Genomic DNA, 144,179 nt, shown 5'->3' with positions numbered 1-144,179 from the left:
ACTGCATCTTGTGTGTGTGTGTGTGTGTGTGTGTGTGTGTGTGTGTGTATGTATGTGTGTGTGTGTGTGTGTGTGTGTGTGTGTGTGTATGGGAGAGAGAGACAGAGAGAGAAATAAATAAATAAAAATATTTTGACAATTGCAGAGCTGTGAGTTGTTAAGCACATTGTTCCAGATGGTTCCTTACTGCTTAGGATGTCAATTTGTGTTCATAACGGATTCAGTTATAACCTGACAATTAAAACACTTTGACAAATAAACGACATATCTCTCGAACTGACAAGAAATTTTCTACGGGCAGAGTTATTAGTGTAAAGCTGGTAGTCGCTGCTGCGTCCGCGCCAGTCGCGGTAAGCCACGTGGCTCCACCCCCGCGTCCACAGTGCAGAGCGCGGCCTTCCAGATCGGGTTTCCGCTGCCGTCAGCGCCGACGCGGGTCCGAAGCCTTAGCGGGACCGCTGACGTCTGCTCAGCAAATACCTGTTCTCATTAAACGCTGCGCGCCGCTTAACCTTGGCGAGGGTTTCCCCGGCGCCCACTTGACGACGGTTCATCCCTTAGTGGAATTTTATCTGCTACATTTGTAGGAAATCGGAAATAGGGAGGAGCATTTCGGACATCGTGATTCGTGTCTAGAAAGAAGACATAAAAATTAAAATTCTACTCAGAGCAGAGTGCATATGTGAAGCAAAATCGGAGACACTCATAGACTATTGAATTCTTTCGCACAAGAGACGATTCGGCTTCAAATATTAAATTATTGTAATCAAATATCTGCCTACAGTAGATAAACTTCACACGACGAAGCTTACAACCGAAATTTTTAAGGCAGAAAATGATGTTGCAATTGCTTGTACATATAAATAAATATCGTTGAAAGGTCAAGATCTTCGTAGCGCAGTGGTCACGTCACAGTTCCAGGTGCATAAAGTCGCGGGTTCAAATTTCAGAAGGAAATAATGTTTTTATTTTTAAATCTTTATCAATGTGACTGATTACTATTACAGTACTTTCAGAGAATTGGTTTCAAATATCCATATAGTTTCTTAGAGCTATAAGGTATTTTCTGTGCAAAATTCTGTTGTAGTTTACAGTGCAGTATTATGTTCCATAACGAGTACTAACAACAGCCCTGCAGGAGGAACAACGGTTCTAGAACTAAAAGACACCTGCAGGATTGCATAGAAGTGGAAGCAATAGTAGAATGTAGGCAATTAACGGTGGGGTTTAGGGTCGACGTATATTAGAAGACTACAACCCCCAGCTGCAGCGATGGGGACTCACCCATATCTCTGCTTAGTTTCTAGTCTTTCTTTCCTCTTAGTTTATCTTTCAGTTAGATTTCTTCAGTTTTGGTTCACAGTTTATGTCTTTGAAATTAACTAGTAACAAGATGAGCGAGACACTAACAGAACTGTCATTTTTTTGGTCTTTATTGTACTATCAAACAAAGGATTAGTCTGATCACAGGGTTTGTTGTTTTTTTCGAATTTTACACATTGTGGTAACAATTATCACTGGAAATCAATGTTTTCTACTTGAACTGTTTCATATTATCGTATGTACCTTCTGGTCTTTCAATTTAACAAAACACACTAAATGAAGTATATCAGAGGGTTAATTTTTGGCTGTAAACGAACGCAATACAGTAGATGTATATAATTTCGTTACTGTAACTATGATTTTTAGTTACATATTTAATGGAATGTAGGACTCATCATAGTACCTTGACGGCGGACCATAAAATTCATGCACTAAATAAATAAACAATCTGTGTAAGGCTCCTGTTAAGAGTACAAGTGAATACGGGCAGCGAATAAGTATCACAATTGTAACTAAAACAACGGAAATTCTGCAAATTTATGCAGCAGTGACTGTTATTCTTACATGGGGTTTGTCCATTTTCTCATTTATATCTGTACTTGAATTCCGAAGTCACAGCCTTAAAACATTATAAAGACCAGCTGAAAATCAAGATCATACTAGTATCTTTCTATTTTCTGTATGTCAGTGAGACACGAGAAACATAATTAGTCTCAATGGCTCCGTACGTTCCGTAAAGTTCAAGATACCCAAGCCTCTAGTGATTCATAGGCAGGAAAGTCTGAAGGTTGATTCACACCGGACGTCACGGAACGTAACGTCAAGTTGTTCCACGATGCATTTCAACTGGCGGCATTCACACCGATCGTCAACGGAATGGAACGTCACCGCCAAGGCTTCTCAGGATGAAAGTCATGACGTCAGTGATATCTGCTAGCATCACAAGCCAACCTATTCCCGGCCGCGACACGCTCTCTCAAGTTGTACTACAGAACCGGATTTTATGCTGTTATGACTTCTTAGTCCTTACATCATTGCTCGCCTTCTTTTTATGACACACTGCAAAGCTTGTATGACGATATTTTCTCTTCGAATCTTCTCCCACGAAAGAGATCCAGTAGCTGGAATCGAAGAAAGAATTATTTGAGTATTACAACAACTGAACAAAAAAAAAAAAACAAGAATTTACTGTAGATAAATATGAATATAAACAGATATAAAAGTAATGTAATGAAAATTCCTTCAGAAATGAAACAATCAGCTCCACTGAGGGCGATATTTCTGTTTTTTTTTTTTTTTTGGTCGTTATCATTGTTAGAAAGAAAAGAAAGCGAAACGATAGAGTCTAAGATAATATCTAGTAACCTTTAAATGTTTTCTTCTGTGTCTGTATTCATATATTTTCTAAAGAGAATAAATGGGGGTCATTTGTGATATTTTTCCTGTTCATCCAGTGCCCCTACATGCGCAGAATTTACGATACGACCTTGTCAATGATATCTATTATGAATTTTGCTTTGGCCATTAATAAAGTTTACTACAACTGGTAATTTCTTATGCTACTACTATTCTCACATTCTGGGAATCGGACATAACTCCATACCATCAGAGTTCACATCGTTCAATACTTGTAACCTTATGGCGTTATGTTCTAGTCTGAACAATCTTACGTTTTACGGTGGCCTTACCTTCCTTTGTCATCCAGCGTGAATCAGCTAATGTGTTTGTGGCATCTGTTTCTATCAATCTCTGCTTCATTTCACCTGACGACGTGTAGGGGAACTGATGGCAGTCCACAGCACGCTATGCGCATGTGTACCTAATCTTATTATCTAAAGCAAACACATATTTCTTCTACGAACTTCGAGATATCCAAAAACAGACCATTTCGGTGTATTCGTGATCAGTGAAGTAAATACAGAATATAAAATGAACCGCATTAGTATACAACTATTTCTTGAGAATAGTCAAAGGCATATTTTTTTCACGAAGGTGAGCCACAAATAGCAAAATGGGATGGAGACGCCAGAGACGCGTGTACCAGCATGAAATTTATTTTCTTTTTCAACATACACCCCTTGTAAACTTAAGCACTCATCGCATCGATCGACAACGCGAGAAAAGCCTACAGTATAGAATTATCGTGACAGCGGTGGCATCTAACGAGCGACCTCTCGGGATACAACAAGTTTATTTTGTTCCTTAACTTGCTGCAACCCACAAGATCGATGCGTCCTGGGGGTAGCAAAAACCCCCTGGACAGGGTAACTTGCGGTCAGAACGCTTGTTATTTGTGACTTTTTCTTGTCCTTTGCTGAATTTTTGTGTCCTATAGAACACAAATTCCCATGAAATAAAGTTATAACGCGTTGTTCTAGTCGGGTCCACACTTATTTAGCGCAGCTTTTTTTTGGTCTGATTGCAAATCATTGAGAATTGGCCGTGAAATACTGTGTATCGGCTACCTTCACGTGATATGTGCTGCAACGTTCTAGATGTGTATAGGCGCGAGATTTAAAACGATATCCTGTATACTGGTGTTTGCGACTTGTTTATTGACTTCGTAGAAATTAACAACAGGACGGGTGGGTAAATGAACGCCTGGTTTCTTTAATATTGAAGCGAAAGTCAAAAATATGAGGCATCAGTTATTGCTCTTAACAACACTCGTAGATAGAGTTTAGACGGAAAACAAAGACCACATGACGATAGCCACACCAGTAGAAAATGTCTCTGTGTTCCAGTAGATCTAGTCATACCGTTGTCACTTGTTAAAAAAAGTAATAAAACAGTAGATGTCAGTAAGAACATTGGTCGATAGCGGATCTAGATGGATGAGTCAGCTACCAAAACCTCGGTCCAATTAAACTGGGCAGGAGGCCTGACGGCACACCAAAGTCAAGAAATGTCGTCCCTTTGTTTTGTCATCGCTTACAGTGAAGCTTAAGGCCCTCGGTAGACCGAAAGCTGTCCAACTCACAGAGCGTTAGAACGTGGTGCACCGTGAAAGTGACACCACAGAGACAGCGTTCCTGTCGCAAGAGATACGGATGCGTCAGTGGGCAGTAGCCGATTCGCAACAGCGTTTGAGACCCTCTTCGCCTCTTCCTGGAGTTTGTTAGCACTGGGGCTACGGGCGGATTGTCCCACTTCCAGCATCCGTTCCCACTCAGCCAACACTCGCTGTCACCCACTACACGACAGCCTGTAGGGATACGTGAAGCTGACGTATGGTATTCTCCTGTCAGATTTCTCTGTCAGCTTCTTCATTCGCTTCGGTTCCAATGTGTGCAGGGACCCAGTAGAATGTCAGCTCTTTCTTTCGCATTCGCAGGAGGTGGATAGTGTCCTAGACCGTCTAAATTATCCTACCTGTCGGGAACAGTCGTTGGATAGCCTGCAGAGCACCAAGAGACTCGTTCGAGGAAGAACACAGAATTCAGCAGGACCATGTCACCAAATACATCAGCATCAATGACAAGCTTACGTTTGATGAATTACTGAAGACAGCAAGGCAGCTTCAACCTTTACTATAACTCTTGAATTCAACCCTGATTTCGTTATAAAAACGGATAAAACGGTATCTATCTTATCTCTAGTAACAGGGGTCTATGGGAGCCGGCACGGTAACTCAGCGTGTTCGCTCAGAGGGCTGCTCGCCCTCTGTAATAAAAAACTGAGTAAAGGAATCAACGATCAACTTGAAATGATGTCTTGTGACGTCCACCCAGACCAAACGCAACGAACAATACCGAAAAAAATGAAGGAAGAAAAGGGTAGAGTCTTTAATTAGTAATCTAAACGTCCTCCGGCTCGGTTCGAACCCTGATATCGCTTAAACTTTGAATAAGAATCATCAGCAGCGTTGGCCGAAGACTTCCGGAATAAGAAGTCATCCTCATTTCGCCAAAGAGGGCGGAGGAGCGGAAAGAGTTTCAGGACACTCTCTTGCTCTTATGGTGGGATAATGTCCCTAAAGGCGAAAGAATCAGCAATGGTCAACAGCATGAGGATGCTTAAGGCTATGGAAAAAACTCCATCAAAGACACATAATGTGTATCCACAGGACATGCGGCCTGTAACTGAAAAGTATCGTGATGAGCTCTCCATTGGCAAAAGATTCCGGAATAGTCCGCTAATCGGATCACCGGGAGTGGATAGCCAAGGGGGAGGTGACCATAAGAAAAAGATTGAATAACCAACGAAAGGATAACGTTCTATAAGACGGGGAGTGGAATGTCAGAGGTTTGAACGTGGTAGAGCAGCTAGTAAATCTGAAAAGGGAAACATTAAGACTCAGCCTAGATACAGTGGGGATCAGTGAAGTGAAATGGAAAGTAGACAAGGATTTTTGGTCAGATGAGTATAGGGTAATATCAACAGTATCAGAAAATGGTGTAACTGGCGTAGGATCCATTATGAATGAGAAGGTAGGACAGAGAGTTAGTTCCTCTGAATAGTTTAGTGATAGGTTTGTTCTCATCAGAATCGACAGTAAACCAAATCCTACAACGATAATTCAGGAATATATGCCAAGGTAGCAAGCTGAAAATGAAGAGATAGAGAAAGTGTAGGAGGGTACTGAAGTGGTAATTCAGTACGTAAATGGAGATGAAAATCTAATAGCTATGGGGGACTGCAATGCAGTTGTAGGGAAAGGAGTAGAGGAAAGGGTTTCGGGAGAAACAGGAGAATATGGGCTTGGTAGAAGGAATGAAAAAGCAGAAAAACTAAATTGAGTTCTGCAGTAAATTTCAGTTAGTAATAGCGAATACTCTGTTCAAGAAGCACAAAAAGGAGAGGTATTTTTGGAAAAGGCCACGAGATACGAAGAGATTTCAGTTAGATTACTTCATGGTCAGGCAGAGATTCTGAAATCATATACTCGACTTTAGGCGTACCGTGGAGCGGATATAGAATGAGACCAGAATTCAGTAGTGATGAAGAGCAGGCTGAAGTTCAGGAGACTAGTCAGGAAGAATCAGTGTGCAGAGAAGTGTAATACAGAAGTACTGAGGAATGAAGAGATAAGCTTGAAGTTTTCTGAGGCAATAGATACGGCGATAATTAATAGTTTATTAGTAGACAGTTCGGTTCAAGAGGAATGGACTTCTCTAGAAAGGGCAGTAACAGAAGATGGAATGGAAAACATATGTACAGAGAAAGTAACTGTGAAGAAACTCTGGGTAACAGAAGAAATACTTCAACTGACTGACGACAAAAGGAAGTACAAATATGTTCGGGGAAATTCAGGAATACAGAAATACATGTCACGTAGGAATGAAATAATTAGGAAGTGCAGGGAAGCTAAGACGAAGTGCTTTCATGAAAAATGTAAAAGAAATCGAAAAGGAAATGATTGTCGGAAGTACGGAATCAGTATACAGAAAAGCCAAAATAGCCTACGATGAAATTAAAAGCGAGTTTGGTAACATTAAGAGTGCAAAGAGAATTCCACTGTTAAATCCAGAGGAGAGAGCGGATAAGTGGAAAGAGTAGGCTGAATACGTCCATGAAGGTGAAGACTTTATTAATGACGTGAGAGCAGCGGAAACAGGAGTCAATATAGAAGAGCTAGGGGATCCAGTATTACAATAAAAATTTCGAAAAGCTTTGGAAGACTTAAGATCAAATAAGGCAGAAGAGTTGGGTAACATTCCATCAATGTGTGGAATGTATGTGTCTAGTGACGTACTATCTTACTTTCGAAGAAACATCATCCATACCAATCCGAACATTGCAAGAGCCGACAGTGGAGATATATCATAAATCAACTATCAGCTTAACAGCTTGTGCATGACAAGGTTAATATACGAAGAATGGGAAAGAAAACTGAAGATGTGTCAGATGACGATCAGTTTGGCTTTAGAAACGGGAAAAGCACTATAGAGGCAATTCGGACGTTGTGGCTGATAGGAACCAAGACTAAGGAAAAATTAAGGATTTGTCGACCTGGAAAAAGCGGTCGGCAGTGTAAAATGGTGCAAGATGATCGAAATTCTGAGAAATATAGCGGTAGGCTACAGAGAAAGACGGTAATATACAATACGTACAAAATCAACAGAGAACAATAAAAGTGGAAGACGAAAAACGAAGCCCTCGGATTAAGAAGAGTGTAAGACAGGGATCTAGTCCTTCGCCCACTGCTCTTCAGTCTGTACATCTAAGAAGCAACGAGGGAAATAAAAGAAAGATTCAGGAGTGGAATTAAAATTCAAGGTGAAAGGATATCAATGAAAAGATTCTCTGATGACGTTGCTATCCTGAGTGAGAGTGAAGAAGAATTACATGCTCTGCTGAATGGAATGAACAGTTTAATGAGTACAGAATATAGATTGACAGTAAATTGAAGAAAGACGAAAGTAATGAGAAGTAGCATATATGAGGACAGCGGGAAACTTAACGTCATGACTGATGGTCACGAAGAAGATGAAGTTAAGGATTTCTGTTACCTAAGGAGCAAAATAACCTATGACGGACGGAGCAAGGAGGACATCAAAGGCAGACTAGCACTGGCAAAAAGGGCATTTATGCCAAAGAGAAGTCTGCTAGTATCAAACATAGGCCTTAATTTGAAGAAGAAATTTCTGAGAATGAACGTTCGGAGCACAACGTTGTGCGATAGTGAAACATGGACTGTCGAAAAACCGGAACAGAAGAGAATCGAAGCATTTGATATGTGGTGCTACAGACGAATGTTGAAAATTAGTTGGACTGACAAGAAAAGGAATGATGAGGTTCTGCGCAGAATCGAAGAGGAAAGAATATCTGGAAAACACTGACAAGGGGAAGGGATAGGATGATAGGACAGCTGTTAATACATCAGGGAATGACGCCCATGGTACTAGAACTAGAGGGAGCTGTCCATACCCTCCTGCCCCTCTATCTGTCCATACTACTTCCGCCATCTCTCTGTCCATATCCTCCTCTACTTCTCTCTGTCCATCTCCTCCTCTTTCCTTTCTATGTATGTCTATCTCCTCCACCCTTTCTCTCTCTCTCTCTCTCTCTCTCTCTCTTTCTTTCTCTCGGTCCATCTTCTGCTTCCGTCACATCTCCTGAACTATTTGTCGTATAGTGATATAACTTTGTAGATACATTCAGTAGTATACGTGGATGTTGTCTATTGAATGTATTGGGAATACAATTAGTAGCAAAGATGCAATAAATGTAAACATCATTGATGTCATGCCTGATGTAACACTTTCACTGCATGAACAGCGAGAATGTAGTAAGCGATCAACTTTTTTCCTTCCATAATTCTGAGTGGGTTGTCGCCGAGAGAAAGTTTTTGAGAGTTGAAATTATGTGTACAGTTTGTTGCAGGTCACTAAGGTCTCTCGTTCTCAAATGCTGGGCAGTGTATATAAAAGGTAGGCTATACATTTTGCAACCTGTACGATGTCCAACATATAGTGTGGAAGTGCGGAGTAGACTTATTGAAGATTGTGCAAGCATTATATTCCTTACTTTGAATCGTACCACATAGCACATTTCAACTAAGAAAAGCATTTTCAAAAACATGATAAAGTTCCAAACTCAAATGCATTTTTCCGTAATACACGTAATATTCGTCAGATCAATAAGTATATTGTACTGTATGTTTTCTAAAGTAGCCTATGTTATTCCTTACCGAATTACGTCGAAATCGGTTCAGTGGGTTAGCAATAATAAATTTAAATGTCTTGCATGATGTGGCAGTTTTTCACGTATTTCAATGTTTATGACGTCATACATCCTGAACTGCGTGTGGTGCATAGAAATGATTTGGCAGGTATATTCAGTGGTGTATGTGAACACCGTTTGCAAAATGTATCACGAATGAAGTCAGTATTACAGAAGAAACTTATTAAGACGTCATGCTTGATATGAAAATGTAGTAAGCAATATACCTTTCGTGAAATACAGCCTATATTGTGCCCCTAGCTACGCTGAAGTTACTGCCCCCCCCCCCTTAAAACATGTCTAATGATTATCAGGACATATTTTTTCCTTGATCCGATTTGGATGAACTGATGCCTCAAACTATACTCAAGTCACCTGCGAAAACGGCGTGATAATTCGTCTGTTAGCTTTAGAGATTAGCGTGCTCAAAGATAAACAGATACGAAAGACGGTTTTATAGATTTAGTGTTAGTCGAACTATAGATATCACTCCGGGGAATACGATCGTCCTGTTGAAGTTTGAAAGTGAAAATCAAAGCAAAAATATATATACTAGAATTTATATGTTTTCACTTTCAGTTATTGTTAGTTACTGTACATAAATTAATATAAGATTTCAGATGGTAAATTTTATCTTTAATAATATTTGTAATGCTTATTTCTTTTCTAAATAATTTCATTCTATTTTTTCAATGTTACATAAAAACTGATATCACTGAGGCCGGCCGGTGTGGCCGTGCGGTTCTAGGCGCTTCAGTTTGGAACCGCGTGACCGCTACGGTCGCAGGTTCGAATCCTGCCTTGGGCATGGATGTGTGTGATGTCCTTAGGTTAGTTAGGTTTAAGTAGTTCTAAGTTCTAGGAGACTGATGACCTCAGATGTTAAGTCACATAGTGCTCAGAGCCATTTGAACCATTTTTTTTATGTCATTGATGCTGCGTACTCCTATGACAACAAAAGAAAAAAAATTAACAACATGATATTGGATTTGAACACCAGGGCAGAAATTCAGAACTGTCTTCTAGCTACTGCGCTACCAACTCGCTTCGTGTTAACACTGTGTGACCTGGTGCAAACAGCATCGAAATATTGATTCATTTTCTCGGAAAGTGTTGAGTATTGTCACCTAAAACAAAGTAAGTTTCCCTTTAGTTTCGCCCTATTTCACCAAGCGAAGTTTCGACTCTATCAGAGGGCGCCATAGCGCGGGTTTCCAGTGTTAGTGCTATTGTGCTATTTGTTCTTTGCTGTATCACGTAACGACGAATATGTTAATTTATAAAGCACGGGGCATGATGAATGTCAAACCTCATTGAGGTAAAGACACATCTCAGTACTTCTCACTGAATCGTTACGGTTATCAAACGGCATCGCTTCGTAGTTGATGACGTTATCTGCGCATTGTCAGCTTATTGTCTCTGCAGAGAAAGAGGACATATTCTGATAAATGAAGACAGTACCTTTTAGTGTCTTGTCAGTTGCTGCCCCGAGAAATTTTGTTGTATGACTGCGCCTGGTGGATTACGGAGGACAGTTTTCAGTACTACGGCAGCTAGCAGACATAAAAGAAAAAAATGCGCGCCGGAAAGACTACGACATATATACGTACGTAAATGTCAACAGAACGTTCTCGGCATATGTAACATTTGTACTTAATGCAGTGCTCCATCTGCGTTTAGTAACAGGCGATGGTGGTGTAATGGTCAGCATAGTTGCCTTCCAAGCAGTTGATCCGGGTTCGATTCCCGGCCATCGCATGTATTTTAATTAATCAAGTTACCGTGGTACGTTCTGGTAGTTCAGTAAGATTAAACAAAACATCACATTCACGCATTGAAATTTGGCTTACTGTATTAAACAGCAACCTTATGTCTGACTTTTTTCTTACATTATGTTAGGTCGGTAGTAAACTCGTACATTTATTCAAATGTATGAGTTTCGTTGAATGCAGCATACTCTTTAGGAAGAGAATGTCTTATTCGCAGCGTCTGTTACGTGCGAAAGTACACTAAGTTCTGAAATCTATGTAACGAAAGTTTATGTCATCCTTTTACAGGACAGAGATAACCGCTCCCGTTCTGACCACACACACAGTGAACAATGACGCGTTTTCGATTTCTCCTTCATATCCTGCCTAGGCAGTAGCGGTCCTACGAGACGATCCTCGACGGTAGCATCTTTAAGAGGATGAGAAGCGTCTAGTAAGGACATACAGAAGCAATAAGGTTCAGCTTCTCCGAATCGCGGTATCCGATTTTGACGAACGGTAATTTAAAAAATCAATTTCACTCCAGAAGATGTGTATGGATTACAGTTTTCCTTCCTCCAGAATGCAGTTTTTGTTGAAACAAACTCAAAACTGCGCACAGTGCCAACGAATTATGGACAAGACTGAAGGATAGTCTTGGGTGAAATCATCAGAGTGTCACTCTCGATGGCTGTACTAGATTTACGCACCTTCAGAAAACATAATATTCTCATGTAAATGTTAGATAACGAAATTCAATTGACATTAACGGCTTATGCCAGGCTTTTCCAAATGAAGCAGGATTCAAGGGGTGTTAGCAACGTATACCCATTTAAATGTCTTTAGCTTTATTTAAAACAAAAAAAAAAAAAAAAAAAAAAACATGCCCCGTCTTACAGAAATGTCTTGCATAAATGTGAAAGTTTTTCAGGACCTGATCATGAATAACAGTTCAAAGCTGCGCTATATGCGGCAAAGTTTGCCACTTAAGAGTGCAGAAGAATCCTTCGCAAAAGGTTGTAACGGAAATAACATACCGATATCCAAATTGGTTAGAATTCAGTATTGGTGAAATTGAATATATACCGGAGGCATACGATTGGTCTTCTTCTTGAGGCAGGGGAACCACCACCGACAGAAGTGCACTTGCAGTAAATTCACGTTGAAACGAATCCCAGTAACAGGTCACCCTTTAATCAGCAGATTAATCAGACGCCGAAAAATGTAACTACTATGCTGCAAATAGAATTGCTAGGCCCATTCAGTTACAGAGATGAAAGCGTACTAATCTTCGTTAACATTGTGCAGTATTATGATTAACCGAATATGAAGACTGAAATCAACGTTTTATTAAAAAAAAATGGCTCTGGGCACTATGGGACTTAACTGCTGTGGTCATCAGTCCCCTAGAACTTAGAACTACTTAAACCTAACTAACCTAAGGACATCACACACATCCATGCCCGAGGCAGGATTCGAACCTGCGATTGTAGCGGTCGCCCGGTTCCAGACTGTAGCGCCTAGAACCGCTCAGCCACTGCGGCCGGCTACGTTTTATTCAATACGATCTTATTAAATTCTACATAGTGAAAGCCATCGCAATTATGGAACCAGTAAAATATGGCATATCCTGCACACTAAGCAGTGTGGCGATATTAACTGATAGGGAAAGAGGTGAGTTGAATATAACTATAGACATTATTAAAGAAACCTCTACAAACAAACAAGCAGGAATACTGTGAAAGTTTTTATGGTTTCTGGGACACAAAGATATTTTCATAAAGACACAATAGGCAGCTTAACGAAACAAGCGATGAACTTGGGATTATATTCTAAGTGATACTCTTCTTAACGAAGAAATTCTGAGTTTAGTCGATGAAAATCCAAGTAAAAACTGGCAGATTCAATGAGACTGGACCGAGATCTCGAAAGCAGTCCATTATGGCCAACTGCAACCTAAGACTGAATTTTTGAAAAACTGTAACTGTCCTGATAGTACAAAAAATGTTTATTAATTTTTTTTGTCGTCCGCAACCTCAATATGTTAAGGAAGAAAACATTGTCCAAACAGGGTGTAATATATTTATTGTCTGTGGATTGTTTTAGTCCATTTTTAAGACATCTTCAGACCATTTTCCAATGGTAACAGGTGCAAGTGGTGAACGGAGCAGGTAGCGTCTGTTGAGACACGAAAGTCAGCTATTCCGTTCACCACCTGCCACCACTGGAGAATGGTCTGAAGATGGTCTTCAAAACAGACTGCAACCGGTCAGCATTTAAATAAATGTTCTTTTGCGATCAGTACTGTTTCAGTTTGTAGAAAAGTATTTCACTGTGATCGAGGTTTTTCCAATGATGTTCACAGAAACTGTTAAGATAGAATTATGTACATGGTTAGTAAATGGAATGGAAGCGAACGATTCATAACAATGAAACATCCATGGGCTTAAATCCAACAAATTTACAAGCCACCTGTTCCGAGAAGGAGTGGAGGAACCTCAGTCATGCGATCTGTAGAATGAAGAAGGAGACGCGAATCGTCTACTGCACTCATGCTCAAAAATTAAGGATAATGCTGATACACGGTGAAACAACGCTCTGGTGGGCGGTTTGCGGGATTAAATCACCTCGGGGTATGACCATGCGGTGGCGCTGGCAGCAGTCCACATACGCAGAGGCGTGTTGGTGCATGTCAGAGTACGGTGCAGTGAGTAAGTGTGCAGAAGTTTTCAGACGTGCTAATGGTGACTGTATGTTTAAAATGGCTCAAAGAACACATTCTGATGACGTTATGAGAGGTAAAATACTAGGGCGACTGGAGGCTGGTCAAACACAGCAAGTCGTATCACGGGCCCTCCGGGTGTCACAAAGTGTGATCTCAAGATTATGGCAACGATTCCAGGCGCTACAGCACGGGACTTCTACGGTGTACAACACCACAAGAAGACCGATATCTCTCCATCAGTGCCCGCAGACGGCCACGGAGTACTGCAGGTAGCCTTGCTCGGGACCTTACCGCAGCCACTGGAGCAGTTGTCTCCTGACACATAGTCTGCACATGACTGAACAGACATAGTTTATTCTCCCAGAGACCTACAAGGTGCATTCCACTGACCCCTGGTCACAGGAGAGCCCGTAGAGCCTGGTGTCAAGAACACAGTACACGGTCATTGGAACAGTGGTCCCAGGTTATGTTCACGGGCGAGTTCAAATGGCTCTGAGCACTATGGGACTTAACTTCTGAGGTCATCAGTCCCTTAGAACTTAGAACTACTGAAACCTAACTAACCTAAGGACATCACACACATCCATGCCCGAGGCAGGATTCGAACCTGCGACCTTAGCGGTCGCGCGGTTCCAGACTGTAGCGCCTAGAAACCCTCGGTCACCCCGGCCGGCCACGGGCGAGTCCAGGTTAGTCTGAACAGTGATTTGCGCCTCGTTTTCATCTGGCGTTAACCAGGAACCAGATACCAACCCCGTAATGTCCTTGACAGGGACGTGTATGGAGGTCGTAATTTGATGGTGTGAGGTGGGATTATGACTGGTGCAAATACACTCCTGCATGTCTTTGACAGAGGATCTGTAGCAGGTCAGGTGTATCGGGACGTCATTTTGCACCATCTTGTCCGCCTCTTCAGGGGTGCAGTGGATCCCACCTTCCTCCTGATGGATGAGAACTCACGGCCCCACCGAGCTGCCATCGTGTAGGAGTACCTCGAAACAGAAGATATCAGGTGAATGGAGTGATCTGCCTGTTCTCCAGACCAAAACCCCACCGAGCACGTCTGGGATGCTCTTGGTAGACGTATCGCTGCGCGTCTTCAAACCCCTACGACATTTCAGGAGCTCCGACAGGCACTGGTAGAAGAATGGGAGGCTACACCCCAGCAGCAGCTCGACCACCTGATCCAGAGTATGCCAACCCGTTGTGCGGCCTGTGTACGTGTGCATGGTGATCATATCCCATACTAATGTCGGGGTACATGCGTACGAAACAGTGGCGTTTTGTAGTACATGTGTTTCAGGACAGTTTTCTCAACTTATCAGCAATACCGTGGACTTAAAAGATCTGTGTTGTGTCTGTTTCCTATGTGCCTATGCTATTAGCGCCAGTTTTGTGTAGTGCCACGTTGTGTGGCACCACATTCTGCAATTATCCTTAATTTATGAGCATGAGTGTATTTTCATGTACCAAATACAGCTTCTTCGCAGTTGCCGTCCTATAAACAACAGGTCGGTCGCAGGGTCTGCGCAGTCATCGAGAACAACTGCTGGGTGTTCAAAAAATGGTTCAAATGGCTCTGAGCACTATGGGACTTAACATCTATGATCATCAGTCCCCTAGAACTTAGAACTACTTAAACCTAACTAACCTAAGGACGTCACACAACACCCAGTCATCACGAGGCAGAGAAAATCCCTGACCCAGCCGGGAATCGAACCCGGGAACCCGGGCGTCGGAAGCGAGAAGCTACCGCACACTGCTGGGTGTGTTGATGCCGTTATTCCGAGTGGGAAAATGTTGATTAGAGCTACGTGATTTTATGTGTCTCTGGGACATGTGTTGTAGGCTTGCAGTGCCAGGAACCCACAGCCAGTTCAGTTAAATTATTAAAACACAACCCTGATACGTGAAATTTAACGTCGTAGTCAAGAAATCGATTGAAAGATGAATATTTGCATTTTGTAGTAGCTTAGTTACCCACGTAGTCACTGCGGCATCAGAGGATTCTGCATTCAGACCAACCTACGGGTTTAGGGGGGCTTCATTTAGACTGTGCCTTTAGAGTCTGCTATTACTTCCAAGTCACCACAGTCACCACAGTCCCTGTTCGTTCATTGGACGATTCTTCCATTCAGTTCAAACGGACACCGGTGGCTTAACACCGCTAATCTCTATGCGTTAAGAAGAACGTCAACAGCACTTGAAGTATAACTCTTACTGCTTTTAATATTAAACATCCGTTTACGAAGGGCAGACATGAAGATTTAGTTGTTGTTGTTGTTGTTGTTGTTGTTGTTGTGGTCTTCAGTCCTGAGACTGGTTTGATGGAGCTCTCCATGCTACCCTGTCCTGCGCAAGCTGCTTCATCTCCCAGTACGTACTGCAGCCTACATCCTTCTGAATCTGCTTAGTGTATTCGTCTCTTGGTCTCCCTCTACGATTTTTACTCTCCACGCTGCCCTCCAGTACTAAAGTGGTGATCCCTTGATGCCTCAGAACATGTCCTACCAACCGATCCCTTCTTCTAGTCAAGTTGTGCCACAAACTCCTCTTCTCCCCAGTTCTATTCAATACCTCCTCATTAGTTATGTGATCCATTCATCTAATCTTCAGCATTCTTCTGTAGCACCACATTTCGAATGCTTCTATTCTCTTCTTGTCCAAACTCGACTACATTCCATTATCCTCGTTTTGCTTTTGTTGATGTTCATCTTATATCCTCCTCTCAAGACACTGTCCATTCCGTTAAACTGCTCTTCCAAGTCCTTCGCTGTCTCTGACAGAATTACAATGTCATCGGCGAACCTTAAAGTTTTTTTTTCTTTTTCTTCTCCATGGATTTTAATACCTATTCTGAATTTTTCTTTTGTTTCCTTTACTGCTTGCTCAATAAAGAGATTGAATAACATCTTGGAGAGGCTACAACCCTGTCTCAATCCCTGCCCAACCACTGCTTCCCTTTCATGTCCCTCGACTCTTATAATTGCCATCTGATTTCTGTACAAATTGTAAATAGCCTTTCGCTACGTGTATTTTACCCCTGCCACCTTCAGAATTTGAAAGAGTGTATTCCAGTCAACATTGTCAAAAGTTTTCTCTAAGTCTACATATGCTAGTGACGTAGGTTTGCCTTTCCTTAATCTAGCTTCTAAGATAAGTCGTAGGGTCAGTTTTGCCTCACGTGTTCCAGCATTTCTACGGAATCCAAACTGATCTTCCCCGAGGTCGGCTTCTACCAGTTTTTCCATTCGTCTGTAAAGAATTTGCGTTAACATTTTGCAGCCGTGACTTATTAAACTGATAGTTCGGTAATTTTCACATCTGTCAACACCTGCTTTCTTTGGGATTGGAATTATTATATTCTTATTGAAGCCTGAGGGTATTTCACCTGTCTCATACATTTTCCTCACCAGATGGTAGAGTTTTGTCAGGACTGGCCCTCCCAAGGCTGTCAGTAGTTCTAATGGAATGTTGTCTACTCCCGGAGATTTAGTTATCGGCTCGAAAAACAAAACTACGTAGTTAGTTGCTTGTTTGTTTACAGGTATGAGTCTGCAGTCCTGGGACACCCTGAAATTCTCAGGTCACAGTACCGTATCGCGCCACCATAGGAGCGGGAAGAAAAGCGGCGCAGTCTCATTGATAAAATGGAGCAAAGTGCGATCATTCGTTTTTGGCAGCAGCGGAAAGCATCTGTGTCAGGCCAATACAGATGATTTCTTAACATATCTCTATTGGTCTGCAGAGTTTTGGCGCCCCTGGTGGCGTGTTGCGGCAGTGAAGTGCGTGAATTTCTGGGTTCCCCAGGACTGCAAACACGTACCTGTCAACATGTAAAAATTTCATTATTTACTTTTGTATAATGTAATTCGTAATTAATACTTTAAGACTGCACCTCGGATACTGATATTCAAGGCTTTCTATAGCAAGTCCTCTCTCATATCATTTATTGGATACCTTTTTTTTTATCGAAATGAGTCGAGTGTTCGGAAGCGGCCATCGGGCAGCCATGCCAGCCCACCACGGCATGTCTGTCGGATATCGAGCGTACAGCGGGGATCGGACGCAGTATGCCTCTGGCGCTCTCGGCCAGTGAACAGGAAATTGCATTCTGCTGGCTGCCCGCCTGTGTGGGCATAAAGGAAATGAAAAAGCGGACGCACGGCCGAGCAGAAAGACTTCCATGTGGAAAGGAAGGGAGGGCTGAGTGCTGACCGGGCGAGGTGAGATTTCTCCAGATAACCGTAATGGGAGCGTGAAGGCGGCGCCAGTGCAGCCGGCCGGAAAGTAATTTCTCCTAGTACGACGATTACGGGATTACGGAGCAATTTTCATATCTAAATGTCCGCTGACATTTTACGAAATGTGGAGAAGGAACACCTCAGCACAGCTATTTTGTGCATATTACCTAGCCGGGTGAATGTAGAGAATTGAAAATTAATGGGGTAGTCGTCGCTAACATTAGAAACTTTTATAAGGTGTAATCACACGGAAAAGTAAAATAGTTTTCAATTTTTTAACGAATAATATGTTCTTCTCTTGATACCCTACGACAATTTTAGAAGCGAATATTGTTTGCTCCTTAAAATACCAATCTACATAAATGGGTTGAAGATACATTTCAAAAACTACGAGTAGTTATTATTCCACACGAATACCGATAGGGCAAATATTACCTCATTGATTTACTCCGTTGTCTTCAGAAAAGTTCATGATGACGACGCCGACGACGATGATGATGATGATGACGATAATGTGTTTTGGGTGCACCTCAGCGAGACCTCTAGCGCCAGTGCAAGTATGAAATGAAATGATTTTATGGCATTACTAGCCGGGCGATCATGTTCAGCTACACCGGCTGCATAGCGCAAGTCCTTCTATTTGACGCAACTTCGATGTCTTGCGCATCGTTCACGATCAAATGATAATGATGACACAACCCAGTCCCCGAGCAGAAAAAAATCTCCGACCCGAGTTGGAATCGAACTCGTGGCCCCAGGTACCGGAAGCAGCAAACATTCTATGAGTGTGCATAAGAGTGGCAGAATATTCTTCAACTACAATTTAAAATATAAGTATCTCCAAAACACACACTTATACCCGCGCACCACACACACACACACACACACACACACACACACACACACATGTTGGCTTCACTCATATAATGTCGCTCTGTTGACACGACAGTGGAGTACACGGTAGCCGTGTGTTGTTAAGGGTACTGCATTCAAGATGATGCAGTTGATGCCTAAATTTGCTTGACATACTTCAACCACCATCTTCTGTAGGCACAGCATATTCATAAAAAATTAAAACAAAGGTCATTTCAGGGTTTTGCAAACCATTTAGTTTATAAGTTGTGTACATTTCTCTCACATTCTTGTAATCAATCAGTTATCGTCTTCATTGTTGCTACGGAGGGGTCTGGACCTAAGTTACACATGTCGATCCACGCTAAGACCACTGCGCAACAAGTCAGAACCGAGTCCATGTTCGGGGTTTCCTGCAGGAACAGTTCTACTGACAAGGGAACCTCCCCATCGCACCCCCCTCAGATTTAGTTATAAGATGGCACAGTGGATAGGCCATGAAAAACTGAACACAGATCAATCGAGAAAACAGGAAGAAGTTGTGTGGAACTATGAAAAAAAATAAGAAAAATATACAAACTGAGTAGTCCATGGGCCATATAGGCAACATCATGGACGATGTTGGATCAGGAGCGCCGTGGTCCCGTGGTAGCGTGAGCAGCTGCGGAACGAGAGGTCCTTGGTTCAAGTCTTTCCTCGAACGAAAATTTTAATCTTTTATTTTCAGACAGTTATCAAAGTTCAGGCACTCACACATAATCATCTTCGCTCTCGAAAATTCCAGAACATGTTCAGATTTGCTTGGGCATATGCAGGATTTGACGGTCTACACACGGAAAAATTTGAAAACGTTAAAAACATATGTTTTGACAGGGCACAGGGAAAACTGTGCGACTGGGAAACTGTTGCATTCATTTGTTGCAGTTTATGTGACAAACTTTTATGTTTTCATCACTTTTTTGGGAGTGATTATCACATCCACAAGAAAACCTAAATCGGGCAAGGTAGAAGAATCTTTTTACCCATTCGCCAAGTGTGCAAATATATCCAGCTTCTGCGATTGCTCGTTTTACAGATGTCCATTCCTCCACACCTGTACTTCCTACTGGATTATTCTTTGTTGGTGTATCTACAGCCTTAGAGAACTACAAGTCAATCTCGTCAGTTCTTTGTACTTCAGTATCCCACTTCTTTGCGTATTGGTTCTTCTTGACTCACCTCTTATACTTCAGCCTACTCTTCATCACTACTACATTGTGATCTGAGTCCTACTCCCGTTATACCATTTTCTGCTGTTGTTGATATTATCCTGTACTTATCTGACCAGAAATCGTGGTTTTGTTTCCACTTCACTTCACTGACCCCTATTATATCTAGATTGAGCATTGAGAGATAATCTATTACAGAATGCCATTCGGCACCTTTAGGATCGTTTACATGCGAGGATGCAAGCCAGCGTTACCGTCAGAGGGAGGGACACTATGAATTGATGCGACTGTTTGGGCACGCTTGCTTGTGTCATGTGCGTTTCAATGGGGCTGAACTTGTTGTCGTGTGCTCCTGTACTGATGAACTACCTGTCGCCTCAGTTGTCACGGGCCGGGGTGGCCGAGCGGTTCTAGGCGCTTCAGTCTGGAACCGGGCGACCCCTACGGTCGCAGGTTCGAATCGTGTCTTGGGCATGGGTGTGTGTGATGTCCTTAGGTTAGTTAGGTTTAAGTAGTTCTAAGTTCTAGGAGACTGATGACCTCAGAAGTTAAGTCCCATAGTGCTCAGAGCCATTTTTGAACCTCAGTTGTCAATAAAACGGCATTGCCCTTGAGAGTGTTGCATTTTTCATTTCTAGTAATGCATATGCCAAGAGAAACTAGCAGCGAGAGACTGCCGCCGAGTTGCGCCCCCTACCGTCGTCCGCAGCGGAACAATGTGAAATATTTAGAGTGGTAGGAAGGCTTTTGAAGGGAGGAGACAAGGGATGGACGCGCCGGAGGAAGCGGCAGGGAGGGCAGAGCGGCGCCCGCCGGCCGTCCATTGTATGCAAAGCGCGCCGCTCCGCCCGTCTGGGCCGGCGCCATATTTTAATTAGGAGCCGCCGAGCCGGCTGCGTCTCAGGCGCGTCACGCGAGGAGCGCCGTCTCGCCCTCACAGCTACACGAACCAGCCGAGTCACACCGAGACACCAGGCACACGACGAGTGAAAAACGTCTGGCGGTAGGGGGGATACCACCAGTGTGCGGCATACTGTCCCATACGCTATCTGGAGAAAAGTATCCCGAAACACGTAAATGGTGCGGTTTTGACCATTTGATGTTCCAACTCGCGGTCCGACCAGTATACCCTGGGGCGTCAAGTGTCGTGTGATAGCTCGTAAGCAGGCGTGCCAACGTACTTGCCTCTGCCAACAAACCGCGTGGTGAGGAGATGCCGAGGCTGGACTGAAGTTAAGTAGTTTTCAGTCGACATGGTATCACGGTACTACTGGTTTTAATTTTTATGTTGACTCTACCTTACTCAGGCAAATTAAGGTAATTTTATGCTTGTGAAGAAGGCTAGATTAATTTAGCCTAAACCTGCTAAAGACCAGAAAAATTGTGCAACTAAGGCTGATTCTTCAAAATATTATTGTGTAGGACTCGACGTGGCATGGACTCAACAAGTCGTTGGAAGCCCCTGCAGAAAAATAATACCTGCTGTCTCTAGAGCCGCCCATAACTGCGAAAAGTGTTGCCGGTGCACGATTTTATGTACGACTACGTCCCAAAAATGTTTGATGAGATTCATATCAGGTGATCTGGTTGGCCAAATCATTCGCTCGAACCGACCAGATTGTTTTTCACAACAGTCGCGAACAATTGTGACCAGGCGACATGAGCGCAATGTCAGCCACAAAACTTCCATCGGTGTTTGGGAACATGGAGTCTATGGATGGCTGCAAATGGTTTTCAAGTAGCTGGACATAATCATTTCAAGTCAATGGTCGTTTCAGTTGGACCGGAGAACCCAATCCATTCCATGTCAACACAGTCCACACCATTATGGAGCCACCACTGGCTTGTGCAGCGCCTTGTTGACAGCTGGGGTCCATGGCTTCGTGGGGTCTGCGCCACACTCCACATCGACCATCAGCTCTTGCCAATTGAAATCGAGACTAGGTCACGAATTTCCAGCCTTCTAGTAGCAAACCGACATGCTCGCGAACCCACAAGGGAGCTGCAGACGATGTCCTGCTCTTAGCAAAGGCACTCGCGTCGGTCGTCTGCCGTCAAAGCTCATTAATGCTACATTACACCGTACTGTCCTAGCGGATACGTTCGTCGTATGTAGACTTCTGTGGTTGTTTCACACAGTCTGCTTGCGCTGACATCTCCATGAAAAAAAAAATGGCTCTGATCACTATGCGACTTAACTGTTTAGGACATCAGTCCCCTAGAACTTGGAACTACTTAAACCTAACTAACCTAAGGACATCACACACATCCATGCCCGAGGCAGGATTCGAACCTACGACCGTAGCCGTCTCGCGGTTCCAGACTGTAGCGCCTAGAACCGCTCGGCCACTCCGGCCGGCCATCTCCATGAAATTCCGCTGCTCTCGGTCGCTAAGTGAAGGCCTCGACCTCTGTATTGTCCGTGGTGAGATGTAATACCTGAAATGCGATATTCTCGGCAAACTACACTCCTGGAAATGGAAAAAAGAACACATTGACACCGGTGTGTCAGACCCACCATACTTGCTCCGGACACTGCGAGAGGGCTGTACAAGCAATGATCACACGCACGGCACAGCGCACACACCAGGAACCGCGGTGTTGGCCGTTGAATGGCGCTAGCTGCGCAGCATTTGTGCACCGCCGCCGTCAGTGTCAGCCAGTTTGCCGTGGCATACGGAGCTCCATCGCAGTCTTTAACACTGGTAGCATGCCGCGACAGCGTGGACGTGAACCGTATGTGCAGTTGACGGACTTTGAGCGAGGGCGTATAGTGGGCATGCGGGAGGCCGGGTGGACGTACCGCCGAATTGCTCAACACGTGGGGCGTCAGGTCTCCACAGTACATCGATGTTGTCGCCAGTGGTCGGCGGAAGGTGCACGTGCCCGTCGACCTGGGACCGGACCGCAGCGACGCACGGATGCACGCCAAGACCGTAGGATCCTACGCAGTGCCGTAGGGGACCGCACCGCCACTTCCCAGCAAATTAGGGACACTGTTGCTCCTGGGGTATCGGCGAGGACCATTCGCAACCGTCTCCATGAAGCTGGGCTACGGTCCCGCACACCGTTAGGCCGTCTTCCGCTCACGCCCCAACATCGTGCAGCCCGCCTCCAGTGGTGTCGCGACAGGCGTGAATGGAGGGACGAATGGAGACGTGTCGTCTTCAGCGATGAGAGTCGCTTCTGCCTTGGTGCCAATAATGGTCGTATACGTGTTTGGCGCCGTGCAGGTGAGCGCCACAATCAGGACTGCATACGACCGAGGCACACAGGGCCAACACCCGGCATCATGGTGTGGGGAGCGATCTCCTACACTGGCCGTACACCACTGGTGATCGTCGAGGGGACACTGAATAGTGCACGGTACATCCAAACCGTCATCGAACCCATCGTTCTACCATTCCTAGACCGGCAAGGGAACTTGCTGTTCCAATAGGACAATGCACGTCCGCATGTATCCCGTGCCACCCAACGTGCTCTAGAAGGTGTAAGTCAACTACCCTGGCCAGCAAGATCTCCGGATCTGTCCCCCATTGAGCATGTTTGGGACTGGATGAAGCGTCTTCTCACGCGGTCTGCACGTCCAGCACGAACGCTGGTCCAACTGAGGCGCCAGGTGGAAATGGCATGGCAAGCCGTTCCACAGGACTACATCCAGCATCTCTACGATCGTCTCCATGGGAGCATAGCAGCCTGCATTGCTGCGAAAGGTGGATATACACTGTACTAGTGCCGACATTGTGCATGCTCTGTTGCCTGTGTCTATGTGCCTGTGGTTCTGTCAGTGTGATCATGTGATGTATCTGACCCCAGGAATGTGTCAATAAAGTTTCCCCTTCCTGGGACAATGAATTCACGGTGTTCTTATTTCAATTTCCAGGAGTGTATTTGCACTTTGACTCTCAGAATACTGAACTCCATAATGATTTCCGGAATGGAATGTCCCATGCGTCTAGTTCCAACTACCATTCCGCGTTCAAAGTCTGTTAATTTCCGTCGTGCGGCCATAATCACGTCGGTAAGCTTTTCACATGAATCACCAGAGTAAAAATGAGCGCTCCGCCAATTCACTGTCCATTTATGTCTTGTTTACGCACTACTACCGCCATCTATATGTGTGCATATCGCTGCCCCGTGACGTTTGGCACATCAGTGAAAAAGGACCCGCTAAGTACTGTGTTATTAGTAGACATGCTGTAATACCAGAATGGATCTGTCAGTAGAGCTTAGTAACTCCTGGCGTAGGCTAGTCATTGGATGTCGCCAGAGTAATAACCTCAAGAGGGATGTTGCATCCCTCCTAAAGTTGCCCAAGTCGCCAGTTGGTGTTGTGGTTGCGAAGGGATAACGCCAAAGAACAACCACAGCTAAACCAAAACAAAATGGGTGCCGTGTATAGACAGATACAAACGTGAAGCATTGAGAAGAATTGTTGTAAAAAAATTGCATGAAATCAACGGAGGGAATTACTCACGAGTTCCGAAGTGCCACCTGCAGCCCAGCTACCACAATGACTGTGCGCAGCGAGTTACAGTGTATGGGGTACAATGGGTCATAAGCCAAACATTTACGTAGTCCATGCTAAGTGACGCCTGATGTAATCTAAAAAGCGACGCAAATGGATAGTGGCTGAGTGGCAACGAGTAATTTGGAATAGGCTATCCTATGGTAATCCAATGGAATGCCTGGAGAGCTTTGTCTGGCACCATGTGTACTGGCAACCGTGAAGTAAGACGGAGGTGTTGTTATGCTAGGGAAGTATTATTCGTGGTTAGGGTCTCGTGTCTTCATTGTACTTACTAAAACGCCATCTGCGGAAGGAAATGAAATCATTTTACAGCATTGTGTTCCGAGTACAGTAGAGGAACAGCGCAGAGATGATGACTGTATCAGCATGACAATGCATCCTGCCATAAAACTGCACCTATGAAGGCGCGTTCACACTAGCCCAAACGAACGACAGCCACGGATTCAGCCGAACGTTGGCCGCCAGCGCACTGGCGTTCGGCCTCGTATCCTCACCAAACCAAGCGGTTCGGGCCAAGGGATTCGGCAATGTGGAATCGCACTTGGCTCTGTAGAGATTGGTCCCCTTTTGTTATTGTTATAAAGTAGCGTTTTAATTACAATTTCACCACCGATATTACGAGGGAAGAGGATTTAGCAGTCGTCGGATGCCCATCCTTACAGAAAGGCCTAGAAAAAGTGAACCAAAACGTGGAACAATCTGGGAGAAAATCTGTGATCATTTTTCTTCTGAAGGCAGACTAAAATGGCAGGATATGAATGACTGAAAAATCTAGGTGAAAAAGGATACAGTTTAACAGTATATTGGAACCGATAATTCAAAATTAAAGGCATGGTGCGTTTGAGCTTGTTTCGAAATTTATGTGATTCTGTGTCATGGTAACAACAAAAAATAACGTAAATTTAAATTTTCTATGTTTTCTGTTGAGTTCAAAAAGGAGTTTTCCGCTTAAGAGCATGCTGTTTCATTACAACAACAGTAAGGCGTGATATAAAATATACAAAAGTGATGTAAAACGCTATTAGTGAACTCTGTGATCAATGATTTTTTGACTGCGAATTTATCCTGCAGGAAGCTCATACTACTAAAAGAAAGCCATATCAGTTTGTAGTCTTCATCATAACGCTGCTAGTTTTGGTGGCTATTCTTTGTGTCCTCGGAGTCTTTCGCTATGGCATACAAGAATAAAACGTCCTCGGATTTCCAGCCGCGTCAATTCGAATAAAATCCTCGAGCTTTCGAGGGCCATCTCCGCCATCATCGTAAGAAGTTCACTGACTGCCGGGGCTGCTACGGTTTATCGCTTATACAGGGTGTTACAAAAAGGTACGGCCAAACTTTCAGGAAACATTCCTCGCACACAAAGAAAGAAAATATGTTATGTGGACATGTGTCCGGAAACGCTTACTTTCCATGTTAGAGCTCATTTTATTACTTCTCTTCAATTGCATTAATCATGGAATGGAAACACACAGCAACAGAACGTACCAGCGTGACTTCAAACACTTTGTTACAGGAAATGTTCTAAATGTCCTCCGTTAGCGATGATACATGCATGCACCCTCCGTCGCATGGAATCCCGGATGCGCTGATGCAGCCCTGGAGAATGGCGTATTGTATCACAGCCGTCCACAATACGAGCACGAAGAGTCTCTACATTTGGTACCGGGTTTGCGTAGACAAGAGCTTTCAAATGCCCCCATAAATGAAAGTCAAGAGGGTTGAGGTCAGGAGAGCGTGGAGGCCACGGAATTGGTCCGCCTCTACCAATCCATCGGTCACCGAATCTGTTGTTGAGAAGCGTACGAACACTTCGACTGAAATGCGCAGGAGCTCCATCGTGCATGAACCACATGTTGTGTCGTACTTGTAAAGGCACATGTTCTACATCCCGTATGAAGTCGTGATAACGTGCTCCATTGAGCGTAGGTGGAAGAAACTAAAATGAGCTCTAACATGGAAAGTAAGCGTTTCCGGACACGTGTCCACATAACATCTTTTCTTTATTTGTGTGTGAGAAATGTTTCCTGAAAGTTTGGCCGTACCTTTTTGTAACACCCTGTATAGACATGATGACACCAGCAGCAACAAATCAGATCGATCCAATGAGGCGCGCGCGTAATTCGACTCGGGCAGCTGGTAAAAACTCTCTTGTTTCTCTCTAAGAGTGTAATCTTTTCAATATGTTTTCATAGTCACAGTTCGTAGGTTCCCGTAACATTCCCATACAGTACAAAATGCTGCCGCCTAATCCATTCCATATCCAGTTTTTTTAAAAGGATTGTAAATACACACCCCTTCAACAGACACAGTAAATCGCCGGTGAACCAACGAATACTCGATGCGAAGCCCACCGCTAATGCTTTGCCGTTACCGCCGGCAGTCCGAACTGCAACCGGGGCCAGCCGCTTCTTTGGCAGAAATTTGCTGCCCGCACGCACTAAGAAAATCTCGGCCAATGAAGAGGTTGAATGTCTTTGGTTGACCTGAGTTAGCTAAGTGTGTACGCACCTTGCGGCAATGGCTTGTGGACGATAACGTTGCTGAAATGGATTGAGTTGCCTACTGTCACGACCAGAACCCAATGGAATACGTTTGCGATGAGTTAGACTGTCGACTTCAGTGCAGACTCCAGCGCCCACCATTACTATCTTCTCTGGTTTTCGGCCCAGTGAGGAAGCAGGTGCTGCCATTCCTACACAAACATTCATGCATGTCATTTTGAGTGTTACCAGCACAGTTGAGGCTGTCATAAATGTCGAGGTAGGACACAGTAAATATTGATTTCGACTAATATGTGTATGCAGACAGGTACGCTGGCAGAAATGGAAAATGTTACACGACGAACACACTGACTGACCCCTGCTCAACAGACATTCATGTACATGGACATGTGGATTAAAATTTCGTAGTTATGTGAGCTTATTTTCTATACAGCAAAAATCATTCTTACAGATAAGGAATGTTGCCGGTTCATGGTGGATATGCGGTGAGTCTAAGGCTACTTGTACTTTTCAGGTGGAAATCGTAATACAGTTCACCCATAGAAGTTGCACGTGCTGCTTATCGCTATCTTTCGCAGTTTGACGGAAGCTCAATGATTGGCATGAGGAAGATGGTAGATTTATACATACAGACTGTTGAGTGCAGTTCACTTACTGTAGAATGATTGAGGGATTCACAACAGCGTGGCGAGAAGAGGATCCAGGTTTCCTTCCTGTATGACTACATCGCTCAGTCGGATGTACGAGCAGGTGACCGACAGCGGTTCATCGGTAGAATACTAGGAAATCTATAAAGGTAAATGCTTGCAAAGCTCTCGTGCGACAAATCCTAGAGTATTACTGAACTGTGAGGGACTCGTACCAGCCGGCCGGTGTGGCCGAGTGGTTCTAGGCGTTTCAGCCTGGAAACGCGCGACTGCTACGGTCGCAGGTGCGAATCCTGCCTCGGGAATGGCTGTGTGTGATGTCCTTAGGTTAGTCAGGTTTAAGTAGTTCTAAGTTCTAGGGGACTGATGAACTCAGATGTTACGTCCCACAGTGCCCAGAGCCATTTGAACCATTTGACTCGTACAAAACAGGACTAACAGGGAATTTCGAAAGTGTACAAAGAATGGTAGCATGACTGGTCACGGGTTTGTTTGGCCCGTGGCAGAGTGTGACGGAGAATATGGAAAAACTGAGCTGCCAAACACTAGAAGATAGACGCCAATCATCTCCTGAAAACACGCTTAGAAAATTTCAAGAACCAAGTTGAAGTGATGGATGGAGCCGGGTGATGTGGCCGAGCGGTTCTAGGCGCTTCAGTCTGGAACCTCGCAACCCCTATGGTCTTAGGTTCGAATCCTGCCTCGGGCATGGATGTGTGTGATGTCCTTAGGTTAGTTAGGTGTAAGTAGTTCTAAGTTCTACGGGACTGATGACCTCAGATGTTGTGTCCCATAGTGCTCAGAGCCATTTTTTGATGGATGGATCGCTATATATTGCAACCTCCCATTTATCGCTTCTGTAGGGATCGCGAAGGAAATATTTGACTAATTGCATAGGGGTTTAAGTAGTCATTCGCATTTCATACACGAAAGAAAAAGGTAAAAGCCCTAATTACTCCTGCAAGAGGAAGGACAGGATGATTATAATTAAACTTTCGTTGCCTGAACCAGTGTAGACGGAAAATTACTTACACCACGAACGCAATATTATAGCAATGGTATTCAGATTGTGCGCTGCATGATTTGTGTTGTTAGTAGTGCTACGTTCATGTAGTGGCGTTAGGCGCCGGTACTTGTTCGGCGAAGTAGGGCAGAAACACAAGCATCAGTGTGCATTTCAGCTGGAGACAGTCGACATGGGTCTGGACAAGTTGAGCAGGGATGTACCCATTAAGCTGTTTCACCAACACAACAGCAGTAGTGTTGCCGCACTGCGTGAGTGTCGACGCATTAAAGGAGAACGGTCCTCTTTCCTCACCGGGGTTAAAGAAGATGATTCAGGAGTTCGAATTAACTCGAGATTTGGGCTACGCTCCCGAAAGCCAACTGCGCCACAAATTGTTGAAGAAGTTACTGTTACCATGGCTGAGAGTGCTCGACGCAATATGTGATCTTCAAGCAGGGCTCGAATTGTGTCACGACAGCTGAACTTTCGATATTTCGCCATTCGAGTAGTGCTGTTAACAACTGTGAAATGGAAGTTTTCTAATCCATGGTGGCATGATACAGCAACCGGTAATAAACATTTAAAGAGATAAACAGTTTTGGCTGCAAAACGGGTTTTGTTATTTTATATTTTCTCAAGAGTGCGTTTCGCCTTGTTTAAGGCATCCAATCTAAAGAAGCCTTAAATAATGCGAATTGCGTTACTGACAAAATATAAAACAATAAAACCTGGCCGGCCGAAGTGGTCGTGCGATTCTAGGCGCTGCAGTCTGGAACCGCGAGACCGCTACGGTCACAGGTTCGAATCCTGCCTTGGGCATGGATGTGTGTAATGTCCTTAGGTTGGTTAGGTTTAACTAGTTCTCAGTTCTAGGGGACTGATGACCTAAGAAGTTGAGTCCCATAGTGCTTAGAGCCATTTTTTTTGGAATAAAACCTGTTTTGAAGGAATCACTGTTGATCTCTTCAGATAGCTGTGTAATGGTATACATAGTGTGGTTCCAGACTGTCGTGGAAGTATACGGTCTTCAAACTGAGCAACGTTTGTACCCTGGAAAGTAAGTGAACATGGTACGCAATTAATAAATACACTCCTGGAAATTGAAATAAGAACACCGTGAATTCATTGTCCCAGGAAGGGGAAACTTTATTGACACATTCCTGGGGTCAGATACATCACATGATCACACTGACAGAACCACAGGCACATAGACACAGGCAACAGAGCATGCACAATGTCGGCACTAGTACAGTGTATATCCACCTTTCGCAGCAATGCAGGCTGCTATTCTCCCATGGAGACGATCGTAGAGATGCTGGATGTAGTCCTGTGGAACGGCTTGCCATGCCATTTCCACCTGGCGCCTCAGTTGGACCAGAGTTCGTGCTGGACGTGCAGACCGCGTGAGACGACGCTTCATCCAGTCCCAAACATGCTCAATGGGGGACAGATCCGGAGATCTTGCTGGCCAGGGTAGTTGACTTACACCTTCTAGAGCACGTTGGGTGGCACGGGATACATGCGGTCGTGCATTGTCCTGTTGGAACAGCAAGTTCCCTTGCCGGTCTAGGAATGGTAGAACGATGGGTTCGATGACGGTTTGGATGTACCGTGCACTATTCAGTGTCCCCTCGACGATCACCAGTGGTGTACGACCAGTGTAGGAGATCGCTCCCCACACCATGATGCCGGGTGTTGGCCCTGTGTGCCTCGGTCGTATGCAGTCCTGATTGTGGCGCTCACCTGCACGGCGCCAAACACGCATACGACCATCATTGGCACCAAGGCAGAAGCGAATCTCATCGCTGAAGACGACACGTCTCCATTCGTCCCTCCATTCACGCCTGTCGCGACACCACTGGAGGCGGGCTGCACGATGTTGGGGCGTGAGCGGAAGACGGCCTAACGGTGTGCGGGACCGGAGCCCAGCTTCATGGAGACGGTTGCGAATAGTTATCGCCGATACCCCAGGAGCAACATTGTCCCTAATTTGCTGGGAAGTGGCGGTGCGGTCCCCTACGGCACTGCGTAGGATCCTACGGTCTTGGCGTGCATCCGTGCGTCGCTGCGGTCCGGTCCCAGGTCGACGGGCACGTGCACCTTCCGCCGACCACTGGCGACAACATCGATGTACTGTGGAGACCTCACGCCCCACGTGTTGAGCAATTCGGCGGTACGTCCACCCGGCCTCCCGCATGCCCACTATACGGCCTCGCTCAAAGTCCGTCAACTGCACATTCGGTTCACGTCCACGCTGTCGCGGCATGCTACCAGTGTTAAAGACTGCGATGGAGCTCCATATGCCACGGCAAACTGGCTGACACTGACGGCGGCGGTGCACAAATGCTGCGCAGCTAGCGCCATTCGACGGCCAACACCGCGGTTCCTGGTGTGTCCGCTGTGCCGTGCGTGTGATCATTGCTTGTATAGCCCTCTCGCAGTGTCCGGAGCAAGTATGGTGGGTTTGACACACCGGTGTCAATGTGTTCTTTTTTCCATTTCCAGGAGTGTATTACTCCCTCAGGTGGGAATTAAAATGTATTTCACCACAACCAAGTCCGCCCCTAGTAGCTGAGGGATGCCGGCACAGTAGCTCAGTGTGTTCGGTCAGAGGGTTACGTGCCCACTGTAATAAAAGAACTGAGTTAATCGATCAACAACGAACGTAAACGGATGTCTTACGACGTCTGCCCCGAGAAGATGCAACGAACAAAATGTGATTAAAAAAAAAGTGGTCAGCGCGACAGAAAGTCAATCCTAAGGGCTCGGGCTCGATTCCCGGCTGGGTCTGAGATTTTTCTTCCCTCAGGGACCGGGTGTTGTATTGTCCTAATCATCATCATTTCTTCCCCATCGTCGCACAGGTCGCTGAAGTGGCGTCAAATAGAAAGACTTGCACCCAGCGAACGGTCTACTCGACGAGAGGCCCTAGTCACACGACATTTACAGTTTTTTAGTACAACGATAAACCAGTCTTTCCCTCTTTTTATTCACTGGATCTGGTTTTCAAATCATCGGGACATACTCAAAAAATGGTATTTCCGAAAACGCAAAAACCATGTCGGACATGTGCAGACGAATTGTGTGTGCTGTGACTGAAACTGGTCACCTAGTGGATAAAAAAAGGGAAATTTGCAAGACCGGTTTTTCGTTGTACTGTTTAACACAATTTGCTGACCAAAAGCTATTCCAGCATGCTGAAAGTTCGTAAAACGTATTTGGTTCTCAATGCTTTATTCTTCTGTATATCTTTCCAAATGTTTGCAGAAAATTCCATGGCCCTACTGTCGTTTTTCATGGCGGCCCTCCTAAGTAGGGAAAGGTTGATCTTCTACATTCTATCATAACCATACTGTAGTCCACAACGCTGTGCAGACTTTGGATGTAGATGTACAGAAAATAGAAGGATATTTTCGAGTGGCTCTGACGAATAGCCCCGCGGGATTAGCCGAGCGGTCTCAGGCGCTGCACTCATGGACAGTGCGGCTGATCCCGGCGGAGGTTCGAGTCCTCCCTCGGGCATGGGTGTGGGTGTTTGTCCTTAGGATAATTTAGGTTAAGTAGTGTGTAAGCTTAGTGACTGATGACCTTAGCAGTTAAGTCCCATAATATTTCACACACATACTACTCTGACGAATAGACGGGTGATGCCAGCTGAAATCCGAGCAAAGGTCACAAGTGGGGTGTCACCACGAACCATAGAGAATTTCTGGAAGTTTGGTTGAGATCTAGAGACTATCGTGCTTGGTTTAACGCTTATTCACACGACAGGCAAAGGCGAACTGCGTGGCGTAGAGTCAGAGTGAAATGAGACATTGAGTTACGATCTGCGGTATGCATTGATGAATACTAAGTAGACAGGAAAACGAACAAAACAGAGAGGAATGGAAGACGTAATTACGACTGTAGTGAAATTGGAATGCAGGTGAACGAGATACGTAGCCAGGGGAATGCAATGTAGATGAACCAAGGAAATTGCATGCTGGATTCCTAGAGATAATAAACTGTAGAGACTGCGAAACGATGGAATGTGCGTAGATGCCGTCACCCAAAGCATGCAGGGGAAAATAGATGCGCATAATTCAACAACGGAATTTATGGAAAAGCGCAGGGAAAGCATTTATCACATATGGGATCTAACGGCTCATGCTAAAGGTTAGAATGGTTCATGGCCTCGTGTCCGTCAAAGATCTCACAAGCTTTTAGAGAATAATGCGCCCAACCGTCGATGCAATTTGAAGGACCTTGTTAAGGTAGCAGCATTAACGGAGTTATGGTAAATTTTTATCAGGCGAGCTTAATTTTTAAGTATTTTGCAAATAAATACAATATTCTTCACACCACAAAATTTTCGGTGTGTGTGTTTTCTTGTGCTATTACAGTACTGAAACACACACTCACTCAAACAGCGCACACTTTCACCAACACGTACCGCAGACAACCTTGTACAACATCTAGAATGATTAAACTGTATTAGAATGAACAGTGTAACGCAATCAACCCAGTAAACCCATTCTAACTTAAGTATTAACAGCAGGGATATCTATCCCACGGTCATTAAACCGCTGTTGGGCTGTAACACTTGTGCCTGAACACTCAGTATATAGGCAAAATAATACGTAAAATTTACGAGACATAAAATAGAAACAGAAGGCTAATCAATAACCCCAAAAAATTACACACTTAACACTCACAAACCACTGCGCTTTCCACAACGTGCGCAGTAGTTATAGTGTTTTTATAAATGGTGTTTAGAAATGTTAATCCGAAAAGCAAACTGTAGCGAACAGGAACTGCAAGGCTCGAAGTAGTTCCGAGGCTTTCAGAGCAGCCTGGCTCAGACAGAGTAATATTTCGTTCTCTCTCATTCTATAGAAGTCTTTCCTATCACCTATCATAAGATCTTCTTAAAATCTGAATATTTTTGTGTCTTTTTTCAATTTCTAGGGCATTTTTAATTTATTATTACATCCATTATAATTGAAATGGTTCAAATGGCTCTAAGCATTATGGGACTTAACATCTGAGGTCATCAGTCCCCTAGATTTAGAGCTACTTAAACCTAACTAACCTAAGGACATCACACACATCCATGCCCGACGCAGGAGTCGAACCTGCGACCGTAGCAGCAGCGCAGTTTCGGACTGAAGCGCCTAGAAGCACTCGGCCACAGCGGCCGGCTCCAATGTAATTGCTGAAAACAATAATTGCTGTTTGTAATATGGAATATGTTTTGTAATCTACATGAAAAGCTGTAAAATGAACGACCTGTTATAAAATGTAAGGCAACAGATTTCTAAATGAGGAATAAATCAAATCAAATCAATTACATTTCCGTACAAAACTCTTAAACATAAACGTTTACGTACATTCCGTCCCAAAAGGCTTCGGAATTACCCATGGTAACCACCGACCGCCGTATCGCCCTCAACCGATAGGCGTCACAGCATGCGGATATAAACGGGTATGGAGTCAGCGCACCATTCTCCCACCCGCTGTCAGTTTTCGTGACCAGCCCGCTACTTCTCAGTCAGGTAGCTCCTCAATTGTCTCGCAAGGGCTGAGTGGATCCCGCTCGCGACAGTGCTCGGCAGGTGCAAGCGCTAGTCAAGCCTGTCAGCGTTTAACTTCACTGATCTGACGGGGACCGGTGTCCTGAACTGTAATATCTCCTGTACGGAGACGGGAACCGGTGTCCTGATCTGTAATATCTCCTGTACGGATATGGTCGATTTTATTTTAGCACACCCTATGTTTGTTACTACGTGACGTCTACAAGTATGTGGCTCTATCGAACAAGAGATAATTCCCTCTTAAGTGTTACAAGTAGCCTTATTCATGCTTTTATTGCCTCTTATAAAAGAAAGAAACTGTAAGTTCACGGGTGAAATGTGTTGACCTACCAGTCGGAAATACACTGGCGGAAAAAAATCGCAACGCCAAGGAAGAGTTGTGTGACATAAACGAAAGTTGTAGAGCGTGTTTCTACATCTGAAAGGCACGGCAAGGCCGTTGGCGACTGTAAATATCTCATTATTTTCTGCACTGACTTCGCAGTGTATGTTCACTGTCCCATATCGGATTTTATACTTGTAATCTTTGTTTTATTCACAGTTGTTAGCTACTGAGTTTCCTTCAGCGCAACTGGGTGCGTGTGGTGCTTAACACCGTCGGCTGTGGGACAACCCGGTGTCTCGACGTGACGCGACGCGGCGCTGCAGCCCTTTGTGCGTGGACTACGGCAGCCGTGGGGCGTGGCCGGCGACGGTAAACACCGCCGTAAATCACCGCCGGGAAGAGACGAGAAGAGTAAAGAGGAGGGCAGGCACCGCTGCCGCCGCCACCGGCGAGGCCCTGTGAGCGGTCGCGGCAGCGCAGTGGAGGACGCGCCAGCAACACAGCACGCTCAGACAGTGAAAATTACGTCGCGGGCATTGTTGCTAGGCTAGGGAGGTACACACACGACTGAGAAAAATCTCCACGCTAAAAAATAATTAAGTAGAACAATGAAATTTTGGAAATACGTTTGTCAAGATAACATACACTACTGGGCATTAAAATTGCTGCACCAAGAAGAAATGCAGATGATAAATGGGTATTTATTGGACAAATATGTTGTACTAGAACTGACATGTGATAACATTTTCACGCAGTTTGGGTGTATACATCCTGAGAAATCAGTACCCAGAACAACCACCTTTGGCCGTAATAACGGCCTTGATACGCCTGGGCATTGAGTCAAATAGAGCTTGGATGGGTGTACAGGTACAGCTACCCATGCAGCTTCAACACGATACCACAGTTCATCAAGAGTAATGACTGGCGTATTGTGACGAGCCAGTTGCTCGGCCACCATTGACGAGACGTTTTAAATTGGTGAGAGATCTGGAGAATGTGCTGGTCAGGGCAGCAGTCGAACATTTTCTGTATCCAGAAACGCCCGTACAGGACCTACAACATGTGGTCGTGCATTATCCTCCTGAAATGTAGGGTTTGGCAGGGATCGAACGAAGGGTAGAGCCACGGGTGGTAACACATCTGAAATGTAACGTCCACTGTTCAGACTGCAGTCAATGCGAACAAGTGGTGACCGAGACGTGTAACTAATGGCACCCCATATCATCACGCCATCTTGCAAACGTCCCCATCTGTTGAGACGTGGCTGCACGATCCGTTACAGCCATGCGGATAAGATGACTGTCATCTTGTCTGCTAGTGATACGAGGCCGTTGGGATCCACCACGGCGTTCCGTATTACCCTCCTGAACCCACCGATTCCATATTCTGCTAACAGTCATTGGATCTCAACCAATGCGAGCAGCAGTGTCGCGATACGATAAACCGCAATCGCGATAGGCTACAATCCGACCTTTATCAAAGTCGGAAACGTGATGGTATGCATTTCTCCTCCTTACACGAGGCATCACAACAACGTTTTACCAGGCAACGCCGGTGAACTGCTGTTTGTGTATGAGAAATCGGCTGGAAACTTTCCTTATGTCAGCACGTTGTAGGTGTCGCCACCGGCGCCAACCTCATGTGAATGCTCTGAAAAGCTAATAATTTGCATATCACAGCATCTTCTTCCTGTCGGTTAAATTTCGCGTCTGTAGTACGTCATCTTCGTCGTGTAGCAATTTTAATGGTCAGTAGTGTATTTAAGTGATTAACACTCCAAGTTCACAGGTTAATGTAAGCGCGAGATATTTCTTTGTCAGTGTGAAATGCTGGTACCTTAACAACCGGTGTAACAGCCAGAATGTTGAATTTAAGCATGCAAACGTGTATGTAATTTACAGGTGCCAAAGGTCAGTTTGTGGGATGGTGTTCCAGGCCTTTTGCACTTGGTCGGTCAGTACAGTGCCTGTTAGTGCTGTTTGAGGAGGACTTTGGAGCTGCCATCCGATGATGTCCCATATGTACTCGACTGGAGACAGATACGGTGATTGAGCAGGCCAGTGCAGCATGTCAGCATCCTGTAAAGCACGTTGGGTCACAACAGCGGTGTGGGCGAGCATTATCCTGTTGGAAAACAGGGTGCGTGGGATAACCACGAGAGTGGTCCTGCTGTCATAGGAAGTCGCACCACGCACCATAACTCCAGGTGTAGGTCCAGTGTGTCTAGAACGCAGGGGAGTTGATTGCAGACCCTCAAATGGTCTCCTTCTAATCAAAACTAGGCCATCACCGGCTCTGAGGCAGAACCGGCTTTAATCAGAAAACAAGATCTCCACCCTGCCCTCCAATGGGCACTCTGATAACACCACTGAAGTCGTAAATGACAATAGCTCGGAGCTGCCCCTGAAGTAGCCTATTTGTAACAGTTTGTTGCGTCACTATGGTTCTGTCTGCCGTTCAAATTGCTGCTGCAGATGCAGTACGATGCGCCAGAGCTATACCGGTACATCGGACGCAATGGTCTTCTCTCACCGTAGTGCCGCGTGGCACTTCAGAAACCGGCCATCTTCACTAATATCAGCTCACCACGTCCAATGTCAAAGGTCATTAACACTCGAGAGATTCACAGCGTGTCTTTAAAGCAAACTTTACATCCTCATAATGGCGTTACTAACGCCACTCTTAAACGACTGGCGTGACATTTCGATAGACATCTTCTTTCAGATGTAGAAACACGCTTGCCAACTTTCTTTTGTGTCACACAACTCCTTCTTGGCGTTGCGATTTTTTTTCCCATGAGCCTATTTCTGACTGACTACCTGAGCAGTGCAAGGTCAACACATTTCACTCCTTGATCTTACAGTTCCTCCTTTCATAAGAGGCAATAACCGCTGTAATGAGGCTTTTTGTAATCAACAACATTTAAGAGGGAATTATTCTTTCCCGATAGAGCCACATACTTGTAGGCGCCACTAGTAACTAACATAATGAGTGTCAAAACAAAATCCATCAGATTCATACAGGAAATAGTACTGATCAGAACTAGGAAAGGAATACTCTAAAAAAATGTAGAATGGAAATAACTAATTAAAATATTCCTGTTGTAAGTTCAGATGTCTTTTTCTTTCTGCAGTCTTATGTTAATTGCTCCAAACGCTTTCCGCCTCTCCATTAAGTGTAACACGTGCGTAAAACCTTTTATTTATTTTCGGGTGACCGAAAACCTGTGTGACGATAAGAATTTAAACAATGATAAAGATATCCAGATACCGTAGCAGTTTTGGGAAAATCGGACTGTTGACAGTTTTTCATAGCCAGAAAAAGAGATAATCAGTTGTCCAACATGATGTACGTCCATGTACGGTTTTCAGGCACTTGGCAAGCCGTTACAATTTTGGTTCTCTTTTTTTCCCATTATTGTGCGGGGCTTGAAAGTGTTAATCGATTTGTTACTTCTCACGTTTATCTCGTCATCCAATGAGAGATTTTATAATCCTAGCGAAACGGGATAGCAGTAGTTTTCGGTTGTATTCAACAAGAAGGCGTTTAATGTATGACAGGCAAATTAGTGTATCCTTGCACCATAAACACAACCATGTTTACTTTTGCAGACATAGAGAAAAGCTTGCACGCACGTAGTAGCCAATTTATCCACAAGCACCGAAATAAATAAATAAAAACATGCACCGCGAAGGAATTATCTGAATAGGACAGAAATCAGTAGTTGCGATGTACATGTACAACAAACAAATGATTATAATGCCAGTAAAATATGACTATTTATTCAAGAGAAAGAGCTTCACAATTTGACCAAGCAGTTATTCGGCTTGGCATTGATTATAACGTTCCAGACGTCCTCAATTGCCGAGAGATCCAGTGACTTTGCTGGCAAAGGTAGGGTTTGGCAAGCATGAAAATAGGCGATAGAAACTCTCACTGCGTGCGGTATGGCATAAATGTAAGCCCAGGATGGCTTGGTGTGAAAGAAAACATACGGGGCGTAGACTATCGTCGACGTACTGCTGTGCAGTAATGGTGCCGCGGATGACAAGGAAAGGGTTCCTGCAATGAAAAGAAATGGCAGCGAGGCCACTACTCCTGGCTGTCGGACCGTAAGGTGGGCAACACTCAGGTTGGTATCTCACCACGGTCCGGGAGGCGTCTCCACACACCCCTTCGGCCTAGAACCTCACGGAGCAGAATTCTCTTCACTGATGAGTCCGCTTCGAACTGAGCCCCGATATCCAAGAAGGCGTTTCTGGAGGCATCCCTGTCGTACAGAACGTCTTATTTAGGTCGGTGATAGCAATGAACACTGTAGTCTTCTGCCTGCGTCTCTTTTCCACAATTTGCCGAAGTGTGAAGATAATATCAACAATAGATCGCTATGCTCTAAATTCGCAATGAGAATTGCTGAGCACACATTAGGCAAGGTTCCCGATTACGTTGAACACCAACAGGGCAAAAGATTTACGGACGATGTTCAGCACTGAAATGTCCGCCTTCACAACTATGAGGTCAGTGCGGTGGAACGCCATGCAAGGGACCAGAGTTCGATTCCCGACAGGGTCGAAGATTTTCTCCACTAGGGGTCTGGGTGTTGTGTTGTCTTGATCATCATTTCATCCTCATCGGCAGTGAAGTCGCCGAAGTGGTGTCAACTAAACAGACTTGAACCAGGCAGCTGGACTCCCCACATGCAGGGGTCATGGTCATGCCACACGCTGTCTAGCCACACACATTATCATCATCACTATCAGCGGTGAAATTCCGCGGCACAATTACAATCACAGCGATTTCTTTTACCTGTGTTTGTAGAGTCGACGATAGCGCTGTTTATCTCCTGTGGCCCAGTACCTTCAGTCCAACATTTCAATGAAAGATTTAAGAGCACTGGGAGGACATGTGTAAGTTTGACAACTTTTGTGCAGAAACAGGCTTTATCAGGGCAATTTACGAAATTGATTAACGCAACAGCTCTTTCCATGTCCCCCTTAATAGGCACGGCGCCTAAGTCGTGACAAGCTAACATTTGAGATATCTGGCAGCTTGCCTTTGCGCTGATGCTGGCGGGACATGAATAGAGGCTGGAGTAGCTTTCCACCTGGCAGTACAATTGTCGATTGCAATCTATAATGACTGTTGCATCGATATCCTTGCGTGGGAAATTTTTTTTATTGCAGAGCATAATATCGCTTTTGATACCCGAGTACACACCACCAATGTTTCCACCGTTGATATGTCCCTGTATACTCGCCTAAAAATTCTCACAGTAAGTATTAATGCAGTTATGGAAGATACGATGAAGGCCTGCCTCTACTTTGCTTAATCCCTGCAAGTCGCGTTGCAATGATTTGAGTAAAAGTTGGCGGTTCCTGACACTTATAATCAAGTAAGTGGTTTCAGAATATCAATATATTCTCGATGTACCACTACTGATATTTCGCTTTCAATCTACCAAGTACCAAGGTGGTGCTAGAGAAGAGACTTGATCCTCTGCCAATCTTCAGACGTGAATGCATTTAAGTCGTATGTATTAGCTTCTTTCCGGAGGAATCACAAAAGTCACGGATACTGAATTCGTCCAGAATGCACAGACAGTCTCTGGGGTGTACGCATGTACCAATTCGCTGAGATCTTCGTAAAACTGATCCTGTATGTCCGCAATCGAGTCAGTAACACAAATGTCAGTGATATTGTCCCACTGCTAGCTGACAAACGCTGGGTCATAATGCGTTCTGAGATCAATGTCGTTACGAGCGTCAAATACAATACTGCTTTGTCTGGGACTGGGAGTTTCCTTGTCAGGAAAATGTGTAATTATCCTCCTGAACGGAATCTTCATCTGGTAGCCTAGCTTCCTACAAGGTTGTTATAGCATATTATGTCTAGGTAATTCAATGTGAATGATGGGAACTTTGTGTGGATCTTGAGAGCTTCCAAATGTCTCCAAGGTTTACCCCATGTTGAAAAGCTTCTTTTTTCTTGCAAAAAATATAGGCAGTGTAGCGACAACATCTAGCAAAGCTTATATTGGATGCACCCAAGCCGAATGATCAGAGCAGGGACAGGTCAGTGCCTAATTCTCTTGGGGATAGCCAACTTGAAGCAGGCAGTGACTAGCCAGTGGATCAACGACGAACTCTCACAGTGCCAGTAGAGACTGCTGGATGGTTCAAATGGCTCTAAGCGCTATGGGACTTAACATCTAAGGTCATCAGTCCTCAAGACTTAAAACTACCTAAACCTAACTAACCTAAGGACATCACACCAACCATGCCCGAGGCAGGACTCGAACCTGCGACCGTAGCAGCAACGCGGTTCCTGGTTGAAACGCTTGGAACCGCTCGGGGTCACAGCGGCCGGCCGACCGCTGGAGTTTGCATTATGTCCATTTGTGGGGACTGCCGTTACCATAGCTACTTCCATATTGGTGAAAGGAGAACGAGCGTCCACTTCACGGATGTATCTGCGCCTGACGCACGTTTTATATGCCAGCGAGGTTATGCACTATTCGTGCAACCCTCGCAGCCATGCTTTCTTACTCGGTAGGAGCGACAACACGCGACGTATCGAGGCATACATTTCCTGCCATTTCCAATTGCGCTATACCTGCGTCTAACGGAAATGCCAAAAGCGGTATTTGGTTCGGTGGTGTCCTTCCCCTATACTGATGATGTAACAGTAATGGGAATCCCCACCTTCGAAATGAAAGGAAGGGCATTGTGAGAGACACTTTGACTCCTCCTCCCAATATCGTCCAGCTTGGACACCCTTCCAATAGTCGCACTACTCCTGTCTTTGTCCTCTGAATGAATGGGGCATAAAAACCCTCTCGTCTGCGTGGACTCTACTATGTTAAAGCGGTGTCTGTTGAGAACAACATGCTCCTCTATTGCGCACAGTTTGTAGAGTACAATAACGACGTTAAATATCCCCATAGCCAGAAACCTTAGGGTAAAAACAAATGAGAACTTAGTGGACGTCCTCCACCAACCTTTTGCTCAAAAAACGTTTGTGTTGGGCACTGTCCTACCAGATCTAGAAAATAAGGTGGTGCCCCATTGTGAATAAACCCAAGCCATTGCCCACAACAACTACGGTGAAAATGATACTAGAGCGAAACTGATGCCTTATATCGATTATTAACAGACGAGTTGTTATTGGAGCGTAGTAGGCACCTGCATAATCCTCATAGTGTTCTCTTGGCTGTAGTGTGTGCGAATAAGCTTTGTACATCCAGTCGAAAGTTGCCAGAGATGGTCGACACATGCACACAGGCCACAGAGCTGTAGCGTGTGCAGGCTTGATGTGCTTCGTTTGTAACTCGGCCGGCCGGTGTGGCCGAGCGGTTCTAGGCGCTTCAGTCTGGAACCGCGCGACCGCTACGGTCGCAGGTTCGAATCCTGCCTCGGGCATGGATGTGTGTGATGTCCTTAGGTTGGTTAGGTTTAAGTAGTTTTAAGTTCTAGGGGACTGATGACCTCAGATGTTAAGTCCCATAGTGCTCAGAGCCTTTTTTGTAACTCGTGCTGCGTTGCGACACACTTAGCTGCAATATTTGCTTATCCGCATGGAAGGAGTCATGCAACTGTTGAGTCATACACTCAAGTGACATAACTGTAAATTATCGTGGTTTTCTTGTAACTTGAGAGCTCGCGTACTCTGTTACTGGTTGGGGTAAAGTAACTACTTGTTTATGACGTCAGCAGCTGTAATTTTTCGCACATTTGTTCCAGCATCATCTCGTATTCTTCGAAACACTTGCTGCCTCAAAATCGTAGTGGAATTTTTCTGATATCTAGCACAATCTCTCGTTCTTGTTGGAGTGATCCCATATATACAAGTCAGTGGAACAAGTTCTGAACATCATTTTTTGTTTCAAGTGGAATGCGGCGTTGACTGGCAGTGGTACAGAGAATTCTGCTCCACACACTGTACTGTGATTCGACAGGGAACGTGTAGGGGAGATGAAGATGTCAGTCGCTGTACACGACACATGCCCGATGACTCACACTGGTGGCCAAACCATAGCAGAAAACGACGTTTACCATTTACCCCCCCCCCTCCCCGCCCCCTCCCTTGAATTAATAATACTGTAGTACTAAGTTTCGCGGTTAACGTCGATGGCACTCTACAGAATCTCTAATTTTGTTCTGGTGTCAACGCAAACTCAGAATGATATGTATTGAATCATTAATGTATGATGCTGTTCTGAGTGCTGTGTCTGATAACAAATCCCACGTCTCAATAAGTTTAACTTTTTTTGTACTCACAATATATGTGCATTGAAGACTGTATCTAGAAAGGACTTGGAAGGTAGGTTGAAACTTTGGGTTTAAATGTCCCCTTGATGATGAAGCGTGCACACTTTCTACCTGTTTAGAGAAAGGCATGACGGAAGCACAAAAAGCTATTGTATTGAATATTTGTTGGCAGATAACTAGACCCAGTCAATCTACCATCTTCATATCTAGGATAACACTACAGCAAGCTTGAGGAAGATTCTTTGGCATTAAATACGTAACTGTTCTTAGTTGCAGCATCTGTCATATACTCATGTAATACATCTTAAACTCATTTCACCCTTCACAAAGTGCAAAAATTGAAATTCCATTGCAATTTAATCATATTATCTGGCCAAAGTAGTTCTGCATTTTAATGTCACTCTCGAATTCATGTCATGCCTGTCACATCCCTACTACATTAAGTAGCTGTGAAAAAAAAGAAAGAACCTATTTTAAGAACTCCAGTCCAAAAACTTGTCAGTGTGTGATTCATTTAGGTTAAAATCCATTAAAAAATAAACTTTTAAGTATTCATTGTATTTTCAAGTTGCTTTCTTGACAAACTGGATTCTCCTCGACGTTGAATGAATCCAACTTTCACCCAACGGTGCCACTATGCAGTGGTATCAGACACGAAATATCTTTAATACCAGCACACATGGACAGCAACAATGACGTAGCTCTTTTTCGACATTAGCAACCTAATTTCTCAACAGGATTAACGTCGTGAGCGTTTGCTGGCCACCACAGCATCTGGAAACCCAGACCACTCAGACATTGTTGTTCAACCCGTGGCCAGCTGCAGCTGCCATTGTCATCTGGCAAAATGAATGGTCAGAAGTTTACACCACTGGAATGGTCCCTAGTTGTGATCATTACTTCCTTTTCAGTAAGGTTCCAGTGCACCGAACTGTTGACTGTACCCGTGCAAGTTTTTATTCTTCCAACCTATATGGAACGAAACGCACCTCATATCAAAATATACACAATTTTTTGCGTTTGAAATTGTTCAGTTTCCCTCCTGTCTCAGCCCAGAGTTTCAAGCCAGCGTCACTACCATACACATTACAGAGAAAATTAATCTGTTGCAGTCTTTTCGTCTCTAACGGCTTTGACGTTGATGGGACGCTAAACTCTTCCTTCTCCTTTTTTTGTTCCAGTCTTCCACTGGTCCAGTCTTTATATATACTCTAACCACTGTTGACGTGAAATACTCTTCCGTAAATCTTGTTCAATTTTGTATGTAGTCTGACGAGAATACGATTTCCTTTTTCTCTTTGCTAGAATTTTTATTGACCTACACAGTCGAGGACTTGCGTACTTCTTACGACTATATGTGTGTCGCAAGCTTGATATTCCACTGTCTCTCTGCTTTTTTTTAACGTTTCCCACTGTTCTGTGTTCACTGAACGTTTTTCATGCAGTTTCCCTTTTTCAGTCTCCTTTATTTTGTATGGCTAACGCCATTCCTTGCTTCCTGCATGGAATATCCTTCTTTTTCCATAACCTAAAAAGAAAATTTTAGGTTGCACTATGTAGTGACCTTTCTTAAAATTTTAAACCATGGTAACGGCTTCAGAATGCCGTTTAATGACAATGAACATACAAAGTCTCAAGCTGAAACTTACTTGGACTTGTTTCATCTGTGAGCCGAAGGAAAAAGCCTTTCTAACCCTTCAGCAACTGTTAGTAAGCATGAAATATCACAAGGGAACACTGTTATGCCATCTAGTGGCAGAATGATGAGTTATTGACCCTGGCGATTTTCCGAATTATTAAAAAACGATAAATCCAAACACCTTGTTAACAAGATTTTCCAGTTGTGTTGAGTTCACAGTAGGCCTACATCCTGTTTTTAAAACCGGCAAATAAAATTCTTTTCATAAAAATGTTATCATATGACAAATCGTTCTCATTGATATAGAATTCTACAAACATCAAGGTTCAAGCACTATATTAAGTAAAGTAAAGTGAAACAAGAAAATATTGCTATTCAAGTGGGAACATTTTCATTGCTAGGAAATTATTCTATGCAAAATTTTATCCATGATTGTCAATGGAATCTGATGATTGTATTGAGATCTGAGAGTTTCTCTACACGTAGTTTACATTCAACATTGATATGCAGGAGGATGTTGTATAAATTAACTGCAGTTCATGCTAATGTGAGCTGAGACCTAAATGCGTAATAATCAGGAAAGGGGTCTTACTTTGAATAACTATCAAAAATTTCGTTTAAGTCAGTTGTCAATCACTTACAAAATATTTTTACGTAAATTTTATCGTAATTCATAGCAATTACCATCTGGAATATAGGTGTGAAGCGATTTATCAGCAATAAAAGTGTAAAATTTAGTTGCGTTTGTGGTAATGTGGGCAATAGCAGATACCATCAAACATGTGTTCATAGCTGTAAGGAAAAAATGCTTGGAAATGCCTGCCCTGGCAAGCTCGCCTGTTTTGCGGTAATGTGGGGGAGAGGGGAGAGGAGATGGTGGAACCTGGATGAGAAATAGTCTTCCGGGAGATGTTTGCTTGTTGTGAAGTTATTCCACACGCAACCGCAATAAATATCACTTGTTATAATGGTTATAGTTCCCTTGACAGAATGTTAAAAAAACTTCATGCGTTACATTATGCCTGATTTAGTGGGGATTACGTGCAGAAGTTATTATAGTGGACTGTTCTGTCGCTGTTAACTGTCATGGGTTTAACAAGTGTGTCTATAAACATGTTTATGTACCCACATAAGTGTACATTAGGTTATGAACTACCTGGACAGTGTTTTTACTGTTGACATTAACTACTACAAGTGCCTTTTCAGTGGTACTTAATGTGAGGTTAGTCCCCTTCGTGGCCGCAGTTTTTCATGTCGAGTGTCTATAATGTTAATAGTTTATTCGTTTAATGTTATCTGCTTTTATGGATTTACAATTTTTATTCAGAATTCTGGAAGTTTTCCTTGTGTTTACAAATGGCCCTGAGCACTATGCGACTTAATATCTGAGGTCATCAGTCCCCTAGAACTCAGAACTACTTAAACCTAACTAACCTAAGGACATCACACACTTCCATGCCCGAGGCAGGATTCGAACCTGCGACCGTAGCGGTCGCGCGTTTCCAGACTGAAGCGCCTAGAACCGCTCGGCCTCAACGTTCGGCCCTTGTGTCTACGGCTAAGTTCTATTATGAATGCTCTAAGTGTTACACTGGAATTTACTGTTTTCACATTATTTGCTGTGTATGTTTAATTTTTTTTATGTACAGTGAGAGTTTTTCAAATGTTTTAGTTTAATATCCTGGAAAAATTGTAAAATTACATCGTCTTACCAGGTGGTGTGCATGCTAAGAATATTGGTGATCGAGGCAAGCTGCTTATTGTAAACTGGATGCATTATTGCAAATTTTTAGTGTCTTTTAGTATCTGTGGACAATGTGATTCTAGTTTTTATGTACTTGTTTTAAGCCTCACGGCAATAAAGTTTCTGTAAAGAACAGCACCGATCACGACTCAAATAAGATAATTTCGATTTTTGGGGCAAATTGATTTTTGGTGTCAGTTTTCATTCCCAGCTCCTCATTCTCTAACTTTCCGAGCACCCGGACGAAGAATCCTGATAAACAATGATGCTGTTTATGTAATGACGCTGATCTGAAATGCATCCATCATGAAACCACATCATGTAGATTTTCCTGATAGCTGTATATGTTACGAAAGACAGCAGGAGAGTGCTTGGCGAAATAAGGCTAGTGGATTTCTTATTGAAGCAAAACTGGTAAGTGAGAGCAAGATCCTTGAGGGCAACCAGTACCGTTGCTAATATATAAAGCCATACGGTTGGTTGCATGTTCGAACAAAGGAAGCCTTTTAAAGCAATGACATCTGGATAACCGCTTCTTCTTGGGCACATTGTTGTTATCTGATCAAGAACGCTGATTTTCACTGTCGTTTGAAAAAGTATGTAAGTCGAGAATTTACTCTGTATAAACATGACTCGAAAACAATACAAACGGTATGTATTTCCACCAATCAGCATGGTTTTAGAAAGCATCACTCTTGTGAAACGCAGCTTGCTCTTTTCTCACAGGATATACTACGAACTGTGGATCAAGAGACCAAGAAGATACCATATTATTCAGTTTCCGAGAAGCCTTTGACATGGCAGGCCACTGCAGACTGTTAACGAAGATACGAGCATACAGAATAACCTCAGAGATATGTGAGTGGCTCGAACACTTCTTAAGTGAAACCCAGTACGCTGTCCTCGACGGCGAGTGTCCATCAGAGACAAGGGTAGCGTCAGGTATGCTCCACGGAAGTGTGATAGGAAAGTTATTAATTTTTATATACATAAATGATCTGGTGCGGAGTGTTGCTAATGATGCTGTAGTGTACGGAAAGATGTTGAATATGAATGACTGTAGGATGATACAAGATGACTTAGACGAAATTTCTAGTTGGTGTGATGAATAGTAGCTTGCTCTAAACGTAGAAAAATGTAAGTTAATTTAGATGAGTAGGAAAAACAAACTGGTGATGTCCATATACAGCTTTAGCAGTGTCCTGCTTGCAATAGTCACGTCATTTAAATATCTGGGCGTAACGTTGCAAAGTAACGTGAAATAGATGGAGCATGTGAGGATTGTGTTAGGGCAAATGAATGGTCGACTCGTGGTTATTGAGAGACTTTTAGGGAAGTGTGGAGAATCTGTAGAGGAGACCGCATGAAGGATATACTGCGACCTATTCTTGAGTACTGCTTGAGTGTTTGGGATCTTCATCAGGTCAGATAAAGGAAGACATCGACGCAATTCAAATGCGTGCTGCTAGATTTGTTACCGGAAGGTTCGAACAACACTCAAGTGGTACGAAAATGCTTCGGAACTCAAATGGGAATCCTCTGAGGGAAGGCGACTTTCTTTTCGAGGAACGCTACTGAGAAAATTTAGAGAACCGGTATTTGAAGCTGACTGCCACATAACTACTGCCACCAGTATACATTGCGTATACGCACCACGGAGATAAGATACGAGAAATTGGGCTCATTCGGAGGCATGAAGACAATCGTCGCTCTGTCTGCCAGTGGTACTGGAAAGGAAACGCCTAGTACTTGTACAGGGTACCCTCCGCCATGCACCGTACGGTGTCTCGCGGAGTACGTATGTAGTTGTAGATCAAGCGATAGTAGTAAATGAATGAAATGCACAGATTAGAAAAAAACATGGAACGGACTCGCACAGGTATAAGAAGCAGCGTGCTGAAACCACAGGTGTGCGCTCTCGTCAGTAAACTACGAAAAAAAGCACCATAGCGGAACGACGTTGACTCAACCTGAAATTTTTTGACGATCAGTCTTTTTGGCTGCCGCGACGAGTATTACCGATGACACCTAGATTTGAGCAGAGAATGTCTTTAAAATTAAATGGAACAATACCCGTACATTGGAACACATGGATGGGAGACATCCGAAAGTGAAGATCTCTTCGCCATACGAAGATATGCAGTAATAATACAGAAATTGAATGTACACGTTCTGGCACATAATTTGTCTACTTTTCCTCATAATCGCCTTTGACATTAAGCGCTTGTCGTACTTCTGCACCTGTTTGTGTATACCGTCTTCATATCACGCGGTCGCGTAGCTGTTTAAACAAGTAACGATAGCATCATTCAGGTCTTCATCATTTGGGAAGCGTTATCAGCAAGGTGCTCCTTCAGTTCTGGAAACAGCAAAAAGTCCGACGATGACAGGTCCGGAATGCTCCAAGATGTGCCACCGGAATTCCTCACTCAATGCTTGTGTCTGTCGGACAGTATGCGGACGTGCATGGTCGTCCAGAACGATAATTCCACGAGAGAGCTTACGTCGTCGACAGTTCTGAATAGCCTGACGAAGACGTTCAAGGGTCGCTCAGTGAGCACCACTATTGACTAATGTGTTTAAGGCATGAAATCGACTTTCCCAGTATTCAGAAGCGTTTGTTTAAGAGTTGAGGCAGTTTGAAGCAGCATGGCTTCTGTAGCGACTGCTTATCATTCCACTCCATGGAATGTCGCTTCATTGTTTGGGATTTATGAGAAGCCCCATGTGTTAACTCCTACAACAACATGGTCAATGAACTTTTTCCCACCGATTTCGTAATGCTCTGAGGCTAAAGCAGAACCCATTCTCGCAGTTTTCTGGTCAACCATGAGCACGTGTGGCATCTACCGTGCACAGATTCTGTGGCACCCTAAGTGATGAGCGACAATTTCGTGCAAAATTGAACGAGCCGCTTCTGTCGAATGATACGATCCACCTTCTGTTTCAGCGCCTCTTTTATGACGGAAGAACGTTCTGATCTCTCTTTGTCACAGACATCTGTCATTGGGTTTCCGATGTAGAGATTGAACCGTTGCGGCGAAAGATTACAAACCTGTCATACACTTTTTTTAATCCGAGCACTTCCCTCTTGGTCTTCCAGTCTTACTGTTCCCTCTGGGTTCTTGAACATAATGTACGTTACCCGTCTTCCCCTATGGCTTACCTATTTTTTTCTCAGAAGTTCGAACATCTTGCACTATTTGACACTGACGAATGCTTTTTCCAGGTCGACAAACGCTATGAACATGTCTTGATTCTCCTTCAGCCACTCTTCCATTACATACCGCAACGTCAGAACTGCATCTCTGGTGCCTTTACTTTCCTAAGGCCAAATTAATCGTCGTCTTACAGATCCTCAGCTTTCTTTTCTCTTCTTCTGCACATTATTCTTGGATGCATGAGCTACTAAGCTGATTGTGCGACAATTCTCGCAACCTTCGCCTCTTGCTATCTTCGGAACTGTGTGGATGATGTTTTCCCGAAAGTCAGATGGTATATCGCCACTCTCATACGTTGTATACAACAGCGTGAATAGTCGTTTTGTTGTCACTTACCCCTTGATTTTAGAACGGCCTAAGCAGAATTGAGAGGACGGAGTATACAGCAAGGGAATGCGCTCATCTCTTATGGAGAAGCTGTTCACATGATTATGCGGCTCTCCACAAACTTACAGCTGCGGCATCGGTCGATATGAGCTGAGAGCGATAGTCTTACTTATCTCTCAACAACGCGACGCTAGAGGCTTTGTAGCTTCCCCATTCAGATTTGTCTGCTGAGCTCCTGGTTCAAGATCTAAAATGAGGGTGACCTGAAAGAACAACCTCAGAGTGTTGAGTTGAGCGGTTGGCAAAACGAGGCCACATCCAGCCGACAGAAGCGGGCGACGCTTGTGTACCGTACTTCAGCTGGCGGTCTGTTGGGAAACCTCGTATCCTTAAGCGTAATTGCACGACATGCGACGTTTTTCTCGCACTTGGAATTTTGCAGGAGCTTCTCTGCACATTTTTACAACGTAACTTTTGATTTAAAACAAATGTGCCATCTATGTCTCAGTACGGCGAAAGTAAAAATGAAGAAGAGTTTGGTTAGGTGGCCTCCTGTTCTGTTAATTTACAGTTTTTCCGTTTAATTGGACAACAGAAGTCTGGTACTCGGAGGATGCCATTTTAATTAACTATTTCACATGAAGGGATTAGTTATATACCACAAATTCATTACTCTAATTGACAGTACCGCACTGATTTTCGTATTTACTTGTTACTGTTGCGATCTTCAGTCCGAAGACTGGGTTGAAGCAGCTCTCCATGCTACTCCATTCTGTACAAGGCTCTTCATCTCCGAATGATGTGCAAGGCTCTTCATCTCCGAATAATTACTGCAACTTATATCATTCTGAATAAGCTTACTGTTTCATCTGTTGATTTCTCCCTGCAATTTTTACTCCATACACTTGCCTGCTGATGCCTTGATTTCTCTTATTGTGTCCTATCAACCGTCCTAGTCAGGTTGTGCCACGTATTTCTTTTGTCCCCATTTCTAATCAGTGCTGCCTCACCAATTACGTGATCTACCCATCTAATCTTCAGCATTCTTCTGTAGCACCACATTTCAAAACCTTCCACTTTCTTCTTGTCAAAATCGTCTATCGTCTATGAATTACTTCTACACCTGGCTACACTCCATAAAACACTTTCAGAAAAGACTTCCTAACACTTGAATCTATATTCGATGTCTACCAATTTTCCTTCTTCAGAAACACTTTTCTTATCATTGCCAGTATATTTTATATCGTCTTTCCTTCAGCCATCATCAGTTATTTTGCTGCCCAAATAATAAAATTCGTCTACTACTTTAAGTCTCTCTTTTCCTTGTCTTATTCCCTCAGCATCAAATGATTTTTCGAGTAGTTCCATTATCTTTGTTTTGATTTTATTGATGTTCATCTTATATCCCCTTTTCAAGGCACTGTCCAATCCGTTCAACTGCCTTTCCAGGTCTTTTTCTGTCTCAGGCAGAATTACAATGTCATTAGCGAACCTCAAAGTTTTTATTTCTTCTCCATGAACTTTAATTCCTACTCCAAATTTGTCTTTGGTCATGACCCTAGACTCTGATAACTACCGTCTGGTTTCTGCACACGTTGTTAATAGCTTTTTGGTGCCTGTATTTTACCTGTGTTACCTTCAGAATTTCGAAAGGAGTATTCCAGTCACCTTGGTAAAAAGTTTTCTCTAAGTCTACAAAAACTATAAATCTAAGTTTATCTTTCCTTAACCTATCATCTATAATCTGTAGGATCAGTATTGCCTCGCGTGTTCCTCTATTTCTCCGGAATCCGAGCTGGTCTTTCCCGAGGTCAGCTTTTACCAGTATTTCCATTCTTCTGCAAAGAATTGGTGTTAATATTCTGCAATCACGATTTATTATACTGATAGTTTGGTAATTTCACAACTATTACACGTGTTTTCTTTGGAACTGGAATGAGGCTATTATAATGATTTCAAAGTCTTAGGGTATTTCGCCTGTCTTATACATCTTGCACACCAGATGGAAGAGTTTTGTTACGGGTGGCTCTCCCAAGACGGTCAGTAGTTCAGACGGACTGTCGTCTACTCCCAGGGCCTTGTTCCGACTCAGAGCTTTCAGCGATCAGTCAAGTTCTTCTTGCAGTATTATATCTCCCACCTCACATTCATCACCTCTTTCGTTTCTACTATTGCCCTCAAATACATCTTCCTTCTATAGACCCTCTATGTACTCTTTCCACCTTCCAGCCTTCCGTTCCTTGTTTAGGACCGTTTCCCATCTGAGATCTTGAAATTCATACAGCTACTTCTCTTTTCTCCAAAGGCCTCTAATTTTCCTGAAGGCGGTGTGTATCTTTCTCCTAGTGATACATGCTTCTAAAACCATACCTGCTTAGCCGTTTTCCACTCATTTTTTATTCCCTTTCGCCAGCTTCATATGCGGAATTTTTATGTTTTTTTTCCTTTTATCAATCAAATTCACTATCTCCTGTGTCATCCAATATTATTTGCCCTACTTCCTTTGAAAGAGAAGGCAGTTGCAGCCTGACACGTTTTCAGACTGTCAATTCCTGTCAGTTATTGCTTGTGATGTGTGTCGTCTGAATGCCATCGATGTCTTTAATGTTTGTAATACTTTTGTGTGTAATTTATGCCCGTGACGCAGGTGTTAGGCTGTCGCTGCAGCCGCTGTTCTATCGGATATGTAGTGTCGCGCAGGGCCCCGGCAGCCGATGACAGGTTGCGCGTGCCCGCTATCTGCCAATTTGGAGTGACATCCTCCCGCGACGCGGGTCCGCATTTCTCCTGTCATCTGGCGCGCCAGCTGCGTCCCATATAGCCGCCTGTCGATACATCGACAGCTGCATGTTAGAGCTTCGACCGCAGGTCCACTGCCGCTTGCCATTCTATAGCGCTGTCCAGCTTGTCGAATGTACGGACATTTCAGTCCCTGCAGACGGCGCCGGCCTGAGTGGCGGAGCGGTTCTAGGCGCTACAGTCTGGAACCGCGCGACCGCTACGGTCGCAGGTTCGAATCCTGCCTCGGGAATGGATGTGTGTGATGTCCTTAGGTTAGTTAGGTTTAAGTAGTTCTAAGTTCTAGGGGGCTGATGACCTCAGCTGTTAAGTCCCATAGTGCTCAGAGCCATTTGAATCAACCTACAGACGGCAAACTCACACACTGTATTCCCTTACGTACGTGTGGGGCACTGGCATTTAATTTGCTTAACTTCGAGTACTGTCTCGGCCGTCTTATCCGAAGAGACACGCAGAGTTAAAATCCGTCAGTGAACACTGAGCCCACCCAAGTTAATGAAAGGAGCACTGATATTAGGAAGACAGATAGGCGTGTAATTTTAAGACTTTAAACATATTTCTCAGATACTGTTTCGTATAACTTCCCTATTTTTTTTCTTAAAACATAATAGCCACAATGTTAGATCACGGTCTTTACAGTGTGAGGTCAATATTCCAGGTAGACCTTTTATGAGATCAGCAATGGTGTCACTTACTTTTTTCTTCGAAAATGTAATTTTCACTCTGTACTGGAGTGTAAGCTGATACAAAACTTCCTGGCTGATTAAAATTGTGTGCTAGGCAGGGACTCGAACGTGGGACTTGTGCATTTTACGGGCAGTGCTCCACGAACTTTTTTTTTTCCCAAATGTCAGAACCCAGTACACTAAAGTTTTCTGTCTTCAGCTTTTCTTCTTTACAAAATTCTCTCTATAGCTCATTATCAACAATGCAAGTCATGGGAGGTTCCATTTTGTCAAGATAACACCTGGTGATTTAAAAAAATACCTTAACACTTACATAATGTACATATTTTATTTTCATTAATAAATTGATCACAATGAACAAAAGTCATGGTCTTCTGACAAGTAATGACATTGGCTACAAGCTTAAGGATATTAACTATACTTGAGTAGATCTTCTGAAATAATTTAGCTACCTATTTACAGGTCCTTCTCACTCTTTCCATCTGCACTGTACCTCTACAACGTGCAATAACACACGCAGCCAGTACACTGATGACCTGATTCTGTTGTAGTCTGGGAGATTTTCAATTGGTCCAACAGCAGCCAATGGTGGGCAGTGATCATATATATACTTCATTCCAATATCTCTTACATGTTTTGCTGTTACAGATTCAATTCTAGCAATCAATTCATGAGTTGGGAACCTCCTGTTATAGAGAAGCATCTGCCTTCCTATGTCTTCACAAACAGGCGTTGACCCGTCAAGCTGTAAAAGGATATTTGTCTTCAACATGTTACGAGCACGTTCCACCTCAGACTCTTAAGCTGTCGGCACACGGACCGTGAATCCGTACCTTGAGCGTTGAGCGTGCAGAGTTTCTGACGTCATAGCGTGGAACAGCACGCTCGGGAGTCTTTCCGAACGTGCAGAGCAGTATTTGGCATGTCAGATATTCCGAGCGTGCGTCTGAGCGTTGACCAATGAGATGGCACAACGCCACCCACGTCACAACCACGCCGTCTGCCTTCAGTACAGAGTTGTGAGGCGCCATATTGGCGTTCATTTCAAGCCTGTATGTATATATTCCTATTGTGAGCTCCAGCAAATTGAGAATCACTGGAAAACCCGTTGTTAATTGTGTGATTCGTTCCAATAAAATAATGAAAAACATCATATTCGTGGCAAAAGAATTATTGTAACTTGCGTATTATGAGAGTAGGCTATATGAAGGCAGCGACACACCGAAGATCCACCCAAAATGCATGGTTCTTCGTACAATTTGTTATAATTAAATTGCAATTAATAACAATTATCTACGATTAACGTTTTTAGCGAGAGGGAAAACAATATTTTTAAATAAGAACGTGGAATTGTTAGTTTAGTGTAATGAGTAGCATCTCTGTCTAGTAGCAATCCTTTCACAGTCAGCCTTCGGCGGCGCAGCGGTTCGGACGGTGTTTACGTCCCTGCCGCACGTCTGCGCGAGAGGTGTTTACGTTACGTGTGTAGCGGTGTGTGGCGGTATACATAGAACGAATCATGGCTTTGTCGTTCCGCAAATCGACACTGAAATTTAGTTTTGCTAACGAATATGCTCGACCGAAGGCTTACGAGATCGAACGTTATTTACGGGACGAGGTGAAAATCGAACCTGACGTTCTAGTTGGAATACACTTATCTATAGTCAGCAGCGTGGTCTATGTGAAGCTCATAAATGAAGCGGCATGTGACGAACTACTACTTCGACACCGACAAGGACTTCGTTTCTGTCATTCGGACGGGAATGTTGGAGCGGTAACTGTTGAACACGCCTGCATGGGCCTCCGAACGATCCGCGTATTTGAGCTTCCATTCGAAGTGCCAGAAGAATTGGTGACAGACGCCCTGCGTCCTTACGGAACGGTCCTATCTCACGTGGCTGAAAAATGGGCGAGTTTCAAGACGTAGCCGGCCAAAGTGGCCGTGCGGTTAAAGGCGCTGCAGTCTGGAACCGCAAGACCGCTACGGTCGCAGGTTCGAATCCTGCCTCGGGCATGGATGTTTGTGATGTCCTTAGGTTAGTTAGGTTTAACTAGTTCTAAGTTCTAGGGGACTAATGACCTCAGCAGTTGAGTCCCATAGTGCTCAGAGCCATTTGAGCCAGCCATTCAAGACGTATCCTGTCCTCAATGGCGTCAGACAAATACGGATCGAACTCCGAAAACACGTCCCGTCATACTTGTACATCGCCGGTTGTCGGGCGATTGTCATTTAAGACGGACAACCAAGGACGTGCTCTGGATGTGGGAAGGAGGGACACATACGTTCTGAGTGTGCTCAACGAAGGTTATTACAGCTGCCACGGGATGATCCACCCCTCACGCCGCATCCGACTGTGCTCCCCATGACTTACGTCGCCGCATTACGCGATGACGTGGGCCGCGAGACAGACGCGTACCAGAAAACACAGATAGCGACGGATCGTGGCGAGTTACAGAAAGACGACGTTGCGGTGGACCGCCTGCAGCAGTCACAGGACGCCCTCTCTTCGGTTCCGCTTGCGGCCCCTTCAGATAACGCACTTGGAGACGTCGATCATACGGCGGCGCATGATTCCGACGTCCCCCACGAACAACTGGGGACCATGCTGACCTCTGATTCCGAGGCCCGGCAACGTAAACAGCGATCACCAAAACGCCGGAAGAAGCGTCGCCTCACGGTGGAGAACGACCACTCTGATCTAGCAGACAATTCTGAGAAGTTTACGGGTACAGAACAGACGACCATGGATACAGAAGAACTGCCTAGCGTGGATGCAACGGTGGCCAGCGGGACGGCGGCACGACCTACCGCTGACGATGCTCCAGACACAGCGAAGGCGCTCGATCGACGGCAACAGGCTACTGAGGAGGCTACGGCGCCTGCACCGCACGACAACGATGGGACGCTAGGGGACTGGTCAGAAGACCCACCCCCGTGGGGAACTGATGATGCTAGAGGAACTGCTCCCACGCACTCTCCCGGTGTAAGACCGGAAGGGTGCACGGAATAACGGCAGACCATATGAGGGTACGGCGGGGGACGTTAGTACGACAGCAGCCTATGTACGGAAGAATTAGCGACCGTACGGTGCCCTATCTACGTTGACAGCCATGCAACAAGCTTATCGGATAGGGTCTGTTAACATCAATAGCATTGGGACGCCGATAAAAATCAAGATGCTCAGTGACATGATAAAGGCTGCGGATTTAGACATAGCACTATTACAAGAAGTTCGGGTACTTCCCCCCTCGGACTTTTATAGTTACGACATTTACTGTTCCCCGTGTGACGAGAGGGGCGTTGGCACAGCTATTCTATTAAAGGAAGGGATACGTGCAGACGAAGTGGAATATTTGCCTTCTGCCCGTGGTACGGCCGTGACCATAGGTGGAATACGTTTCATCAACATATACGCACCGTCAGGCTCGGATAAGAGAAGGGACAGAGCAGATTTTTACGCCCATGAGGTTACACCGTTGTTCCAGGGACGATACGATGGTTGCATACTCGGCGGAGACTTTAATTGTGTGCTCGATAGAAAGGACCAACAACCTAACTATACTACTAGCCAAGAACTTAGGGAGCTGGTCAACGGGATGGAATTAGTCGATACATGGGACCTGAAGTATCGAAACCAACCAGGATATACATTTTTTACTAGCCACTCCGCGGGCCGTTTGGACCGGATCTACGTTTCAAGGGCGTTAGCAACGTCGACGGTGGACGCAGAAATATGGCCGACGGCATTTACAGACCACGAGGCATATATTTGTACGGTTAACCTTAATAGACAGCAGGTGTGGAGACGGAGGGGTAATTGGAAGATGAACGTCTCCCGCCTGCGAGATGCAGAATGCCGACGCATGGTGGAGGACGCGTGACATGGCTGCCTCCGTCGACGAAATTCTTTCGGTTCTGTCCTGCAGTGGTGGATCGAGTGCGCGAAGCCAGCTTTACGGAGGACGTTAATAGGTTACGGGAAGGAAGTTTCTCAATGGCAGCGCACGACCACTGAGTTTTACTTTACGGCTCTCCGGGAACTGTTAGCTCAACCACCTACACCAGAACGCCAGACGGCCGTCCACCGAGTTAAAGCGAAGCTGGTACAACTTGCGACGCAGAGGATGGCAGGTACGATGATACGCGCGAGGTCGCAGGATTTCCTGCCCAACGAGGTTCCCTCGATGCATTATGTGATAAAGGAAAGACGAAGAAGACGCAGGAATTTAATACATGAAATCGATCTCGGCGATGGCCGTCGTTTTACAACACAGAGGGGCATAGCACAGGCGTTCACGGATCATTTTAGCAGATTCTATGCGAGCAACGGGGAGGGTCAGAGGGAGCTGGGGAACGTCCTGGAAGAGATCCCAGACGCGACGAGTGTGAACGGGGAAGCGGACGGGTTATCTGAAATTACGTGTGAAGAGCTGGAGGAAGCAATTACACGAGGTGCTTGCAACAAGTCCCCAGGTCCAGACGGATTCCCGTTGGAATTTTACCGTGCCTTTGTGACCATTATGGCACCGATGTGGCTATGTATGTTTAATGAGCTTCTGCAGCAAGAAGTACCGGTTCACATTCAATTCACGGAAGGGCACATGATACCAATACCGAAGCCCCGTGGTGGCAAACGGCCTTGTGATTATCGCCCCTTGACCCTCCTTAACAGTGACTACAAGATCTTCATGCGCATCATGGGAAGTGGTATCAAAAAGTCGCTGGAGAATCGAATACATGCCGATCAGACTTGTCTTGGCGGCATCAGTAATATCCACAGAGCCTTGGGAGACTATCGTGACGTCGTCGCCCTCGCGGCTGCATGCCGCCTCCGGGGGGCGATGGTTGCAGTAGATTTCGATCATGCTTTTGATCGCGTGGATCATGTGTACCTCGCGGCGGTGATGAATAGGATGGGTGTCTCGCCATTATTGACCAATGCTGTGATGCGTTTGTTGCACGGCGCCAGATCAGCGATGGTGGTCAACGGAGGGAGAACTGAGTATTTTAAGATCTTAAGATCAGTGAGACAGGGTTGCCCCTCGTCGATCCTCCTTTATGCAATCGCCTTAGAACCGTGCCTCGCAGGCCTTCGCCGCCGTCTTAGCGGGATCTCCCTACGGCAATTATCATTCAAATGCAGAGCATACGCGGATGATATTGTGTTCCTCGTAAGGAATGAGAGGGAGACTCAAACAGCACTGGATTGGCTACATACGTATGGGATGGCAGCTGGAAGTGTGGTCAACTACCGAAAATCACAATTCATGCATGTGGGCCGTGGACTAGAACCAGGAACGGAAGGACCCTTACCTGCGGTGGAAACCCTCCGCTGTTTGGGTATCACCTTTCATAAAGAGACAGCGAGAACGGCTGCGGACAACTACCGAAGATTGTTACTCAGAGTCCGCACGGCAGTACGACTTAACGCCCTACGGTCGATGGATATGCTGCAGCGAGTGTTACTCGTCAACCTTTATCTCGCGCCCATGATGTGCCACCTGACGCACCTTCTTCCCTTGACGCGCACGGTGGCTATGAGGATTCAGGCGGCTTTTGGGTACTATGTGTGCCTGGGACAACTCTTTAAGGTACAGTACAACACTCTTACCCTCCCAGCGCGAGAGGGGGGCGTTGGTTTAGTGAACGTGCACGAGAAGGCGCGTGCCATGTATATTAATACTATGCTCAAACGGTGGCGCAACAGGAATCACTCGCTTACGGGGACGATCATCGAAGAACTCGTACCCACATCGCATCTTCCTCCAGTCAGTGTCGGCCATATATCACCCCCTTTAACGTATGTGCGCACGTTCCTCGTGGAACACAGTTACGTTCGCGAGCGTTTACCGACGACCCGACAGTCGACATCGAAGGACGTGTACCATCTGCTTCTTCGACAGATCGCCCGGAATAGGGTGGAACGCAAACATCCAGCTGTTAATTGGCACGTGGTGTGGCGCACGGTCCACCACCCCCACCTACCTACATCTGTCAGGTCAACATGTACATTGTCGTCAACAGAAAATACCCTACAAATGATAAAAAGTACGCAATACATTTGGCGGATTCGCCCTTGTGTCAGCAATGCGGCGTGCTGGATACGGACGACCATCGACTGGTCTGCGGCGAGGCATTGGCTGTCTGGACTCTCGCAAGAAAGATAATAGCGTTCATGCGGCGCACTATCTATACAGCAGTCTGTTCTGACATAGTATTTTTTCCAGAGGAAACGTATTTTCCGCGTCATAAGACGAATGTAGTGGCGTGGATCACAGGTATGACGGTCCATTACATCTATAGAGACACACGTACGAACTTACTGAACGTCCTGGATTACTGGCAATACTATCAAGATGGACACACGAAACTATTACGGCTACAAAAGTACAAGGATTGGTATGCCAATTTCCTGGTAACGGTATTTGCGGACCCGCCATATACTTGGGGTGTGCCGGGTGCGCAAAGATGAGCGGCGGTGCTTTCGTTGTGAAACCGACCAAGTAATGTGATCGACTAAGAACACTATGCGAGTATGCGACCTATGAAAAACTCACGCTTGAACAGTTAGCAATTGGATGCACTTCAAATTTTGTTTTCATATCCATAAATACTTTTCTTTAGGGTGCCGGAAGTGGCCCCATTTTGATTTTGTTGTTATTTCATGCTGCATGGTAGGACGGCAGCGAGGTTCCTTCCAGGACAGTTATCATGTGTCAGGACGTACTATGTTTATTTTGTGAATAATAAAGGTTTCTGTTTCTCCTTTCTCTTACCTTCCTTCATATATATATATATATATATATATATATATATATATATATATATATATATATATATATATATATATAAAGTGAAGCTTCTAAGTTGTTGCAGTCACCAAGGAAGGAACACAGCAAGTCAAGTGTTAGTTTTTGAAAATTAAATTTTTGGCCGCTTTTGCTGCCTTGTAAAAAAAAAAGTTGGTAGAGCACTTGCCCGCGAAAGGCAAAGGTCCCGAGTTCAAGTCTCGGTCGGGCACACAGTAAAAAAAAAAAAAAAAAAGGGGGGGCAGTGGTTCGCGACCCAATCCTTACAAATTTTTTTTCCTAACATTCGCGTTTTTATTTAGTTCTGATACTTTATTATTAGTTTAATGTAAGTATATGCTATAATATTTGATGTTATGTAAATATAAGTTCACCTTTTTTTGAAGAGTGACTTAGTTCGATTGGCTTAATTGCAGGACAGCTTGCGCTATTTGTATAAAGATATTTTGCTCCTTTTTCTTTTACGCTTCGTAATTCACATGTTGCAAAGATTCTGCTACTGGGTAGGAACGGTGATCAAGTAAGACTGATCGTGGGATTTTACTAAAATATGGGAATGATGAAATAATGTTTATCTTATGCGGAGAAGTATTCCAAATTTGTACCGCACTGTTTGTAATGGAACTTTTATAAGCCTGTGTCCTTATTGATTGGACATGGTACTTTCCTTTTCGTGGACGATGGAGGAAATGTGCGTTTTAATAGAGCTAACGCGGGAATTTTAAGCGCGCCCGTTGAGTGAACAGTGTGATTACGAACTAGAAACATCCCTCAACTAGTGCGTTGCGATGGCGTATACCACGTTGGGGCCCACGTACCGTATGTACAAGTCGCATCGTTTCTGAGCGTTCAGCGGCACGTTGAACTCGGCACGCTCAACGTTAACGTTCGACAGCACGGTCCGTGTGCCGCCGGCTTTACTTCTGTACATATACGCATCCATTCAGTTTCAATATTGTACATCATATCTTCACATTTCAGTGGGTCACACACAAAATATATGCCCCAAAGACCTGTGTCTTTGTAGCAAGTGTTAAATGACTGGAAAGTATGTGCTAGGTTATCTTGTGCTGCAGCTGCTGCTAAGCGTGATGAATTGTTGACTCCAGCTCCCTGTGTTCTTGTCCATGCACCAGTTAAGGTATTAGCAACCATCAATGGAATGTTGTCTGCATCTGCCCATCCACAAGCCTCTACAGCAATTGCAACATGTGCATGTGGGATTGAATCATCCCTCACACGGATCTCCGATCCAGTAAACCTGCATGGGGTTGGAATGGGAATTTCGCCACTGTAAGAGCCACTAAGGCTGCTAAAATTTTTCTCTGTCAATTTTACTAAGTCGTCATGAGTTTATTGCACCTGCACCATACATAACCATCCTTGGAGGCTTGTAACGGGTCTTTATAAAGTCTGATAAATCTTGACGAGATATAGATTAGATGTTTTTCGTAGGGCCCAGAATTGTTCTGCCCAGTGCTGTGCCCTGATACGCTGTTGCATGCAAGTGATCAAACACTACTTCCTGCAAATTAATTTCCACTTCTTGCATTTCACGGAGAATAACATCTCTCTCCCTCTCAATCTCTTGTTCTCCCAGCCGGGAATTCAATATGATATCAGAAAGTATTTCAACACATTTGGGAACCTCCTCTGCGAGGCACATTGCATAAAACACAGTTTGTTCAAGGGACGTGTATGCTTTAAGGTGGGCACCCATATTCTCAATCTCAAGTTCTAAATCCGTCTGAGATCTTTTCAATGCGCCTTCAAATGCCATATGCTCCAAAAAGTGAGCTAGACCATTCGTACTGTCTGTCTCATAACGCGATCCCGCATTAATCCACAAACCAACTGTAGCGGTTAAACCACCACTATCTTCTGTTGCAAACACGGAAGCCGTTATGAACGAACTGAGCTACCGAAGCACGCGCCACGACACGACCTCACAGCTTTACTTACGACGCGACTTCGCATTCTCGTCCAGGGTTCGAGTTCCGGTATCTCACAGTTTCCATCTGCCAGGAAGTTTCGCTTTTTACCTGTCTGCACCTATTGTCAATATTCGTAAGACCCTAATCAATGATTGAGGGTTATGTAACATTTACAGGAAGATGGTTAAAAAACCGTAACGAGGTTGAGATATGTACTTATCAATTGGATATTTCGTGCTATCACCATTATGCAACTTACACGTCTTCTATCAGTACTTCAAACGCACAAAGGCAAACAAGATAACGCTGCGAAATATCTATACAAATAAGTGAGATTTTTCTTCTACGTCGATTTAAAAAGAAATTCCGGGTCTTCGGAAGCACAGGCATGTTACACCAAATTACTTTTATCATCGAACTCTACAGCGTTACTAATAGACACGCAGAATTCCATGCAGTAGACAATGCATGACCCATAGCAACATAAATAGACCTTTTATAATTTCACATAACGATGTTTTATGATAATGAACGTGTTCTTAATTTCTTGTAGATATTACAAATGACGCCCAGATGATGAGATAAAAATTCCCCTTCGGTACATCAATAATACTTGTTTCTAAAGTAATCATTTCACTAGACTTCCTTCTCTTTGGACAAAAGAAACTAAATAGCACAAGCGAATTGCGGGTCACCTTTCATACACGTAGTCGACTCAGTCAATAGCGAATTTCAGAGGTTAAACAGTGCTGCTTGATGAATGTTCTGATCGAAGGAACTACTGATTTACAGTGTCTCATTACAGCTCGTACCATGAGACAATGGAAATGTGTTCTTTACAAATACGACTTGTTTTTCGTATTACACACGTTTCGAGTCGTATGGGAGTATTGGCAACGCTATACACGCTGAAAAGAAAATATTAGTAACAAGCCGAACGAATTACCTTGTAAAGAGACCACGCGTTTCGCAATACACAGAATTCAATAGTTTTTAGATTTAGGGGTCTCCCTGGGTAAACTAACAAGTAAGAGGCCATGTAACGCTGTAACTTCCCAAGACCAGAAGCAACTTAACTTCACCATCATTGTCCTCGCACGAGAATACTGTTACCTTATGTACGGTTAAGGTTACAACACGAAGTCGATAGATTACGGAAGGGACCTAGCAAGAAAATTTGTGGCAAATGGTAATGCTTTATGTTTGACTATCGAAGTTATAGACAAACTTAAGGTAATGGTTGATTTAACATTGGATTACCACTTGAAAAATTACTGCAATCCGTTATGGATTTAATTTGGACAATTTTAGTTTTGTTTCCAGTGAAAACTTATGTAGGTCTGTACAAAATCTGTACGCAAATGGTGGATAATATTACTGCAAATACCGGAATGGGTCATAAGGGATTAAAATATCAATGTACTCGTCAAACACGTAAGAAGTACAGTATGATGCAGTTAGGCATCTAAAATGCCAAAATAAAGTGAGCCGTAAGTGATCCTAGGAAAGCAATAATAAGGCGATGGACTCCCAAAAAAATCTGGTCCACAAAATCACAAAGTCTGTATGATGCCAATAATAGGAAATTGGTATATAGTTCTTCGACTTTCGCCATTAATTAATTTAAACTGTTGTTGGAAACATACAAAAAGCCACCTATGGGTTCGTATTTCTCTGCTATAGTCGTCAGTGATCCGTGTTGCGTTACCTCGGTAGCATTTTTGCTGCAACAATGCGTTCGTGGAGTTTCGGAAATTGCTTAACTTTGTGGATGTTTAGCTTGCACGTCGGACTTTAATTACTGAAAATGGTTCTTCCAAATGTTGATTTAGGTCTGATTTCATTTCTGTCGTGTAAGGCGATCGATAACTTTTTTCAGCACTCTTCTTCAATACTGCTCCACTGATAAAATTTTTGCTATCGATTACACGTTCGCGAGACATGTGACGTCAAGAAAGACAGTTTAGGCATACATACACCTAGCCACTTGTAGCCTAATCTTGCTCCAATAAATCTCACAGAAATAATATACCTACGACCCGCGTAACCGGCGAATGGATAACCACCTAGTCAACTGTGCATTGAATTGTTTCACAGCAGCAACAATCAGTAGTGACTGAGCACGGATATGTGCAGTTTCCGCTGGAAGAAGAAGGTGCCCTCAGACATAACAGGTGTTCATTTTTTTTATTGTTATCTGTCGACATAAAGTACTTGATTGATCAAATGATGAAATGAAAACTAGCTGTTTATATATATGGCTACCATACCTGAAAATTATTTTTACTGGAATACATAGTAGGAGGAAATTTCACTGTACGAGGAGAAAATGAGATGACATTTTCTTGTATAGAAACTGACAACAGAAAGTAGCCCTCTAGGTGTGAAGTTCGTTGTGTGACAAGATTTTTTAGCTTTCACTATTGACACGTAGTTAGCTGAGCGTGCCGATAGCGTGTCCTGTGCGCTACCTTGTGGTCTGTGCATAACGCCCTGTTAGGGTTAAGATAGCTGAAAACATGGTTGACTACATTTCAAGCTACACTACTGGCAATTAAAATTGCTACACCACGAAGATGACGTGCTACAGACGCGAAATTTAACCAACAGGAAGAAGACGCTGTGATATGCAAATGATTAGGTTTTCAAAGCATTCACCCAAGGTTGGCGCGGGTGGCAACACCTACAACGTGCTGACATGAGGAAAGTTTCCAACCGATTGCTCATACACAAACAGCAGTTGACCGGCGGTGCCTGGTGAAACGTTGTTGTGATGCCTCGTGTGAGGAGGAGAAATGCGTACCATCACGTTTTCGACTTTGATAAAGGCCGGATTGTAGCCTATCGCGATTGCGGTTTATCGTATCGCGACACTGCGGCTCGCTTTGGTAGAGATCCAATGACTGTGAGCAGAATATGGAATCGGTGGGTTCAGGAGGATAATACGGAACGCCGTGCTGGATCCCAACGGCCTCGTATCACTAGCAGTCGAGATGACAGGAATCTTGTCCGCATGGCTGTAACGGATCGTGCAGCCACTTCTCGATCCCTGAGTCAACAGATGAGGACGTTTGCAAGACAACAACCATCTGCACGAACTGTTCGATGACGTTTGCAGCAGCATGGACTATCAGCTCGGAGACCATGGCTGCAGTTACCCTTGACGCTGCATCACAGACAGGAGCGCCTGCGATGGTGTACTCAACGACGAACCTGGGTACACGAATGGCAAAACGTCATTTTTTTCGGAATAATCCAGGTTCTGGTTACAGCGTCATGATGGTCGCATCCATGTTTGGCGACATCGCGGTGAACGCACGTTGAAAGCGTGTATTCGTCATCGCCATACTGGCGTATCACCCGGCGTAATGGTATGGGGTGCCATTGATTACACGTCTCGGTCACCTTTTGTTCGCATTGACGACACTTTGAACAGTGGGCGTTACATTTCAGATGTGTTACGACCCGTGGCTCAACCCTTCATTCGATCCCTACGAAACCCTACATTTCAGCAGGATAATGCACGACCGCATGTTGCAGGTCCTGTACGGGCCTTACTGGATACAGAAAATGTTCGACTGCTCCCCTCTACAGCACATTCTCCAGATCTCTCACCAATTGAAAACGTCTGGTCAATGGTGGCCGAGCAACTGGCTTGTCACAATACGCCAGTCACTACTCTTGATGAACTGTGGCACCGTGTTGAAGCTGCATGGGCAGCTGTACCTGTACACGCCATCCAAGCTCTGTTTGACTCAATGCCGAGGCGTATCAAGGCCGTTATTATGGCCAGAGGTGATTGTTTTGGGTACTGATTTCTCAGGATCTATGCACCCAAATTGCCTGAAAATGTAATCACATGTCAGTTCTAGTATAATATATTTGTCCAATGAATACCCGTTTATCATCTGCATTTCCTCTTGGTGTAGCAATTTTAAAGGCCGGTAGTGTACTACAAGTATTACCCGATGGTAACAGACGTTATCTCCTCTGAACAAGGACCTGTTAAGGAGGCCCTCGCTGCCTGTGTCGGACGTTTGCCTGTGCGCGGCAAACAGCGTGGCCTGTTTTCGGAAACCGGGTCAGCTGTGGCTCCGCTGTGATTACACAGCGGAAAGTGGGGCGGCCGCACCAACTCTGTGGGCGAGTTTAACGCCTCACAGTGAGGGAGACGGCACCGGACGACGTGCCAAAAAGTCCCTGCAACACGACCTGTGTGAAACGCACACCGACATGCTTTGCTAGGCAGTAAAAGTACGCTACACAGGAACCCAAGTAGAGTGCCGTACCTGTTGTTATCTTGTTTGTGATTCAGTAAAATTATGCCAAAAGAGTACTTTCCCGTAATCTTTTGTATTGCCGACCGGTGTGGCTGAGCGGTTCTAGGCGCTACAGTCTGGAACCGCGTGACCGCTACGGTCGCAGGTTCGAATCCTGCCTCGGGCATGGATGTGTGTGATGTCCTTAGGTTAGTTAGGTTTAAGTAGTTCTAAGTTCTAGGGGGACTGATGACCTCGGAAGTTAAGTCCAATAGTGCTCAGAGCCATTTTTTCTTTTGTATTATGCTAGACTATATGAATAACGTCTGGAATAACTTATGGTTATTCAGGCCCACAAAAAAATATTTTTATGAATGCCAAAACATTTTCAGGCACATTCGTGCCATCATCAGTAGATACTCGTATTTTACTACATTTATAGAAAATGAAAACATATTTTAAGTAATAATTATTGGAAATAAGATTGGGACTGACACGTTTTTATGCCTATGTGTTTGTAAAAATAAAAACAAAGCTGGGGGCCCTATCTGTGATCGGGTCGATCGACTGCCGTGTCACCCTCTACCAATGACATCATTGCATGCGGTATGAAGGGGCGTGGGGTCAGCTCTATGGCTGTCTTGGTCGTTGCCGGCTTTCTCGACCTCGGAGACGTTACTTCTCACTCAAGTAGCTTCTCAGTTTATTTATTTATTAATTTATTTACTTTTGTCCTTCGACACCAAAGACCATACAGCTAACAGTTGGTACGACAGTGCCATATTAATTTCGTTCAATTTACACAGTAAACAATGAAAAGAGTTCGACGTACAAACGAAAGTTATAAATATAAAATAAAAACATTAAAAGGGGAACACCAGACAGACAGCAGCAGCTACAACAATGTTAACCAATCATTAATGCAATTTTGACAATACAACAATGACAAGAGTCTAAAGTACAAAGAAACGTTCGTTATATAAATTAAAAAACACAAAATTACGACCGACGATTCAAACCGGGTCCGGTTTGATAGAAGAATGACATCCACAGCAACGTATAATTGAAAGCTGGATAACAACGTCGTTTACAATGATAATTTCTTAATGAAAAGTAAAAATACAAACAGACGTCCCTGTTTTCGAACCGGACTGGTTCCTTGGGAGGACAAGATTCACTTGCTGGTCAGAGCTGGTTACCGGCGTCTTTTAAATACAATGACTGATCATAAATGGTCACAGAGTGTAAAATAATAGAAGGTAACATACGATCAGTATCCGGCTTGTGCCCATCTTCAGGTGCTTTACATTCATTCCCATGTTTCCATACTCAGTGTTGGAGATAACTGTTTAAATAAAAAGCAAATAATTTGATGATGACTAAATAGACACAAATGAAACTCTCGGAAATGGTAAGCGACATGTGATGCAAAATATTATGGTACTTACGTACAACCATGTATCCATATTATTTTCACACTACATTTATCACATTTTTAATCACCATGCTAATTATCGATCATTCCATGTTATGTCTTTGATAAAGTAGTGGCGCTTTAGATGTTATGACTTCGAAAGCACATGCACTCACAACATTCAACGTGTTTACATTGGAAAACAGAGCTTATTGTCAAAGAGCTTAGGTCAAAGAAGTATAAAGTTGTTACACACTCGGATATACAAAAATTTCACAAGAGAAAATATACATATTTGCTTGCAACCGTTTATAGGAAGAATTTCATGCCAAGTAGCTAATCTTTTTCGTAATAGTGGTAGTCAGATATCTTGCAGCATTAACAATGAGCCACAACAGCACATCATTCACTTCAACCGAGAATTAGCCAATGTCACAGCATATCAGGTATTTACAAGCTTTTATGTGACAACTGCCCACAATTCTGTATAGATCAAACGGGAAGGAATTTCACTGTCAGCAAGGGAAAGACAATGAATCTTCTTGAAATGCTCGAAATTTACACCCTTAGCTCCAGATCAACACATCTAATTGTCAGTGAACAAGTAGACCTCGTAAACAAGTCACTTCTACAGATCTTTAATAAAATATTTTGAACATAACGAACTGTAACTCATGTGTCCGCCCGGCTACCCGCGCGGTCTAATGCGCTGCTTCCCGAGCGGGAAAGCGTGCCGGTCCCCGGCACGAATCCGCCCGGCGGATTAGTGTCAAGGTCCGGTGTGCGGCAAGCCTGTGGATGGTTTTTAAGGCGATCTTCCCTCTGCCTCGGCAAATGCGGGCTGGTTCGCCTTATTCCGCCTCAGTTACACTACGTCGGCTATTGCTGCGCAAACACGGTCTCCATGTACGTGTACACCAGAATTACTCTACCACGCAAACATTTGGCGTTACACTCGTCTGGTATGAGACATTCCTGGTGGCGTGCACTGGGGTCCGAACCTCACAATAATCCTGGGTTCGGCGCCGGGCGGCGGTGGGGTGCGTATACTGCTGTGACCTGTTGTGGGGCTGTGAACCACTGAGGGCTACTGCGGGACGAAGCCTCTCCGTCGTTTCTAGGTCTCCGGTTTAATACGTAATACACGAATTGTAACTCATGGTCCCCTCACATCTAGCATGTTTTTGAAAAAAAGAGAAAGAAAATGTCTATTTAACATCAAATAATTCTGTAAATTATAAGTGACGGTGTGGTTCCACAGTCATGTAAAAATTTCATTTTCATAATTTGTAATATCTTTCGTGTATCTGTAGGTTTAATATCTCTGTCCTTCTCTGCCCTTAGCTCTTTGACCATAACCTCTGTTTCCCAATGTATAAACGTTGGATATTGCGAGTGCACGGACTTCTGAAGTTATTAACATCTAAAGCGCCACCACTTTATCAAAGACATAATACTGAAGCAGCGATAATTAGCAGGTTGACTAAGATACAGTTAACGTGTGAAAAAGGGAATACTTTGGTAAAAAATGTGACAAATGTAATATGAAAACGATATGGACATGTTAGCTATGGAAGTACTATAACATATTGCAACATATGTCACTTAGCCACCTTCAGAAGAGTCATATTTAGTCACCATCACATTGTTTTTAATTTAAACAGTGATATCCAATACTGAGTGTGGGACTTGTACATGAATGAAAACCAGCTGAAGACAGCCTCAAGCCCTAAATCGGTCGTGTGTTAAATAAAATCACCTTTATCATGCTACACCGCATAAAGGAACAGTGACAGAATTCAACTGCATCCGTTATGGAAAAAAATATGCATTAAATAGTCATGGCAGACGTTATTCGCTTATTAGATAATTTTTTCTCCTCAGAATGTCATTTGAGCATGCTGTAGCGCACTCCAGTTTTATATGAAAAAAGTTTTTCTGATGACGCACTGTTTTGCAGTCCTGATCCGTAGACACATTCACCGTAAATTATTTTTGTGACTGCAAAATATCTTCTTTAGTTTCTTCCACAGCATGTCATTTGGATATGCTGTATTACACTTTATTTTATATGGCATAGTAAAAAGTTAAGCTTATACTAACTAAATATGTAGCGATACATTAGGATATATTACATCACAAAAAAAAATTCGGCACATAGGTGTATCACTGCTGAGAAATAATGGTTATGAACTTAGTTCGTGATTGTTACATTTCTTGCCAGCATTTAATTCAGTACCACACCAACGCTTATTAACGAAATTACGTTCGCACGGGGCACCAAACGAAATTTATAACTGGACTGAGGATTTCATGATAGAGAGGATGTAGCGTGTTCTCTTTGACTCAGAGTTATCGACAGATGCAGAAGTGGCTCAGGAAAGTGAGCGGGGACTGTTGCTGTTCCTTTTTCACAGGGTTGCAATTATTGAACAATATGAAAAAAAGCAAAAGTTAGTTACAAGCTACGGAGTGCACATACCTTATTAAACATGTAAACGTCACTACATATATTTGGATGTATGTTATGACGTGCTCGACATGCTTGCCATTATTTACGATGATGTGCGCAGCCGAACAGCGAAATTCTGCATGGCCCGCTGGGCGTCGGTAAATCGAAGCTGTTGATGGCTTCCTGAATGGCTGTTTTCAGGTCAGTAACGGTTTTGGGATTAGTGCTGTACACCTTGCCTTTAATATATCCCCCCAAAAAAGGGGTCGCAGGTATTGAGATCTGGAGTGTATGGCGGCCAATTAAAGGTCATACCAATGGCGTCTCGGTACCCAGAGCCAGAATGCGGTCCCGAAAGTGCTCCTCCATGACATCAAACGCTCTCCTGCTTCAGTGGGGTCGAGATCCGTCTTGCATGAACCACATCTTGTCAAAATCAGGGCCACTTTGGATAATGGGGGTGAAATCGTCTTCCAAAACCTTCACGTACCGTTCGGTAGTCACCGTACCATCAAAGAAAATCTACCAATTATTCCGCGACTGGGCACGGCATACCACTCAGTCACCCGTTGAGGATGAAGAGGCTTCTCGACCACGAAATGCGATATCTCAGTCCCTCGAATGCGCCAATTTTGCTTATCGACGAACCCATCCAAATGAAAGTGGGTTTCGTCGCTAAACCAAACCATACAATTCCCATCATGCCCTGCGGACAACCGCTGCAGTTTGAACGTCCTTACACAAACCGTTCAGGAGTTGCGACGATTTTATTCCATATAGTTCAATAATTGTAACCCTGTAAGTTAATGCCCTGGTAGCCTATATTAAAAACTCAGACTTGTCTCAGATTAAGTAATTATTTGATGAATGAGAAACACAAGAGACTGGCGTAATATTCTGTAAGGGCGACCAAACAATTTCCGTTCGAAAACCGTACAGTCCAGAATCGGTAAGCCAATCAGGTAAAATCTCCTTGAGCACTGGGGCAATCATCTAACCGGTGCAACAGGTTGAAGTTACCCGTATGATAAAGCACCGTGTTCTGCTGCGTGACGAAATCTGTAACTGCCTCCTACTTCCTACAGGAATCGTCGATCTTTCAAAGCCCTTTTTAAGGCATCGACAACGTGGTAATCGCATTAGGAGAGAGATCAGAACTACAGGGCGGGTGCTCGAGCATCTCCCACTTGAGTTGGCGTAACTTCTGCGTTACGATATTTGTGATGATGTGTGTTATCATAAAACAGGAGCACTCCTTGTCGAGTCTGGTCCCTTCAATCTCACAAACCAACCAACCACTCCTTGTCGCGCACCTTTCCACAACGGTAGTTTTAGAGAGACGTGCTGCCTCATACACATTCTTCATTCTCCGATTAATGTGTACCGGTGTTTGACCTTCGGCAGCTAAAAACAGAATAACAGTCCATTTGGCTTGTTTGGATGTATCTGGTAATAATGTCGCCATAGTTCACGTTTCCGCATTTACTGCATTCACGTCAGAGTGACACGAATGCGTCATTAATCCTTTGTCAACATGACGATGCTTATATACCAGCATGGCAGTCGCGCTACGTTGCATATACGCTGCATCAGCACCCTCAAATAGAAATTTTTTATTGCCTCTTATAGTATACTTCGCACGACAAACTCCTTCGGACCACCAGTTTTGAAGATCAGCTAGAACATCTCTAATACTAAATTATTCACTTGTGTGGGCCTAGTGTTCGTAGTTGCTTTATAACTAATAAATATATTTTAAATCAGTCTGTGCAGCTTTATTGTAGTTGAAGAGACGATTTTGTAATACATTCAGCACTGAAACCCTGTTTTTTATTCTTCAACTTACGCTTCACGTTATTTCAAAAACATACTCTGTACTTATATTTTTAGTGTCCTTTGAAAATCACAGAATGCCGAAACGCTTAAGATTTTGTGACGTTAATAAAGAACTGCGGTCAAAAAGTGGTTCAAATTGTTATGAGTACTGTGGTACTTAACATCTGAGGTCTTCAGTCCCCTAGAACTTAGAACTACTTAAACCTAACTAACCTAAAGACATCACACACATCCATGCCAGAGGCAGGATTCGAACCTGCGACCGTAGCGGTCGCGCGGTTCCGGACTGAAGCGCCTAGAACCGCTCGGTCACCAAGGCCGGCAACTGCGGTCAAGACTAAAATGCAGTTATAGTTCAGGTCTATTTATTACTATCAGATCTGTTGTAGTTCCGTCATGAGTGGTTTTCTCTAAGTAGTTTTCAGAAAAAGCGTTCGGTGTTGTTACGTGGGAAGCATATTCACGTCGACCGCTTAGAATGATAATCACATGGTACATTGCAATGACCTGGGACTCTGCGGTCATGACGCTCCTAATAGGGAGCAGCATCTCCTTGATTTTCTTAAGCGGCCCAAAAACGACTTAATGCCTTGCCTGTTCTCTATGTGATTGGTTTTAGTCGATGCTCCTCCATGAAACGTGGGCATCGCCGACTGATGCAGTATGTAGACCGACCGAATGAGTGGTGACCTGACCTTGTTTGTGCCCGTGGTCATTTTGCCTTAACAGAGATGCAAGCTGGTTTATTTCAGTACCGACATGGTTCTAGTAAGATGTCATTTTAGTTCTTTGAATTATGGTAATCAGTACAGCTCTCTTTTTTGCAAGTAAATAGGAACTGTACCTGTTGAGGTAGTGAGCTGCATCGACAATTTATGATGTACAAAGTGGCCAAGCCAACCATATTTCTGCTTCACTAAACGTTTAAACAGGAATGCTTTCCTCCCTTCTCCATACATTTTTTGTTAGTACATATGGTAGCCACCTGATCAATAAAACGTTCAACGTGCTCCTGCCATGGGGACGTATCAGAAAGTTATCATCAACGTAACGACGAAATCAAGAAGAGAGTTGTTCATATTTTCAATGAAAATATTGGCCATGGTGGGCGACAAAAGGAAATATAATTGTAACTTAATAATATTATTTAATTATATTACACTAATATTATTATTATTTTATCATTATATTATATTATTTTATGCTATTGATACATTATATGTATATTATTTTAAATATTATTTAAGTATATTATATTTTAGTTATATTAATATTATATCAATAATACTGTTTAATGATATTAACACAGAAAGAGGTACAAGTATGGAAAAGAGGTAGTAATATGAAATACTACGGCTTCTTGCCATGTGAGTGCTGTACTCTGGTGAGCTACTTGAAAATGCTGCTTTGAGATGCATTCATATAGCATTGGCAGTCACTGCAAGTGAGTGAAGCTGTTTTAATAAATTCAATAGGAGGAACAATTATTATAGGTTGGTGGTTTTCAGTTTCATTCTTGTCATAATACGTAAATTATTAATGTGTTTCCTAAACAGAAATTTAGCTAATACATTAAGCTATGAAATGGCGTGTGTGTTGCCTATTTAAATTTAATTTTCGATTTTATCTGCGTTTGTGAATTTTAAGATGTCTGTGTCACTACTAAGTAATACTAATATTCCGTATTTGTACCGTACTTTCACAAACAGTTTCATTTACAGGCATTGTTTCAGAAATGACTTCACGAGCAAGAAAACAATGAGATTAGTCTGCCATGCAAACAGCAATTAAAAAGGTTAGAGAAAAGAAGATGGACTACTTGAAGGTGCAAAAACCTTCGAAGTTCCCAGGGTCACTCTATGCAGGGTGTTACAATCAGATTTACCGGCTGATTTAGTCACAAAGACCGAACTTGGGCGAAAAACTGTTCTGTCTAACGAACAGGAATAACAAGTGATTGAATACAGCACGACAATGGAAACTAATTTTTTTGTACTTACCCGAAAGGATCTCTCAACTGACAGCGTTTCAGTTTGCCGAGGCCAATAATATCCAGAATTCATTTTTGGGGAACAGGCTGGGAGAGGGTGGTTACGCCATTTCTTGAAGTGGCGCAAAAAGGATATTACATTCCAAAATCCACAGCAACCTCATTCGCAGATCTCTAGGTTTCACAAGAGAAAATGTTAGCGTATTTAATAACTGAAAATCGTATAGTCCCTGTTTTTCTACTGTGTTATCATGTTTTGTAGTGTTTACTTTGACAATGAATTATTAGATTCTCCATTAGTTGCTTTAACTTTAACAAACTTTATTTTTACTAAAAAATCTGATGAGTCAAAAATGTCAAACTTCGTGTTAAGCATGATTTACAAATGTTCCTTATGTAGTATGTATTCGAAAAAAATAGGAAGCATTACAATACATCACACAGCATGAGCTACAGATATTTTGTTTGCTTAATGTGAAAATCTGCGATATTTGTGTACGAAAAACAAAATCGTATTCCATATTTCTATGACTTCCTCTAATATTATTTGATAATATTTATTTTCCACTATATAGAAAGCTAGTGGACCAGAACTAACTGGCGATTTTTGAGGTGCATACGATGGAAAGCAAATTCGATGTGTGTAAAATGAAACGTCGTAGTAGAGATAGCACATCGAAACTTATCATAAAATCGCATGCGCCCATTCCCACTTTATTTGTAACGTCAATAAGTTTTCTAGAATTAGTGATATGATATTCACAGCGACGGGCAATAGACGCCAATAATTTAGACGAATACCTAGGTAGTCAGTGTTTCGATTATTGAGATAACGACGGGTTGCAAGTGTAATTTTAGCAGGCCGTACAGTGTGAGTAACTTCGAACCCAGTGGCCACAAAAACCCCATTATATCGCCTGAAAATATCTATTTCTTCGGTAACTCACATGTTTTTTCTCTATTCCACGTTTTTTTCTATTGGTTATGCAGAACATCAACGGCATATCAAGTACAGAAGTTTAATAAACGGGCGGGTGTCGCACCACAGTGTCTAATTAATAATTACAAAATATGTACCTAGCGGATATCTTCAGAAGCTACTTGAGGCTGCTCGCAGACGATTCTGTCGCATACAGGAAAGTGTAACGCCAAGAAATTGTAACAGAGTTCAGAAAGACGCGTAGTGGATCGAGGGTAGGCGCAGGGATTGCAAGTTGACCATCAACGTAATAAATATAGCGTTCTGCGCATAAAGAGATGGAAATGCAACATGATCGTCGGAAAATCGGAAAATCACTGCCTGCAGTCCCATCCGTTAATTACCTGGTGGTATGTGTGTGGACTGATTTAAAGTGGATTACTGCTAAAATTTTGGAGAGCGTATGGTCCCAGAAAAGTAAGCCACTATCCTGCTTCCTCCCGCTTCTACAAAGGTTGATGAAAGTAAAATTGAAAGGTTTAGCTCATACGTCGGCCTACCAGTAGTCCTTCGTGTGCGCTATCCGGCCGGCCGGAGTGGCCGAGCGGTTCTAGTCTGGAACCGCGCGACCGCTACGGTCGCAGGTTCGAATCCTGCCTCGGGCATGGATGTGTGTGATGTCCTTAGGTTGGTTAGGTTTAATTAGTTGTAAGTTCTAGGGGACTGGTGACCTCAGAAGTTAAGTCCCATAGTGCTCAGAGCCATTTGAACCATTTTTTGTTTTGCGCTATCCGTGACTGTAACAGGGAAGGGATAAGTAAGGTTAGTGCATAAAGCACCCTTCGCCAAACGCCATAAGATGGTTTGTGAGCTGTAGATGTAGAGAATCTAGTTAGAGTAGACACGTGTTCTAGCACACGCTTCAGACTGCTGGGACTCAGTGTCAAAAGCTTCAGAGCAATTAGAAAGCGTGTCAACAACCTTAATACGTATATGAGCGTGTAACGCAACACACTCCTTTATCGGCCGTTTTCTGGTTGACAAAATGCGGAATTTGTTGTGGGAGATCGTAGAATATTTCCTCTTCAGCTCATATAGTTTCATGAAGTTTCGATAAGTCGCGGCGCTACACGTAGCCTTCAAAATGGCGTCTGCAACGGAGGTGCTTTCCATGCAGAGGGTTGTCGTTGAGTTTATTTTCGCGGAAATCCAGAACTCGCAGATATTCAAAGGAGCTTGCAGAATGTCTACGGAGACTTGGCAGTGAAATAAAGCACAGTGCGTGGTTTGGCGAGGCGATTGTCATCATCGTAACAAGATCGCTCAAATCCGTACAATCTCCCACGTGCCTGGTGGCCGAACCCAGCTGTGACTCCTGCACTGTTGGAACGTGCAGACACTCTCGTTCGAGGCGATCGACAGATCACAATCAAACACCTCGCCGCTCAACTGGACATCTCTGTTGGCCCTGCTGACACGCCAGTACACTAATTGGGATACGCAAAGGGATACATCCCGAATGTCACACCTTCCGGCTTCCATCTGCTTGGCCCAATGGAGGATGCACTCCGCGGAAAGCAGTAGGCGGGTGATGGGAAGGTTATTGACGCAGCAAAACGTTGACTCCGACGTCGGCCGGTAGAGCACTACCATGCGGACAAACAAGCATCGCAGTAGTGTGGCGCAGGGACATCACATGGAAGGGAGATTATGTTGGCAAACAGAGTTTTATAGCCATAAGTGGGCGTAATAATATGGTGTATCGGAATCCTTAACAAAACCTACCGCTTTCATAAGAAAATGGTTGCATTACGTATTGAACGCGTTTCGAACGAGCCGCTTACTCAGCAACGCGTAGAAAATGTGGCCTGTTTACGGAGGAGTGTCTCCCATGTGATGGGAACAACGGCGGTGCTGACGACAGACCGCTTTTGGCGCTCACATAATCTATTCTTATGAAGACACCTCTTTCTCATTCTTGGAACATGTCTCAACTCTTTGAAAGCCAATTGCTTTCCTGCCAGAGATAGTCAAGAGCTCGGTATTTTATAAATATCTGAGGCAACAAGTGCACCTAGAATAATTGGTACAATAAATCCATCGCGGAAAACGTCTTCGTTACATTAGTGATATATTTTTGCATCTAGTGTGTGCTACGGGCCAACGGCCTTGGCAGAATGGTAACAACGGTTACCGTCAGGTCACAGATGTTAAGCGCTGTCGGGCTTGGCTAGCACTTGGATGGGTGACTGTCCGGGTCTGCCGAGTGCTGTTGGCAAATGGGGTTCACTCAGCCCTTATAAGGTCAATTGTGGAGCTATTTGATAGAGAAGTACCGGCACTGGTCACATAAACTGACAACGGCCGGAAGATCGATGTGCTGACCACATGACCCTCCATATACGCGTCCTGTGATGCCTAAGGGCTGAGGATGACACGGCGACCGGTCAGTACCTCTGGGCCTGCAACGCCTGTTCGGAGGGTGTTTGCTTTTGCTTGTTACCATGCACTAAGGACCACTGCACCAAGTTGCTTGTAAAACTACTCTTTTTGCGACGCCAAGATAGATTTTGGTAATGTAATGGCCAAAGTTAGAAGGAGTGAAAGATAGGCAGTGCAGAATATAAAGAGGAATTAGGATTCTCGAATGGTGTATTAGAAGCCACACATAACTAGACACCAGTAAAACATTGCGCGGAGGTCCCAATTACTGCCCATTAAGAGAAATTCCCATGTGGTACGAGGTGGATGGCAACTGAGTGGAAGTTCACCAGCTGATCCCAGTAGCCCAACAAACGACACTAACCACTCGTTTTGCACATACGGTGCAGCGTACTACAGAGGGTCGCACACCCCTCTCGGTTTCAGATTACATCTGGCCGGCTACTATTACTTTACGAACGGATGCTAACACTTCGTTCTACATCTACGTCTACAGTGGACAGGCAGAATGATGTGAACAGTGGTGGTAATAGAATGGTTGTGTTTGACGGTCAACAACGCAGGTAAGGCACGTGTCGCGCTGGACTGTACATGTTCAGTGCCGACTAGGCATCAGTGCAGGTTGTTTACGGGCAGTGCACACTCCGTATCTGCATTCAGAGCCCGAGGTCGACGTGCAATGGAAGACCTAACAGAGTTCCAAAGAGGGCAGATTGTGGGGGCCCTATTAGCTGGAGCATCAGTAACCAACTAATTACATGTTTCAAGAGCAACTGTTTCAACGGTCATGACAGCCTACACAAAACGCGGAAAGACATCACCATGTAAACGTAATAGTGGGCGCAAATTAAAACTAAATGACAGGGACTGTCGTACGTTAACACGAATTAAGTCAAAACAACACAAAACTACAGTGGCTAAAGTGACTGCAGAACTCAGTAGCCGTCTCCGAAAACCCGTATCTATCGACACTGTCACCGGGAACTTCAAAAGCGAATATTCATGGACGAGCAACCATTAGTGACAACAACCAACGCAAAAAAGCGTAAAACTTGGTGTCAGGACCATAGATCCCATATGGCTGATCAGTGGAAACACGTCATATGGTCCGAGGAGTCAACGTTTTCTTTATTTCCAATATCAGGCCAGGTTTACGTCTGGAGAACGCCAAAAGAAGTTTACAATCCTGATTGCTTGATTCCGACGCTATGTATGGAGGTGGAAGTGTGATGGTGTGTGTAGCCATATCATCGTATTCTGCTGCTACCATCATTACTCACAAAGGCAGTGTTAAAGTCAACGATTATGTGAACATTTTAGGTGACCAGGTGCACCCCATGATTCAAATGTTGTTCCCCAACAATGATGCCATATTTCAAGACTATAATGCACCCATTCACACAGCCAGGACAGTATAGTCATGGAATGAGGAGCATGCAGCTGAGCTGCAGCGTCTTCCCTGGCCAGCACAGTCCACGGAGTTGAACATTTTCGAACCCTTGTGGGTGGTATTGGAGCGCAGACTCCGGAGCGGATTTCCGCCTCCGTCGTCACTACAGAGGTTAGGAGAGGTTCTGATCGAAGAGTGGCTATAGGATCAATATATGCTAGTATTCCAAGAATAATCGCAACTGTATTACGGGCAAATGGGGTCTAGCCCATTCCCAAGTAAGAACAGGTATTCACATTGTGGCAGATTAAAACTGTGCGGAAGTAAAGCTGTGAGGACGGGGCGTGAGTCGTGCTTGGGTAGCTCAGATGGTACAGCACTTGCCCGCGAAAGGCAAAGGTCCCGAGTTCGAGTCTCGGTCGTGCACACAGTTTTAATCTGCCAGGAAGTTTCATATCAGCGCACACTCCGCTGCAGAGTGAAAATCTCATTCAGGTGTTCACATTATTTGTCTATTCCCTGTACATCTACATGGCTACTCTGCAATTCACACTTTAGTGTTTGGCAGGGGGTCATTCAAACCGCCCTCAGACTCTTTCTCTTCCGTTCCACTCTGTAACAACACGTGGGGCAAATGAGCTGCACGAGCTCTGATTTCCCTTATTTTATCATGATAATCATTTCTGCCCGAGTAAATTGGTAACACTCGCGTTCAGAGGAGAAATTTCGTGTAAAGATCTCTCGCTTATCATACCCGTGCCACTCGCTCCCCTATTTCACGATAATATAATACTATCTACCCTTCTATGAACTTTTTCGATGTCCTCCATCAATCCTATCCTTCAAGGATCCTACACAGTACAGCAGTACTCTAGCAGGGAACGAACGAGCGTAGTGTAGGCAGTCTCTTTAGTAGACCTGTTGAACCTTCTAAGTGTTCTGCAAATAAAAAATAGTCTTTGGTTTGCCTTCCCGACAACATTATCTATGTGAACGTTCCAGCTTAAGCTGTTTCTGACAGTAATTCTGTGAAACGAGTTGCATTGTCGCCCGGTGTCTTTAAGCATCAAAGTGGTTACGGTGTCTGTGGTCAGGCCGACATTAGATCATTTCAAGAATAAGATGGTAAGATCAATAAGCCAAGTAAGATTTAAATTTTGTATATCAGAAGTTTTTAACACTTTGTTTCCCCTTTCCTGTTCTCGTATTCAATCCAACATTTATGATTGTTGCGTTATTAGTAAGAAGTGTTCTACAGTTCTACCAAAATTATAGGTTGTTACAAGCATTACGCAGTTCTCTAATCCGTCAACTCCGCTTGCGCATTTTGCAGCTTATTACCATGAGCCTCTACAGGTTTAAACCGTCACCAAGATACAATTTGGGACCGTTAGACAAGCATTTACACGCTGTGAGACGGTACTTTCTACAGTCCTAATTATCAGCGCATATTTAGAACCGTGTTTGGGCAAGTGACTCTGATTTGGATGTGAGAGATCAGACTTATTCTCACGTCTTCGCGTTAGAATCGTGCTGGTGGCGGTGTCGAGTGTTCAGGTAGCCTGGCTGCCGTGGTAATCTCTCTGAGGATCAAAGATCACTGGTGTCTGTGGTGTCTGTGAAGGTAAGCCACATGTGTAGATGAAGTGCTGGGAAGGTCAGCGTGTCCACTGTCGGCATTTCTTTGATGTGCATAATCGTTAGCGTGCGACCTTGTGCCTTGCTTGCGCGCAGTCTGCAGACGATGGCGATTATTGCAGTACTGTTACACCACCAATAAGAGGTTCTTCTATTAGAGTTTGTAGGTTTGTAGTGTAGCACGTTTCACGTACGTAAGCCCTGTGTACGCCGTTGTGCAGGAACTCATCCCGCGGAAGCAGGCTCGTATCGCCACATAAGCTGTGGGCCGTTCCTTTGACTGTGGTAAGCAACGTATCGGATTTAAATAGATAGCTTTGGAGAGGCCTGGTAATCAATGTATCCGGTTTAACTAGACAGTTTTGGAGGGGGCTTTGAAATAAGGCCGGAAAATCCCGTGACATTTAGTTATTAATAATGTCAGCAGCATCAGTTCACATATCTGTGTACTAACTCTAACTGAAAACTTAGGAAGTGTACAGGGTGTGCATATGCATGGTAAACTGGGGAGAACCAGAAGCCGTCGGCAGCTAGCAGAATCTCTATATTAATCTGTTACAAGTTCAGGCCCTCATCTGTCGGCTGCTGGAAGGTGGACCTCGACCCACGGATCGGGTGGCAGCGAAGCGTTGCAGTTGGACAACAGCCGCTGCTTCGAGTTTGCTTTGTGTGCCCAAGGCGCGGCGCCACCTTCCGTCGGAGACAGTCCCGGGTAGCGGCCGGGCTGCGTCGGGGCTGCCGCATCGGACAGACTTTGCCCGCTGACAGCCTGGTACTGAGTCCCGCCCTCTCTTCGCAAGTGACGAGCGAGCATGTCCGGCTTGTGGAATATGGACCGGCAGCCGGCTGGCGACGATTAGCGTTGGTCAACGCTCCATGCTCTAGTGGGTCGATCAGTAGCAAAGCCTGAGTTCGACCCCCGATCGTCGGGCAGTGGCTGGACGCCCTTGGCAGGCAGTCCTGCCAAGACGACGCCAGAGTGCCGGTGATTTCACAGCGGAGGCCGACGTTGAGATGGTGGATCACTTATTGACACGCTGCTTTGATACGTGCGCAGCCTGGCCGGATGGCCAGTGTTTATTTTTGCCAAAAAGGGTCTGTCGTGTTTCGGGTGCAGAAGCCACGTATGCCAAAGTGTCCCCGGTTTCAATAATCATCCGGTGAAATTGGTTCTGCCTAATTAACTTAATAACAATGTACCTAGTTAGACACCTCAAGTTTAAAACATTTGGCTCTCAAAAGAACTGATAATTGGCTACGATGACTAATAAGTTTGACAATTCAGATACTATAGCTCGACCTCAGTACTATAGCTCGATCTCAGTGTAGTTACTGGCTATTGCACTCGCCTCTGATGGTACACTGAAGCGCCAAAGAACTGATGTAAACATACGTATTCAGGTACAGAGGTACGTAATCAGGCAGAATACGGCACTGTAGTCGCCAAAGCCAATATAAGAAAGCAAGTTGGTTCAAATGGCTCTAAGCACTATGGGACTCAACTTCTGAGGTCATTAGTACCCTAGAACTTAGAACTAGTTAAACCTAACTAACCTAAGGACATCACAAACATCCATGCCCGAGGCAGGATTCGAACCTGCGACCGTAGCGGTCTTGCGGTTCCAGACTGCAGCGCCTTTAACCGCACGGCCACTTCGGCCGGCATGAAAGCAAGTGTCTGGCGCAGATGTTAGATCGGTTACTGCTGCTACAATGGCACGAGCGATAGGACACAACATCTCCGAGGCAGATTTTCCCTTACGAACGTTTCACGAGTGTACCGTGAATATCAGGAATCCGGTAAAACATCAAATCGCCGACTTTGCTGTTGCCGGAAACAGATCATGCAAAAACGGGACCAACAACGGCGGAAGAGAATCGTTCAACGCGACAGAAGCACAAGCCTTCAGCAATTTGCTGCAGATTTCGATGCTGGGCCACCAATAAGCGTCTACGTGCGAACCATTCAACCAGACATCATCGATATGGGGTTCCGGAGCCGAAGGCCCTCTCGTATACCCTTGATGACTGCCCGACACAAAACTTTACGCCTCGCCTGGGCCCGTCAGTACCTACATTGGACTGTTGATGACTGGAAACATGCTGCCTGGTCGGACGAGTCTCGTTTCAATTTGAATTGAGCGGATGGACTTGTACGGGTATAGAGACAACCTCATGAATCCGTGGTGCCTGCATGTCAGCAAGGGACTGTTCAAGCTTGTGGAGGCTCTGTAATGGCGTGGGGTGCGTGCAGTTGGAGTAACATGGGACCCCTGTTACGAATACATACGAGTCCAACGGATTCATCGACAGCCCTGAAGGGTTCATTGCGTCATTTCCCTCCAGCAGTACTTTAGACATTAGTCGAGTCCATGCCACGTCGCGTTGCGGCACCTCTGTGTGCTGGCGAGGACCCTACACGAGATTAGGTAGGTGTACCAGTGTCTTTGGATGTTCAGTGTAGCTCGAATTGCAAATGCCGTCAGAGGAAAAGTACACGGTGAGAGAATGGTAGTTGTTAACTAGCCATGAGAGCTCTAGATATTCGTCGCAAGGGGCGGCATTTGCCATAGCGCTTACCAGCTTAGCGACAGCACTTGTGTGGCCGGCAGCTCGTAGTATTGACCCCAGGCTTGAGTCGTTTCTAGCGTCCACCCGTACTATCATTTCGCGACACGACTGAATTAAGAACATGGCTGGAGTTTGCCAGTAAGACTTAAAAGTTTTGGAGGTCAGAGGGTGATGTTATCTACGTAGGGACTTTACAAAGGAAGTTACAAACGTCGTCACACGCTAAGACTTTCGTGCAACAGGAGTGGTGCAGTCTCAGAAGAGAGTACACGTTCCGGGTTTCCTGCCGTCACAGTTCCGCTGAGGTGGGGAATAACAGGCGCATCCACAATGTGCGATTCAAATAGTGCGGGAAACTGAAACGCACTACAACGCTAAAGTATGCGGGACACTACGCTTCTTATGGCAGAAAAGTCAAAATTGCACGAAGACTCATAGTGAAATTCTGCAGGTATATGCACCAAATTCTCTGTCGCGTCCAGCCGTACTGAAATGTTGCCAATAATTAACCACGGCCGCTAGGACATGCGTGATGGTGATGGGGAAGTCGAGGTCTTCGAACATGCAGTTTTAATTTTTTCGGTCAGCTGAAAGAACGTGTGGGAAGGGGGAGGAGGCGAGGAAAGAGATCTTCCAACGATGGGAACATTCATACAGCGGTTCTGGAATGGCTTCGTGTTCCAGGACCGGCTTTTCGTTGTCGATTTTCATTGGTAGAATGTTCCGACTATTGTTTACACAGACTTGGTGACAATGTTGAAAGTCGTGTCATTTATCTGTGTCACTTTCAAGCCAGACTGACGACTTCGCGATGGGAAGCCCATTAGCTCCAGTTATAGCCAACCTCTTCATGGAGTACTTTGAGAATGCCGCTCTGGACACGGCTCCTGCAAAGCCTAGTTGCTTTTATCGTTACTTTGCGACACATTTGTTGTCTGGCCTCACGGGCGTGAATAGGTGGGGGAATTTTTAAACCAAATCAACAGCATCCATGATAACATCAGATTCACGATGGAATTAGAGACAGATGGTGCCTTAGCTTTTCTAGACGACCTAGTCCGCCGGGAAGAAAATGGGTGTCTCAGCCTCAGCGGACACCCACACACACAGACCGTTATTTGCTTGCTACCCGCTATCATCACCCTTTGCAGGAAAGTTCTGTTTTGAGGACATTGGTGCATCGAGCGAAAACCGTTTCAGACGCTGAAAGTCTTCCAAAGGAACTGAGCCACTTACGGAAAGAAAACGGCTACAACAACCGCCAGATTTCGCAAGCCATCTTGCCTAAAAACATAAGCAGAAGACCTCCGAGGAGCGCACGAAGAAGCTTGCGTTCTTTCCGTTCTGTGGCTCACCAACAGGAAAGATTAGCCGGCTTCAAACGAAGCATAAAATCGAGTCGGTTTTTAGGGCACCGGCTAAAATTCGACAGCTAATGAGGCCTTTGAAAGACGATGTTGGACCCAGAACGCCACGAGTGTATAAAATACCGTGTGGGTGTGGACTGTTCTTTATCGGACAGACTGTATGTACTACTGAACAGTCCCGTGTGGAACACGAGAGATGTTTTCCCCTACGGTATCCTGAGAAATCAGCGGTAGCGCAACATGCTTTAGAAAACGGACACTGTATTGCGTTTTCCGAGGCATCTGTTATTACGCTAACTACTAGTTTTTGGGACAGTGTTATAAAAGAATCGATCGAGTAACAAATTTCTGACAACACCCTTAATAAAGGTGGTGGCCTGCAGCTAAGCACAGCTTGGAACCCAGCCATCGGAAAGTTGAAGCGGGCGTGGCAAGCGCGCAATGAAAACATTACCATATATAGCGCTGGACCGACCACCAGTGACGTCACTGAAGACAGCGTGGCTATATAAGGACGGCAGCAGCAATCATTCGATAGTCACCACTTGACAATGGCCGAGGAGAACTCGACGGAAAGCTCATGGATTTTAAACCACCGGAGGCGGCTGGAAGCACGAGAAAATTTCATCAGTATATATCGCCGCGAAACTATGCATTCGTACATTACGTAGTGCATAATTCAGTAAAAATTACTTGGACTGCCATAATAACATATAACTTACTTTTCGACTTCCCCTTGCAGCAAGACGAAAGATCTCTGTGCCAATATTCACGTCGACGAAGAACTGTGGCAAAACAAGCGCTGTATCGTTTGAGGGATACAGAGGCGAGCCAGTGTGCCGGGACGCACCCCATTTCACTGCTACTAGCGCCCCGTCATCATAACGCGCCTGTGCGTAGCATACAAAGTATTGCGCCGTAATCTAAAGATAAAATTGAAAATTAAAGTAGCTTTTCCAAACTTGGGTCGGAACTATATTTCGGTCAAGATCAGCGTTTTTACGAAAAACTGAAGCCTCTAAATATTAGAAAGATATGAAGCTTCAGTTTGATATAAAAACATTAACTGCGTGCCTCCATTCGGCTACCTCTAATAATTTTCAAGTAATTGACTAAAAACTAAATCTGGAAGAAAAACGTGCTTATTTTTAATAGATTAAATACCATTTATATTAATGATAGAAAGTTCTGATTACAGCACTTGATTACATCCATTAAATAAGAAATGTATAACAAGTTCCAAAACTTTGACGTAAATACCAATCAATCCAAGGGCTCTTAAAGTTGTAGTTTAACGGTAATGGTCTAATGTCGGTTCCGTTCTAAAAATCCTAGTCGGCGAATTTTAAATGCAGTCGAGCTAAATCATTTTCTGTAATTAAAGCCAAATTAAATCCATTTATATAAAAATGACAAAGATTGTAAATTGATTCATGACCGAGTTATTAAATAAGAGAGAAAGCGGCCATTTAGACGCTGCTTCTTGCCCATAGAGCAGATGACAGCAGGTGTTCCCTTCGGCCGTCCGCTGCCCCCATGTATAAATAAGGCGTGAGAGGCAATACCACACACTTCACGCGGAGCTATCACTCCGTTCGCGTCAGCCAAACTCGGACTTATTACGCTCCGCCTCGGACGATGACACAACGAGGCTGCTACCAAACCCATGTTTTCGGTACAAATGGGAAGTGAACTCGCGAGAACTGTACTCCGTCCTGGATCGCTTAGATTTCACGGAAGTAACCGTCTATGGGCCGCCCGTATTGTTAAAAAAACCGCGTGCCAAGTGGTGAGATTATTTTCCATTTTTGTGGCGAGCAATTAACATTGACGATTAGAAGTCAGTGCAAATGATTATTTAATTATAACCTAACGTAGAGGTCGCCTCTGAAGTACTTATAATGCTGTTTATGATAGGGACATTGTTATTGTTATTATTATCAGGAGTATAACTATCTTTGTGCGTGTGAACTTTTATTGAATATATGAATTACTTAGAACTCAAAATTTTTAATCCTGATCCCGATGAGTAAATAGAAAGTAGAAACATTTTCAGGCTCTTGTAAAAGATGGCAACGAACAAATTAATACAATATTTCTTATTAAAAACAAACCCTCCGCCCGACAGAACGAATAATCCACAGTATACCAACGTGGAATGAGACATAGCTGCGCAGCGAATAACTGTGAGTGCGGTATATCTGGCTGCTTTGTAAGCTGGGTAGAGTGTCGTCGTGGCTAAAAACACATTCGACTTGTTAACCATCCAAGGAAGCTGCACTGACATAACCTTGTTACGTCTTTATGGCGAGGGCGAGGCCTTTGTCAGCTCTAGGGCTGCCGTCTCCAAGTGGTGAATATTCGAAGAGGCGGTGGTAAACATCTTGAAACGTCCCCTTAGAAAAATTAAGAATGACAGTGCTGATGAACCTCTTACGTTATTTGATTTTCAAACAGCTGAGCAAAACTGAACGTACTCAGACATTTCTCTCTTTACTTATTCTGATCAACAGTAAACAGAAAAACAATATTTTTTTTAGCGCAACGCAGTCTGACTTTCAATAATCCCTACAAAAGAATGGCCCTGACTAACATTACCTCACAAAAATCTTCGTTACTCGAACTACTGCAATACAGCGAGCGCCACTACTGCCAGCTAAATAAAAGATTCTAACTACTGAAGGCACTAACTACTGATAGGCATAGTTAGCAAATAAAAGTTTTTGATGGAGAACAAACAATGTATTTACCTTAATAGTGTTCAAAAGTCATAATACATATCAGTTCATGACATCCAGTCTTACATTTTTTTTTTTTTTTTTTTTTTTTTTATGGGCGGACACGCGTTCAGATCGTCCTCTCTCAAAACTCTGACATCTCCCTCCCCACATCCACCACTGTTCCAACTGCACAACGCTACCCGCTGTTCACATCCAGCTGCCCAACACTACAATAGTGAATATTACAACAATGCAAACCAGCGCTACGGTCGCAGGTTCGAATCCTGCCTCCGGCATGGATGTGTGTGATGTCCTTAGGTTAGTTAGGTTTATTAGTTCTAAGTTCTAGGGGAGTGATGAGCTCAGATGTCAAGTCCCATAGTGCTCAGAGCCATTTGAACCATTTGAACCTGTCCGATCCCCCACATGCCGGCAGGCCGCACACAGCTGCGACTTCTGCATGTTGGAACGAACGTGCGGGCACTCTCTTCCGACTGCACAATTAAAAAACTCACTAGTCAACTGAGGGAGTTACCAAAGATATATGCCCGTTGGGTTCTTCGCCGCGTAACAGAAGACAGAAGAACCATCTGTGCGGAATTTCTTGCGCGTTACGGCACTGATCGTGACAGTTCTTTGTTGGACTTCGTCACAGGCGATGAAACATGGAATCATCACGTGTAACTGGAAACGAAACGGCAATCCATGGAGGGGCGTCATGCCACCTCTACTCCGAAGAAAAAATTCAGCCGGTCTTCTGGAACTCCGAAGAGGTTATTCTCTTTGATGTCCTCTCTCATGGTGCAGCGATCAACTCTGACGTCTATTGCACTACCGTCAGGAAATTGAAGAAACGACAGCAACGTGTTCGTCGACACAAGAATTAAAACGAACATCTCCTTCTCCGTAACAACACAAGGATCCACCCAAGTCAGCGCACGCAGGGGGAGCTCACAAAACGTCATCGGAATGTTCTTCGTCATCCGCCCTACAGCCCGGACCTCGCAACTTCTGACTTTCATCTGTTTGGCGCAATGAAGGATGCACTCGCAGGAAGCAGTACGTGGATGATGGAGAGGTTATTCATCCAGCAAGACGCTAGATCTGACATCGCCCATAAAAGCAACTGTTTTCAGGAAAAATTGTTGCATTAGTTATTGAACACCCCTCGTACTTTGAACCGCTTAGCTGTAAGTTAGATTATTCAAACTGTAATACCAGTAAATGTTTCTAAACTGCCTTCATTCACTGAATAAAATATCACTAATCTGCTTAGTTATTTCAGGAATATTACAATTTAATGAAGCGAATTTATGCCATTTTAAAGTATTGAGCAATGTTGTCACAGTTCCACTGGGCTGTGCTATGATACGCTAATGTGCGCAATACATTCTGTTTCATATGCTTCCATATTACGCAGCAGCATAGAAATAGTCGTTTTTCTAAGCTATTCCTCTTGGTTAAGCGGTACAAATGACTATCACAAACCATTCTTTTGCCCATTTCTTAAATGCGCGTTCTGTTATTGTGGGAAGTGTGATGTGCTCTCGGCCTATCCTTTTATTACTGTTGGTCTGGATTTAAGGCGATTTTCCACATTCATCTACATAAATTCATAAATGGCTCTGAACACTATGGGACTTAACATCCGAGGTCTTCAGTCCCTTAGACCTACTTAAACCCAGCTAACCTAAGACCTAACTAACCTAAGGACATAACACACATCCATGCCCGAGGCCGGATTCGAACGTGCGACCGCAGCAGCAGCGCGGTTCCGAACTGAAGCGCCTAGAACCGCTAGTCCACAACGGCCGGCGCTAGATAAGTACCAGAGTGGTATGTTCACGTCGCAGATACATGTCACGCAAACATTCGGTAAACGTTCTCGCACTTGAAATACACTGATGTGACTAAAAACATAGGCTAGCGATATGCACATATGCAGGTGGCAGTAGTGTCGCGCACACAAGGTATAAAAGGGCAGTGCACTGGCGAAGCTGTCATTTGTGCTCATGTGATCGATCCATGTGAAAACATTTCCACCTTATTATGGCCACACGACGGGAATTCACTTTGAACGCGGAATGGTAGTTGGAACTAGACATATGGGACATTTCAATTCGCAAGCAACTAGGAAATTCTATATTCCAAGATCCACTATGTTGAGAGTGTGTCTGGAAAACCAAACTTTACGCTTTTACCTCTCACCACGGACAACGCCGTGGCCGACAGCCAGTGGTCAATGCTAATAGGAAAACACTACTACATATAATAACCGCAGAAATCAATGTAGGACGTACGACAAATGTATTGGTTAGGACAGCAAGGTGAAATTTAGCGTTAATATGCTATGGTGGCAGACGACCGACGCGAGTGCCTTTGCAAACAGCACAACATCGTCCTGGGCTCCTGACCATTCTGACTGGATCCTAGACCACTGGAAAACCTTGGCCTCGTCAGATGAGTACCGTTTTCAGTTGGTAAGAACTGATGATAGTGGTCGACTGTGGCGCTGACCCCACGAAGCCATGGGCCCAAGTTGTCAACAAGGTACTGTGCAAGCTGGTAGTAGTTTCATAATGATGTGGGCTGTGTTTACTTGGAATGGACTGGGTTCTCTGGTCCGTATTAACCAATTATTGACTTTAAATGGTTATGTTACACTACCTGGGGACCATTTGCAGCCATTCATGTACTTTATGTTCCCAAACAACGCTGGAATTTTTATGGATGATAGTGTACAATGTCACCGGGCCTTAATTGTCCGTGATCGGTCTGAAGAATATTCTGGACAAGCGAAAGAATGATTAGGCCACCCAGATCGCCCGACATGATTCTCAGCGAACATTTATGGGACATAATCGGTTCGTGCGCAAAATCCTGCACCGGCAACAAATTCGCAGTTATGGACGGCTATGAAGGTAGCATGGCTCAATATTTCTGTAGGGGACTTCCAAAGACATGTCGGATCCACACCAAGTCGAGTTACTGCACTATGCCTGCAAAAGGAGGTCCGACACGATATTACGAGGTCACCCCTGTGTATAAATGTGGTACACAACTTTAGTACCGAGAGGATTTCTTTACGTTAAACGTATGTTGGTGGTAGCATAACAGTCAATTTAAGATGCCGGTTGTCTAAAATTTCTCAGCAGTACTCCGGAGATACCCATGTCGGATGCGGAATTACCTCTGCAACGCTTATGTGTTGTTCAAACCAACCTTTAATTCGAGGGTTACTCCAAAAGAAATGCACACTATTCTTTTTAAATCCATCTTTTATTCTACATGTTTGAAAGTTTTACAGTGTGTAGATACATCCTTTAGCAACAATATTTTCATTTCTCCACATAATTTCCATCCCTCTCAATTGCCTTACGCCATCTTGGAACCAGCGCCTGTATACCCACACGGTAAAATTCTGGACCAACCTGTTCGAGCCACTGTTTGGCAGCGTGCACAAGTGAGTCATCATCTTCAAACCTTGTTCCACGAAGAGTGTCTTTCAGGTTCCCAAAGAGATGATAGTCACAAGGAGCCAGGACAGGACTGTAAGGCGGGTGTTTCAGTGTTGTCCGTCCGAGTTTCGTGATCACTTGCATGGTTTTTTGACTGACATGTGGCCGTGCACTGTCGTGCAACAGCAAAACATCCTGCTTTTGCCGATGTGGTAGAAGACGACACAGTCGAGCTTGAAGTTTCTACAGTGTCGTCACATATGCATCAGAATTTATGGTGGTTTCACTTGGCATGATGTCCACAAGCAAGAGTCCTTCGGAATCGAAAAACACCGTAGCCATGACTTTTCCAACAGAAGGTGTGCTTTTGAATTTTTTTTCTTGGGTGAATTTGCATGACGCCACTCCATTGATTTCCTCTTCGTCTCTGGTGAAAATTGATGGAGCCAAGTTTCATCACCTGTCACAATTCTTCCAAGAATCTCATCTCCACCATTGTCGTACTGTTCAAAACTTCGCTGCATACTGTTTTTCTTGTTTCTTTGTGAGCCACTGTTAACATCCTGGGAACCCACCTGGCACAAACCTTTTTCAACGCCAACATTTTCACTATTCTGCAAACACATCCTTCCCCTACCCCAACGTAGAGTGACAATTCGTTCACTGTGATGCGTCTGTCAGCAGTCACCAATTCGCCGCCGGCCGGAGTGGCCGTGCAGTTCTAGGCGCTACAGTCTGGAACCGAGCGACCGCTACGGTCGCAGGTTCGAATCCTGCCTCGGGCATGGATGTGTGTGATGTCCTTAGGTTAGTTAGCTTTAATTAGTTCTAAGTTCTAGGCGACTGATGACCTCAGAAGTTAAGCCGCATAGTGCTCAGAGCCATTTGAACCATTTTGAACCAATTCGTCAACTCTCTGCACATTGCCTGGAGTGTGTGCAGTACTAGGCCTGCCGCCGCGAGGACAATCCTCAATATTGCCGTGCCCGCTTTCATCACGTAACCTGCTTGCCCACCGACTAACTGTACTGCGATCGACAGCAGCATCTCCATACACCTTTTTCAACCTCTTGTGTATGTTTCTCACTGTCTCGTTTTCACAGCACAGGAATTCTATGACAGCACGTTGCTTCCGACGAACGTCAAGTATAGCAGCCATCTTGGAGACATGCTGTGACTTCGCCACTCACGGGAACAGGTTGAACTAAGTTTGAAAACAAGCGGGAAGGATGTATCTACACACTGTAAAACTTTCACACAAGTAGAATGAAAACAGTATTTTTACAAAAATAGTGTGCATTTCTTTTCGAGTGACCCTCGTAAATCTAGCAGTTCGTCTGCTTCGATGTCTACCTTTAATCCTATCTGGTATGGATCCCAGGCTCTCGAACAGTACTCAAGAATACTATGCCTCAGTAGAGTCTTCTATGCAGTCTACTTTACGGATGAACCATACTTTCCCAAAATTCTGTCAATAAACCGAAGTCGATCATTCACCTCCCTTACCACAATCCTGACATGCTCGTTCGGTTTCATACCGCTTTTGAGCGTTATACCCAGATATTTAAATGACATGACCTTGTCAATCAGGGCAGTACTAATGCTGTGTCCGAAAGAAAAAGAAATTGTCTGAAATCTTATCGGACTTAACTGCTAAGGTCATCAGTACCTAAGCTTACACACTACTTAACCTAAATTATCCTAAGGTCAAACACACACACCCATGCCCGAGAGAGGACTCGAACCTCCGCCGGGACCTGTGTCCGAAAATTACTCGTTTATTTTTCGCTACTCATCCACATTAACTTACACGTTTCTACATTTAGAGCTAGCTGCCTTTTCAACTAGAGATTTCGTATATACTGTATCCTTCTGCAGTTACTCCGACGCCTTACTCTACACCACAGCATCATCAACAAACAGTCACAGAGACTGCTGTCCATCCTGTCCATCAGATCGTTTATGCATATAGAAAATAGTAGCGGTCCTGTCACACTTCCCTGGAGCACTCCTTCTCTGTGATGAACCCTTGCCATCGAGGACAACATACTGGGTTCTACTACCTAACAAGTCTTCGAGCCACTCGGCTGCTTGTGCCAAGCTGTGTTGCACATGTAGAAGAAGAAATTCGCTGGGATGAAGAGTACCGATGGTAGAGGCGGCATGCTGTGCGTTATCACCTTGGGTGGGTGAGGTGGCGGCGGCGGCAGACGCTACCCACGGTGCGTGGCTCCGCGACAAGTTGCGTAAGACGCGGCGGCGGCGGCGGATCGACCGGCGCGTGACGAATCGGGGTCACGGGGCTTCGGGGCCGGCGGTGGCCTCGCGTGGCGCACTTTTAGCGCCGCCGCCCGTCTTGCGCTACTTCGCACGCGTGGCGTGGCACGCTAACCGGAGCGGCGTTGCGCCCAATTACTTGCGCCATGCGCCTTCCCCGCATGTCAGCTGCACTCGCTGCAGCCCACATCCGGTTGACGGCCCAGACGGTCACCGCTGCACCACCAGCAGCTGAGCTTCTCTGCTTCACACTTCTTTCAGATGAATTAGGTGCACATGTTTGTTCTTATTAGGAGGTGAATCCAGAAAGTTCACTACTGGCCATTAAAGTTGCTACACCAAGAAGAAATGCGGGATGATAAACGGATGGATATTCGTTGGACAAATATATTATACTAGAACTGACATGTGATTACATTGTCACGCAATTTGGGTGCATAGTTCCTGCGAAATCAGTACCCAGAACAACCACCTCTGGCCATAATAACGGCCTTGATACGCCTGGCCATTGAGTCAACCAGAGCTTGGATGGCGTGTACAGGTACAGCTGCCCATGCAGCATCAACACGATACCACAGTTCATCAAGAGTAGTGACTGGCGTATTGTGACGAGCCAGTTGCTCGGCCACCATTGACCAGACGTTTTCAGTTGGCGAGAGATCTGGAGAATGTGCTGGCCAGGGCAGCAGTCGAACATTTTCTGTATCCAGAAAGGCCCGTACAGGACCTGCAATATTCGGTCGTGCATTATCCTGCTGAAATGTAGGGTTTCGCAAGGATCGAATGAAGGGTAGAGCCACGGGTTGTAACACATCTGAAATGTAACCTCCACTGTTCAAAGTGCCGTCAATGAGAACAAGAGGTGATCGAGACGTGTAACCAGTGGCACCCCGTACCATCAGGCCGGGTGACTCGCCAGTATGGCGATGACGAATACACGCTTCCAATGTGCCTTCATCGCGATGTCGCCAAACGCGGATGCGACTATCATGATGCTGTATACAGAACTTGGATTCATCCGAAAAAAATAAAAAAATGACGTTTTGCCATTCGTGCACCCAGGTTCGCCGTCTGTCTGTGATGCAGCGTCAAGGGTAACCGCAGCCATGGTCTCCGAGCTGATAGTCCACGCTGCTGCAAACGTCGTCGAACTGATCGTGCAGATGGTTGTTGTCTTGCAAACGTCCCCATCTGTTGACTCAGGGATCGAGACGTGGCTGCACGATCCGTTACAGCCATGCGGATAAAATGCCTGTCATCTCGACTGCTAGTGATACGAGGCCGTTGGGATTCAGCACGGTATTCCATATTACCCTCCTAAACCGCAATCGCGATAGGCTACAATCCGACCTTTATCAAAGTCGGAAAGGTAATGGTACTCATATCTCCTCGTTACACGAGGCATCACAACAACTTTTCACCAGGCAATGCCGGTCAACTGCTGTTTGTGTCTGACGAATCGGTTGCAAATTTTCCTCATGTCAGCACGTTGTAGGTGTCGCCACCAGCGCCAACCTTGTGTGAATGCTCTGAAAAGCTAGTCATTTGCATATCACAGCATCTTCTTCCCGTCGGTTAAACTTCCCGTCTGTAGCACGTCATCTTCGTGATGTAGCAATTTTAATGGCCAGTAGTGTAAGTTCCGACTCGTAGAATGAGTCGGGGCGTGGAATGTCAGAAGCTTGAATGTGGTAGGGAAATTAGAAAATTTGAAAAGGGAAATGCAAAGGCTCAATCTAGATATAGTAGGGGTCAGTGAAGTGAAGTGGAAGGAAGACAAGGATTTCTGGTCAGATGAGTATCGGGTAATATCAACAGCAGCAGAAAATGGTATAACAGGTGTAGGATTCGTTGTGAATAGGAAGGTAGGGCAGAGGGTGTGTTACTGTGAACAGTTCAGTGACAGGGTTGTTCTAATCAGAATCGACAGCAGACCAACACCGACAACGATAGTTCAGGTATACATGCCGACGTCGCAAGCTGAAGATGAACAGATAGAGAAAGTGTATGAGGATATTGAAAGGGTAATGCAGTATGTAAAGGGGGACGAAAATCTAATAGTCATTGGCGACTGGAATGCAGTTGTAGGGGAAGGAGTAGAAGAAATGGTTACAGGAAAATATGGGCTTGGGACAAGGAATGAAAGAGGAGAAAGACTAATTGAGTTCTGTAACAAGTTTCAGCTAGTAATAGCGAATACCCTGTTCAAGATTCACAAGAGGAGGAGGTATACTTGGAAAAGGCCGGGAGATACGGAAAGATTTCAATTAGATTACATCATGGTCAGACAGAGATTCCGAAATCAGATACTGGATTGTAAGGCGTACCCAGGAGCAGATATAGACTCAGAAAACAATATAGTAGTGATGAAGAGCAGGCTGAAGTTCAAGACATTAGTCAGGAAGAATCAATACGCAAAGAAGTGGGATACGGAAATACTAAGGAATGACGAGATACGTTTGAAGTTCTCTAACGCTATAGATACAGCAATAAGGAATAGCGCAGTAGGCAGTACAGTTGAAGGGGAATGGACATCTCTAAAAAGGGCCATCACAGAAGTTGGGAAGGAAAACATAGGTACAAAGAAGGTAGCTGCGAAGAAACCATGGGTAACAGAAGAAATACTTCAGTTGATTGATGAAAGGAGGAAGTACAAACATGTCCCGGGAAAATCAGGAATACAGAAGTACAAGTCGCTGAGGAATGAAATAAATAGGAAGTGCAGGGAAGCTAAGAGGAAATGGCTGCAGGAAAAATGTGAAGACATCGAAAAAGATATGATTGTCGGAAGGACAGACTCAGCATACAGGAAAGTCAAAACAATCTTTGGTGACATTAAAAGCAACGGTGGTAACATTAAGAGTACAGCGGGAATTCCACTGTTAAATGCAGAGGAGAGAGCAGATAGGTGGAAAGAATACATTGAAAGCCTCTATGAGGGTGCAGATTTGTCTGATGTGATAGAAGAAGAAACAGGAGTCGATTTAGAAGAGATAGAGGATCCAGTATTAGAATCGGAATTTAAAAGAGCTTTGTAGGACTTACGGTCAAATAAGGCAGAAGGGATGGATAACATTCCATCAGAATTTCTAAAATCATTGGGGGAAGTGGCAACAAAACGACTATTCACGTTGGTGTGTAGAATATATGAGTCTGGCGATATACCATCTGACTTTCGGAAAAGCATCATCCACACAATTCCGAAGACGGCAAGAGCTGACAAGTGCGAGAATTATCGCACAATCAGCTTAACAGCTCATGCATCGAAGCTGCTTACAAGAATAATATACAGAAGAATGGAAAAGAAAATTGAGAATGCGCTAGGTGACGATCAGTTTGGCTTTAGGAAAAGTAAAGGGACGAGAGAGGAAAATCTGACGTTACGGCTAATAATGGAAGCAAGGCTAAAGAAAAATCAAGACACTTTCATAGGATTTGTCGACCTGGAAAAAGCGTTCGACAATATAAAATGGTGCAAGCTGTTCGATATTCTGAAAAAAGTAGGGGTAAGCTGTAGGGAGAGACGGGTCATATACAATATGTACAACAACCAAGAGGGAATAATAAGAGTGGACGATCAAGAACGAAGTGCTCGTATTAAAAAGGGTGTAAGACAAGGCTGTAGCCTTTCGCCCCTACTCTTCAATCTGTACAGCGAGGAAGCAATGACGGAAATAAAAGAAAGGTTCAGGAGCGGAATTACAATACCAGGTGAAAGGATATCAATGATACGATTCGCTGATGACATTGCTATCCTGAGTGAAAGTGAAGAAGAATTAAATGATCTGCTGAACGGAATGAGCAGTCCAATGAGTACACAGTATGGTTTGAGAGTAAATCGGAGAAAGACGAAGGTAATGAGAAGTAGTAGAAATGAGAACAGTGAGAAACTTAACATCAGAATTGATGATCACGAAGTCAATGAAGTTAAGGAATTCTGCTACCTAGGCAGTAAAATAACCAATGACGGACGGAGCAAGGAGGACATCAAAAGCAGATTCGCTGTGGCAAAAAAGGCATTTCTGGCCAAGAGAAGTCTACTAATATCAAATACCGGCCTTAATTTGAGGAAGAAATTTCTGAGGATGTACGTCTGGAGTACAGCATTGTATGGTAGTGAAACATGGACTGTGGGAAAACCGGAACAGAAGAGAATCGAAGCATTTGAGATGTGGTGCTATAGACGAATGTTGAAAATTAGGTGGACTGATAAGGTAAGGAATGAGGAGGTTCTACGCAGAATCGGAGAGGAAAGGAATATGTGGAAAACACTGATAAGGAGAATTGACAGGATGATAGGACATCTGCTAAGACATGAGGGAATGACTTCCATGGTACTAGAGGGAGCTGTAGAGGGCAAAAACTATAGAGGAAGACAGAGATTAGAATACGTCAAGCAAATAATTGAGGACGTAGGTTGCAAGTGCTACTCTGAGATGAAGAGGTTAGCACAGGAATGGAATTCGTGGCGGGCCATATCAAACCAGTCAGTAGACTGATGACCAAATCCAAAAAAAAAAGTGTAAGTTCCGATCGCGTCCAGAGACGCCATGAGTAAGCGGTATGAATCAACATGCTCTGCACCAGAGAAGAGTTTTGTAGGAGTAATGCAGTGCACTTTCGGTCTTCTGACAGTATGGTTACCGCACTGTGCTGGGATAAAATGGCTGCCTGATAGTCTCCCGCCAAATGCGAGGTTCGTGCACTTTGCACGATCAGAAGTAATTACCAGCAGAGATCCTTTGCCAAGTGTGCCACGTTTATGCACAACACATTACGACCCACTGTATGGTTAGACAATAGTGTACGGAATTCGCTGAAGGACGAACCAGTATTCACGACGAAGAACGTAGAGGTCGACCTATCCGATCCGACCTCATATTACGAGTACTTGACGATCACAGCCAGACGAGTATAAAACCAGTATACTGGTTGTTCCACTACCTTTTTCGTGAGGTACATTCTTGTCTGGGACAGAAGGATTTGGGGATCTTGAAAAACTGGAAAAAGGTGAAAGAAGAATTCTAAGAAAAATACTGGGACCTAGAAGTAATACTAATGCTGGATAAAATGAAGACCAAACAGAGAGCTCTATTTGAAAATGGAAAAGCTAACTGGTGTAATGAGGACAAGAAGGCTACAGTTTTATGGCCACTTATACCGAATGGATAGTAACAGACTAACCAACCAGATCTTCAATCTCCTAAACAGCTTCAAATCCAAAACCCACATGGTTCACCGTAATTGACAAAAATGTGATAAACACTGCAATCAGAATGGACTTTGCTTCCGCCGTTTTTTCTGGAAGTTCGGAGATTTATTGTGAAAAACTTACAAAAAAGTTATGATTCATAGTATTGCCCATTGCTGGCCACTACATTCTCCCGTCTTTCGGATAGCATACGAATCCCGTGGCGGAAGAACCGGGCGTCTTTTGTGGGGATCCATGAATCGATTCAATTTTGCACTTGTTCATATGATCGGAAGTACTGGTCAGCCAGACTGTATGCCACTGGTCGAAAAAGGTGGTACTCAGAGAAAGCAACGTATGGAGAATACGGTGGGAGGGATAGGACTTCTCACTTCAACGTTTCCATGTATATTTTGACGGGTTTTGCGACATGGGGTCGAGCACTGACCTGCTGCAAATTTACCTTTACGTGTCTATCGCTGTATTGTGGCCGTTTGTGTTTCAGTTCTGGGCTCGAACGCATCAACTGCTTTCGATTATGATGTCCTGTGACTGTCTTCGTCTGTTTCAGTAGCTACGGAAAGTTCCTGTCTTCCAACTCTATGTCGGTCTTCGACATCAAAATCACCGTTCTAAAGGTGTTGAAAACATTCTCTGTACGTTCTCCCACTAATAGTTCCCTCATCATTGGTCTTACCCAGAATTTTAGGAGCCACAGCCGCAGATTTCTTCATGTTAAAGCAGAAAATCAAAAGTTCCCGCAAATGGAGAGAAATGGATACGTAAGCTGACGTACTTAATCGAGAATAATCTTATGATGCAATCACAAATCGACTAATATTTTTATGGCATTATGATTACTTATGCCTAAGCTTATTATATTACACCTATGACCAACCACCTGAACCCCATTTGCCGCTATTGCCGTCTATTGCAAAACGGAGGAAGCAAAGTTGTAGACCTAACAGATAACAGAATATTTTTTTAGAAAAGCAACACAAAATGCAGGATTTCAGGAAAGAAATTCGTCTGCAACAATAAGAAACTGGGATCAAGAAGAAAAGGAACAGCACTCCCAGAAGACGTAGGAAGGCTGGGAGCAACGAAAATTAAACACAAAGAAGCAAAACCAAGGTCGATTTATCGTACCATCCAAAAGGATGATTTGAATAAATAAACCATGTGCAGCAACTCACGGAGATCCAGAGTGGACTGTAATTATCGTGTGGCAACGACACTTGGTAAATATGCTAATGAGGAACCGATTTACGCAGGAAAAAATTTGTTCCAATTTTGGCCTCCAGATGAAAATCTGGCGCTGTCTGGCATCTCGTCGACGTCTCCGGTGCTCATACTGAACATACTGTTGTAACGTTGTTGCATTAATTTGTTCTTGTTTGTGTGTAAAAGTAACACGTTCCACTGCTCAGTCTCCTCCCAGATAGTCAGAAACACCACAGTAAATTTTGAAGAGGAATTTATCCCGTAAATGACAACAGATTTAAGAAATTAACATGAAAGGAATACAACAGAGACCTTTCATAGCCCCAACGCTCCGGGAAAAGACTGTGCAGGGAATTTTCTGGCCATGCTAGGACATTCCCAAGCAGGCTTCTCACACCCAACTTAAACCAAAATTGTAAAGAAAAGGCAAAAGGTCACCAGCTACTTGCTAAAACACAATAATTTCAACACATCTTTAGAATCTACCAATTTCAAAGAGAAAAAAACAACCTGTGACACCTATTTAAAAGATAGTGTAGACCTTATTCGGTCAGCAAGTAAAAACAATGGTTCCTATGTCATTAACATGAAAACAATTTCTGGTTGTTACCCTTATGGAGTTCACCAGTATTTGCTCATTGCAAGAACCAACTGATCACAGGAAAATTTATGACTGTTTATTAACAAGTAAAGTTTATGAAAATAGCAAAGGTGCCACAGCAATTACAAAAACATGAAAATAATATCAGTATTATAAAGCAGAATATTACAATGCACAATCCGCAAAAGCAAAAAAAAAAAAACAAAAGATATGAGATAAAACATGTTTTACAAAGTGTTTATCGCAAAAACAATCTGTGACACCTATTTAAAAGATAGTGTGGACCTAATTCGGTTAGCAAGTAAAAACAATGGTCCCTGTGTCATTAATATGAAAACAATTTCTGGTTGTTACCCTTATGGAGTTCACCAGTATTTGCTCATTGCAAGAACCAACTGATCACAGGAAAATTTATGACTGTTTATTAACAAGTAAAGTTTATGAAAATAGCAAAGGTGCCACAGCAATTAAAAAAATATGAAAATAACATCAGTATTATAAAGGGGAACGTTATAATGCACAATCCGCAAAAGCAAAAAAATGATAAGAGAAAAAAAAACATGTTTTACAAAGTGGTTATCACAAAATAATTCTATATCTTATAAAACTAATAATTTGTAGAATTAAAATAACTTTGTGGCACTAATTTAATCACTCTACTATATTTCAGGTAATTAGCAAACAATGATCACTGTGTCATTATACTGAAACTACAATTAATTGTGTGATTGTTACCCATAAGGGGTTCCGCACTATAAATATGCCCCATGCAAAGGCTAATCGATCTCAGTCCAGTGAGCATGAATAGCTATCTGACTGATAAACGAAGTAATGCCACAGGAATGAATTTACGAAACAAAATATCACAAATCTAATACAACACACGAAAACAAACATTGAGAAATAAAACAGCTCTGAAAGAACAGTAGTCAACATTAAAAAAAAAAAATAAATAAAACACCTGCAAAATACAAGAGTCAGTCTAATACAAAAAAACACCAATAAATCGAACCCCTGCAAAACACATGATCAAAGTTTCTCTGAAAGAACACACGTATATGCATTGGACTAAGAACCGTATAATCACTGTTCACTGGCACACTCAGTAGTTCCACTTTTCCGAGGCACAATATAAGAGCGGCGGGGGGGGTTCGTCGCCGCAGCTGTCAGTAGGGATTTTTGTCCATCTGTTGCGTGCAATCTCGCCGTCTCTGCCCTCTCATAAAGTTTCTCTTGGTGGCCCGTGTCACGTACATCTCGATTTGGTTCCATGTTTGTGTTGTCAAATTTGTGCGGTATCCTAGTTTGACACGCCAGGTTGATATTCCCAGGCAAGGATGACACTTAATGGCTCTTCTTTGTGCCACCCTTAGCTACCAGAGAACATCGAACCATGATTTACTGTCTCTTGACAGTGGGCATCCGCCAGGAAATGTTGATAGACGTCCTTGAAGTCTGCCAGTTTCTATGGACAGTACGTGTCAAAAGGCTCCACGCCCCTCGTGTTGTCAAATTCTTGAGTTATCCTCAATTGGCTCGCCGGTTTGATATTCCTGGGCAAGGATGACACTTAGTGGCTCTTCTTTGTGCCACCCTTAGATACCAAAGAACACCGAACCATGATTTACTGTCGTTTGACAAATGGACTTCAGCCAGGAAATGTTGATAGGCGTCATTGACAGTACCTGTCAAAAGGCTCCACGCCCCTTTATCCCCTGTCTTCTGTCGTTTCACCGCGGCCGTCTCGTCACGGTCGCGTGCGTGTGGTGCGTTGCCAGCAGATGGATTTCCGCGCGGTGGACCGCTCGGCCATCTCAGGTCATCGCCACCACGAAGGGTCGCACTGGTGCAGCCGGCATTAGCTCCGGGTGGAAGGGAAAGTGTTTGCCCCGCAGCCCTTCTTTTGTTGGCGAGCGTGCTCCAGAAGTGGCCCGGCTGACAGTGTGTCCCGCTGGGAAACCCGCCTGTTTACAACTAGTCCTCCTCCTCGCTGCTCCCGCTGTCTCGTAAGAGTTTAGCCGGTTCGTTTTCAACTGCATTCACAGAAATTGTTCATCATAGTTATGTGATTACAAAATGTCATACATAATACCACTTAGTATTGTCTTTCACAACTTTTTAAGAACAAAAGTGAGACTTATTTTTTTCAATAAAAAAGTTAGATGAATCGACAATATAAAAATAAAAGTTAAATGACTTGACAATATAAAAAACTAAAAGTGAAATGACTTGACAGTATAAAAATAAATATTAAATGAACTGACAATATAATACCTAAATCCACATCACTAATGTGGTTCACTTGCGTTTTAATAAATCAAATGCTACTTATTAATTCACTGAAATGAATAGGATTATGCCTTGTGCAAGTATAGGTCAGGGCAGCATAGGGATCACATGTTATTTACACACATACACATGCATACCTGTTGTCTATACTACAAACTAACTACCCATAAACATGTATTACTCAAAATTCTACTTCAATCCACTGCTAGTTAATCGAACAAGCTACTTCAATGCTACTTCAACACAGTGTTTATACCACTACAACAGTGTTCTAATTCGGCCTCTTCTTGACGCTCACGGCACATATCTTGTCACATGATAAATATGGAGAAACTTTCCTTAAACAAACATAGTAAAAAGAACAATGGTTATTTCCACGCCAAAACATTTATACCAGTTGACACACCTGATGAGAGACTGGCAATTACACATTTATCATACTCATATGTTTATACATAAAACAGTAAGACAATTTCATCTAAAATTACGTTATCACAAGAACTAATCACGCAGATGACTCTGAGAACGGTAAAAATGTTTTGCTTCATCCTTATTACATTAAACCAAGCTTTCCTTCGGTCCCATAATCAAAATTATTTAATCTTCCTCTATCTCAAGAGGGACATTTCTTCAGTTCAACTCATATAGGCTGCAGTGCATCCCGCACCAGCGAAAACAGTAAGCTGTACTGCTCACAGCATCAGCAAAACACATAAACATCTCTTTTCTAGGGCAAGTATTAACGCAGAATAATTTTTAGGCTCTGGCTCAACATCAATCAAGACTACAGAAAGGATCCATATTTCTGTTCCATTCTCCATTTGCTGAAAAACTGCTCGTATTTGACTACCACAATAATATTTCAGGGCCACGTAAATTACACAAACCACAATTCTTCTTTCACCTTGACGGGAATCAATCTACTTACGAAATCCACACACAGCACTTTACGTATTCAGCTATAAAGAACAAAAAAGATATATCATCAGTATTAACATATTAGCGCATATTGGGAAGCCATTGGTTAAACAATCGTATTATCGCATCCTGTTTTCAAGATTCCAAACTTACTCATTCCTTTCTCAGAGTTCTCCTATTTTAAAATATTCATGCATCACGCATACCATAGTAAGAGATCCTCATTTATACTGACAGATATAGAGACTAGTAATAGATAGATAGTAGCACTGAAAGCAGAAAATCGGAAACAAGGCTACTAACAGCTGGGGACCTGGGTTTGCCAGACCCATAATACCCACAGATCGGATATTCCCCTGAGTTTTGCATTAATTCAACACAGATCTTGCTTCTCTCAGGAGCTACTCTTTTCAATTTACACAAAAAAACTATAAACAGCACTTCACTCGTTCACAAAGAAGCCTTTTATCTTCGCGTTTGAACCAACCTAAATCCTAATTGCACAAGGAAAGAAAAAAAACCGCAAACATCACTTCAATCAATCACACAGAAACATCTTTATCATTATTTTTACAAACATATTATTCAAAATGCATATGTCACAAATTTAAACTAATCAATTCTTTCTCCTCACCGTCCTCTCTACTCCTCACTGTCCTCTCTATATACCCTATGTACTCATTTGCCACGTCTCTCATTTGTTCCGATTGGGCGCCTTCTGTGCTGATCATTTGTCATTGCCGGTTTTGTTCATTTCCATTTGCTGGATTATGTCTAGAGTTGGCCGGCCGAATTTCAACATCATGTGGTGCTCCGCCTACAATCCTATTCCCACCGTGTTCATCGTAGTATCGATTCTGGTTGCCGTACCTGTAGCGTTCACGATCTTGTGCACGTCCTCGATCATTTCCGTTGTTCCACCTGTGTTCGCGACTGTTACCCCAGTTTCTATACGGCCGGTCCCGATTATTGTTCCGTTAGCGTCGAGACGACCAGTCACGCCGTTGATTAGTACTACGGCCACGACTGCGATCGCGCTGCTGTGCCCCGTAATAACTTTGTGCCTGATTAGGCGGGCATTCTCCTGTATTATATTCCAACTCTTGGAGAAGTGTCTTAAACGTTCCCACGTCCTCTTTGCATCGTACCGCAAGAATGACGTGGCGCAAGTGCATCGGCAGTTTGGTGATGCATATCCTAATTAGTTCCGCAGGTCCGTATGGATCGTATAGAAATTGATTCGCCTGCAGCATGTGGTCGAATAGGCGTGCTGGGCTGCCGAAACCAGACTGGTTCAAATTTTGCAGCATAGTTATGCCATGCTTGACCCTATCTTTTGCCGCTTCCAACAACAGACGGACAGAAAGGCTTGTCGAAACTCCCGAGTGGAGTTGCAGTGACGCGCTGCCGACCTCATGCGAATCGCCAGTTCGCCTTCCAAATAGCCACACATATATTCCATCTTATGTGAACTTGCCCAGTCGGGGGGGAAGACAGAACTCAAATTGGTCGAGCCATGCTCGTGGATGTATTCCTTTTTGCGAATTTCGAAATATCTCAAACTTTCTCACCGTAAGGAAATGTTTGAAATCAAATCCTCGTATTTCCTCCCGGCGAGGCCCTTGAATGTTTTTATTTTTCTCATGTCTGCCCCTCAAAATACATTCTTCCCTGTCGTCAAAATCTCCTTCGTGGCCGGAGTCCCTCTCTGCACTGTTCGTACAGCTATTTTTAGTGCTATTGGCGAGTTTGGAATCACACCCCATGCGGCTTTCCATATGCGCCACGCGTTCTTGTAATTCGCCTGTTACAGCTTTGTGCCGCCTGTTCACTTCGAACTGTCCCTTCTGAAATTTAAGAAGCGAACGCACTTCTTCAGACTCTATGACCGCTACCGGTGTAGTATTGTTATCGCTCTCCATCACCTTCATCGTGCCTACGATGTCCGCTAATGCCGCAATCTTATCATGTATTTGTCTGTTGTCCTCCGCCCCAGTCTGCTTCAATTGTTCTACTTGCTGTTCGAGTACGTGAATCGCTTGACTGTTGTCCGCTACTGTGTTGCTAACGGACGCGGGACAACGCGTTTCCACCTCCTGGACCCTGGAGAGTACCTGCTGGTATTCCCTTTGGCATTCTTCTCTCAGCACTTGGAAATTCCTAACAAGGGAACCTCCCCATCGCACCCCCCACAGATTTAGTTATAAGTTCGCACAGTGCATAGGCCGTGAAAAACTGAACACAGATTAATCGAGAAAACAGGAAGAAATTGTGTGAAACTATGAAAAAAATAAGCAAAATATACAAACTGAGTAGTCCATGGGCCACATAGGCAACATCATGGACAATGCTGGATCAGGAGCGCCGTGGTCCCGTGGTAGCGTGAGCAGCTGTAGAACGAGAGGTCCTTGGTTCAAGTATTCCCTGGAGTGAAAATTTTACTTTCTTTATTTTTGCATAGTTATTATCTGTCCGTTCGTTCATTGATGTCTCTGTTCACCGTAATAAGTTTAGTGTCTGTGTTTTGCGACCGCTTCGCAAAACCGTGCGATTAGTAGACGAAAGGATGTGCCTCTCCAATGGGAACCGAAAACATTTGATCGCAAGGTCATAGGTCAACCGATTCCTCCACAGGAAAACAGATCTGATATATTCTATACGACACTGGTGACGGCATGTGCATCACATGACAGGAATATGTTGTCGACCCACCTAACTTGTACACTTGGCAGCCGGCCGAAGTGGCCGCGCGGTTCTGGCGCTGCAGTCTGGAACCGTGAGACCGCTACGGTCGCAGGTTCGAATCCTGCCTCGGGCATGGATGTGTGTGATGTCCTTAGGTTAGTTAGGTTTAACTAGTTCTAAGTTCTAGGGGACTAATGACCTCAGCAGTTGAGTCCCATAGTGCTCAGAGCCATTTGAACCATTTTTTGTACACTTGGCGAATGGGTAAAAAGATTCTTCTACCTTGCCCGATTTAGGTTTTCTTGTGGATGTGATAATCACTCCCAAAAAAGTGATGAAAACATAAGAGTTTGTCACATAAACTGAATATAAAAAATTAAATTTTTCACGCCATGGAAGATTTGAACCACGGACCTTTCGTACCGCAGATGCTCACGTTACCACGAGAGCACAGTGCTCCCAAGTTGCCGGCCTCCTTGATGTTGTATATATTCCCATGAACTACTCAGTTTGTATATTTTGCTTATTTTTTCACAGTGCGACACAACTTCTTCCTGTTTTCTCAATTGATCTGTGTTCAGTTTTTCTAGGCCTATCCACTGTGCCAACTTATAACTAAATCTGAGGGGGGTGCGATGGGGAGGTTCCCTTGTAAGTAGCTGCTCCTCACTCTCTTTCGATTCCGCATCGCGATTCCGCTTGCCCTGTTCTAAGGCTTGCAGACGATCATCGATTTGTTCAAATGTACGGCCTAATTCTTTCATAATATCACTTTTTATTTCACTTGCCAGATTGTTTATTCTTTGTGAGATATCATCGGACACTCTCTGCATCGACTTGTCGACTTTATTTGTCTTCTGGATTACTTTTTCGTCTATTTGTTCGCCTAGCTCGCGGATCGATTTTTCGGATGATACTTTTTGTTCTCAGAACGATTTTTCTGATTTCTCTACGTTTTCTTTATTTTGATGCAATAAGGCTTTTATGAGTTCTGGCAAATCAATTTCGTTAGTTGGAGGCAAATTAATTTCTGGCTCTGCTGTAAGCCCGTTCGTCCTGTTTTGCATTTCCTCTGAAGCATTCTCCATTGCATTTTCGGAACCGTCCGACGTGTTAATATTCGAAATCAAATTATCCCCTTGGTCCATGTTGCTTAAGTTGTTGGACCACCTACTTTTAGCTTGATTACGTGTCTGCATTAGTTCAATTTATACCCGGTACGGAACACACTAATCAAAATAAATGTATCCCCCAAAAATTACGACAGTCACACGAAAGGTACCCAACCTAATTCGCACTTTTTCACACGCAAAATAAATTTATATCTTTGATAGAAGTCAGTGCAATGTACTAGCGAGAGAAAAAACACATACATATAAAACACACAAATATAAAAAAACAAAACAAGACAAACAACACAACGCCGCTCAACAACGCCGTGAATCTTTTGAAAGTCTGCTCAGAAACAATGCAGAAGTTGTTTGAGCGATGCAGGGAAAAAAATTAAGATTATACAACGCTCGCAATCTAACGTTTCAGAGATTCCAGAGACAAGCGGAATCACAGAACAGGGTCGCCATGTGTAATGTTGTTGCATTAATTTGTTCTTGTTTATGTGTAAAAGTAACACGTTCCACTGCTCAGTCTCCTCCTAGATAGTCAGAAACACCACAGTAAATTTAGAAGAGGAATTTATCCCGTAAATGACAACAGATTTAAGAAATTAACATGAAAGGAATCCAACAGAGACCTTTCACTGTGTAAGCGTCGGCTAATAATAAAATCAGCATCATGCCTTCCTCAATTATTTGGACATTCCTGCTAACGTCTAGTTCCTTATCCACTACGTATGGGAACATTTCTTTTCACCTTCCCTTATTCACAGCGCCATATTGGCGTCTGGTGGCCAAAACTAGAATTAATTTTTGTCCACGTAAATCGGTTCCACATTAACGCATTAGACTATCTACCAAATTTCGTTGCGATACGGTAGTTACAGATCACCACTAGACCTCTGTGAGTAGCTGCACTTTCATTATAGCTACCTGGCATGTGAATGGCTCGAAGACTTCATAAATAACAGAACCAAGCATTCTGTCCTCGACGGCGAGTGTTCATTAGTGACAAGGGAATCTTCACGAGCGCACCAGGGAAATGAGATAAAACCACTCTCGTGGTCGATATGCGTAAGTGATCTGACTGACAGGGTGGGGTGTGAGACTGCTTGTTAATGACGCTGTAGCACGAGGAAGTGTCGTAAGAGATTAATTTCTCTTTGCTGTGAAGAGTGGCACCTTACTCTAAACGGAGAAAAAATGTAAGCTAATGCAGAGGACTAGGAAAAACAAGCCATGTTCGAATACAGTGTCAATGGTATGCTGTTTGACACAATCAAGTCGATTAAATATCTACTCCCAACGCTGAAAAGTAAAATGAAATGGAACGAGCACATAAGATCAGTAATTTGGAGAATTCTAGGATTGTGTAGCTATTCCGTAAACGAGACTGCAAATTCTCGTGGAACTGCTCGATGTGTTCGGGATGCCTACCAGTTCGGATTAACGAAATAAATAAAAAATAAAACGCCTGAACAGGCCATGAAGGCCCAACGATATCGACCGGCCGCCGTGTCATCCTCAGCCCACAAGCGTCATTGGGCGCGGTTATATGGGGGCATGTAGTCAGCAAACCTCTCTCCCGGTCGTATGTCGGTTTCCGAGACCTGGATTAACGAATTACATCGAAATAATTTAGAGGCGTGCTGCTAGATTTGTTACCAGTAGATCCGAGGAACATTCGAGTATTACGGTCATGTTTCGTGAGCTCAGATGGGACTCCCTGGGCGGAAGACCACGTTGTTTTCGCGAAGCACTACTGGGAAAATATAGAGAACCAGCATTTGCGGCTGACTGCAGAACGGTTCTACTGCCACCAACGTATATTTCGCACAAGGACCGCGAACATAAGAAGAAATAAGACCCGTATGGAAGTATATAAAAGGCAGATTTTTCCCTCCCTTCATTTCGAGTGGAACAGGAAAGGAACTGACTAGCAGTGGTAAATGTCCTGTGTCGTTCATGGAGTAGTGGCTTCTGGAGTACGTCATTTCCACACCACATTTCCCTCAAGTTCCGCCACGTAGGTTTTTCCATTGTAACACAATTCCTCTTTTCCTCGAACAGTGATATTCCTTGATAATTATCTGTTTCCCAGTTGGACAGTCAATGACGGATGTTTCTTCTCCTTCCTTCTTTCAAGTAGTTGGAGATTCGCTTGTTCTGGTCTCAGAGGAACTTGTAGCCAACGTTTCCTCGGTCTTTCAATTTCTCTTTTACAGGCCAGTTTATATGATAAAACCTCTTTTGGAATTATCCCTTGTTGCATTCAGTTCAGCTGTAGGAACATACAACACTCCTGTCTGCTACTGCTATACCATAACCTTAAAGTTGAAGGCAGGTAGTGAAACAAAACGATCTTGTTAAAGGAATTATGGTATAAAGCAACAGAGCAGTGTTACCCTCTGAGAGGAATTTTGTTATGTTGACCGTGTTGTGCCTAACGGAGGTGGCTTATCGGAAGTGAAAGTCAGAATTACGTAAATAATTGAACAGTAACAAACAAAATTTTTGCCTATCTGCACTGTTTAACGGATAAAGAAAACGGTCGCCAGCCTAATTAGGCAAGAGAATGATTAACATTCTCGTTTAAGAAAGTAAGTATGCGTAACTTCAACGGACAAACACAACCTAGACTTGGCCACACGCGAGTGCAATGAACTCTGACACCTGCGTATGTTAACGTCAAGGTTGGGACGAACAGCTAGAGCAGCACAAACTATTTGCAAACATATAACAGATACCGAAGCACTCTATTACTTTCAGGACTTGTTCAAACTGACTGGTCTTTATATAATTACTATTAACATTCACTGCAGGATCATAAATTGTACATAGGTTAAGTCTCTCTCAGTTAAATACTTTACTATTTAAAATGCAAGTTAATTGGAATCCACTAACAGGTTGCTTCTCACTATCATTTGAATAAAGAAATTATGGTTTTCATAATTAATGGTCTTTCCGTTACTTGTTACCGAGCATTAACACAATACACAAACTGTGGATCCTGTTATACTATTAATATGCACTTCCAATACACAAGAGAGACAAACACTTAGCAAACGAGTATATAACCTTCCATAAATGCAATTCACGACTTTTACTACAGTGAGACACAATGTGCGCAATGTGGTGGCAACTGCATGTTGGTAGGTGGAATTACAGGTAGAATTGCTGGACTCTGTCAGTTCTTGGTGGCGAACTATTTATCCATCCATCCGAGGCATCGGAAAGTAGCAGAAAAAGCCTCTCTCGGAACCAGCACAATATGTATCTTTTACATGGCAGAGCACAGTTTGGTAGCTCATCCCCGACTCGTAGCTCGTCCCCGACTGACTCTTGTTCCACCTTTTCTACCTAGGCCAACCACAATTTGCGCGCGCTACACAGTTCCGTTCCCAACCACAACAACTTTTACATACTGAATAACTAAGAACCCTAAGTGAAGGTCAGCAGTTTACATAACAGAAAACAAACACATTAAATAAAACAGAACATTTGCACATATTGACATTTCTACAAAAAATTATTCACACAGAAATTACAATTATATAAAGTAGGATTTGTTCCCTCCAATTGAGACAAAGAATTTAAATGACAGATACACTACACAGCATAGAATCAAATCATGACATCAAAGTTTTAATAAAGAAAGGAGTATACAATTTTGTGTTATCTATTCTATCAAACACATTTACAGAAGCTCAACGATGTAACATTAAAAAGCAAAAGGCAAAATAAATCAGTATAGCACTAGAGTTATGGTGTTACAAACCATCTGTCTTTACTTTCATCTCTAGTAAATAACTTAAATTTTGTGTCCGTATTTGCAGTCAAATATGTTTCGAAAAATGATTATACGACGAGCAAACACAAATTCCTTCTCTTTTCACATTTGCAGCTACGGGGAAATCCGATACAAGGCGTTTCCTAACAATCAATTAATTTGCTTGTGGTTATAGAATCAGTGCGCTACTGACGTCTCTGAGTTATCACAGATAGCACGTTACCGTCCCCATTTGTTCTGGGGTAACAGAACGTATAAGGGGCCTACTTACATCTAGCCACATAATATTCAGACACTGAAGTCTTAAGAGTTTGTCAACGTGGCTGCTTGATGCGATGTCTATGTCTGAGCGCAAAAGGAGCACTTAGACCTCGAGTTTGTTGCCTTTGATGAGAGGCTGTAGAGAAATGCAGTCAACTGACACATGCTCTTATCTCATCGAGTAGTTTATTCAGGATCGGCAACTATTTTATTATAAATATATTCCATAGAAATATAGCAAACTGAGTTCTATATTGTTGCACAATGATTAGTACTCCTGGCAAGTTCACACAATAAATCATCATTCAGTCTCACGAGTGAAAATTCAGTCCTTCATCGTTTTCTAACTGAAGAACGCATATTACTAAAAAGTCAAAAAATTAGACATTCGGAAGCTCATAATACAATTTGGTTTGTTCGAAGGTTACTGTAAGCCCCAACATACACACACACACACACACACACACACACACACACACACAGCTTCTGCCATTAGTCCTAGCACTGCCTCGTTTGTAGCGAATAATTTCGTTGGGCGGTCATACGTTACACTGACAACAACTCAAGAAGTGATTCATCTCTCAGTAATAGATTTATTATTTACCTAACAGTAAAATGATGTTCTAATTACATCATAACAGTACATTACGGAGAGTATCTCCAATGCTGTTTCGAACTGTATCAGAAGATTAATTTAGTTACCACTTTTTTTTGAGTCATCAGCCTTCCGACTGGTTTCACGCGGCCCGCCACGAATTCCTCTCCTGTGCGAACCTCTTCATCTCAGAATAGCAATTGCAATCTATGTCCTCAGTTATTTGGATGTATTCCAATCTCTGTCTTCCTCTACAGTTTGTGCCCTCTACAGCACTGGTACCATGGAAGTCATTCCCTGATGCCGTAACAGATGTCCTGTCATCCTGTCACTTCTCATTGTCAGAGTTTTCCGTATATTCATTTTATCTCCGACTCTGTGCAGAACCTCCTCATTCCTCACCTTACCAACCCACCAAATTTTCAACATTTGTCTGTAGCACCACATCTCAAATTCTTCGATTCTCTTCTGTTCCGGTTTTCCCGCAGTCCATGTTTCACTAACATTCAATGCTGTGCTCCAAACGTAAATTTTCAGAAATTTATTCCACAAACTAAAACCTTTTGTTTGATATTAATAGACTTCTCATGGCCAATAATGCCCTTTCTGCTTGTGCTAGTCTGCTTTTCATGTCCTCCTTCTTCCATCTGTCACTGGTAATTTTGCTGCCTTGGTAGCAGAATTCCTTAACTTCAACTACTTTGTGATCATCAGTCCTGATGATAAGTTTCCCGCTGTTTTCATTTCTCCTACTTCTCATTACTTTCGTCGGGGTCGTGAGACAAATTCAGTTGTTCACATTTTAAATTGCTATTGCACATATGCAACTCGCGCGACATAATTGCCTTACGGGTCAAATACATACGGATTTGATGAAGAACGTTCACGGTTCACGATGTGCACAGCTAACCCCTGCCAGTCAACTAGAAGTTTACGTCAGTGCCACCAGGTGGTAGCACACTGCAGCAGACTTTTATCCCTGTTCGCTCGGCATAAATCCTGCTAGATGATAGCACACTCATCAGGTAAGCTAATTCACTCACTATATACTGTAGGAAAATTAGATCGGATGTCAGCATACGTTAAAGTTGTACTGACAGTAAACCTATTTTGTGGGTTTCTTAATGAGTTATAGTATATTAAGTTATGAATTTTATCATACAGTGAAACGTCCCCTTAAACTGACACACAATATTTTTTTTGCGCAACGCAATCTGACTTTCAGAAATCCCTACAAAAGAATGGCCCTGACTAACATTAACCTATACGTTTCACAAATCACTTACCTCACAAAAATTTTCGTTACTCGAAGTACTGCAGTACAGCGAGTGCCACTACTGCCAGCTAAATAAAAGATTCAAACTACGGAAGGCACTAACTACTAATAGGCATAGTTAGCAAATGAAAGATATTAATTGAGAACAAACTATGTATTTACCTTAATATCATCAAAAGTCATAATATATATAGGAGTTCATAACATCCATTTTTACAAATATCAAAACTCCGCCATTTCTCTCTCCACATCCACCACTGCTGGCGGCTCACCTCCAACTGCGCAACGCTACGCGCTGTTCACATCCAGCTGCCGCTGCCCAACACTACAACGGCAGACAACAATGCAAACTAGCCACAGACTGCACACAGCACAGCCAGTGACTCTCACACAGAGCGCTACGTGGCGTTACCAATATAAAAACCTAAACAGCCTACTTACAACAGTAATCCATTTGAGGCGCTGGCAAAGGTAACTCCCCAACGCACCCCCCCCCCCCCCCCATACCCTCTACATTTAACGGTAAGATGGCCCAGTGGACAACCGGTCAAAAACTGAGGACTGATGAAGCATGAAAACAGGAAGAAGGTGTACCGAAATTTGAAAAAAAAAAAAGCGAAATAGAAACAGTGAACGGTAGAAGCTTGAAAAGTACGAAACACGGAGCAAAACAGTGATGGTGTCATGGTTAAGTGCTCATGATATGGAACTGCAACACGCACAATGTGGGTTCAAATCTCCCTGTACACTTCCTTGTTAAATGATCGCTTGTAGTCACGCTAATTTGATTTCGTCACTCTCACAATTATAGGGTCTGTTTTGTCAGACGCCCTAGTTCCTTTGCGACTAACTTTCCCTGTAATTTACTTTTCTCTTCCCAGAATGAGATTGGTATCCTGCAGCAGAGTGTACGCTGATGTGAAACTTCCTGGCAGATTAAAGCTGTGTGCCGGACCGAGACTCGAACTCGGTACCTTTGCGTTTCGCGGGCAATTGTCTATCGACTGAGCTACACGAGCACCACGTCCGATCAGTCCACACGCTTTACTTTTCTGTCAGGATTTAAAATAGATTCAATACAGTTTGTGTTTATATTGCACACGAAATCCGATTATCGCACAGTGAAAACCAACTCCAAAAACAAAAGCGCTGCTTGTGGAAATGATTAAACTCAAGTAGTAATGTCTACCGACACGGTCATTTGATGGGAATGCAAATGAGGCGCTGAGACCCATAAGGACTTAAAGCGCACCACTGGAGGTCCCACATTTAAGTGAATATAATAGAAGCCAGTGATACAGCTTTTCGTGAATTTTCATATATACAGTGAGGGCCTACAGCACAGATAAACTTGACTCGCCATAAGATCAACGTATTTCAAAAGCACTAATACGTAATACAATCTCAGAATCGATGATGATGTGCTTTAGGCCCTTACGATTCTCACATCCCCCTTAGCTTTAGTGGTAGGAGGGCCAAGTGGACAGCCTGTCAAAAATGGCGCACAGATCAAGCATGGAAACAATAAAAATAAGCAAAATAGAAACGGTCCAAGTTTAACAGATGCCACATGGAGCCACATAGAAAAGCCACGACATCGTGATAAAATCGTCACGGTGTTGGACTGAAAAGTGGGCGAGCTATGTTCAAATTTCCCTCGTGCCACCTTTTTCTTTTTTTCGCTGTTCGCTGCACTCAAATTTGTGTCTGTGTTGTAATTTAACGTCCGTTTGCAATAGCTAGGTGTAAGAAAGGGACCTATGTTGAAAGTTGATTCTGCACAAGTACTCTATTAGTGGTCGAAAGGAAGTGGCTTTCCAATAACAACCGCAAGCGTTTGATGACAGGGCGACAAGTCAGCCGAATCCTCCTCCTGGAAATATGTCTGGTGTGTGATGCACGCCATTAGTGACAGTACGTGCGTCATATGATACGAACCCCTTACCGACGCACCCAATTTGTGCACCTGGTGAGTGAGTGAGGTACGCCTTCCTGCCCGATTTACGTGTTCGTACTAATGTGACTGTGATCACTCCCAAGGAACTGACGAAGACATAATAGTTTGTCACATAAGCTACAACAAATGAACGCTACAGTTTCACAATCACACAGTCTTCCCCGTGTCTATCAAAACATATGTTTTTAACGTTTTTGAAGTTGCGTTACGTTTTGGAGGTTTTGACTTTTGAATTCCTTTGTTGTAACATAGTTCGCATCTTTTTATTTGTTGTTTTCATTTCTCTGAGACATTTGCGTGGTATCTTGCCTGCTCTCACTGTTCATCGCATTTACTTGCTACGGTAATATATTCTTACCATATGACCCATATTCTATACCCAATATACAGTATGACAACTGCCAAGACTGCAAAAAGAGAACAAACATTTTAATGACCAGTCGGACATTCCATTATGTCTCTCCTCTCTCTCTCTCTTTGTGTGTGAAAGCAAAAAAAAAAAAAGGGTCAGGTGAACACGTCTTCAAAAATAAATGGTTCAAATGGCTCTGAGCACTATGGGACTTAACATTTAAGATCCCCTAGAACTTAGAACTACTTAAACCTAACTAATCTAAGTACATCAAACACATCCATGCCCGAGGCAGGATTCGAACCTGCGACCGTAGCAGTCGCGCGGTTCCAGACTAAAGCGCCTAGAACCGCTCGGCCACACTAGGTCGGCTTAAAGAAAGATATCGAAGCACTTCGGAGGTTGGGTGCTAGATTTCTTACCGGCAGGTTCGAGCATCACGCAGGTGTCACGGAAATGCTTCGGGAACTAAAATGGTAATCTTCAGTACATCAGTTTGCAGCAGTGTTAATTTTTTAAAATCAGCAGTACACCAACAATACTCATGCCGTCGTCAATGGTACCAATTGTGTGACAAGTTTATGGAAATAGTGGCAACGACAGACGCATGCACTCAGTCAGTAGGTATCTGAAAAGTAGGTCACGTCATATTCTGTACTAACATTTTCACGAAAGTGAAAGTTTACAACACCAGTGGTGCCGCAGTATGCACACTTCCAAGAACACGCACTTTAGAATTTTATGTGTACAAGCTTCGTCATTAGTGTGTGTTGCTTGAAGTAAGTGAGAGGCAGGAATGTATGTAGAAGTTCTAGGAACACTTTTACAAGAATCTTGTGATGTTGGGTGACAACAGACTTTCACATAAACGGTTAAACGTTTTAAAGGCAGTTTCGCTCCGTCCTCACAACAACAAGAAAATGCATGTTTTCATCACTAGTAGCGTTTCGTCTTATTGAGGCAAACCGACATCAGATATTAAAGATATTTACAGTCTGATTTGTTTTTAAGATCGAAAAACAGTTTGTTAACAGTTTGTTGGTTTTTATTTACGGTGATTTTCGCTTGATTTCCTGCCTACATCAGCAAGTGCCGTCTGCTAGCATGTTTTTCGTGTCTTATCTTCATTAGACACTGATACTTGTAGTCTAATTTTTCTCTGCTTTGCAGAAGTATGCATTTCTTACTTTTCGCACAGCAACCTCAAATCATCCGCGGTATCAGAAACAGGCTGCCATCAGATACTGGTTAAATAAATTGAACAGGATTCCGTTAAAGGCTTCTGGTTACCAAAAAAGAGCTGACCATTATAAAACAAACAGTATTAAAAATGGTCATATAGAAACAATGGTAGACAAAAGAAACAAAAAAATAAACACACAAATAATGAAAAAACTAACCAAACCACACCAACACATGCAACCTGCACCACCAAAAATAATGGCATACAGTGATCTTCCATAACAAATCTGCACTTAAAATAGGTAACATATTCAACAAACAAGGCATACGCTTACAAAAAAATACAACTCAATACAAAAACACTGCCCAAAACTGAAATCAAACCAGACAGAAACCAACAATCTGACATCTACCAGCTGTTGAAGAGACTGTGAAAAAATATATATTGGAATGACTGGCAGTACATTCGACGCAAGATATAAAGAATACATCAGAGCACTGAAATACGGTTCAAACGATTCAACATTTGTAAATTATGTAAAACAGAAACATCATAGACCAAGCAATATTGTAAAAGATATGAACATCATACGAAACAGTAAATACAGACACCTCCTCCCTTTCCAAGAAAATTTTCACATACGCAAAGCACTAACACAAAACAAACAGTTGCTCAGTTACCAAATAAATAATAGATATCAGACGCTACATAAAATAATTGAAAAAATCACGTGAAAAAGAGCCTTTTCCGTCCTTCACACCGGCCGGCTGGTACAAGATGACTTAGACAAAATTTCTAGTTGGCATGATGAATGACAACTAGCTCTAAATGCAGAAAAATGTTTGTTAATGCAAATGAGTAGGAAATACAAACCCTTGACGTCCGAATGTAACATTAGTAGTGTTCAGCTTGACACAGTCACCTCGTTTAAATACCTGGGTGTAACGTTGCAAAGCAATGTGAAATGGAACGGGCACGTAAGGACTGTAGTAGGGAAGACGGATAGTTGCCTCCTGTTTATTGGGTGCTCGAGTGTTTGGGATCCCCACTAGGTCGGCTTAAAGGAAGATAACGAAGCAGTTCGGAGGTTGGCTGCTAGATTTCTTGCCGGTGGGTTCGAGCAACACACAGGCATTACGGAAATGCTTCGGGAACTCAAATTGAAATCTGTGGAGAGAAGGCGACGTTCTTTTCGAGGAGCACTGCTGAGAAAATTTAGACAAGCGGCCTTTGAAGGTCACTGCAGAACGATCCTACACTTCGCGTAAGGACCACAAAGATAAGAAAAGAGAAATTACGGTTGATACGGAGGCATATAGACAATCGTTTCTCCTCGCTCTATTTGCGTAAGGGACAGTAAAGAAAATGATTATTAGTGGAAGAAGGTACCCTTCGCCACGTAGCATACATTGACATGCGGAGTATATCCGTAGATATACGTAGATGTAGAAGTAGCGGATGTTTCTGCAGCACCAACAAGTTAATGTATTTCACTTTCATGTTTAAAAGCAGTTCAAGGACTTAAACGTATAGTGTGCTCACAAACAGTCATTAAAGCTTGTAAGGGCTTCACAGGGTAGACTGTGCTAAGATATAGTTATTACGAAAGCAATTCGATACGTTGTGCCGTTCCTGAGTTAATTAGAATTGAAGTTAGACAATCAGGCCATTGCGCGCACAAATTCAACAGACCTGTAGATATAGCTAGTGTCAGTTGTTCTCATAGCGTAGATGCTAGAGTACGAGATTGCTCAGCTTTTGGCTCTGGTTCGATCCTTATCACCGTCCAATACCCAATTTTTGTACCGCTCTGTTGTCCTGTTTTAGACAAACGAAGAACACGTTTGACGATACCGTTATGGCGGACCACTTGAATCAGCGTGTCCAAAGGTCTCATTGGCGAACTTCAATGCTAATTAACTCGAAAACGGGGCAACGTATAGAATTTGTTTCTTAACAATTATTTCTCAGCACAAACTACGCTGCAATAGCTTTACAAGCTTTTCACACTGTTTCTGACCATCCTATGCAGGTTAAGTCAGTAGGGTTTGTGATGCTTAAGGCGTGCACCCCCCACCCCCCCCCCCCCGCCCCCGCCCCACAACCACCACCACCACCACCACCACCTTTCCGCCCCACGGGGGAGTGAACCGTCTAGCACAGGCTGATCGCTAAAGCTACAAATGAAAGCTGCACTTCGCTGCAAGGAATGACGAAGAGCGCCTAGCATACTCCCACGTGGTTCGCGACGAAACTTTCCACAGACGAAGGCCTTACATGATTGTAAACCGTTTGGTAGCAAAAAGCGGTCCAGTTCGTGCCACATCCCATTTAGAGCCGCTGACGTGCTGACGTGTTCTTTTATCAGCCACATGTCGTAAGTGTGTGTTTTTCCTTTATCAGTTATTCGTCGCGGAGACCGGAAAATGATAAAATTACCAGATTTCTACTGGGCTGAGACTATGATAGGATAATAGTGGATACGTAGATTAGTTGGTGTTAGTGTCACAAAAGGAACTTACTTACTTTATTTTAAGAATAGGAAATACTAATTGACAGCAGTGGCAAATAAGGCGACGAGACGTTTATTTTACATGCATTTCTGCGTTGTATTACGAAACAGCTATATCAAGGGCATGACGTTCGTCATTTTCAACGAATAAGACAAATAGTCAGTATCAAATCTTTATGTCTCATACAACTGCGAGTAATATTTTAACATGAATTAAATTTTTGGAGAGAAAGATAAATGTTTTTCATGGTCCAGCTGGGTGAGGTGGCCGAGCGGTTCTAAGTGCTACAGTCTGGAACCGCGCGACTGCTACGGTCGCAGGTTCGAATCCTGCCTCGGGCATGGGTGTGTTTGATGTCCTTAGGTTAGTTAGGTTTAAGTAATTTTAAGTTCTAGGGGACTGATGACCTCAGAAGTTAAGTCCCATAGTGCTCAGAGCCATTTAAACCATTTCATGGTCCATATTAGACTTTTGGTCTCTAGCAGTCATTAAACATTAAATCTGGATACTGAAAGTCATGATATACACCTCTAAGTTGTTCACTGAAAATACTCAACTCTTCAACACCGTAGAGCAGAAACTTTTCTCTGGTCAAGAACAATGAATAAGTAACGCCTGCAGCCCTGTTCTCTTTCTTGATAAAAAGAGAGTGATAAAATAAAATGCAGTGTACCCTTCCATTCGCAGGTGCAGACCTTCATTGGAGTTTCGAATGAAATGATATAGTTCACGAGTTGCTAAAATCAATATTTAAAAAGTTAACGAAATTAATTGATCAAAAAAAGGCTTTAAAGTAATTTTTCCCCGGAAATCAGTAACCATCATGCACTTGCCTAAACGTAGCACTGTCGTCTCGTGGGGATATAGAAATTTCCTGACCTCGGATTAATTACTGCAAATAATTGACAAGATGGGGAATTTCTGCAAACGCTTAGGGGCCGTTAGTTTGAAATTCATGCCACGGCTTCGGTGGAGGAACGCTAGACCGCTCAGCCCTTCTCAGAATTGGCGCCACTCCATTACCGCCAACCTCTGAGCTGTGTGGCCTGGCTTCGCTGGCCGTAACAGATCGTAACGGACAGCCGGTCTATGTTGGCCACAGAGTCTTCTTTCTGCTGGCGGACGCATTCAGGGCTTTGGGGTCCGAATAAGCAAAACTGATGGGAGACGCGCTCACAAATCCAGGTTCCAGTCGGTAGCAGTTCTTGGACGGAGCACTTTGTGATCAGTGCTAGCATATTTTATAGGTTTGGCACGAGAATCCGGTGTTTGGTGGCCTCTTGAACTGTGGAGAACTCGGGTATTGCCTTTGAACAGTAATAAGATTGACATTTCCGTTCGTGATTTCCTAGTGATACTCCCGTGAGCGAACGGGTCGTCGGCGTGATTAAGCTTTCTATGCTTCCACGATAGGTAAATTTATACCGCCCCTCCCTGGGCTTCAGGCAAAGTAAATCTCCTAGCTATTGGTTGTTTCTACCGTAACTCACACTTCGCGTTCACTTTCTCAAGAAAGGGGCCAGAGAAATTGTTAATTTTCCTCTTGCAAATAATCTGATGTCAATTAATTTGCTTGACCTCCAGCAAGACGTTTTCTGTGCAGCACTTGTGGTATTTCTATATGTGGAGTAATTGCTACTCTAATTGTAACAGGCTATCTTCCATTCCATGTGTTAAAATGACGAAGAAAATTCGCAACACCAAAAAATAATTAATGAAGAGTAATGAAATTTCAAGAATACATTTGTCTAGGTAACTTGTTTAAGTGATTTACATTGCTGTATCATTGGTGAAGCTGTACGAGATAAACCATTTGCAAGTGTGAAACGCCGGTATTTTGATAACCGGCTTACCTATCATAATATTGAATGCAAGCATGGAAACAACCATGCGTTGTGATGTACAGGTGCCGGATGTCAGGTTTTGAGATGGAGTTCCATGCCAATACACTTAGTCCGTTAGTGCAGCGACGCTTAATGGTGCTTGTGGATGACGCTCGAACTGTCGTCTAATGACGTACCATATGTGCTCGACTGGAGAAAGATCTGATGATAGATTAGGTGAAGGCAACACGTTGACACACTGTAGAGCATGATAGATTACAACAGCGGTATTGGGGCGATTGTTATCCTCTTGGAAAACACTCTTTGGAATGCTATTCATCAATGACAGCACAACAGGTCGAATTATCAGACTGACGTACAATTTTGCAGTCAGGGCGCGTGGGATAACCACAACAGTGCACCTGCACTCATACGAAATCACACCCCAGACCATAACTCCAGACTCCAGGTGTAGGCCCAGTGTGTCTAGTTCACAGACGGGATGGTTTTACGCCCTCTGCTAGCCTTCTTATAATCAACACACGGCCACACTGGCACTTATGTAGAGCCACCTTTCATCAGAAAATACAACAGAATTCCACCCTTCCCTCCAACGAACTCTCGATTGACCCCATTTTAGTGACGGTTTGGGGTCAGTGGAATGCGCGCTACAGGACGTCTGGCTCGAAGCTGTCCTTGAAGTAACCATCTTGTAACAGTTCGTTGTGTCATTGTCATGCCAACTGCTGATCAGATTGCTGCTGCAAATGCAATACGACACGGCAGAGCAATACCCCGAACACGGTCGTCGTCCCTCTCGGTAGTACTACGCGGCAGTCCGAAGGCCGGCCTTCTTGCGATCGCACATTCTCGTCACCACCGCTACTCGTAATCACATACCGTGCCTACATTTCTGCCAAGTTTTTGTGCTGTACCGCAGAAGGAACATCCAACCTCTCGTAGCACCATTACACGATCTCGTTCAAACTTGGTGAGGCGCTGATAATGGTGTCTTTATCGCCTTGAAGGCATTCTTGACGAACATCATCAACTCACCACAAGATAACTAACGCTGAAGACCGTTACAGCGTGTGTTTAAAGTACACACGATCTACATCCTCATAGTAGCGCTAGCAGCGCCACTCTTATGCCACTGACAGGAGATCTGAAGAGAGATCATCTTTCAGATGTAGAAACTCGTCTAGCAACTTTTTGGTGCTGCGATTGTTTATCTTTCAGTGTACGTATTCAAGTTTTTCTTGGATTTGTATGACTCCTGGTCGGTGGTATCGCCATGTTACCTCATATAAAGTTCAATTTAGCTACCCGCAACACTTGCTAGAAGAGATGAAGTCCAGTGCCATCACGGTCGAGACAACAGTAAGTTAGAGGCTGAGACTTTTATTCCAAGTAATAGGGAATTGGAGCAAACAATAGCCACAAATAAATGAAGTCTACAACGTCTACAATGTTCTGGTTTCAGCAATTTCACGGAACGTAAGTGAATATTAATCTCCCAAGCGAGACAACAAGAGCTATTTGTGTCTTAACTCTTCGATTTAAATAGCTGATCGCAGTCAGATTACTGTTTCCTAACCAATTCTCTTCGTAGAGAGCAGAGAAAAACATTAATTCGATTTGACGCTGGCCCACGTAATTACCTAAAAGCTATAGCTGCGAAATTTAGCTCAAACTGTAAAAGAATTATGTCATAGAATCAGTGGCTCAAATGCGCGGTTATCAGCGCCTGTACAAAGTCCCAATTTTGACACAGTCCAGCTTTTGCACAATCCAATCTAGCCACTGTCATGAATGATGAGGATGATGATGAAATGGTGAGGACAACACAAACACCCAGCCCCGGGCAGAGAAAAATCCCCAACCCAGCCGGAAATAGGTCCCGGGACCCCGTGATCCACAGGCAGCAACGCTAGCCACTAGACCACGAGCTGCGAACGAAATCGGAACTGAAAGTGATGTTCATGCGCTGAGGGTGCAAATTCGTCAGCTCTGTTGCGAAATAAATAAATTAAATTTCCTTTGCGTGTTACGCACGTACCAACCGCAAAGAGATAGCGAAATATTTTGTGTACATTTGTGTTCGTTTTACTTTTCCGTGTGCATGTAGCTTAATCGTATTATCTCTAGATTCGTGCAGAGACAGATACACGATAATTTATGAACACTGACATGTTGTTTATATGTGAGTGTAGCTCCGTCGCGAGCACGCACAACAAAACCACAAAACCAGCGTCACAACACTTAGATGCGTTTTGTATTTACATGCTTAATCTATGTGTAAGTTCACAGGAAACCGATGCAGTCACAGACTATAATGTTGCTTTGGTACCTTCCAAAATTTGATCAATTAAATATAGATACTTACCTCCGCAGCAAATATTAGTTTCGTTTTCTGATAAGGGTTGTTCCGTTAGAGAACACGTCCGGTTTCCCCCTAGGTGCCAAACGAACAGTCATGGTACCTCGAAAGTTACTATTTTTCATAAATTTCAAAAGCTACTCTATAATTATAACTCGAAGCCACAACGTTTTGGGCACACTAGAGTATTCGATCATAAGACCACCAACAGGAAAATGCTCCTATCGCAAAGCGAAAAACGCGATTATGCTCTTCTTCAATTGAAAAACTCGAGCTGAAAAGTGGGGTACATAATCGCCTCGTTCTACCTTCCTCAGCATGTTTAAGATTTTTCCCAAAAATTTTGGATGAGAGCACATTCGCCCGTTTTTTAAAATGCAACTCACCTCCCACTCCCACCAGCTCCCCTAACCGTAACTCGCTCACGAACAGTAGTCTTTCACCGGCCGGTGTGGCCTGGCGGTTCTAGGCGCTTCAGTCTGGAACCGCGAGACCGCTACGGTCGCAGGTTCGATTCCTGCCTCGGGCATGGATATGTGTGATGTCCTTAGGTTAGTTAGGTTTAAGTAGTTTTAAGTTCTAGGCGACTGATGACTTCAGATGTTAAGTCCCATAGTGCTCAGAGCGATTTGAACCCAGTAGTCTTTCACTGTAAGTCACTCATAGCTATCCACTTCCACCTGCCCATTCTCTTTCATTAAGTCCAATCCATCGTCATTATTTTCTCTATGTGTCTGTATCTGTCACTGTGTCCACATCGCTGTAATACGGTATAGCAGTGCCAATGTTATTCTGAAGTACGACGCCATGTTCCTTCGGAATGCATGCACGTAGCCGAATGATAAGGCGAACGCTCGTGATAAGAGTGAAATGTGGGTTCGCCCGGCCGGTGTGGTCGAGCGGTTGTAGGCGCTTCAGTCTGGAACCACGCGACACCTACTGTCGCAGGTTCGAATCCTGCCTCGGGTATGGATGGGTGTGATGTCCTTAGGTTAGTTAGGCTTAAGTAGTTCTAAGTTCTGGGGGAATGATGACCTCTGATGAGTCCCATAGTGCCCAGGGCCATTTGAATCATTTTGAAATGCGGTTTCGAGTTCCGCTCCGGCACGTATTTCCGTTGTCGTCATTTAATTATTCAGCCGATGGTAGACTACATTCGCAAATGCGAACACATTTCATGTACATCATTGTAAGTCGCTCATACCAATCTCATCCACTTAACCATTCTCAATAAAAAAAAGTGGTTCAAATTGCTCTGAGCGCTATGGGACTTAACTTCTGAGGTCATCAGTCCCCTAGAACTTAGAACTACTTAAACCTAACTGACCTAAGGACATCACACACATCCATGCCCGTGGCAGGATTCGAACCTGCGACCGTAGCGGTCGCGCAGTTCTCCGTCATAGACTCTCTCATTGTCGCTGGCGCTCACCCACTTCCACTTTCTTCGTCTTTTAATTCCTCTTCCATCGGCACTGTGTCCTTCACTCTTTTCCTTGCGCCGTTCTGTTACTGTCAACTATATTCCACTGCCGCTGTGTCTTTCTCTCACGGTGCCATTGTCTCCTACGCTCTTTCTATACCACAACCACTGTCTTCTACCTTCCAGTATTTATTACTTTCCCGCATCTTTCCCAATGCCAATGCCACCTTTTCTCTCAGCATAAAAAAGCATGACTATGTCCACATGTTAACGGCTCTTCGAAAAATTTTAAAGATGCTGAGGAAGGTAGACTGAGACAGCTAGTAACCCACTTTTTAGTCAGAGACTCTTAACTAAGCAGAACCATATTATCCATCTTTGTGATCCAGTAGGATCACTGTCCTGCTTGTTCTCTTCTTTTCCTGCCACAGCATGGCATTTCACTCATTTGAAAAGAACTTTACGGGTCAGTGATGGTTTACTTACGTGAAATTGAAATAACGCAAAACTAATTTTACACTTCATATAGGATTTTACGTGCACAAAAATTCTACTTGTGCTTTAGTAATACAACGTGGGGTTCCCAGAACCCTTCTGACGATAACGGAGACACATTGCAGCATATTACTCCGTGCTATGTCACTTTCTAAACCACGTTTTCCCCTCACGCTGGATTTTACGTGAACCGGTATCATAATTTTGAACGTCTGTATTTCGGAAATGGATGAAGAGACTAAAAAAAATTCGAGTCTCTCCGAGATCGGGATCTTAGACATACACCGTAAAAATTACAGCTGCTCATTCTGTATCCAAAAACCATGTTTTTAGAGTGTTACTCGATAATGGAAAAATATTTTTGAAGATGGGAAGTGGCTCTTCTAGATAAATGCTTTGAGAATATACCGTTGAATTCTGAGCAATTTGCTGCTGTTTGTTATCTAAATATCCGCTGCTGACGGCGAAAAAATTGTGAAACACGCTTTTTCGGGTTTTCTCAGGAAACGTCCATGTACTAAATGTTGCCTCAACAAGCCCTTTACAGAGAACAGTAGACCATAACTAATGCAAAGAGAACCAATCTATTTTCTCAATTTGCCTAAGCTGGAGGAAGTGTGTAATAATCAAAAATTGACCCTGTAGTGTACGACAGTTGCAGTTAGACGATCATTCTGTTGGTTATACAAATATTACCTAAGCCAAGAGCTATCCAAAACGCTTGATCCTATCTTTTTATCAAGAATAGAACCTGAGGTATGAGCACCAAAGTATCCTGTTTTTATGCGCGGCGTTTTGGAACACATTTGTACCTAAATATATAGATAAATTTGCAATAATTGCGAAATTAATATTAATTCTATGGAAACACTAGAAGCCACACATTTACTCAACAAGACGATGCGTCAAATGGGTAACTTACACGCTACTACAAGATCTTTAGTTTAACTGACAATGGTACGAGGGTATTGAAAATGCAGCAGGATTTATTTTATCCCAAACTTGTGCTAAAGGGTTAAAGATTCATTCTGATTAGAATTTAAAATGGGAAAATTAAAAAATAAGGTGGACAGCTCCATAAAAGCAGCTGCATTTTTTTATGGCTGTAAGTACTGGAACAGAAGTAAGTTAGCCTTGATGTTTTCTTATTGTGTTGGGACATATTAAGAAAGAGAATAAACTGTATATGATCACTAACTTCAAGACACAGAGTCATTACATCAACGCAACGCGTGACTGCTACGGTCGCAGGTTCGAATCCTGCCTCGGGCATGGATGTGTGTGATGTCCTTAGGTTAGTTAGGTTTAAGTAGTTCTAAGTTCTAGGAGACTGATGAACTTAGATGTTAAGTTCCATAGTGCTCAGAGCCATTTGAACAATCAACGCAAACTTTAACAAATAAACAACTTGAAGTAGGTCGCTTTTAAACAATTTCCTGTATTTTTATTTTTACAGTAAAATTCCACCCATTATTTGATCAATGTCTAAATAATATATGTAATTGAAACTTCTCGCACATAATAGATTTTACAAGTAAATTTGTATTCTTCATTAAAAAATAGCAAATTTGTACTCATTTTTACATAGGTCAAGTGTGATGTTCCAGTATCTTGAACGAGTAACATGTGACATAAATGAGAACTGCTGTGCTAGAACATAAATCACTATTCATTTCACTTTTTGTTTGATAATATATCGATATCCCATAATTTATCGCAGTAGTGACAGCAAGAACTGTTTATTTTGCCTCATTTGTGAATGTCAAGTTGAATCGGTACCTTATGTTCGATTTACAAGTATCGCAAGTCTTCCCCAATCACTAAGACGATAGATAAATGGTAATTTTTGTGGATCAGACCATCTGACATTACACTTGTCCAACATGTGGGGTCGTATTTACTCAGATTTCCTACTTCAGGGATAATCAAAGGTTTGTATCCGTATCAGGATACGAAACCATACTGCGAGGGTTTCCCAGAATGTAATGCACCGCATTTTTTTTTCTCAGCCGAAAACAATGCTACGAACTCAAAAAGTTACGTATTTATTATTGGAAGTCTCCTCAGTGAGCGCGTCAAGTTTCCGTCACTTCCGACAGACAGCGGAGCTGCAGGACAAATTCAAAATGATGTCTGTAGGTGATGTATGTTACAAGTAACATGCTGTCATCGAATTTCTCACTGCAGAAAAATACAGTATGAGGAATATTCACAAATGCTTGTGCAAAGTCTATGGAGCATCTGCTGTCGACAGAAATACAGTTAGTCACTGGACACGGTGGGTGAGGTCATCAGAAGGCGGTTCGGCGGAGCTCCACCATTTGCAGCGGTCGGAGAGAGATCCACGGCTGTCACACCTGACATGTTGCAGCGAGCTGATGTTGTCATTCGCGAGGGCAGACGCATTACGACTCGGTATTTTGAGGACGGTGAGGAGGTGATTTACACAGTGACGCACTGGTTCCGCCACCTGGACGAGGACTGGTACTCACGGGGCATACACGCCCTTGTTTCGCGCTCTAGGTAGGCCATAGAACTGGATGGAGATTACGTGGAAAAATAGGGTGCGCAGATAAAAACGCCATTCTTTCGTGTGTGTGTGTGTGTGTGTAGTTCTCATTATGTTCAATAGAGAACTGTTGAAGAAAACACGCGGTGCATTAATTTCTGAGCACACAAGGCGTGTCTTTCACTGTACATAAAGAGGAGGAGGACATTAAATGCTAAGCCACTTCTGTGGAAAAATCTTCTCAAACCGGCTCTGTCTACTGTAGACACGCAAGTACGTGTTCTGGTAGAGGTCACTAAGACAAGTGTATCTGATATGACTTAAAACTAATATTTGTTGTTCGAACTTTAACATGAAGATCATAATGAGCTAAAACACATAAGGCCGACCAACTGTCCTGTTGGCAAAGCATCCTGTCATTACATGTTGCTGTCGTTAACGCCACCTGCCTGCTTGACGTCAAACAACGTATCCAGATCATACTACGATGCCAGATGCTGCTCAGCTATAGGTTTTATGGATGGTTTCTCCAGAGGTACTGGACTAATGGCAAGGCGAAGAAGGATCTCTCCATCCACAGAGCAGATCGAACATACCCATACATGGCATCAAGAAAACAGAATTGTAGTCTCGTTAGACAAAACAAAAGACTGTAATATTTAAATTCGTCCAATCCGTATGTGGCATACAGCAAACCAGTGCTTAACAGTATTGCAACGAAGACTGTTTTTAACCAGTGATATTTAAACGTTATTAAATGTAACTTGAACAACTTTCTTACAAAAGCTTGTAATAACAGTATCTGAAACAAATGTCTCTAAATGATATCGAAAAACTAATTACGCATCTAGAGCCAATACATAGAACATGTATATTTCCTTGTTATCATGTTCATGTTCATTGTTATACGTGTCATTTTGGAAGAATCTGATTCAAACGAAGCTATATGCTGCGCAAAAAAAAAAGAAAAAAAGAACAGAAAAAGAAGAAAAATGGTAGTGAATACAGTGACACATACAGTGAAACATTGTGATTTGTGTCTAACAAATTTTATTAAGAAAATTATGAAATACAGACAAATTTATGCACTGCAACGCTATAAGAAAGTAGTGCTATCCTTCAACGTAAACGTTGTCTTCGATGGTCTTCCCTTTCTTTCACAGGTATAAATGCATCTTTCTTGTACATGAGTTAAGTAATGTTTCTAAACCTCATGATCTCCACTCAAAATACTGAATTAAAGTCGTCATTGACAGATAACTTTAAAACTTCAGCTGCAGATCAGGAAATACAAGGTCATAGGACACACCATTTTGTGTGCCACGTGTATAAATTAATGCCGATAAACTTTGTACGACTGAATAACTTCAGTCTGTTTTGGGTGCAATGTAATATCTTAGTTTTATTTTCCGCTTTCAGTGTGGCATGTTTCTTATCCTTATGTACTATTTTGGACAGATATTGTCATCTACGATGTTGAGAGCGGAAATTTAATTATCTCTCTGGGTGTTTAATTTCACCCTTTTATGAAGACGGAGATGACACCAAAGAAAATCATTCAAATTCAGTAGCAGACAGAAACAGCCGCTAGTGTAACGAGCTCCACTACTTGGCAATTTCCGCCGTTATATGTGCTATAAATATTGTTTGGTGAGGCGAAGGGATTTGAAAAAATCCTACGTATCTTGTTTGGCGTATTATAAAACGTTATACTCACAGCAAAGGATAAATAACCGAAGGTAAATAATATTCTGGTTCTGCGTCTTGTATGTTTTTTGCGAACCAGATAGATTTTTATGTTCTCGGAATAGTAAATACATCGGACGAAAAGCAATAGAAATTGTTTTATACCATTCCGTCGCCCATAAGTAAAACGTAGCATGGTCAATTTTTAATATGTTTGTTGTGGGACTTTTTAAGCCAAAGAAAAAATAATGTAATTCAAAATAGTTGAAATCTGGAAATACTGCCAAAAGATGAGGGGGAAGCTACCATGTAGGTATAATAATTGCAGTTGTCATGATGTCTGAAACTTGAAGAAGTTGTCCACCATGTTAGCTGCCCCTGTCACTAGCTTCTGGTGGAAGTGCTTCGATCAAAAATAGCAGCTTGCGTCACTTACAGCTGTATTAATCATTTTGATTGTACTCCGAAGTGTCAAGGAATCCTATTTTATTCATAAGTGGATCGTTCCTGCGATGTTTTCTTTTATAAACGCGTACTAGCGACCAGCTTCGACTTCGCACGCATAACACTAAATACGTAGTACCTACGACCAGACGACATATCTGGCGTAGCGTTTACTTTGTTTAAGGGACATCGCACAGAGTTATTATTAAAAATCTGAGAACAACTTTAGGTAACTGAGTAGCATCACTTCCATTTAAATTAAACGATGTAAGCCGCGCAATCGACTTGCTGGCTTACAATAGCCCCCAAAGTGGCCAATGGGCTGCCTGACCGCAACCCGCTAAAAAAATGCGAGCTTTGTGTCTTTTTGCTCCGTGATCGTTCGCATTTCGACGGCCGTCGCGCCATCTTTCTGCGAGCTATCAGAATCAGTACCGCCAAATTAGCCTTCACATACAAACAGAAAAACGCCGTGGGAATTGTGATTCATCATAGTCCAGCCAATTTGCACCAAATATTTATGAATTATATACACGAATCCTCCTTGTAAATCACTATGTGTATTAGTGAAAATCGTATTAACATCCTTACAGTAGTTCCTTGAATTAACCTTCATACGAGAAGTGTGGCCGAAGTAATGGGACCGATTTTTTATCTAACAAAGTTCTTATTTTTTTCAAACAGCAGTATTGTCTCCTCAAAGGGCAGCCATACACCGGCAGAGTCGTTGTTCACAGTCTTGGTAGCAGCGCTGGAAAGCTTCATCTAGTAGGGCCGTAGCATGACGGTCACTTTTTTTAGAGTTCACCCGACTCCCTAAATGACGCCTTATAAGACATCTTCCGATTTTGGGGAAATGAAAACAGTCAAAAGACTGATATCAGGTGAATAGGTGGGCTGCGGAACAACAGACATGCCTTTTGAGGTCAAAAATTCCGTGATGGACGTAGCCATGTGACACGGGACGTGATCATGATTCAGCATCCACTTGTCTGCAATGTGCGGCATCACTCCATTCACCTTTTTCCTAGTCTTTCAAGGATATCTCTCCAAAACACTTGAATGACAGCTTGCCGTGGAGGAAAAATCTCGTAAGAACACGCACGCGTTCGACGTTTTTTGTTGGTTTTCGGAGCTGGAGGTCTGCCTGAGCCAGGATCACCTTCAGCGTGTTCTCGGCTTTCCAGATGTGATTCGTGCCAGCGAAAAGTTGTGCTCTTGATAAGGAATGATGAAGGGCGCCATACTGGGACACAATACTCAGTGGAATGAATAATGCAGTGGCACACACAGGGGACAATCTCTCTGCCACAGTCATCATGTACGGTTCACCTGCAAACACTTTAATTTTTTTAGGCAAGCACTTTCTTCTAGTGTGTGCATACAGATTCTGTTTGCTTGACTCAGGGGTAATGAGCGCATAATGAAATTCAGTACTGGTAATGTATTATGATAGCTCTGCTCTTAGATCACTCCCAACCTGTGGACAGAAAATGAGCTTGGTCATAAAGACGTGTGGTACTTGTAGCTCAGCCAGACATACAGGTAACAGATAGATTATATCTATTACAATCCCACCAAGTGACGGTTCAAACGTTCAAATGTATGTGAAACCTTATGGGACTTAACTGCTAAGGTCATCAGTCCCTAAGCTTACGCACTACTCTATCTAAATTATCCTAAGGACAAACACACACACCCATGCCCGAGGGAGGACTCGAACCTCCGCCGGGACCAGCCGCACAGTCCATGACTGCAGTGCCTTAGACCATTCGGCTAAACCCGCGCGGCCGAGTGTCGGTAACTGAATCAAATTTTTTCATACTAAAAACAGATTACCATTCCTCTAAGTAAATGGGCTGTAATGACTTAATATATGTTGTCTCTTCTAATAATGAACTGTAAATTCTAACAACAGCAAGTGAAAATGTATGGACTCTTAAATTCCTCTAACATATTAACCACAGCTGATATGTATGATCTACTATGCATCACTGCATATATATGTGCTATGTCACTTTGACATAGTGTCAACATGAACTGTAATGTTCTCTCTCTCTCTATCTATCTGTCTCCCTCTGTCCTTTCTCTCTCTAGATATAGTATTATACTCTTACACCTATTGTGTAATAGTCACTGTTTCTTCTGAAGTTTTTTTTACAGTGGCTGTATACCATGGAGAGCCACTTCTATCGTGAACTGATCCCATACATATGTATATATTCAATGCATTGTCAACTCTCTTTTAAACTTAAGTTACAGTTCTTCTACATACTGCTGCCCATAGGTAAATTTTTTCAGTGCTTCCTTGACATATGACACAACAGTTTCTTTCTCTAATTTATCAGGTGCTGCATCAGGGAGTCCATTTGGAAGCAGTTATGCACACTGCTCCAACATATCAGGCACTGCATCAGTGTGACTGTCTACATACTGAGTTGATTTCTGCTCCAGCAAATCACAGACTGTTTGTGCTTATGGAGAAGAAAACGAAAACTGTGAACACACACATAGATAACACAGTGAGTAACAATACTAAGAGGGAAATTGGTTCATACTTACATTCATCTGTGCAAGTCCTGGTTTTACTGAGACTGACGACTGCAGATATAGATGATATATGATAAATCTGGCTCTATGGTGTAGAGCATACGTCTGTTGAGTACACCAGATGACTGAAAACTGCAGGAGGTATGGTGGGGGTAGGCAGCTGCAGTACAACGTAAATTGGAACAACTATTTTGGCCTGATAACGTTGTATAGGGAAAACTGGTCAGTTATAAATTCATTCCATAACTGTTACATTGCATTATATCAGGGAAACCCCAGTTTTTAGGATGTGAAAGTAGGACTGACAGCTGTGTTGTTATGGAAAGCCTTACAGGACATGGGAAAGCAGACAACTGCGAATGCTGTGCTGGCTATGGAATCGTGTGAGCTCCAAATAAAGATGCCATCACGTTGCTGAAAGAGTGTGTTTCCATACTGGTACATTCCTGACCATGGAAACAGCCATGACAGGGTCTGATGAAGAGTTAGGCAGCCTGTGAAAATTCCATATGAGACATAAAATATATAACAACATTCTGACAGTTTATATTTTTGTATCCACGCTATCAGGCCACAACATCCTCTATGTTAAATTGAGATGAGTGCTTTCTAGAATTAGATTCCACTGCTAAGTTATATTTATGCATCTGGATTTAATAAATTGCACAATACATCACTGTGTTAGAGCAAGAAGTGTAACAAATTGTCCTACATATCATCACATCACAGCAAAATTGTAACAAATTGCCCCTCCCCGCATTGGCATGTCACATAAAATAAAGTGGGCTAAAACAATTTGTTATGGGTGTAAAACTGGCGACAGAGTCCAGTAGCATAAAGTGGTCCAGACATTTTGTTTTGGTAAGCAGAGCTGCAAACTCATGCAGGTACGCATTTGTTACAATACATAAAACTGCTTCTGCCATAGCCCACCATTGGTGGCAACTGTTAAACAGCCCAAGAGGGCTGGCAATTGGGCTGGGGGAAAATTGTTTATGGTAAAAGTGGATTTAAACTTAGGACGACTTGATTTTTTAATTTCCCTCCATTTTAAACTCTGAAATGGGGGAAATTGTTTAAAAGCCATTTTAAACATAAGGAAACTTGGCTATTTTGAAGTCCCAACATGTTAAACTGGTCTGGTGAGTTCTAAACTTAGCACAACTGACCTGGCAATCACGGAAACTGGATGTCTGCCATCTTGCATTCTATACTTAAAGAAGTGACTTGGTATCCGAGAAGTCTTGGCCCACATCCATAGGTCTGCTGTCTTGGATTTTTTTTAATAACTTGGCAACAGGTCAGTGGCCAAACGAGGATTTTTTAATTACCTACTGCTTTACACTTAGAGCAGCGGGGGATCTGATGAGAAGTGGCCTGTGACATGATGGAAAAGAAATAATTTTTATTTCACAGCAATTTTGAAAGGGTACAATACTGCCCGACATTAAAAATAGGTACAACATTCTTCGTTATTCTTGTCAGAACAACATATTTTTTGTAATAATAACTCAGTTTCACTTAATACACGGAAGCCAGATCCCAGTGTAGGAAAGAATGACAATTTATTTATTTAACTGATCACATGTGCACTTCCACAACATAAATCCCTACATCCAATTTAGTGAGATCTGTGAAATGAATGAATGTATGGTCATCTGCTAACCGTGGATAGTGAATGCGCAATATATGTTCATCTTTGAGAAGGTCCTTTGGTCACCTTTGGTGGAACCAAAGAGATGAAATTTACCTGAGCTTTGAGCGCCTGAAATGTGGCTGACCAATACGGTAGCATGGTCCTCCCCCACTTTGGCGGAGTTGCAAGAGGACCTGAAGAACGGCCATGCTTCAGCACTCTGGCGCTGGATGTTGGTAAGACCTGTCTTAGGTGTGCTCCGTAAATACAAAAGAGTGGAGAGAATGGTATGCATGTGGAATATTTAATGATATTAATATTACCATTGTTGTGTTATGTTTCCGTGTGACGCAAGATTCAAACTATAATACTCTGATAGTGAAGCAAGGTGAGTCAGCCATCTATCCAGCAACGCCACTTGGCTTGCATTGCACAGGAAGACGATCATATATCCTCCAGAGTTCGCAGTAGGAAAGAAAAGTTACGAAGTGGGGCAGTGTCGTGTGAAACTGGGATGAATACTAATTGAAGTGGGGAAAGCTGAAAATGATGTGATTCTAACGTTGTGACAATTCTTTGTGTTGTATTCTATGTTGCCAGTGTGACGTATTTCATGTAATTTAAGTATGTTTGGTTTGCATGGGAGAGTAGCAAGATAGGTTCAGAGGCAGTGGGTTATGCATATTCCTTTTTGTACCGCTCGGTCTGGAGGAAATTTTCGTGATGATGGGTGTGAGAGTCGAAGTGTGAGATATAGCGAAAGATCCATCATCCTATCCAGAAAGTGCACTGTAGCCTTAGATAATTACGAGACCATAAGGTAGAGAATCACCAATGTAAAACCATGCCCACTGGGCGGAGTTTCTCGTGTGTAATTGTTGTATAAAATGTAATGGTGTGTTTAGGTTATCTTTGAATCATAATAGAATTTGTAGAAATAAAAAAGATAGTGAAAAGAAAAAGATTGCTGGCCTTGTTCTTCGTATAGTGTGTAGTCATGATATCCAGAATTTGTAATGTGTGCGCCATTCACGCTCAGTGCGATGGCCACGTGTTGATCAAAGCCGTTGAATAAGAAAGAAAATGTGGTATTGCCAGAGCGTAGTGAACACTCAGAGTGGTGTAAATTACTAATAGTCAGAAGTACGTTATCCGTTTTCGTTGCGTAATATTCAAACAGGAGAATAATTTGTAGCTTAATTGTGGGTACTAGAGCTCATAATCAGTCATTGATGTTATTCGATAAAATAAGAATAAATCCACTTGCTTGGCAGACCACTCATCTTGCAGGCCTGACTGCTTGATGCCACAGTATGAACAAGGCATGTGGGTGCCTCTCAAATTGTAAATTTTCCACCATTTGATAATAGGACAACTTACCCAGGTCCATTAACATTCACCATCCTAGGTGACATCAGAGGATATGGGAGGAGTGCGTGGAATCAAGCAATATGCATGATCTCATTGAAGACATCGATGAAAATCCTGCAACAATGCAGAGTGGAACTGAATCCACTTAGTCCTACTAGTGACGTTTAGTCCTGCAAAAGGTGTTATGTGGGGCTTGTGTTCAAAAGTTCCTGTACTTCTCTTAATGATGATCTGCGTCTATGTGAAGTATGCCGCAAGCCTGCAACCACAAAAGAAAACTTCATAAACGTCAACAATATGGTATTTAGTAATATTCTATTAAAGGCGATGAAATAGGTGACATCACTGGAGTAACAAAAGAAAATTTATTATTAGTGAAGTATGGAAGATATGTTATGCATTTGTTGAATGCTGACTGAATGGAAAACAGCAAAGCTTTTGCTCGAAATATTTTGAGTGTGCTAATGAATAAGTCGCACGGATTTTGTGCTATGATGTTACGGTAAATGAAAAATGTCCCAACCACTTCATGCCATAAATCAGGGAGTCTGACACCAAATAATGTCGAATTTCATCTGCCAGAAACATTCTGGAATTTATCTGGAATGCAATATCTTATTATTGGTAAGACGGATAATATCATCTGTACAACCTAAATGCCTAAATTCGTGATAGGAACTATGGGTTCCAAGAAATTGTCTCTCAGGGAGAGCATGACGATGGCTACTATGGTTCTTTGAAAACAGGAAGTGAGATAGATTTGAAGCACAAATTGTTACAACATTCAACCCATTCACCAGACTTGGCACCCACTGACTTCCCGTTATTTGCATACCTACATAAATTTGTGGCATCTATGTGTTTTTATCAAATGAAAAGATAATGGTAGCTGTAGGTGGGTGGGTATTTTCCTCAGCCTCCCCATTCTCTAATCAGAGGTGATAACCAAGTCACAGCAGAAACAATGAACGAACTGCGTAGACCTATGACGGAACTACGTCGGAATATGAGTGCATTTTAGAATTAGAATCTGTTTTTTCCACTACCTGCGGAACAAGTTTCCCACTTACTGTATCAGTCTGCAGCGCCATTGTTCACATTGGGATGTAAGCTAAGGGATACACGCAGGGTGATTCCATAGTAATGTTACAAACTTTTGGGTATGGTGGAGATGGATAAATTTATCAATCTGAAGTAACGGACCTTGGTCCGTAAAAAGCCAAGTCTAAGGTTATAAGCGAAAATAGTTTTGATACCTCTGACAGCCGATCTTTCCTAATGCAAGCTTTTTGCTGCCCATATTTTGGGAGGAGATAGTATCGACTAAAAAGAAATAATATGTCCTCTAACCATGGGCTCTAAATGGCCTACCTTAGTAGGTATGAAGACAATCTTTGCTACTGTGAAACACATCTCTTCTACTGAGCAACTGCTCATAGTTCTTTAGGTGTGCATTTTAGAGCCCTAGTTTACTAGACAATTTTTTCTTGTTTTAGCCCATACCACCCCTCCCCAAAATAAGGCAAGCAAAGAGTTTTCAGTAAAAGAGGTTCACTCAGAGGTATCAGAACGAATTTAGCCTATTAATTTTGGACCAGGTCGTTTCTGGACCAGGGTCCCTTACCTTAAATTGATACATTTACCCTTCTCCACTATATACGTTTGTAACATCATCATGGAATCATTCTGTATATATTAAGCTTATCTGAACCATTTTCCATGTGTGAGCAAAAATCAACAGATACGAGGGTTGTCCAGAAAGTAAATTCCGATCGGTCGCGAAATGGACACCACAGTGAAAACCCAATGAAACTTTGCACAGATGTGTTGGGTAGTGTCTCCAGTATCACCGTCGATCGCATCAAGACGCTCTTTTCAGTTGCGAGCGCGCTGTGAGCGAGTAAAGGTGCCTAGAACAACGATGTCTCCATCCAAGTGCGAGGGACCGCTGAGAGGCTTCGCCTTAATGAATGCAGCCCACCTAACACAACTGCCACGCACTTCCTTCTTCATGGCAATTCTCAGCCGCACACTGCAAGGGTGGTGAAGACGCTCCTGCAGCCGTTTCGATGGGAAGTGTTCGATCACGCGCAACACAGCCCCAATTGTCTCGTCTTGAGTATCATCTCTGTTCACATGAAACGCTGGATACGAAGACAACACTTGGGCACAGGGTACGTGCTACAGACCAACGTAGAGAATTACTGGAAAGCACATGTGGCGGCGTTCTATGACGATAGTGTTGGAAATTTGGTATAACGCTCCGACAGATGTCTAAGTCGGAGTGGCGACTATGTAGAGAAGTATCTGGAAAGCACAGCTAATTCTTGCAAATAAAATGTTTCTGATTTTCACTATGGTTTCCATTTAACGACCGATAGGAACTTACTTTCTGGACAACGCTCGTATCACGTTCAAAGATATCGGAAAATCATCGATTGTAAAAGAAAAAAAGAAAAACATACCAATAAACGAAAGATCTTTGAGAAGACAAATATTCTGAGACAAGTTTAAAAATGCTAGGTCTCAGTAATCAATAAGGCTATGGAAAAAGATTTGTGCCTATATTTCTTGTAGCAACGCATCCTACGCACTCAGTATCGTGTAGAAACGGACACTTCATAGAGGAAAACTACAGAAGAGTGTCCATGTCAATTTCCATGGTGACGTGTACAATGACGTTACGAGTGACGTTTCATTATTGGTGCTTCTGCAGTTCTTAGCTGCCGGGTGAACTGCTAAAGATTAGAATATCTTAGTAACAGTTAGTTGCTTTTCCTGGAGAAAGGAAACGAGGATATTACTGAAAGTTTGAAAAGTAAACGTAGTTTTCTCAGCAGAATAACTGGGAAAACGTTATCCAACTGAAAGGTAGATGATTACCAGTTAATGTTGGCAAATATGAAAGACAACAGTTCATGTCACGGTAAAAATTCTTAGCCCTCTGTAGCCAATATATTTGAATACGAATACCTCAGGGCACGAAGACTAGGTTTAACGTTCCGTCGGCATTGATATCGTTAGAGATGGAACACAAGCTGGGATTGTGTGAAGGATGGGGAAAGAAATCGGTCTTTCCCCTTCAAACGAACCATCCTCACATTTACCTGGAGTGATTTAGGGCTCACAAAAAACCTAAATCTGGATTGCGGGGCGTGGGTCGGAACCGTCTCTCTAGCGAATGCGAGTCCAGTGTGTTAACTACCCCGCCATCTCGCTCGATAGCACCTTAGTGGATGTGAAATGTAATTGTTACGTAGATTTACTGGTTTGTATACGCAATGTATATACTGTAACGATCCGTCTGTTGCTTTTGTTATGCTGTGTCGGATAGCCAATCCAGCTTTTCCCAACACAGCGAGAGTAAGCGTGATACAGCACTTGTTCGTTATGCCAGTATTAGGACGTCAGAGAGAATGTGAGTGTTCAGTTTACTGTGATAAACGACATTAGTTACCGACATGTTTTCCACCTTGGCTCCACGAACATTTGGTCGTCTGCTATGAATAAACGAGAATGTTTCCTAATAATTTCAGGACAAATATCATGACACGGTATACATCTTACGGTTACTCACATGTTACGTTTCAAAGGAAACAAGTGGCCACTAGTGGTGCCGAATTGAGAATGACGCCAGAGATGCGCAAGTGCGGAATCTGTTTACAATGTGCATCGTAGTTAGTAGCGAAAACTGATACTTATGAAAGTGTACGATAGCAGAAGCAAAAACGGCTACTTACAATTCGAATGGGTGAATGAAAATATGTACCAGTGATGAGATTCGAACTCAGATTTCCCGTTCACTAGCAGAGTCACGTCTCAGCTCACTGGGTATTTACCCTAAACTCTAACCGCATTGCAAAGGCTCTCCAGCTGTATTGCAATAGCAGTTCAGCTTCGAATGAAACAAGGGATCATGCTTGAAACCCAGGCATAGATGCTTTTAATCAAATGAAAGTATATGGTTCCATAGACTTTTACAAGTCTCAGACATATATGACTTATACATACATATGCAGACTGAAGTGATGAATGAAAATTTGTACCAAGACTGTGTTTTAAAGCCATGTTTCTTATTCACTAGGCAGACGCTAGCCGCTACACCACCCTGTCTTACTGGCTTTGTACAATTTCACGGAATAGCATAGTGTGCCTCCCACCTCAATCCATATTACCATAAACGCTTCAGCCCGCTTGGTATTCCCCCCAACAGTTGGTGCGCCTCTACAATGCTGTTCGAGTTTAGGGGGAATATCAAGTGCGCTGGCTCGTGAATGGGAAACTGGATTGAGGAGAAGGCATAAAAAGATAGTCCATGCAGTCGTACAAAGGCACTGAGACAAAGTGGCGTAGCGGTTAGCTCATCTAACTACTGTGCAGGAGACCTGGGTTCGAATACCGGCCTTAGTCCAAATTTTAACTAGTAGCTTGTGTCTGGATATACATAGGTCATAGATGTTTGAGCGTTGAAAAGATCTCGGAAACAACATAGATTTATTTTACTGGAAGCTAAAACGTTTCAATAGGCATAGGTCCACAGCCGTGCCGTCTTCAAGATAATGGCAAACATGTCTTTATGAGCCGTCCCTGGCTTCAGTATCAAATATCGTCCTAGTTAGTATAAATATATTTGCAACGTAAACTTTTCGATCGAGTTCTCACCTACCTAGGCTCAAATTGAAATCGCCCAGCTTGTCCAGCACATTTATGAAGTTATTCTGAATTTTTACTGTCTTCATAACGACGAACCAGCTGATGAAAATATGTATGAGAAAAGAAATTACATTACCGAGAAAAACGCACAAGAAAGGAAGGGAAATGAAAATCATCTAAGGCTAAGGTTATGAACTGAAATACTGTGACCTCAGCTGGTGACCACCCTACAGCTACAAATCACGCCAAGTGTTGAAACATGGCTGGTGCAGGTTTAGTTTTAGTAACTAAACGATTGCACGTGTTGTGTGAAAAATTAAATTTTGTTTTGTAATTCCTTATTATTGCAATCAGAATTTAAGCTTGTAAATAAAGATGTAAAAGTAATAATTTAAAAAATGATGAGTACAATGCAATCCCGAATATTTGGCTCGCGACTGTCCAGCCATTGATGTTATACGTCGTTCATAAAGACGCAGGTATATATTGAAAGCGGGGATCTGCTTGGACCCCTCGAATTACTTTGCGCACATCTGCACTGCGTGATGAGAAATGCGGATTTCCTGTACTGTGTCATGAGAAGTGCGGATTTCCTTCTGTATCATGCGCTTAATTTCACTTTTCGTCCAGTTAAGTTAAACACAAGGACTGGACATGTCCGGGGGGGGGGGGGGGGGGGGAGGGAGAGAAAGCAGATGATGTGTTGCTTGTGTGAAATCACGTTCTCGAGCCGACCCTGGTAATATTTGTGCTTATTTCAAAATGGACCTGGATCAACGTCTGATAATTAAAGTACGTGTTAAGCATGTAATTAAAAGTCTGTTCCATACGAAGTCTATGAGTTCAGTTGCCCTTTTACTGCCAGTAAGCTCCTTCCGTATCGCTGAAGTCGAACTTCGGTGTTACCTAACGTTTCATCGAGCACTCTAATGTTGGAAGCGGCCGTGTGCACGCAACGACTGTTCAATATAAATGAAGTGGCACAGGTTGTAAAGTGACAGCTGGCCGTGTTGGAAGCCGTTGTTCGCCGATTCCTTTCGCACCCAGCTAGGATCGATTGTTGATGTTTTATGTATCGCCAGTGCAGGTGTTTCTGTTCCTGCCTGTCCGTGTCTCCAATTGGTCAATAGCGGGGTCGCGCCCGTTCCTCATATATTATTCGGGAGCTTTTGTGCCAGAGATCATGGTCGGGTCGAAAGCTGCATAAATGGCACGAGAAAAAGTCGGCTCCTCAGGCCGCAGGCGCCGTATTTCTAGCCCTCCTGTAAATTTCACGTGGTACGCGTAAAATATTTAATCGCGGAGCAGCGTTCTCTCTGGGAACATGCTTTGTCGACGGCTCTGCATACATGTTTCATTCCTGAAAACTTGGCTTCCCTCCGTAATTCTGAAGTTAAACAGGCGTATTATTGAAAGGAAGTTTTTTCTTACTTGTTTCGTATCAATTTTTTGGCAGAGGGCTCTCTATTCTCAGACATTTTCTCATAAATGTAAAAATTATGCTACCGGGAGACGTAATTATCATTACGTCCACAATGTTAAATGCAAGCTTTCCTGTGTACGTACCATCTATATCTGTCACAAGATTTTTGTACTAAGACACAATGCAAGAGTTGGAAACTGAGTCTGTAAAAGACTGATTCAGACGATAACTTACTGGGTATATTTTTGATTCAAGTACACTATTTTCGTAGTCGGTCATATTTTTTTACTGCTCGTTAGCATGACGTTGGAGATTAAGAAATTGATGAGGAAATACCACTGAGACTAATGTATGATTTTGAATTATCTTGGATTATGTTAGTTATAGTTTTAAGTGACAAATTTTAAATGAGACATAGTTCATAAAAGGACTACGTTACCGATGTATGTCTTGTCTGTCAAATTTGTACTCTCTCGAATTCAACCAGTTACTGGCTGCAAAAATAGAATCTTTTATCACTAAAGGCGGTAGTCTTACTCATTCCAAGGGAAGTAGGAGGAAAGATTTTCACGTCGTTTGCTGGTGACAACGAGCATATCCGAACCTATTGAACCCAGAAGTAGAATCAGCATCCACAAGGCTTCTATAACATCGTTTATCATTGGCATCGGAGGGAAAGTTAAAAAATACAGAAACATATTTCTGCTTAACCGATGCTAGCAAATAATTAAAATCTATCTACGCAGGCAACAGGAAACATTTAGGACTGGACAGGCGAATGAGGAGGATCTCTGGCAGAAAATGACGAACTGTAGGCCATATTATAGATGCGTTTGTGCCATAGAAGATAGTAAGGGATGGCAAGGGCCCACTATAGATGAATAGAAAGTTGCCAGGAAAGCTGAGAGAGCTATAAAGCAGATTCGAACCCTAGTTAACAAACAGACCAAGGACGCGGCTACGTGAGAGGGGTTCAGTGAATCTAAAAGCATGATCCTACCTGCTGAACTGTCAAAAAACTCTCAACTGTTATGATCTCACTCAAAATCAGGCAATGAAATACATTCATCTGTTGAAGTGCCTGTTGACTGTTGCGGTACCGACGAGAATTACAGTACAATGGAGATCGAAATATTAATTTTATCTTTAGAAATTGCTTCAACGAAGAATATTAGAAACTGCAATTTACTTTTTACCATCTCATCGATACTAAAATGACAGACGCAGAAGTAGGTGAGGGCAGAAAGAAAAACAACTTACATATACTTACGAGGCAGGATAGGCCACAGATCTACATACAATGAGCGTTAATTGTACGTTAGCTGTGTCCGACTTCTACAGTCAGTTTACCATAGGTCACTGAAACAACGATGTGTGACATGTAACTGAAAAAAGGCATAGATCATTCAAGTCTATAAGATGAGTCGTGAGACCGACGCGCAAAACTACATCTCATTGATACTGATTTCTTGTACGACGAAAGAACACATATTGCGTTCGTATACGTGCACACTAAGAATCCGCAGAGATGTGACATTGTACTGGAGAATTCCAAGCAAACTCACTACGTCGTTCTTAATGCGAAAGCGCCACCAGAGTCAGAGGCCCCTTCCAGCGTAGCCCCAAGAAGCGTGAGAGTGCTCAGCTCTTCACGATATGTATACGTAAATAACCTAACGGATAATGTCTTTAGCTCTATTGCACTGTTCACAGCCCATTCAACAGGATGCACAAGTGTTTTCTGAAAATCGTCTTAAGCAGTGAACCACGTCATTTTATGCTCGCAACATGCTTTATGCCCTCATGAATTTTAGTACAAAAAAATGGAATTCGAATAATATGAAAGCCCGCTAAAAGGCTCCATTTCTGTCACGTGGTACCAGTGACGTGACTGCTTATCATGTTTCTTCTATTGTCGTGTAGCACATTCACAGTGATACCGTATATTGGAATCTACGTTTCGGAAAATGGGTCATAAATAGTTCGTAGAACCACATAAAAAACTAAAAAACGTGCTGTAACATTGTGTTCGAGTGTTCCAAAGAACGAGAAAATTCGTAAAATATACTTGTAAATGAAGCAGGCAAAAAGGAATACAAACGTCTCAAAAATGAGATCGTCAGGAAGTGCAAAATGCCTAAGCAAGGATGGCTACAGGACAAATGTAAGGATGTAGAGGCATACCTCACTAGGGGTAAGATAGATACTGCCTACAGGAAAATTAAAGAGACCTTTGGAGGAAAGAGAACCACTTGTATGAATATCAAGTACTCAGACTGAAACCCAGTTCTAAGAAAACAAGGGAAACCAGAAAGGTGGAAGGAGTATATAGAGGGTCTATACAAGGGCGATGTACTTGAGGACACTATTATGGAAGTGGGTGTAGATGAAGATGAAATGGGAGATACGATACTGCCTGAAGAGCTTGACAGAGCACTGAAAGACCTAAGTCGAAACAAGGCCCAGGGAGTAGACAACATTCCATTAGAACTACTGACAGCCTTGGGAGAGACAGCCCTGACAGAACTCTACCTTCTGGTGAGCAAGATCCTCAGACTTCAAGAAGAATATAATAATTGGAATCTCACAGAAATCGGGTGTTGACAGATGTGAAAAGTACCTAACTATCAGTTTAATAAGTCACTGCTGCAAAATACTAACGCGAATTCTTTACAGACGAAAGGAAATCCTTGTAGAAGCCGATCTCGGGGAAGATCAGTTTGGATTCCGTGGAGACGTTGAAACACGTGAGGCAATACTGACCCTATGACTTAACTTAGAAGATAGATTAAGGAAAGGCAAACCTATGTTTCTAGCACTTGTAGACTTAGAGAAAGCTTCAAATTCTGAAAGTAGCAAGGGTAAAATAGAAGGAGCGAAAGGCTATTTACAATTTGTACGGAAACCAGATGGCAGTTATAGGAGTCGAGGGGCATGAAAGGGAAGCAGTGGTTGGGAACGGAATGAGACGGGGTTGTAGCCTATCCCCGATGTATATTGAGGAAGCAGTAAAGGAAACAAAAGAAAAATTCGGAGTAGGAATTAAAATCCATTGAGAAGAAATACAAACTTTGAGGTTCACCGATGACATTGTAATTCTGACAGAGACAGCAAAGGACTTGGAAGAGCAGTTGAACGGAATGGACCGTGTCTTGAAAGAAGGATATAAGATGAACATCAACAAAAGCAAAACGAGGATAATGGAATGTAGTCGAATTATGTCGAGCGTTACTGAGGAATTAGGTTAGGTAATGAGACTCTTAAAGTAGTAAAGGAGTTTTGCTATTTGGGGAGCAAAATAACTGATGATGGTCGAAGCAGAGAGGAT

General features: G+C 43.3%; 1 non-coding gene and 1 pseudogene across 1 annotated transcript; one reads left to right on the top strand and one right to left on the bottom strand.

Moving 5' to 3' along the window:
- The first annotated feature begins 10,674 nt into the window (after positions 1 to 10,674).
- Positions 10,675 to 10,746, top strand: Trnag-ucc (transfer RNA glycine (anticodon UCC)). Its single transcript has one exon. It is a non-coding gene; the product is annotated as a tRNA-Gly (tRNA).
- Positions 10,747 to 53,465: 42,719 nt separating this feature from the next.
- LOC126450161 (mitochondrial-processing peptidase subunit beta-like) lies at positions 53,466 to 135,866 on the bottom strand (annotated as a pseudogene).
- Positions 135,867 to 144,179: the final 8,313 nt, after the last annotated feature.

Source organism: Schistocerca serialis, chromosome 1 (assembly GCF_023864345.2).
Source record: "Schistocerca serialis cubense isolate TAMUIC-IGC-003099 chromosome 1, iqSchSeri2.2, whole genome shotgun sequence".
NCBI lineage: Eukaryota > Metazoa > Arthropoda > Insecta > Orthoptera > Acrididae > Schistocerca > Schistocerca serialis.
This window is presented reverse-complemented; position numbering and strand designations above follow the sequence as displayed.